General features: G+C 39.1%; 3 protein-coding genes across 8 annotated transcripts in view; 2 read left to right on the top strand and 1 right to left on the bottom strand.

Annotated features, from left to right (window-relative positions):
• dhdds (dehydrodolichyl diphosphate synthase) overlaps window positions 1-13058 on the bottom strand; it is a 13498-nt gene extending 440 nt beyond the window's left edge. The window contains exons 1-9 of one of the 4 annotated variants that reach the window (XM_041792587.1): window positions 13013-13058; window positions 12546-12626; window positions 10789-10905; window positions 10557-10699; window positions 7080-7196; window positions 6886-6987; window positions 6662-6776; window positions 5433-5540; window positions 1-295 (exon numbers count right to left, since the gene is read on the bottom strand). The exon at window positions 1-295 is cut by the window's left edge and continues 440 nt beyond it. In XM_041792587.1, the coding sequence (XP_041648521.1) occupies window positions 53-295; window positions 5433-5540; window positions 6662-6776; window positions 6886-6987; window positions 7080-7196; window positions 10557-10699; window positions 10789-10905; window positions 12546-12608 (1008 nt within the window). In that variant the 5' untranslated portion in view covers window positions 12609-12626; window positions 13013-13058 and the 3' untranslated portion in view covers window positions 1-52. Of the gene's footprint in view, window positions 296-5432; window positions 5541-6661; window positions 6777-6885; window positions 6988-7079; window positions 7197-10556; window positions 10700-10788; window positions 10906-12545; window positions 12627-12781 lie in introns of all 4 variants that reach the window. The other 3 variants (XM_041792588.1, XM_041792589.1, XM_041792591.1) reach the window with 3 other exon arrangements.
• A 3036-nt stretch (window positions 13059-16094) lies between these two features.
• ago1 (argonaute RISC component 1) lies at window positions 16095-50709 on the top strand. The gene is made up of 19 exons (XM_041793078.1): window positions 16095-16551; window positions 25295-25481; window positions 29954-30074; window positions 34375-34556; window positions 35203-35339; window positions 35672-35806; window positions 35981-36068; window positions 39490-39637; window positions 39799-39918; window positions 40037-40159; window positions 40253-40386; window positions 40621-40805; window positions 40951-41110; window positions 41325-41415; window positions 45188-45382; window positions 45977-46111; window positions 46194-46295; window positions 46438-46637; window positions 48002-50709. Exons 1-19 carry the CDS (start codon window positions 16527-16529, stop codon window positions 48108-48110), a joined length of 2577 nt encoding a protein of 858 aa, XP_041649012.1. The 5' UTR covers window positions 16095-16526; the 3' UTR covers window positions 48111-50709.
• A 1026-nt stretch (window positions 50710-51735) lies between these two features.
• On the top strand, window positions 51736-114398 carry LOC121513362 (protein argonaute-3). Of its 3 annotated transcripts, none has more exons than XM_041793075.1 (19): window positions 51736-52530; window positions 77258-77429; window positions 77573-77693; window positions 78207-78415; window positions 79982-80118; window positions 85826-85960; window positions 86135-86222; window positions 88421-88568; window positions 88772-88891; window positions 94002-94145; window positions 94932-95065; window positions 97026-97210; window positions 98542-98701; window positions 98883-98973; window positions 99086-99280; window positions 102321-102455; window positions 103029-103130; window positions 105200-105399; window positions 105558-114398. In XM_041793075.1, the coding sequence occupies exons 1-19, from the start codon at window positions 52512-52514 to the stop codon at window positions 105664-105666; spliced, it is 2604 nt and encodes an 867-aa protein (XP_041649009.1). In that variant the 5' UTR covers window positions 51736-52511; the 3' UTR covers window positions 105667-114398. The 3 variants fall into 3 exon arrangements, with proteins under 3 accessions (XP_041649009.1, XP_041649011.1, XP_041649010.1); XM_041793077.1 differs by having other exon boundaries at window positions 94002-94124; XM_041793076.1 differs by having other exon boundaries at window positions 77261-77429.
• The last annotated feature ends 9841 nt before the right edge of the window (window positions 114399-124239 follow it).

The raw sequence follows: 124239 nt of genomic DNA on the forward strand, positions 1-124239 counted from the left end.
ACGGGAGAGGTTTCATCCCCACTTCAACATGGGGTTTGTTTTCAGAGCCATCCTAAGCCACGACGGCTTCGCTCATTAAGTCATTAAAGAAAGAGTCTCTCTTGTGCTTCAGTGCTTCTAAGAAGTCTTGAATTCGTTCCTCCCTGCAGGCGATATAGTGCTGCAGCGCCTCGTGTCTTCTCTGGGCATCCACAGGCTTTCCATTCCCGTGATGCTGCAGGTGCTCCGCTACACAGGCACGGTCCGCCTCCAGCTGCTGTAAAGCCTGATGCTCTCGATGGAGGTCTCTAGCTTTCTGAAACGAAACATATTGAACCACAGTTAGACATGACACATTGGATTTGTGTTTATTACATTTTAAATCCAGGTACTTGGGTAAGAACATATTTATGTTCATGTTCACCTAATGTAACCAATGATTAAAAATATTTGAACAGTCTTTACAGAGGATGTGTAGTCATGTTAATTTACATTTGAGTGTAGAGATGTAAGTCAACAAGATTTCTTCCTATATCAGATAGGACTGAAGAGCAGAAACAATTAGTGTACAGGAAAAAAATGCAGTATATTAGGGGTGGGAATCACAAGTGGTCCCACAATACAATTTTATCAAGATATGCCACGATTCGATATTACTGCGATTACAGACACTTTGCATTACACATATTATTATAATTAGATATTATTTATTATATATTGGGGATGCACAATATTATTGGCCGATAATAAAAGTTACGCCAATCTGTATGGCCGATAATGTGACGTCATAATTAGGTGCACACGATGACGCCGTTTGTGCGCCAACAACAACAAACTCAACATGTCTGTGTGGAAGAATTCTGAGGTGTGGGAACAAGACAGCAAAGTAGCTGTTTGCATCGCTTGTAAAGTACATGTGATGCGAGAAGGAGCTCGACAACACGCCTTTAAAACCACCAGTTTAATTTTGCATCTAAAAAATGTCAACCTGATAACTACAAGGACTTTCTTCAGAGAAAGAATGACCAAACTTTGTGCCAGGGAAAACTTGTCAGCAGCCTCTACTTAAGTCATTTGACAAAGCTAAAAAATACAGCAGCGACCACCCAAAGGTAAGGAGCTGAAGAGGAAAATCATTTAATTTATAGCTCTTGATAATCAGCCTTTCAGCGTAGTGGAAGATACGGGCTTCTGTGTGGTAATGATGCATTTAAAGTCCCGGTACGTTATGCCTAGCAGGTGCTTGTAGCCTTACCTGAACTGCAAAACTTTGTTTCCAGTCACGTAGAGAAGCTCCTCGTTAAAGCTAAACACATTAGCTTCACCACAGATATATGGACGTCAAGTGTTTGTCCTGTTAGCACATTGAGCCTCACTGCCTCAGTGGATACGAGGATTTCACTCTTAAAAAGCCTGTCCTACACTCACAGGAGTGTTCCGGTTCTCACTTTTGTTAACATGTTTCGGATATGGAAAACAGAGATAAAGAACGTGCATGTTGTGCTACATGGCGGTACGCGAAACATGGCAAAAGCAATGATGGACTTCTGTGTGCCAAGTCTCCCGTGCATAGCGCTCTGTCTCCTGCATTAGAGATGTGGGTGTCACTGTGTTGTTACGGGGGTGTTTACAGCGAAATGCCCATTAAACTTGGTTGCTTAGTTAGTTTGTGCCGTTTAAAGCAGAATTAGCAGAACTACTTCAGTTGAAGTTTTATTTCTGTTGTTCATCTTGTGTCTCAGAAATGTAAAAGCATATTTAAGCTCTGAACTATAGCTAGATTTTTTGCATTTAAGAATCTGCCTTTTTGTTGTTGTTGTTGTTGTTATTTCAAGCACTTTGTCAAGAGTATCTCAGGGAGCCATCCTGCAAACTGGCTGAGTAATAAGGAGAATCAATCTATTTATAAGCTATTTCTTTTTTGCACTGTTGTCAGTTTCTAAAATAAACAGACTACCAATATTTAATAAAATATTTGTAGCACAGGATGGAATTGGTGTCTTTTACAGTGGAAAAAATGTAATTAATTATTGGTATTGGCCAAAATGAGTTTTAAAATATCGGCATATCGGATATCAGCAAAAATCCAATATCATGCATCCCTATTTTAAATCATATATTGCGTTATATTGCTATCTATACAATTTTTTCAGCTGTTTAGCTTTGATTTTATCATATTACAGCAGTATTTTATTTTTACGCAGCACTTCTTGCAAACCCCATGTGTCATGTCCATGTTGTTCATGCCCTGCTTGCATTCCTAAAGTCCTTTCCCTGGTGCAGCCATATTGGTTGTACTAACTTTCTCCTGCTGTTTGACCATCACCTCTGCTGACCTCACTTGACAAAGGGCACAACAGCATCATCAAGTGGACAGAAAGGCAACTGATGCTATTTACCTAGTATCAAAGACTTCAGTTCATATTAGCAATAAATTTTAAAAAATAGATACCTGGTTGAAGATATAATACGATATATCGCCACGCAAAATATCACGATACTATGGTGTATCGATTTTTCCCCTCACCCCTATAATATATAGTGTGCTGTATGTATATGTTCTATAAGCACTCACAGATGTATTTTGGGGTTAAAATCAGGTGCATCTGTACAAGTGTCCTTCTTAATAGTTTATCGATGGTTCAATTTTTCATCTTGTCCGTAGAAAATACCAGATAAAACCTGAAGTGACCTGAGTGATGTCTGCCATTAGGTGACTTCAGGGGGTTTTTGAGACCAAACTGCAGAAGCTCCCACATCATGATCCATAGTCTAATGATGCAGATGCAATGATGACAGAGAAGTTTTCCTCTCCACTTTTGTGTACTGATTTTAACATCAAAGGGTGAATACCTTTAAATCTGTAAATTTTTATCCCAGAGTGGGGAGCACCCGCCACTAGCCAAATGCAAGCATTTTTGAGCAGTGTCTGGGGAATTTGCTCACCCTACTGGCCACCAGAGCAGGTGAATGAAAGAAATGTACTGGAGTCATTTTGTGATGTTAAACGGCATAAAATGGAGCAATGTTTTTTTATGATTAGAACTGAGCAGACCTAGTCAATCATTGACTGAAGAACCTGTCTCCTCCTCCTCCCTGTGTCACAGCTGCTGTCACATATTAACAGTCAGCTGTGTGCTGGGACGGTTTGACTCAGAATCATACCTACTAAGAGATGTCTTTAAACTGACGTTATGCTCATCTTAAGTCCAAGATAGTCAAACAAAGCCTTAAATTCCAGTGTGAGATTGCAAGAATCGTGCTCAAAATACTTAATTCTCTTAAGTACAAAACTCTTAATGCAGGAAAATGCTGCATAAATTCACTGTGGCACCATATGGTATGAGTATGGGACAAATTTGTTGAAAACACGGTTTAAAATGAGAAACAGTTTGGATCACTGATGCACCAACTCCCTCTGAATCTACCGATTTTGATTAAGATACAAGATCTTTAACACTATACTATAATACTAAATATCACTGTTAAATATTATAGTCCTTGATTTTCATTTTAAACCTCCTCTCATTTCTCTGCTTGATATACAGTGACGTAGTAAAAGTATTTTCCTCCTGATTCCTGATTTTTTTTGCTTCATTTTAACATCTTACAAAGACAGCCCGAGTCAAAAAAAAATGCAGTTTCTAAATGTTTTTATTTATTAAGGGAAAAAAATCCAAACCTATATGGCCCTATGTGAAAAAGTAATTGCCCCCTGAACCTAAGAACTGGTTGTGCCACTCTTGGCAGTAATAACTGAAATTAAGCGTTTGTGATAGCTGGTGATGAGTCTTTCACATCGCTGTGGAGGAATTTTGGCCCACTCTTCTTCATAGAACTGTTTTAATTCAGCCATATTAGAGGGTTTTCCAGCATGAACTCCCCATTTAAGGTCACACCACAGCATCTCAATCAGATTTAAGCCCAGACTTTGACTTGGACACTCCAAAACTTTTTTTTTTTTGTTTGTTTGTTTTTTGAGCCATTCAGAAGTGGACTTGCTGGTATGTTTCAAACTGTTGTCCTGCTGCAGAGCCCTAGAGCGCTTGAGCTTGAGGGCACAAATTGATGGCTGGACGTTGCCTTCAGGATTTTCTGGTAGACAACAGAATTCATTATTCCATCAATTTCAGCAAGTGGTCCAGGTCCTGAAGCAACAAAGCAGCCCCAGACCATCACTGCCACCACCATGTTTGACTGTTGGCATGATGTTCTTTTTATCAAATGCTGTGTTACTTTTATGCCAGGTGTAAGGGGCCACACACCTTCCAAAAAGTTCAACATTTGTCTTGTCAGTCCACAGAATATTTCTCCAAAAGTCTCAGGGGTCATCAAGATGATTCTTGGCAAATGTGAGATGAGTCTTTGTGTTCTTTTTTGTCAGCTGTGGTTTTGGCCTTGGAACTCTCCCATGGATGCCATTTTTGCCCAGGGTCCTTCTTATGGTTGAGGCATGAACTCTGACCTTAACTGGGGCCAGTGAGGCCTGCAGATCTTTGGAAATAGTTCTGGGTTCTTTTGCGACCTCCTGGATGAGTTGTCATTGCACTCTTAGAGTCATTTTGGCTGGCCGACCACTCCTAGGAAGGTTCACCACTGTTCCCAGTTTTCTCCATTTGTGGATAATGGCTCTGACCATGGTTTGCTGGAGTCCCAAAGCCTTGGAAATGGATTTGTAACCTTTTCCAAACTGACAGATTTCAATCACTTTGGTTCTCATTTGTTCTTGAATTTCTTTGGATTGTGGCAAGATGCGTTTCTTATTGAGATCTTGTAGCCTAATTCACTTTGTCTGACAGCTTCTATTTAAGTGATTTCTTGATCTAACCAGTCTGGTGGTAATCAGGCCTGGGTGTGGCCAGTGAAACTGAACTCAGCTTTCCAAGAACTTTCCATTGCTAACGACTTGCATTACAACTTAACTCTTCTCAGGGTTACCACCTTGTTCTCCTTGAATGACGCTAATTATTCTGAACTGTTTTCAAGTCTGGCAAAATAATTGTGGACTAGAGCTTAGAAAGATGGACTTGCTTGATGACAGACATGGAGTCTGGCAAATCCATCTGCTTTGCAAGGCTATGACATTCATACACAATCTGGCAAATTTGGTATTCCCAGAAAACACAATACAGCATACACAACATATGAATCTGTGTTGTCTATTGACAGCAGGGCCATGAAAATTACAGGAGTTTCCCTTGAGAAGTGACAAAACAGGAGGTGGCCCAAAATACGGGAGGAACCCAGGAAAACTGGCAGTGTTGGCAGGTATGATTTGGATAATAGTATTTTAAAAATTGTGTTAGAATTAGTGATTATAAAATCAGTACCTTTTGTTTTCTCTAAAATCATGGCCCTCTGCAAAGCTCTGTTTACTACAAGGCCACTCTGGTTTCATCTAACAATCTGATATCAGTCACAGCAAACAAACTGTGTCTTGATGTGAGCCTTACCTGAATTGATTTGTGATTTAACTGAAACTGGAGGATGGCTTCACACAGGTTCCAGAAAGAGTACTCAGGCCACAGAACAGACTGAAACACGAGGCAGGAGTGGGAAGTCTGCGGAAAAGAAGTTAAATATGAGTCTCAGAGAAGAAACTAGTAAGTGTTTTATAGTACAAGGGTTAGTTTTATTCAGTAATAATCAATATAGTTTTTTTTTTTAATCATTAATAGAACCTTTAATTTCATGGATGATAATTATAAGCCTTATTACAGACATAGAAAACAATTATTACAAAAAAAATGTAATGATTCCACACCTTACTTGCATCACTATCCAACTACATGGCATCAGAACTGTGCTCTTTCTTTCAACCCCACCACAACCTGCATCTGCTTGTAGGCTTGGTCGTGTTTTAAGATATTGTCTCATAACTATTCAAAATCTACATGAGTGAAAAGGGAGGAGTCTAGATGCCAAACACAAACTAAAATAACTTGAAATAAACCTTTGTTAAATATAAGTTGTATTCTGATAAAATCCAAAGGCTTTTTTTAATTAGTTATGACAACTATACTGCAATAGGGTCGAGAATTCATATTCTCTTGCTTTTTTTTTACTTTACTTTTCAACCTCCTCAGGTAAAAAAATAATTTCTTAGTACTTTGAGTAAATTATTTTTTACATTTTCATTTATAAAGCAGTAATTTTACTTCTGCTTATGTAAATCTAAATCAAAGAAACTTTTACTAGAGTTCAATAGTTATATATAATAGTTATGCTCTTTCCACCCTTGGTGGCGAGCCGCACTGGTGCACCTCGGGAATCTGTGAAACCATACATTATTTCTACAACTATACGACTGAAGGTACTGTATCTCGTTATCATGTGTTACAGAGGATATTTTGCACGGACATGTTGTGCCTTAAGAGTTTGACATGGTTATTAGGTGTGCTTCAGGCAAAAAAGTTTAAAACCACTTGGGTAAGCAGCAAAAAATGAGCACCAGGACTTGAAGTACAAGTCAAACTGGCAGAGTGTCTGTCTTTGAAAAAAAAAACAAAAAAAAGTAACAGTCTTTACTTCTCAGTTGCATAATGACCAAACTTTCTCCCAAATGTGAGATTTCACATCTCTAATCTAACTTTTTTTGCTTTCAAAGCTTAGGTGAGATCTTATGTCTTGTGTCAAAGACAACAACTTTGTGTGTTTTTCCTGTATTCATTATCATCTTTACCTGCCAAAGAAGGAAGTCGCTGAGGCGCACCTCTCCAGACGTGCGGATGAGCAAGTCAGGATTTGGAGAATTATTGCTGTACAAACACTCACTTAGCAAAGCCTCTGAAACGTCACTGAGCATGACAGAAACACACAAACACAGCTTGGTAAGCATCACTCTATAATTCTGTATTTCTATGCCCAACTATACACAGTGCAAGAGTATTAAGAAGATAAACTTACCTTGCTTTGATGAGACCTTCCTCAACTCCCCAAGCCATTTCTCTGACTGCATTTGTGATCTCATATCTTGATGTGTAGGCGAAACACACATTTAGGAAACATCTGCAAAACAATCACATGGTTATTTAAAAATTCTAACATAAATTTGTACATGGCTTTAGAGGATGATAATTCAAGAAGCAAATAAATAGTACTTGTTGTGTGACTTGGTTGTGACCACAGCTTTGGCGATGAGCTGCTGAAGGTCGAGTGGCAGCATGTTCAAGTCACCCAGAACCCTAATACACACCCCATGCTTCTCCAGATTCTCCCTAAAAGAGGGTAAAAACGAGAGGTGTATGAACAAATAGAAAAATGAAGAAAAACAGGAAGAACGAGAGAGAGAGTGCTTGATTTATGTGAAGATTCTGAAGCGTGTCCGTCTGCATTTTCAACCCAGAGTTACACAAAGGGGCCAAAACACAGGAATTTACAGTGATCAGCCAGATAGTCCAGTTTCCCTTTGGCAGTTCTCAGCCCAATGTCAGATGTAAATGTGGTTTGTCAAAGGTAACAACTGTTGTTGTCTATGAGGCAACAGCTTTCTAAGAAAAAACGCAAAAACTTAAAAGCACAGAATTTGATATCGGTATCAAGATAAATCAGGTTACTTCCATTGCTCTGAAACAGTTTGATTTTATGTTTTTGACAAAATTACTGCTCTAGGGGAAAGTGTCTTATTAAACCAAAGGGATGAGGTAGGATAAGAAAAAGGCAAGCACAACAATAACCCTACATTTCATTTTTTAGACTCGACTCTTTCAGACTTGAGTCCAGGATGCCTATTTGAAAGACCACCTTTCATAGATGGGATGTAACCTAACCACCTGGGGCACATCTTGCCTTTAGTTTAGTTTTTTTTACAAGGATAGCTGAAGAGAGAAAGGAAATATGGGGAGAGAACAGAGGGAAAGACTGTAGCCACTATATATGGGCACCTGCTCTACCAACTGAGCTAAACCGGGAGGAAACATAAGAAAAAACCTTAGATTATAAACTCTAAAGATTATTTTCTACTGTGGAATATGTAATCATATTTACAGACACTGAATTTTTAAACTTGGGTATGACCCTAGTAAAAGTTAATATCAGTGCCTGCCTTAAAAAGATGGATGCAAACATAAAAAGCTTCAGTAGCCAATTATTTTTTGTTTCTAGTTATGAAAAAATTCAGGCAAACTCCTATATACTTTCGAGTTGCACAAAAACATTGCCAACATTTTGGTACAGAAACATCAGAATCAGAAATGTATTGCCAAGTACTTTTCCACATACAAGGAATTTGATTTGATGCAAAACAAATAGGTTTAAAATATAAATGTACATATACTTTTGAAGTAAATAGAGGCTAATAAAAATATTAAGAAGCTAATGAAATTATTAAAACACTAATAAAGAGGCTACTGAAAATATTAAGAAGCTAATAAATAAATAAAGAGGCTAATAAAAAACATTACGGCGCTAATAAATATATAAAGTGGCTAATAAGAATATTAAAAAGTATATGAAAATATTGAGAGGCTAGGAACTTTAACAGATTACTATAGAAAAATATAGTTGCAAAATAAAATATATGAAGAAGAATATAAACATCCCATAAAGTTTGTACAAAGGTGCAAGAGGAACTGTACAGATGTGCAGGTATACTGGTGAATACTTTTTAAAGGAATAACACACAAAGTGTGCAGTTGTAAACAGCAAAGATAAGTTAGGTGTGCACTAATGTAATGCATAAAGTCTGTTTTAAAATGTGTTATGGTGTCTGCTGACTCTAAGGTTGTCAGCTGACTCAGTGAGAGTCAGTCATGTGGGGAGGAAGGAGGGAGTGTTGTTCATGAGGCTGACAGCAGAAGGGAAGAAACTGTCATTGGCTCTGAGGGACCTCAGCCTCTTGCCAAGGAGAGGGGCTCAAAAAGTCCATGTCTGGGTTGAGAGGGGTCTGCTCCAATTTCACCTTCTGTGCAATTAAAACAGTGTGCAGGAAGTTTTGGTGGATTAATTCCTCACCTATGCACCTGTCTTATAAAACAGATGTAAGCCTTTAATGTGTTGATAGTCTTTAATACTATCCATCATACATTAGATTAATGTATGAATAACTGTATCCAGTGGTGTAGTGCTTCCTATAAAAGGGAGCCTGTGTTAGACTGCTCTTGAATATTTATTAGACCTAAGAATGGGCCTTTTGTATTTGCACACTGATCATCCACTTTTGTTTCTTGACTTTAAGTAATTGAGATTAATATAAAATTATGTTGAGGACGCAAGCTAATAGGAAGTAGCACAATAAGCTCTGTTCATGTCACATTCATGTTCCAGAGGACTGTGAATATGACCCACCCTACTCTGCCTCTGACAGCAGTGGCTTACCCTAATATTCTTAGCATGCTATCCAATGACAGCAGTGGCAAACACTAGCCAGTTAGAGGCAGAGTAAAGTGGGCCACGTCTTTGCAATCCCAGCAAAAAGTAGCATACTACTGATACTCTCAGGAGCATAAAAAGTAAGTGGGTATACTGTACATAACCCGCACTACACCACTGACTGTACCATTAATAATAACATAGTGTTGAAAAGCATCAAGGTTTTAAAAACGTTGAAAATCCTGATGTCTTATAATCCAACGGATAATTTTTCTTTGGCCTAAACTTGTAACAATTTATTGTACAGTGGTACAGTTCAGTTGTTCTGCCTCTGTGCCGCCATAGCTGAGGCTGGAGGTTTTACCTTTTTAGTTTCTCTTTCCGTCAGTGCAGGCTAGTCTTGTAAACATATCTCATGACCACTTTGATGGATTTTTTATTAAATTTCTCATAAATGTCCACTCTGACTCAAGAATGACCTGATTAAATTTTGGGGCTCATAGGTCAAAGGTCAAAGCCATTGGACCTTATGGTGACCCCTTGCCAGTGAATGCACTTTTTGAAGGATGTCCTTTAACCTTTGCACAAATGTCCACTATGGCGTACAGATGAACTGATTAGATTTTGGATGTGAAAGGTCAATGTCAATCGGTCTCATGGTCAGCCCTTGCTTTAAACATTTCTATGAATTACACAAGCACAGAAAACATCCCCTCCTCTGTTCCTCACTCACTACTGTGCTGTTACTGTCTGACCAGCAAATACCTTGCTTAGGCATATAACTGCCTGGCAGTAGTTCTTGTTTTAAATAATAATCTGTTTGCATCAAAAACCCCTAACTGCAGCATAGTCACAGACATTTTTTGCATGCTAATCATACTGGTGTGTATAGAGAAGAGTCAGTATCTGCAAAAATAGCTATGGAGATAATTGATATTATACACTTCTGCTATAAAATTCCTTTCTTTGTACATTTGTTTATTCTGCAGTAAAACCAAAACAAGTCTTATGATCAGTGCAGTAGTAGGTTATCTTAGAGATCAACTGTGAAGAATACTGTATAAATAGCAATTATTAAGCCTGGCTGATACTTGCAAAGACTTAAAAGTTAAAAATATATCTTAGTATTGCAGAGCATTTCTCTGGTTTCCCTTAACTTACTTGTAGGAAGCTGTAATTCATATATGAAAAAAATGTGACTTGTCTGAAAAGCTCAGCTAACAGTAAAATGTCTACTGAATCTCCATGGCCCTCATCTTAAAACTCACCGTTCCTCCAGCAGTTTCTCAAATTTCTGCTTGGCCAGCTCCATCAGCCCGTCCACCTCATCTTTTGTGCGTTTAAAGTTCTCGATGCTGAAGGCGTAGACTGTGACCTCTGGGATGTTCAGATGTTTACACCAACGTAATGTCTGGAGTAGAAGTTGACAGGAAGGTAACAGAAATTACACGTGCGTGCAAAAAGATTAAATGAAACAATTAAATGGCCCCACAATCTCACCTCTGCCAGCTTGTTAAAGCCCTGCATGTGCCCTTCCTGACGCTCCATGTTTTTCTTTCGTGCAAAGCGGCGGTTTCCATCCATGATGAAGGCCACATGTTTAGGCATGGGTCCAGCCTGGAGACACAATCAGATAAGAAAGGTAAGGAGAAATATGACATAGAATAATTTGAGTAATGAGACAGCTTTACGGTGCTGATACTGTTAGCAGAGCTTGATAAAGTTTATAAAGCAACTATTATGCTAGTCACTCATATCTAGACTGTGTCGAATTTTTTGCTTCTAAATGTGAAGGATCTCTTGTGTTTTAAAACAGAACGCTGATTGTACATGGAAAGCTTGGTGACTGGCCTCACCTATTGCTGATTTAAAAAAATCTCAACCAAAGTTACGCTTGAGGGCTTCCATCAAAGGATTCAATTATATCTCACATTCTTTATCAGCATATGACGTATCAGCAACCTCTATCAGCTCATGACTTTTGTGAAATAAATTCAAAGGCAACAGATAATTAATATTTTGGACTCTTAAAACAAGTTATCTTTGCTCTGATCTTGGAAAAGAGAGATTTTACAAAAATGTCTTAAGGTTTTAAATAGTGCTAAAGGCAACAAATATTTTTGAATTAAGTAGTACTTCAAAGGTTTACAAAAATGCTCGCAGAAAGGCCTTTAAGTTTATAAAAGTGCCACAACTGCACTTTGTAGAAGTACCTTTATTTTCAAAAAAGGAAACATTAAAAAAAAAATTAAGTTATTATGAAAGCAGTACTGGAAAAACCTTTTATGCTACTTAATATTTGCATTTTTTTTAGTTGACGATTACACACTTAAAAACCACTATTATTCTCAGCATTTTCCTTGATAACCAAGCAAGTACACTCATGATACCATGTATGTATTATATCAGAAATGTGGTCACAATATTGCCCAGTATAATCGCAATTGCACGTTATTTCCAAATTGGTCCGGGACACCCTTGGGGGGTTTCAAAGGTGTTCTAAGGATGGATGTTTTAGGTCTAAACTAAGATAGTGTAAGATTATTGGCTAATATTAATTTGGCAAATATCAGCACTTCGGCTATCTATAAAAATCCAGTACTGTGCGTCCCTAAGATTAAGGGTTGCCTTGCAGAATATGCTGTGTAGAGAGGGTAAGCATGATAATCTTAAGCTTCGTCCCACACCTTTCAATCCCCTTAGTGACCCTACAGGCTCTATCCCTCACTGTATTTTAGCGGTAAATTAAAGATTATTATTATTTAATGGGAGTAAGGCTGATTTATACTACTACAGTTACAATCTCTTTCATATCAAATTAACTAGAAATTACTTTTTCTTACTCATTTTGACATCACAAGGAAAAATAACAGGATAAGTTTTTTAACATCTATGAAAACTAAATTTAATGCAAAGTTTCCTAAAATTTGACTGCCAATCCCTAATAAGTTTTTAATTCATTTTGAAGATACACGATTTAATCAAGTTTAATTTTCAGCTTCTGTTGCACAGATTTTGAAAACAGTCGCCGAACCTGACAAATAAATCTGAGCCCCTGTGTTCTGCAGAGATTTTTTTTTGTTTGTAGTCCATCATCATGGTTGTCAAAAAAGTCCTTGTGGATTTTTCACAACTAACTTTCTTTTAAATCTTAAAATTAATCATAACCTTAGCTTTTTAAAACAAATGTACTGCATTGGACGCTATAGCTGGTGATGTGAGAAAGATGCATGAATGAGATATAACAGAAAGCTTACCTTCAGTATATTGGCTGAAATCTTCTCCAGTAGGTTTAGTTCCCCTTCCCGTATCCACGACATTTTGAGGCTTCAAACGGTCTAAAAATAAGTGATTATTTATTTTTTTAACGGCTTGGACAGGTCGACTTTATATTCAACCATTAAACAGAGTTTAAAAACGCTAAGTCGTTGTTTTTATGGAAGGAAAATGTCTAATTATCATGATATTCATAAAAATCTTCAATTTCCCATACGGTCAGTGATTGATTCCAGCGTTAACTGCCAACCTGTCTCACGAGACATGCAGAAAACCCAAGTGTTACTAACGCCTATGAGGCTAACGACTCACTAACCTAAGAACAGAGGGTCCAAAAACACGAACTGTTAATGTAAAATTCTTCTTTCATTCGAACTATTGAACCTCATGCTTATTTTCTCTCAATATTACTGTATTTTTATCACATCTCACAGACCTTCCAACTCACAGCTTTAACGATGACGACCACTTCCGCATTGGAGTAAAGTGACGTAGCGGTTCAGTGACAGCTTCCTGTCATGGGTTCGTAAATTACAAAGACATGTGGATGGACCGTACGCATGGAGGTAAATCCATGACTGCTTATATATAGATTTGTGGCTTTTATTTGACAAAAAGTGGGCGCTTCAGAACACATCCAATAAATTTGACCTGAACAAAAATATGAATTCCAGAATGTAAAGGCCTATTTAATATAATCAAACATTTTTTCACCCTTGAAGGGTAGGACAATAATGGTAAAGGTTTTACCTCACGGATGCCTTTCACAAACAAACATCAATAGGCTTTATTTTACTCTCCTTTTCTTTGATAACGAGTCTTTTCGACGATTTTTGTTGTGACTTGACTGGTTTTCTGTTTTGACCTTATGATAACGGATCTCAGGAAAACAACTGACATTAACTTGTTAACAGGTAAAACCAGTGTTGTTGTCCTAAGATAAATAAAGTATGTATGTCCAAAGACAAAATATATGAAAGATTTTCAAACGTGAAAATAAGCAAATAATTTAATAATTTTATAATGTATCTTTTTTTGTATTATTACCGATGCTGATTTAAGGTGAGGTCAATTTTATTTTTTATATTTCTTTTTTTTTTCTTTTTCTTTTTTCTTTTTTTTGGCTTGGTAGTCTCAGCAAATGATTTTATAAGACTTACTGTATCTTAAATATTTTTGGAGGTGAACAAAATCACAACTAACCAAGTCATAGAGGAAGTATGCATTTTTTTGTAAGTCAGAATAAGTGGCCATCTCAAATTACATATAAATTATGTTCTGAGGATTTTTAATGGTAGATTTCAATGCATGGTGCTTAGAGTATGTCATCAGATTTAAAGGTAAAACTGCCTATAACTGAGTTGATTGAATTCAATTCTGTGGTTGTGCTTGGAGGGATAATCCCTCACCATAACCCCCTTTTATCTCCTATAGTATATAGAATAATGTCATTAACATAACAACAAAAAGAGAAGCTGTGTTTTTGTATAGGACCTAATCAGAGCTTATACATAAGACTAAGTAAAAATGGAGGGAACAGAAGATGTATACAGGTTTGGGCTGTATACATGGAGATGGTGAAGAATTAGTTATGTAGAACAGTGGTTTTCACACCTATGATCAAGACAAAATCTCAAGGCACACCATATTTATAGCCATGCGAAAATCACCTCTTTTACAAGTTTTAAATTATTTTTTTGTTGTATCATTGTCGCAATAGCATATGGTTAAACAATTCCCATAAAGAACCTAGACTTGCCGCATCTTTCAAGAACCACTGATGTAGAGGATGATGGAAGATTTGTTATATGGAGGAGAAAATGTCAATCTTTTTTGTTTCCTAATGATTTAAGTTCAGATTTCAATTCAGACAACTTTATTTATCCCAAAAGGCAACTTATCTATCTAAACTATCTATCTAAACTATACAAACATTTACAAAAAAGACAAACAAACTGCAAACAAGCAACGTCAGAGACAATAAATGAATTGTCAGTACATAGACCAAGATGATGATTGACACATTGACCCCCTCATGTGGCCTTTTGTATTATCATCATGCTTTTTTGTGTATGGCTGCTTGTAATTGTCAAAAACTTAATCTGAGATGTTAACTACGTCTTCACCAGGACTTTACTGAGAAGGAGACTTTTAATCTCACTGAATTTTTCCTCCTAGATTAGGATTAAAAAAAAACAAGCTATCTGAAATTGCACAAGTCTGATGTGGCAAAAGTCACAAAGCTGGTGTGATAAGAGTATAAAACATAAAAAAGGGAAGTATATACACTAGGCTGTCTCTTAATGTATATCAAATTAGGTTTGTTTATTATGTTTGAAATTAAAATTCTTCTGAGATATCCTGAATTTTTTTGTATTTTATTTAGTCTTTTTTTCTTGTCATCATTATTTTAAGTCTATCTCTGTCTTTTTATGAATTCCCTATATTTTTTCTATTTTCATAAAGGTTCCCTTTTTCCCTGTTATAATATACATTTTTGGTTGAACTTTATGAGTAAAACAAAAAAAAAGATAAGACAGGAAAATACAACACATGGACTATAACCACTGCAATTCTAAACATGAATGAAATAGCCTTGGTTACACTGTCATGTATTTGCACATATCTCTGCCATCATGCCAAAATCTTTTATATCCACAATCACCATTTTGCAGGGAATAAAAAAGCTGATTTTCAACACTTTCCTTGGTTTAAAATTTGTAAAACCTACTGACAGATGTGAAGAGTGACCAATTACTGATTTATGAAGAAAAAGTCAAATCATTAAAGAAATGTGGATATTACGTTTTGGCCAAATGCCAGACATAAATAGCTTGGTTGATATGTAAACTTGAAGTCTGACTAAAAATGAAAAGGACAGCAATAATATGGAAGCCTTCAGAGAACATACAACCAGAAATGATCTGTTTACTTTTAAAATATATAAATATATCTCATTTTAAAGATCTTACTCATTCATGTTGTTAAACTTGGATAACTATGCTGTTTTAAAGAAATAAGTTAATTTCAGCTGTTTCATTCCAAAAGCTTGAGAAATTACCTCTATACCAAAGAAAGTCAGTGTTATCTCATTATAACAACATAGGTAATCCAATATACATAGAACGCAGCCAGAAATACCCATTATTATGGAAAAATGTTAAATAAAATGCATGGATGTATGTCCATTGAGAGCTTCTGTAGTTACTGACATACAGTCAGCTCATAGTTTAAATAGAAATACATAAAATGCTTCAATATCCTGAAATTAGATATAAATATCATTAATAGTTTCAAATAGTCCATAGTAGCTTGTTTCATTGTTAAGTAATCATTATTTGTATTTATTTAGCTTTTAAACGCACTGGGACCTTAAATTGAACCCACTGACTGTGGCCTAACATGACACTTACTAATATTTGCATATCTGCAGTGCAGTTCCGTCTTCAGCCTGTGGGGTGTGACAGCAAGTTCATCAACAGTTCTCTCACACTTATTTTAATGGAAAAGAAGAAGTTTCAGATTTTGGGGGGTGAGGGGCTGGCCTTTTTTTGTTCCGCTGGAGAATCCTGCTTGAACGGAGAGCAGGAGCACAACAGACCGAGCAGAAATCACAGCGCCGCGGACAATCGGCGAAATAAGGGCGCCGAGAAGGTTCACACTGCCCCGCGAGGGAAGAGCCGTTAGAAACCAGACGGCGTCTACCTCCAGCTCCGCCGTTACTAGCTCCAGGGTCAACGGACAGACAAGCAACGGACAGCTATCGCCGTTAGCCTTCACTCCTCTGCGGGTCTGGGGGGTTCTGGCAGGGGCAGGGGGCGGGGGTACACCGAGAGAGGAGAAGACTACACGCCGAGAGGAGGGGGCTGGAAGTCTGAGACGCTTCCAGCCTGAAGGGGCCGGCGGTTTGGCCACAGCACCCTGGACTAGCTAGCTTGTACCCGCGCGGCTAAGTGAATGGGATGGAGCCGGGACCGTCTGGCGCTGGTAGGTTTATTTTTATTTTAACACGCTATCAATTTGAATAGCAGAGTTATGGCCGCAGATAGAGACTGCAGCTAAAAAGACGGAGCACCACAGCCTGGCCTTAGCGTCAAGAGAAGGCTTGGTGACAACCCCGTCTGTTGCATGAAAACGGAGGGGGCTCTCCTGCAGGCTTCAAACACAAACTCTACAGAAAACCTTTTTTTTTCCATTTATCCGGATTTATAGCTGCAGACAAGACTTTTAGAGCGCTGACAATATCCTCAGCCATGCGAGGGGGCAGGGAGGTCGTGGGAATCTCGGTGAGGAGGGACGAGGTGAAGCCCGCCTTCAAGCAGCAGCAGCTGGCTGCACCCTACACAGCACAGCAGCCTCTTCTCACTGACAGGTTATGGATGTCTGGAGAGGGCTGAACACCTTAACCTTACATGCACTGATGAGAGGGATAGGCCTCACATCACAGAGACGGATGAATTATTTACATATGCAAAACCAAAAATAGTCTACAACTGTGTTTTTTTGCAAACGTGCTGTTAAAGATGACATAACCTGTATCAAACACACGCAGTGTATTGCTTTGTAAGAGTCCAAAAAGCCTCTCTTTTATATTTACAGCATCCGCTTATCAGTGCCAGGGATGATCTCTGTTTGGCCGTTTTCTTAGATGACACTGAGATGTAAAGGCAGCCAACTAAAACACAACTCAAATAGTGCCTGACTTAATGCCCAGGTCTGAAGTCCATCATTTGTGCAAACTTTTGAACCCTTGCAGCATTTAATCAGTCCTGCATGGATTATAAAGTAATAACGGACTTTTTTAAGGAGGTGGTATCTCTGTCTACAGTTTACTTGATATCTTTAGGTTCTCTTTCATTGCATACATTGGCCTGAGACTTTGTTTCATCAGTCTTGATACTGAAGCTTGAATTCAGTCCTGTTGACTTGTTTGTATTTTTTTAGGATGGGTGCCGACCCCCTGCAGGGCCCTCATCTCAAAGTCTGCTTTTGTGTTTGAAGTGTGATTATTCAATGTGCTGTTTTCCACGAGTGAGCTGATTGCCATGTTTAGCTCATGGTCAACAGCCAATTATTTAGAGAGCCAACTAGTTTGGCCCAAACAATTGGTCCATAATTGGCAGTTCCCCTCTCATTCATGGGCTTGGTCTGTTGTGATCTCATGATGAGGGGAAAGGGTCTCCTGTTAGACACTCACTACTGGTCCTTGTTTTGAACATTTGAAGGCTTATCTTCTCGTCATGTGTGTTTCCGAATTCAGCGTGTCCTTGCTTTAAAGCAACAGCCAAAGCAATTAATAACCCAAAAGTGGGCAAAGAAGTATACACGTCCCCCTGGATGTTAGTTGAAAGTAGCCGCTCCCATGTGACTCAGGCTTATTGCTCGTTACATCATTACAAAGATGGTAAATGTCTTCATGTTGGGATGCAGCACCAAAGCTTTGCTTTAAGTCTCACCGTCCGGGAAGGGCTGCTATTGTCTTGGGATATGTGAGAACGCTGGCTCCACTTCTCACCATCTGCCTTTACTGGCACCAAGGCGAAGTGTGTGTGTCAATGTGTGAGTGTGTGACGATCACCCCAGCGCACTTAAGAAACATATTTCACACACAAACATGCTTTCTAACACAGAGACAACGCATGGTTGACACATGTCTCTGTGTTTATGCTGCTTGATGGAAGTGTTGGAGGAAAGGAAGGCGTAGAAGTGAATCAAAATTTAGATTAAATCTTAATACCGCAAAGTATAATAGTTATTTAACCTGAAATGTGTGTCAAAATACCAGTTTAGTACTATTTTTGCATCAGAAATGTTATGCTGTAGTCTACACATCATGTAGGCCTAAACAATAGTCAATTTTTACAGATTAGTTTGTGAGAAATCGTACTTAGCGTTCTATACAACAATTCACATTAGATTTGCAATTTGAGTGAAAATGAGCACAATTAGATATTTTTTCAGCCTTATTAGGACTTTGATTTATAACATATTTTCAAAGTGGTAAAGGCAGATATTTGTTCTTTATTTTTTTGCACTTAAGTATATTTGATGTTACTGACTTCAGCCCAGTAAGCTGATTTTTTTTAAATATATTTTTATTTATCTAATTATTTTTGGACTGTCAAGATCAATTGCATTAATTACAATTAACCAATATCAAGAACTGATGCATCTGCTTTTTTAATGATTAGGGATGCATGTTATTGTAGGCATGACATGATATAATATTGGCAGATATTTGCTTAAAAAGTCAATCATAGTGTTTATAACAGACATTTTGGCTACAAAAATCTGCCTGTATCAGCTGTATATTTTGGCCATATGAACAAAGAAGTTTGTGGAGTTTTAGACTGGACCAACAGACCTACATCACTTGAAGTCTTTTTCTTATTCCATAGCATTCCCTACACTTTAAAGTCTGCTTTAAGGACTGAAATTTCTTTAATTTTTCATCCTCAAACTCTAAATTGTGTGTTTTAAGGACTAAAGTTTTAGGTCTGAGCTAAATTTAAGTATTGGCATTGATATTGATATCATCTAAAATTAACGTGTAAATATTGGCATATTGGTTAGTAGCAAAAATCCAACATTGTGCATCCCTAATCATGATTGGTGACATGCTTTTTTGTCCCTTTAGGTTAGGCCACTTCAGCCTCTCCCTGCAGCTACAGAGCAGTGTTAATTTTGGCAGCTATTTTTAATTTTTGTCTCAGTCTTAGTCTTTAAACTAAATGTCTTAGTTTTAGTCACATTTTAGTCATTTTTAGCCTTTTAGTTTAAGTCAAGGAAATCTCTAAACATTTTGGTCTAGTTTTAGTTCATAAAAAGTCCTCACATTTTAGTCTTTACTTTTAGTCCAAGCATTTATTTTCTTGCCTAAATCTGGTACCAAATCATGGTAGTGTGTTCTCTGCACCCTGCCAAACCTGGGGTCCCTGCTCTCTACAGCTGAGAGGCAAAATAGCTACAGCTACATTTTTTTGGACAGATTTACCAGCAGTAGAGAAATATCACAGATTTTGAATGTCTGACGAAAACTACATTACTTTTTAGTCTAGTTTTAGTCATCTTGATTAAAACTGAACTTTGTTTTGTCAGTTTTAGTCATCACAGATCTATTTTTGTTAGTCTTAGTCTAGTTTTTGTCATTTAAAAAAAGGCTGTCGATGAACATTTTTAGTCATGGTTTTAGTCGACGAAATTAACACTGCTTCAGTGATGTAAAATAAGCTCACCACTGCTCTGTAATGTCTTATTTCACTTTGAAAAACTCACAGACAGCTCAGTGGACAAGTCAAAAGTCATCTGTACCTTGTGTTATCAAACATCTACCTTATTTCTGTTAACTTATTGTCTTTTCAATCCATACAAAGTTCCGTTTCTGTGGTTAAATTCTTCGTTGTACCTAGGAAAGCAGGCCTTTAACCAACATAGAGAAGTAGAAAAATCCAAAACGATTTCATGTGATTTTTTTTCTTGTGTTCGTTGAAAAATACCTAAGATGAGGAACTTAGAAATAACTGCATATTAAATGCAATATTGGGGGAAACATTGCTACTAGATTATTTTCCCAATTGGAAGTGTGATTCTAAACACAGCAACTGTTACAGGAGCGTCTTTCTATGTTTCATGTCTGTATGTGACTCCTCTGTGAGTTTGGCTTGTTTCTGAACCCTCAGTGATGATGGAGTGGTATGTTTGACCCAAGGATTTCCACAGTAGCTATTTAAAGCAGGGCTTCCCCAGTTTAGCCCGATGTGGGAACGTGCTCATTGCAGGACTAAAAAGGCCAAGGTCTCTTCAACATGACCACGGCGGCACCCTGCCTCCTCCCATCTCCTCCAACAGCCCTACACTCGCAGTGGTCCCCTGATATCCATGACAATACTGTGTTGCTGTGGTGTTTCCATGGTGAGACTGGGAATGTGGAGGGGGCCCCCTGTGTTTGTGTGTATGAGTGAGCTGTAGCAGGGCGCTCCCTCCGTTGTACACCCTTGTATTTGTGTGTGTGTGTGTGTGTGTGAGTGTGAGATGGAGGAGCAGGGCAGCTGGGGTCTTTGTTGTGGTGGAGGAGGGCTGGTCTCTGGGGACCCAGAGGTTAAGGCACTGGGCCCCTCTTAGGCAGGAGTCACAGCTAGCCTCACACCCAGCACCCAGTCTAGGACCTCCCCCATATTACACCTCCTGACCGGCTCAGACTTGTTTTCAAGACATGATGCTAGTGTAGAGAGAGAGAGCCATTTATCAGGGGGGATTTTAGTTGTTCTGTGTGACAGTTTTAAACTTTGATATGATGCTAGAAAAATCAAACAGTATTGATACTGGCTTTGATACCACAGCAAAAATTCGAAGTACAAGGCTCACAATACAGAAAACTTGCAAGACAACATGCAGTAGTTAATCTTTATTTTTTGGGGTAGTTAAAAAATAAGAAACTGTCCAATATTGGTTGCTTGCTGCCTAGGACTTCTATTTTTGTTGCTGTGGTATTGAAACAGCTATCAATAACATTTTGTCTCTTTTTAGAATTGTGTAAAAATTTTCAAACCTTATGAAAATCTCAGGACAAGGGCACTTCATGTGAATTCTAAACTTTTTTTTGAAATACAAACAGTGCCTACAAAAAGTGTCTACCTCCTTTGACATTTTATCCTTTTATTGGTTTCATAAATAAATAATGCTATATAATGTGGCCCTTTTGACAAAAATGTTCAGAAATGTCTTTAACGTCAGGTGTATGTAATGTAAATGAGTTAGTGCATCAATCTTCACATCCTTCAAGTCAGTGTTTAGTAGATTCACCTGTGGCTGCAATCACAGCAGAGTCTGTGTGGATTGGTCTCAGTCAGGCTTGCACATCTGGACAGTGCAATTTCACTCCATTCTTCCTTGCAAAACTGCTGTTTTTTGGTAGTATGCAGTGTTTGGTGTCTGCTGAAAATAGCGTCTTGTCTGATGGCCAAAAAACACCATTTTGATCTCATTAGATAGAACTTTCTTCCACATTACCACGGAGTCTCTCACATGCTTTTTGGCAAACTCAAGTCCAGATTTAATCTGAGTTTTCTTCAACAGTGTCTTTCTCTTTGCCAGTCTCTCCCCTAAAGCTTTGACTGGTGAAGAATCCAGGCAACAGTTGTTGTATGCAGAGTCTCTCCCATCTCAGCTGCTGAAGCTTGTAACTCCTTCAGAGTAGTCATAGGGTTCTTGGTGGCCTCTCTCATTAGTTTTCTTCTTGCATGGTCATTCAGTTTGTAAGTACTGCCTGATCTAGGCAGATATCTGCCATATTCCTTCCATTTCTTGATGACAGATTTAACTGAACTCTAGGGCATGTTCAGTGCCTTGGAAAGTCTTTTGTATCCCCTGACCTATACTTTTCAATAATCTTTTCTCTGACTTTCTTGGAGTGTTCTTTTGTCTTCATTGTGTGATGGTAGCCAGGAATACTGATTAACAGTGACTGGTCCTTCCAGACACAGGTTTCTTTAAACTGCAATCCCACTATTTCACCAGTTGTGATACAACTTGCACCAGTCTCTCTAAAGAGTTAATATTTATCATTTATCATTTATTTTACATTACATATTTTTGTTTAATTTTCATCACTTTTGCTGATGAAATATACTCTGATTTACAAATTAATTTCAAGCTGATGCAGACATTGAAATGATCTTTAAATGTAGTTCAGACCTCAAATTTATGTCCTTAAAATACACTTTGAAGTAAATGATACACAGTCTCGAGCTTGTATAGAGCTTTCCTAGTCATTTGACTACTCAAAGCACTTGTACACCACAGGTCAAACATACCCATTCACTCCACATCCACACACTGATGGTCAAGCTTGCTATGTAGAGTGGCCATCAGTATTAACTAACCCCATTCACATGTCATCCATACACACTCACATGCAACTGATGTAGCTGTGGGAGCAATTTGGGGTTTAGTGTCTTGCCCACGGACATTCCTACAGAGCCACAGTTGCTCAGGATAATTAAAGAAACGAACTCTAGTCCTTAAAAAACACTTGAAAGTTTAAGGAATGAGGATGAACAAAGAAAAAGACTTCAGCTCATGTAGGTCTGTTTGTCTGGCTTACAACTCCCCAAACTTATTTGTATGTAAAACAAGTATGTACAGCTAATAGATAAGTGTTATAAATATAGAGATACATTAATTATCTGCCATACAAACTATACATTTTTTCGCTGATTCTTAAATCATGCCAATAAGCATCCCTAGCATTGACATTGGTGTCTACCACATTATTTGCTGATTGGCTGATCAGCTAATTCTGGCCTTACACTAGAGAACTTTGCCAAAACTTCTTTGTCTGTGGCTAAAAACTCAGTGACTCGCTGACAAATTGTCTTTGGATGTGAGAGGGTGTCAGATATTAGTCTTTTCAAAGTTTTGCAAGGACTGGGGGTTCCAAACTACAAGATTAAAGTAAGATTACTTTTGAGATTATCACCCATCATGCATCCAGTGGAAATTCACAACAACTTTTGGGCAGAGAACAATGGAGCAGACACCAAAGCAGCATCTGGCCACAGAGATATATATATAACTGTAGAGAGGGAGGCAGAGGAGAAAGAGATCGAATATGAGTTCATACCTCTCATGCTTGGGTGTTTTTAAATCATTTACATTGAGTAGAAACAAAAGGAAAATTAAAAACTGAAGCAACTTTGCAAGTAACTGCAACAAGTGAAGAGCTATTCTAGACACACTACAGAATAAAAATACCATATGAAAATGTGCATTGTCTCACCATAGAGTCAAACTGATGGGGCTTTTACTTTGAAAAACCCAGTGGAGGTTTACCATACCAGTCATGTCAACCTGGAATGAACTGACAGACAGGATACACAGACAGTGGTGCAGAGATCTGACTGTGGCTCTGAGCAGCAAAGTTCCTCCATCTCGTGAGTTATGAGCAGACAATCAGCGGCTTCAGATTGAGCTACGCACGCACTCATGTTTTGAAAAATGACCTGATTTGTGCTTACCCACACCACTGGCTCCCATTGGTTGTGCATGATGGTCTTGTCATTGAAAACACAATTTGCATACGACCAGACCAAAGACTTGGGACAATATCAAGCAGGTTTGATATTGTTGTAACGCCAAGACTGAAGAAAGACTGCCTTAAAACTGCTCAGTTTCAGCTCATCTTACGCCTAACGGCTGAGATCACAGGAGCGCGCTGCAACTTAAGCAAGACTCTTATAATTTTACTCTGACTTTGGAATTTTGTCTGCAGCTTTGAAACTGCTTGAAAAATCGTTAGGTGTAAGGCCAACATAAGCCAACCTTGGCTGTTGCTAATTTTCAACCAGAACTTCTGTGCATCCCCGGAAAATTCCATGATGCATTCAAAGACCGCTGTAACGTATTCACATGGTGTTTTCACAGTGCATTTCCGCAGCAGTGCTGTAATGAAGCTTTGCTGTCATTTCACCTTTATACCACAACGGTGTGACATCTGGAGTCCTTGTCTTCATGTTACCTTTTGGCATTCTGGGAGCATGCGAGCATAGTGGGGGTTCCACATAAGCACACACACAGTGCTCCACTCCCCTGCTGGCTCTGCTGATCCTGTTTTCTCCTGTGCTACTACTAGGATGTACGCAAATAGCTGGCTAAACAGTTAATTGTTGACATCAGAATTACGGTTGACTAACAATCAACACTTTGGGTATTTTCTTTATCAGCTAAGGCTCATAATCATGCTCTGTCTAAACAGCAGCCTGTCACTAATTGCCACTTTTATTTTCATTTTGTATTTGTTCTCAATGGCTACTGCCCTGCTGCCACAATGCTCTTTAATCTAATATAAACAACTGCTAACTGCTTTAGCACCAATAGCATCTTGTAGAAACTACCTCCAAAGCCAGCACAGAGGGTGGATCACTTTATTACGCCTCTGCGACATTCACAGTGAAGGCATAATGTCACGGGCGCCAATATCATGGTTTGAAACATTATTATGAATTAGCCTAAAACAAAGGTTGTGTCTAAAAACTCAACCTTGACCAGAAAGTTTCCAAAATATATGAATTTCAGTTTTCTTTTTGATGTTGTATGGTTAGCAATGGGTTGTAAAGTTGTTGGTGCTTATAGAATATTATTACTGTATATTTGTGTTCTCATTGATTTGATTGTCTCTTGCTTGTTTCTGTTTTAATTACATTTTGAGATAACTTAAGGCAATGTTCATGTACTCTTTTCTCCCTCCACATCACCCTCCCCCTCCCACATTTATCCTCATATGATCTAATGTGTTGCATCCTCCTCCGTCTCTTTATGCCTCGTCAATATCCTCCTCCATCACCCTTTATTTCACCTCTTATATAACATACCTTTCCCTGGCCCTATATGCACACTTTGCTGCTTTGGCTTTCCATTGTCATTGTTTCCCTGTTTCCTCACCTTCCATCTCGCCTTTCCCGTCTTCCTGTTCTTTCCTCTCACTCTGGCGTCCACATATCATGTCTTTCTGTCCTCTGCCTACGCTTCCTTCCCGGCTTATGCCACATTTCTCGCCCTCCTGGCCCTGCCCTCCGCTGATCACAACCACTTCCTTTTCCGCCTCTGCATGTGACCATTCTTGCATTCTTTATCTTTTGTGTGCTTGCCTTGCTTTTCCACTTTGCTTTCCTTTCTTGTCCATTCCTTTCCTTATTGTCACCTGTCCTCACCCATGCCTCTCCTGTCTTTCCAGTGCCCATGGGGGTCTTCCCCCCACCCCTGCAGCAGGTGTTCCATGCCCCCCGCCGGCCGGGCATGGGCACCGTGGGCAAGCCCATCAAGCTGCTGGCCAACTACTTTGAGGTGGAGATCCCAAAGATGGACGTCTATCACTATGAGGTGGACATCAAGCCCGACAAGTGCCCACGGAGAGTCAACAGGTAACCAAGCATGACAAGATGATCATAATCATGACACATATTAATATGAAAATTAGCACTTTCTCATGGGTCATACATGGTAATTACTTTGCCCCAGCAAGAGGTACATTTTAAGAAGTCATAAGCAGCTGAAATGTCCGGAGAGTAGAAAGGCAAAAAATGGATAATGACAGCCTTGCAGTCATTCATGATTACCTTGTTGAAAGCAAAATACTTTCAATAAGGGCAGCACTTAGACTTATTTTTTCACTTCTATGCATTCATAAGAGAGACAGGACAGCAGATAATCAGAAACCAGAGAGAAAGAATTGGGAATGACATGTGGGAAAGGAACCACAGGCTGGATTTGAAGCTGGAGTGCCCACTTTGAGGACAGCAACCTCTGTGCACAGTGTGTGTGGACATAACTTTTTAGATACTGATGCTATGCTGCTTAGATATCAAGCACATTTCTGTGCAATGCCTTACAAGTAGACTGATATGCTTGTTTTCTGTCAGAAAAATAATTAAGTCTATTTCAGCTAGAACACAGCTACTGAACACCTGAAACGACCCACCTAGGCTGGTTTTCTTTACTTTAACCTGCTTACATCCTGCACCAGCAGCTCTGTTTGTAGGAAAGTAAATATTTGACTGGGATGAAGTAGATACTTAGTCATAAAATCCACATTCTGCTTCTGTTATTTCAGCTGATTAAATAAATGTTACAAACTTGGAGTTACATCATAACTTTGTCTCTGTATTGAAAGCAAAGCCTCTGTGAAAATCACACCTAGAGTGACCCTTTGCAAGAACTGAGAACAGAATCCAGCAGGAAAACAGTGCATGTGTATGAGCAGAATCAGATCATATGAACAAGCAGGACAACTTCTCTTCTTGCAGTAGAGCTACTCCTGAGTGACCAGTCAGGACAGATGGTGGAGTCAAAAGTGAATCTAACTTTAGTGACCCTCTCACCTCAGCAGGTGTTTATGCAGAGCTGAGTGAGTCAGAATGTTTGTGTGAAAATGAGATGAAGTCTCTGAATGATGGGAATAGAAAACAAGACTGCATTAGTTAGTCTTGAGACATTAAAGGTTCTTTACTGCAACATTGAATTTCCCTCATAAGGTTTTGAAGACATTTGGTTTGGGAAAAAAATTCAACAATATTTAATACAACTAACCCGACACACCAGATATCCTGATTTATTTATATGTGTTGCATGGATATTGGGAGACGTGCAAAAACATCTTCTCTGCTAAGAGACACTTTCTGTATGGCTCATTGCTCTCGTTTAAATAAACAATCACAAATTCATGCCAAAGCAGTTTGCCAGGGGAGCAAAAACTTTTTTTGGTAATGAAAAGCTTTTAGTGCTTATCTTTGCTCTTTATTCCATAAAGAAATGTGGTCCAGTTGTGGTCACCATTGGTGAGCAGGGACAAATCTTAGAGCTACTTGCAGATGATGTTTCTGATACTATTATTGCTATAGCTTGAGATAAACCAGTTATAAAATCGGGGTTGATACCTAGGTCTAAATCATCTAGTTAGCTGATGGTTGATACAGATACAGTTTAGAGTTTATCCATCAGACCACATAGCCAGATAGACTGTTGCATATATCCATTGCATGAATATATTTCACATTTATCAGGGAAGCCTACCATAGAAAGTGTTTAGGAAGGGCAGGACTTTTGGACATAGGTGATTAGACATACATTCTGTCTGTGACATTACGGGCCAATCAGAATGAAAAGACAAAATGAGACTCTATGCATGCGTATGTCCGGTACTAACATAGTTTATGGATAGTGGAACATGATGTGGGTAAGACTCATGGCGAGGTCAGTCGGGAGAAGAGTAAAAAAATCTTCAGTGTGGCTCTTTGCTCTTGTTTTCATGAAAAAATTGTGGCACAGTTATGATAAAAATGTCATTTGTCTTCAGCTACATCCAAGCTAATCCCCTCAGCAGTAATATCTATTGTATAAGCTCACAGTACAACTTAACCCAACCAGAATTATGATTAAACTTTTGCTGGGGCTACCTCCAAGCTAATCGCTTCACCAGCAGCCATTATAAATATCGATTCACAGTGTAAACACCCCCTCCCTCAACTCTTGCAAACACATGCCAAAGTGAATGGCAGGTGAGCTGATAAACAGTGCAGATTGGGGCTTTTCAAGAGGGATTTGCTTGATGAAAGATGTGGATTATGAAGTGTAACAAGTAAAAGTTAGTGTTCAGGTCAGCTTCTCACATTTTCTCTCTGATTATCTGATGATCTTTGTGTTTTTCATGTTTTTCACAATATGTGCAGAATGATCCCCATGAATCAGCAGCTTTTTATTCACCACTAAATTTTTTACCAGGTAATCTGAGGATAGCAGATGGCTATCTTTATCTCCACTGAACCACATTGAAATGGTTTAAAGTATGGCCATTTACTTAAGGGATGCGGGATCCACTGTTTTTTTTTTTTTTTTTAAGTTCCGTTTAATCGACTAGGTAATTATACTACTAAGAACATTGTCACTAATACCAGCTCAGTTACAAACAGGCTGTCTTGTGTTAGACTGCAGTGCGTTTATGGTCTACCGCAAATTGTAGGATGGATTTGGATCGGTCACTTGGATTGGCGGCATCAGTCAGATGTCTGATCTATTAATTATGTCCATATCGGACCCGATACCGATATTGGATCAGATCGGTCCCATCCCTAATTTACTTCATCCAGTAGATAAAATGAACTCATGCTGAGGGAGAAAGCGTTGCATGTCAACATCGAGCTTTTTTTCTTACTCACTATGATAAAGTAAGAATTGTGATTTGTTTATTGCAAATGCTCTAATTACTATAACAATGGAATTGAGGTTAATTTGCAAAGCCCTACAATCCACCATGTAGGTCTTTCATACAAAGGCAGAAAAAGAAAAGTTTTGCTGTGTCAAAGCAAAAAACACACCTGTAGTTTATTAAGCAGCAAAGAAAATAAAAAGTCCCCTTAAAGATTGTTATGCAACTACAAAAGATTTCTAATTTCGTTTGAATGGTCTTCTTTGAATACGTGAATGGAAGGTTTCTTCCCCAGACAGACTTTTGTGGTCTAATCCAAATGTTATTTTCAGCTGTGAAAAATACAAAATAAGGAAATGATCTGCCATAGTGCTAATTTGTCACATTCATCACCTTAACCAAAACATTAAAGAGTACACAAATAAAAAGGACAACATTCAGTTGGCGGAAAAATGTGCCGTCTGTCTTCATGTCTGACTTTGGCCACAGCTCTCTGGAGAGATATTCCTTTTCAAAAAGAGCGTCTTGTCTGCCCTCGAGGTGAAATGGCAACAACACAACACGTATGTTTGGTCACGGTTAAACCACTAGAGTTTATCCATCAGTGAAATGTAATTTTTGATACGTCTCAGCTTTCTCTTTGTGGAGCTCAACACTGAAATTTGGTTGTCACACATGTGACTTTGAAGTGGACAAAAACATGATATAGGATTTCATGTTTCACAGTTTTCTTTCGTTTGGTGGAGTCATGTGTCAAGAGTAAGGGGCAGGCCCGATGCAGGAAGAAGATATGTAAAAAAATAACCGAACCCTTGATAAACGCTTGATAGTGTTTCTGCTTTCTTTTTCAGAACAATAGACTGCCAGATGTTAATATAAAATCACAGCAGGCGATTTTTTGGTCAAATGAAGTAAAACTTGTGCAGCTTTTATAAATCAACCTTGTTATTTGAATCAGATATCTAATCTGAATTCAGCTGCTTTCTTTCTCTTCTGGTTCATTCTCTTCTTTTAATAATTTGACATAATTTATTTCTTTCTATTAAAACCCCCTGACTCTGAACTGGTGTTCTCATTTAGCGTTCTGTTTCTGATTTGATAAACAGTTTTCTGTTCTATTTTTTAAAAGTCTTAGCAAAAGCTGAGGTTGTCCTTGGGATTTTGTGGTCTCCAAAGCTGTGAGCATAAATACATCAACACATCGAGCATCTCCTGTTTGTAATCTAAGTAATGTGCTTTCAGGACATCTGAATTCTCCCTGAAAATTTTCATGTGCTGGTTATCTTCTCCAACACTCGTTGAGGCTCTCTGAGGTTCAGCCGCCTTTGGTTTTTAGGCTTTGTGACAAAGGGTCCAATAAGGCATGCAAAGGTCAAGCCCTTTAACCTTTTCTTTTCAGAGTGGCTCCTCATCCCCCACACTTGTGTGAAGGCCAAGGCACCACGGAGCATTGAACGGTGGCCCCCCGCTCACACCCTCACTCTTTTTGTCCTCGCCTTTCCCCCGTGACCATGAAATATTGCACCCAGCAGCTGTATCCTGCTTGATCAATATTCCATCATCCTGAGAGCTGCTCCCCCTCCTGATCACAATAGAGCTTCCTGATCAGGCGATGGCTTTAATTGGCCCTTTTTCTGTGTGTAGTGCATTTTAAATTGAACCTCATCTTTGTGTGTGTGTCTCCTCTTACAGGGAAGTGGTTGAATACATGGTGCAACACTTCAAACCCCAGCTCTTTGGTGACAGGAAGCCGGTGTATGACGGCAAGAAGAACATCTACACGGTGCTAGCACTTCCTATCGGGAGTGAGAAGGTGAATGTTGGCAGTGGGTTTGTGTTCCCACTGTGACATAATCAACAACTAATTTCTGCTCAGGGATCAGTGAAGTCAATCAGAAGCCCTGTAACTACCGTTACTCTTGTGGAGATCAGGTTAATTGACAGACACTGATTAGAAGGCATCATTAATGCTTTTTTTAAATATCTCCCTTTTTACACATATATACATATGTCCTAGTGTTTTAACAAGTAGCACTCTTAGTTTTTGTGAACAGGTTGTCACATTACCAGATTTTTGAAGTTCAACATCATTATGGTCAAAATTTAAAAATATCAATGCCTCAATGACTGGCAACAAAAACTGCTGTCCTAGGAACCAATGTTGAATAATTTCTTGATTTTAGTTGCCAAAAACACAGTTAGATCCCATTAGATTGTCTAAATTTAGGGTATTAACACTGGAGATAAAATTTCTGCCTTTGTCATGTCTGATCAGAAACCAAGAGTAAGATGTAATGTATATAAAACAATAACATATAATGTTATTGCAGTACTAATGCTTAAAACAAGGAAGCAGCCTTGCTTTATCTAAAGAAGTGTCCATTCATTGATTCATAACCTTGTGGTGAAGGTGGAACTTGAGGATTATATTCATTAGAACTGCAATGAATCAAAGACTCTTTTGATAAGTATTCACAGCCATTATTTAAGAAAAATGTCATGGTTCAAATTTTTAGCTTCTCAAATTCCAAGTAAACCCAAGAAGGGTTTAGTTATCCCTCCATGACAGTAAGTACATATCCTTTGGTGGGTCTGGTTCAGTTTGGTTTGATACAGTATGTAATTACCTGCATTTCCATTGTCAAAAGTTGAAAGTTTATTTAAATAACTAATCAGTACCATATTACTTTTTGGCACCTTTCTGTGAGGGTATCAAGCACTTGTAGCTGAATTTCCACCAGTTGGTCCAGTTTGATTGAGTACAGATTGGTATAGTTTGGTATGGTAAACCCCAAAATAGTTTGCGTTTTCACAGACACCCCTAACATCACTTGGTGGGTGGACTGTAGAGGCTATGCATGTGATGTCACAAACAGTGCGAGTTTTAGCCGCTGAGTGGCAGAAAGTTCAGACTAGTGACAGAATCAGTAGTGAGTAAGCAGTAAACGGCTCTATTTCAGCTGAAAAGTGCTGTGTTTTAATTATTACATCTTGATGACTATCACCATGCTCAGTACAGATCCTCAGCTGATGAATATGTTAATTAAAATGTTTGGAGACGTGACAGTATGTTAATAGAGACATGAAGCTGGATTAATAAGCATCAGTAAGTGATGAATATAATCTAAACTCCACTCTTTTACCCTTCCTCTGACCTTAAAGGAAAAATAAGACCTTAAATTTCAGTTGATTAACCATATGGAAAAATAATATCTAAGGTGACAAGACATCTAATGACAACAGATTATGTTTCATAGCTGTTAACATAGTTACACGTGTGAATTTGTCGTTAAAAATAAACTAAAGGGTTACAACTGAGCTATATTAAGTAAGAATTCCTGATTATGTCGATCTCGTTTTAAATTACAACCCATATTTAACAACAGATTGTTAACAGGTTCAACCCCCACACAGCGTTCTTTTCTCAGATTACCTAAAGTAAATATAAGTCAGTGAATCACTGACATACAGCGAAACAACTGATCCAAAGCTTCATAATAACAAAACTTTGACATTAATTCAATTTCATATCTATCACTGATGAACCAGGCTGATATTTGCCTTCAGGCTCTGCTATTGTGTACTCAAAATCAGGTCCATATAATGTCAGGAAACTTGATTTATGACCACATATCAATGTGCATGGACCACTGTGTCTTTCAGAAACAGGATAGATCTCTGTCGAGTCCAAATATCCCCAATTTAAGCAGATATTAGTCTGATATTCTCCTGTTTTCACCCATTCCTCATAGACCACACAGCCGTGTTCTGCTGCCTTGCTGAACAGCTGTGTCATGCTGATTGACGTCAGTGCAGACCTTCTATTGTGTGTTTAGCTCCATCCTTTTGGGACTGATAGGTAAGCCTGGCCCCCCTACATTATGATGCTAAAAAATTGGGACAGTACGGGCCAGTTATTTGAGACTCTTTCACACTTTTGATAATGAAAACACAAATAAATGTGTACCATGCCATACCAAACTGAACCAGACTGCTCAGCCGAAACAATCAATACTTGACCCTAAAGGGTGGAGCCAAACACATTGCAGACCATTAATTAGCTAAAAGCATATTCATTTACCATGCGATAGTGGTAATAAAAGATAAATACAAAACCACACCATGTTTAAATATCCTGTGGATTTAAAGACAGTAATTTTAAGGTAGTTTCTTTGTTTTGTAAATAATGTCAGCATGCCCCATGGAAGACCTCATGTTCCTCTTCATCATTAGATTTATTGCAGGCTGCTCAGTGTTGCATTGCTACGATGTCACACTATTCAAGTGCTGACGCAGCTATCGCCTTCTGGCTTACATCCCATACTGCCAAGTCAGGGTGCAGTCGGTGATGGAAACACAAGCAGATCAGGGTTTACCGTACTGAACCGTACCACAATACTTAACCAAACTGGAGCCCTTAGTGGAAACACACAAGTCATAGTCAAAAAAGGGACATTTGAAGATTTCATTTTGGGTCTTGGGAATGTGTTTCTTATATATTTTTGTTCAAACAGTTATTAATAAATTTGAAAATGATCATCTGAGTGATGGAAATGTTTTCAGAATGAGAGTCAAGGCTCCTGAGCAAGTTATAGCCCTGCACATATACACATCTAAAGCTGCAACTTATCATTCTTGAGCTTTTGGTTTGTAGTTTGATTTAAACTATGGAAAGCTCATTCATAAATGGGTTAGAAGTGTCAGTAAGCAGATTTTGTTACTTATACAGACCCCATCTGTAATCTTGTTTTAGATTTTCTTTTTTGTTCAGTTAAATCCATTTATAAAAGTAAACAAAAAGCATGGATAAACTGACAAAAATAAGGCATAGTGGGGTCAGCGTTGGATGGAAATGCGTCTTATGTAGCTGGTCTAAAAGCCCGTAATGTTTGGAAAGTCACAAGAAGAAAGAGTCCTTCTCATCTGCAGCAAAGTCAATATATTTCTCCCTTAGTAGTTTCTTGAAAAGGGGCTGCTTTTCAATTTCAAAGATCCCTAGTCAAGAGACTCCTGACAAAACAGTAATTTGAGTCTGTTTTTGAGCATTCACTCCCAGTTTTTTATAACAAACAGCCAAATTTAAAGCCCTTTAAGAATTAAGTTCAATTCAGTTCAATTCAACTGTATTTATATAGCACATTTAAAACAACCAGAGTCGACCAAAGTGCTTCACGGTATGAAAGGTGAAGCATAAAACAAGAATTCATTGTTACAGAATAGTATTAAATAAATGAAATCAATTTTAGTAGAGCATCATAGAACAATGATAAAAGTAGAATCTATAAAATCTTTTGGAATAAAACAATTTTATCTTGAAATGAAAGCCAAAGCGAATAATTGAGTTTTCAGCCATAATTTAATAATGTTTAGGAGTTGAGGCTGATCTTATTTGGAATGGTAAGCTGTTCCACAGTTTCAGTGCAGCTACTGAAAAAGCTTGATCTCCTCTGGTTTTTAGCCTTGTTTTGGGTACATCAAGGAGCAACTGGCTGGCAGACCTCAGTGCTCTTGCTGGAGCATGAACATGAAACCAAGCCATGAACAGCTTTAGAGCTAACAGTGAAATCTTCAATTCAATCCTGTAGCAAACAGGAAGCCAGCGTAGAGAGAGCAACTTTGGGGTTATGTGGTCCTTCTTTTTTGTGCCTGTTAGGAGGCGAGCAGCCATATTTTGACTCGCTGAGGACTGAGGAATGGTCCAAGCTTACATACAGTTACAGTAGTCAAGTCTAGATGATATAAATGCTTGTATCACCCTCTCTAAATCATTGAAAGGCAGATACAACTTTACTTTGGCTATTATCTTCAGTTGAGAGATCAGCTGATCGAACTTTAAAGCATCATCAAATTCATCCATTATCTACACCTCTGTAGAGACTGCAGTGTAGCTGCTGTAACCTTGCTTCCTGTTAGTAATATGAAGAAGGGGATAGTTTAAAATACCTCCTTGAATACTGAATTATGTATGATGAAGGTTCTAATATACCACACAGCCTGATTATTTGCATTTCTTGTTTAGAGCTAATCTTTTTTCAGATATTTAAATCTTATCTTGCTGCAGAGTTCCTTGCCTCTCCTTTCATTTCCACCCTGTCCTTATTGTGTTTCTTCAGGTGGATTTTGAGGTAACTATCCCAGGTGAGGGTAAGGACAGAATCTTCAAGGTGTCCATCCGTTGGCTGGCCAAAGTTTCATGGCGCCTGCTGCAGGAGACTCTGGTCAGCGGGCGGCTGCAGGTCCCCCTTGACTCGGTCCAAGCCCTGGATGTGGCCATGCGCCACCTGGCCTCTATGAGGTAAAATACTATATGGGAATGTTTCTTTTTGTCTTTGATACCCAAGTACAGACACAAACACATCAATTTCCATGCTGTATACCCTCATCTCCAAGACTTGTATGTATGTATAGCTTGGAGTCTGACAGCTGTGTTTTTTCCAAGTTCATTTTTTTGTTGACATAATAACCGAGCAGTGCAGCAAGGTGAACTGGGACGTTGCATTCGCTTACATCAGACCATCATAGCTCCAGGGGTCAGACTAGTCACCAAACAAAGGATGCTTGTTAGCTGAGACCTGTGTGAAAGTGTCCACTGAACAATGCTGAGCAGAGGGAATAATGACAAATGGCTCGAGGAGATGACCTGAAAATGGTGAAAAAGAAAGCATTCAACCCACAGAGAAAGTCTGTTAAGTGATAATGTTTCACATTCTTTTGTTGCTTCTATCAAAAAATATAAGAGGAAGTGCAGTATTCATTGAGGTTTTCTGGGATTTTCCATTCAGGCTTTGTTGTTTTAAATATATTTCTCCTAGAGTCAACTTACTAACTGACACCTCCAGCATGAGTGATCAGTTTTACTGGACATGAGGTCATGCTGAGGTCATGCTCTGAATCCAGTCAAGTCATTTTGCACATTCATCATTTTCCCCTCCTCCAATCAGGTACACTCCTGTGGGCCGTTCATTTTTCTCCCCACCTGAAGGATACTACCACCCTCTGGGTGGGGGGAGGGAAGTCTGGTTTGGTTTCCACCAGTCTGTGCGCCCTGCCATGTGGAAGATGATGCTGAACATTGATGGTGAGTCACCGAAGACATGCACAGCTGAGCGTCTGTAGCCAGTCAGTGATCTCACTGTTTTTTCCTGACATTGTATGACTGGACAGAAATGGTGAAAATAAATTACATGTGTGATTAAGGGGGTTTTGAGCAACAGCATTGTTACAGTGATGATATCATAGATGCAGGCAGCTTTTCTTCTTTCTGTGGGCTTCTTAAGACATTTTTACTCAGTTAATTGGTTCAAATTGTGAATTTAAAGGCCACTGAAGTTGTGAACATATTTGCACTATTTGTCAGGTTACCCCTCTCTGACTTGTGTGGGCTTTCTGCTGCTCTCTGTCTCCCTCTAGTGTCAGCCACGGCCTTCTACAAAGCCCAGCCTGTAATTGAGTTCATGTGTGAGGTTCTGGATATTCGCAATATCGACGAGCAGCCTAAGACTCTCACCGACTCGCAAAGGGTCCGCTTCACCAAGGAGATTAAAGGTGGGTTGTTGTGTGAAAGGACATTGTTAGCCTTGAAATCCTTAAACTCACAGCTAAATTTCTCCTTTTCTCTGTGATGGTGGAGTTTTGTTTTTTCACTAGAAGTTTTTCTGCTTTAAACAGTTACATCTGTCTATGTTAATCTGTGTTCATGCTGCTGTTTTGTACCACCAGGCCTGAAGGTTGAAGTGACCCACTGTGGCCAAATGAAGAGGAAGTATCGTGTATGCAATGTCACCAGACGACCTGCCAGCCACCAGACGTGAGTACCCCAACAGCATTCAATGACATGCTAATACAGTCATTTGGCAGACCCTTTTGTAATAAACCCTGTCATAAGTTTTTCCCCAAATTGGCTATGACAATTTGAATTACCAACATAAATATGCAGAACAGTCGCTCGTTTCAGCTAAATTGTTCCAAGAACTTCAGAGCCACAGGAACAGATTTCAGGAAATAAACTGCAAACTAAAAAAACCCTTTGCTGCACACTCCTGTTTGAGTTTGTGACAATAGAGATGAGAGAAATTTTAACAGTGAGAGATTAAGAAATGAGGTTGGTGGATAAAATGCAAATTTCATGTAAGAGCAAACAAAAAGAGACAGTTGTCTCTGTAGTTACTGTTGTATAATATTTGAATAAATTATAGAATTTTAAGGATACTTTAAACTCCTGAATGCCTGTTCTTGTTTCTTATATGAAGCTCTGCTGAGTGTCATTTAACCCTTAACCTACTGAGGCTAAAAATAGTGATTTGGACATATTTTGTTATTATGGCTATGAAACAGTCAGGAAATGCCCCAAGTCTGAGAGCTTTGGTTCCTTTTTCCAGGAGTACTTGAACTTGACTTTTCAACATCTGGTTAATGATTCTTGCACATTATATGGAATTGTCAGCAGTTTAAAAGAAGAAAAACAAGAAAAACTGATTTGTTTTTCATGGCTTTTATGAGAAGAAATGTTGTTATTGCTCATGAAGTTTTGATTGGACATTTGAAATGTGAACCTATACATGTTTAGAACCATCACCAGTCATTTTTTGAGTCTAGGACTCTGGGTGTGCAACAGAGAACTATATTTGCTCTTCAAATACCTCAGTTCAGAAGATGCATCCTCCAAATCCCTGTCCTCCTCTATGAACCGTAGCGGCTGTTTTACCATTCTTGATAGGCTTCCTGACATTATAAATGTGTGTAATAGAACACAGATACGCACTTTATGCCACTATCTAATGCTATTTTTTGAAAACAAAACACCACTCTCACTTGCTCTCCTTTTGCTCTCTTCCTTCACTCTCCTTTCTCACTCATCTTCTGCCAAAGCTGCCATTTTCATGGTGCCGTTCGACATTACTGTACTATATATACCACACATCACACATCAGCTTTCCAACACAGTTGGAATTTCTCAAATCGGACAAACTTTGACAGACTAATGGTAATAATACTCCGGACATATAAAACACATCACCGGCACTGGCTCCGTAGGTAAAGGGTCAAGCATTCATTTTGAAGTTTTGTCTATGCAGCTCACACTGTCTTTTTAGAGCTGAACTGTAGTGGAAAAACATTGACATTGTAATATTTTATCCTTTGGCTATATTTATTGTGGTATGAAAAAAAGTAAGGGAATTATTCCAGATAATGTAATTAGTTTTATATGCTTACAATGAGCAATTAATATTTGATTCTTTCAATCATTATATAATTGTCTTAAACTATTTAGACCTAAGGCCTACTGAACAAAACCCTCTAAAAATAAGTGTTGATTGAAAACAACTCACAGAACCTTAGGGTCGTCTGAAAAAACATTTAGCGTTTATTAAAATCTTTATTGTTTTAAAATTAAATACTTTGCTTTACTTAAAAGTTGTCAACATTTTAAGATCACATTTAAATCACATACGTCCTCATCTTCAACCATGCTTCTCAGCCACTGAGCCTTGGTTAAAAGGTTCCTCGTCACATCCTAGTCTGGTTTGTCGTTAAATTCATGGTTGTCATTGTTGTCCAAAATACTGCTGTACTCTGCCTCTTTGCTGCTTTCCTGTTGGATATATTCCATCAGCCATCATCTGTATCACTGCTCAACTTATAAAAAGAAAAACTTTTTGACTATCAGCTAAACTGGCGTCCAAAATGCTGACAACTGTTGCCTATGCTTATGTTTTTTTTCTTTACTTCTTTGGTGCTACTTTCCCAAAACGCCAACATTTTCTCTCTCATGTTTGACCATAAAAAACAGATCAGGTCACTTCTTCTGCCTATGAATAAAACTCTTCTCTAAATCAGCAGTTAGCTGTGCTAAATGCTAGCAATAAATTGATAAGACACAACAGAGGAACATGTGCCTTTAATATTGGAGCATGCTGCATTTTTTGCCAGTGGTAGATGCTAAACTGATGAATTATTGCATCCCTTTCCAAGACAAGCTGATGTCACATCAGGTCTTAAAGGTAGACGCACACTTGCATCTCATTCAGTCTTAGAGGTATACATTAACATTTAATCTGGTCTTAATAGGTTACATTTATATTCAACTTTAGGTGGCACTATATGAGGAAAGATTTGCTTACACTAATATTTTTGAAACTAATAAAAATATGACGTATTAGAAATATCTGATAAATATTTCATCTTTGCTATAGCTATTTGCAACATTTCTTTGGAATACAAAACTTGCAACAAATGCTGCCTCAGCATGTTTTGACTACTCACTTTATGCAGTCTTCTTTAAATAGTCACACGATGTTGCTGTGACCTGTCTTATCAGATGATCTCACACATTTTGACAGGAGGATTACGCCCCCTGCTGTCATTAGCTTCTTGAGGACATCCCTGGTGTGGGGCATCTCTGAATGACTGACCTGGGCGTTTTCCCAGTCCATGATGTAGTTTACTCTTTTGCAGCAACCTGATGCAGCTGTGTTCAGTGGAGAAAAACAGTGCAAAAAAGCACTGCTTGTTTGCTTAAAATAATTTATTTAGTTGTGGTTGTGAGAAATCATATTGTCAAACAATAATATTGTGATTAATGGTGCATCCCAGCGGTCATTGTTTTTGTTATTACCACTCTCTATCATTCAATCACTTGCTCTTATGAATTTCTCTTCCTATATCTCTTTGAATCTGACTCTTTTTGTGGCACCTAAAACTCTGTTAGAGAGATTACATAAATGCCTAATTTCTACAGGGACTGTAAAAAGTCCAATTGCTTGAGGCCCAAAGGGAAAATCTCTTCAGAAAACTCCCTTCTATATAGTGACAACAGTCACTCTTATATCAAAAGGAGCATCCTCTTTTTATCCAAAATGAAGTGATGGTAGTCATGGCATTTATGGTATGATACTTGATAGACTCCAAGTTTTTTTAAACAGTGAAAAAAAAACTGTTCATAGAATAACAGATAGTAAGCATTTTTCCTCTGGTCTTTTTTGATCCAACTTTTTATGCATGCTTTTTAACACTGGAGTCTAAAAAGTTATTTTAAATGATTTATCTGTACATTTTTATTGTGGATAATTTTCAAAACAGTGACAGACAATGTCATTTCTACCTGATGTGCCTCTTGTTAACAATCATGAAAGGCTGAATCATACAAATATTTTAACTCTAGTTTCAAAGGCATTGTTTTCATCTTTTTTAATCAGTAATTCCTGTTTATTTTTTGTCTTTTCTCCCAGGTTTCCCCTCCAGCTTGAAAGTGGACAGACCGTAGAATGTACAGTGGCCCAGTACTTCAAGCAGAAGTACAACCTGCAGCTAAAATACCCCCACCTACCCTGTCTACAGGTGGGGCAGGAGCAGAAGCACACCTACCTGCCCCTGGAGGTGAGGAATTTAACTGATGCACAAATCTAAATCTGCTTAAGTGAAAGATTTAACTCATCAAAAGTGTTTATATTTGCTATTATCATACATTATTGACTAAGAAGCATCCAGGATCATTGCATGTGAATAACCAATGTGCTCTTTGTATTCCCTCTTTCCAGGTGTGTAATATTGTAGCAGGCCAGCGATGCATCAAGAAGCTGACAGATAATCAGACCTCCACTATGATCAAAGCCACAGCTCGCTCTGCACCCGACAGGCAGGAGGAGATCAGCAGGCTGGTGAGTTGTAGAGACAGCTGACGGTTGGAGAACACAGAGCTGATCATGTGGTAACATATGGGAATGTATGCCTCCCTTATTTATGTGACATATGATACATGTCCTTCGCTCTCCGCAGATGAAGAACGCGAACTTCAACCTGGACCCGTACATCCAGGAGTTTGGGATCAAGGTGAAAGATGACATGGCTGAGGTGACGGGCAGGGTGCTTCCAGCTCCGATCCTGCAGTATGGAGGACGGGTAATACATCTTTAATACAAACATAACATATTTTGCTGAGAATCTGACCTGATTTGGTTTAAATTACACGTCCTCTGGTCTTCTCCTCCACAGAACCGTGCCATAGCTACCCCCAACCAGGGAGTGTGGGACATGAGAGGGAAGCAGTTTTATAACGGTATCGAGATCAAAGTGTGGGCGATTGCCTGCTTTGCCCCCCAGAAACAGTGCAGGGAGGAGGTGCTCAAGTAAGTACTGATGAATACTTACTGTGCAAATCCATTATTCATGGTAAATGAAATCATTTTCCTCTTAACGTTCTAAGGTTGATCTGCATTTGATAGTAGCAAGACTTTAAATTTAGCTGTATTGAACATCTCTGTAATGTTTCCATATATCAGGGCAGGGATGCTGCACAGTAACGTGAAAAATGCTTATTTTAGCTTGCTACATTTTGTCTGAACTACTCTGATATCTTTCAGAAACTTTACAGACCAGCTGCGCAAGATCTCAAAGGATGCTGGGATGCCAATTCAGGGCCAGCCATGTTTCTGCAAATATGCCCAGGGAGCAGACAGCGTAGAGCCCATGTTCAGACACCTGAAGAACACCTACTCTGGACTGCAGCTCATCATCGTCATCCTACCTGGAAAAACCCCTGTCTATGGTTGGAGATGCTATTTTAGCTGTGTTCTGTTAGCATTTCTGCACTGACACATAATGAAAGGATGAAAAAAAAAGGGTATCTCTTGTAAAAACAAAAAAAAAACAACTAAAAAAATCATATTTTTTTCCCAAACTTTCCCTTGTAGCTGAAGTAAAGCGTGTGGGAGACACCCTTCTAGGCATGGCCACACAGTGTGTGCAGGTGAAGAACGTGGTGAAGACGTCACCTCAGACCCTCTCCAACCTCTGCCTCAAGATCAACGTGAAGCTGGGAGGCATCAACAACATCCTGGTGCCTCATCAGCGGTTGGACACAAGTTTAATATTGTCCTCTTCTTCAAATCTATTTAATTACAAGCAAAAGCTTGTGTGTAGTTTTTTAGGCTGTTGAATTAATACAGTGTATTTACCAATCTTAGCATTTCAGCCTTTGATAAGGATACAACTTCTCATAAGAACCCCGCTCTCCCTTTATGAGTTGTTTTAATTTGCATGTCTTCCTTCGTTCGCCCTCTCTCAGGTCAGCAGTGTTTCAGCAGCCAGTTATCTTCCTGGGAGCAGACGTCACGCACCCCCCTGCAGGAGATGGCAAGAAGCCCTCCATTACTGCTGTAAGTCTTAAAAATATCACCTCCATTAAACGACATGTGTTGACCTTGAACACAAGCTCAGGAAATGGAAATGAATGTGCGACTACTCCGTGTTGAACAAAGTTGGTGTGTGCCTACTCAACTTGTGTGTTGGTGGGAGACACTGGAGTGCTTTAAGCTCTGGTAATTTATGAACGGCTTTCATTGTGATCACCTCTTTTGACTTTTTTATTTTTAGGGCTAAATAACTTGACAGAAAAATAAAGTTAAGGGCAATAGATCTTTTGAAAAAAAATGTAATTGCAAGTTTAAATTAACAATACTTTTTTAGTCTGTAAAGATAATAGGGGGTTAGAAAAGGGTTTGCTGTTTAACACTACAACTCTTCAGTATCTGACCCAGAAATCCAAAGATGTATGATATGACCTAAAGATTAGCTCTCAGACTATATTTGAAAGAGCTGCCAGAATGAATTCAGTTTGCTTGGCTAGGGTATAATATTGCTCACTTATAATTCCAATGGGGATCCAAAGAAAGAATGCCCAAAACAGAGGGAGTTATGAGTGATATCAGTAATAGGATAGGTTTTTCAAATCCAGCATCAATAATAACATCCATAAGAGAAAAGGGAAATCATGACTTTGGTTTACAATTGCTAACAATTCAAATTAAATAAATAATACAAAAACAGCTGATTAGTATGACTGTAAGGCAGGTTCTTTCCATTACTGGTGCCTGTGATGGACCCTGAAAAGCACTGAGTTCTGCAGCTCTATGCCAGCTTGGACTCACAGATGGCTAAAAGAGGATCAAAACTATATCAGGGGAATGGTTCCCTTTTAGAAGTGTTAATGGTTGCCAACACAGCCATTTCATTTGTTTTGCCATTCTTTTTTAAGCCATCAAACCTCCTTGTCATCTATTTATGAGTTTTACTTATGAAAGTCAAAACTTAAGACCAAATAGAGTCAGCTAAATCATCTATGTCCACTGTACGGACAAAAGTATTTGGCCATACCTGTTAATTATTGAATTCAGGTGTTTTAATCAGACCTGTTGGCACAGCTGTATAAAATTAAGCACCTAGCCATGCAGTCTCTGTTTGCAAACATTTGTCATACAAAATGGGTCATTCTAAAGAGCTCAGGGACTTCAAGAGTGGTTCTGTGATTGATGCCGCATTTGCAATAAGACGGTTCGTAAAATGACAACTCTGCTGGATATTCCACAGTCAACTGTAAGTAATAATTTCAGAAAGTGGAAGCGTTTAGGAACAACTGAACTGCGGAGGACCATTTTAAATCACAGGTCAGGGTCAACAACTTCTAAGGCAATTGGCGTGTAAAAGTTGCCAACACTGCTGATTCCATAGCTGAAAAGTTCTGAACTTCCACTGGCATTAATGTTAACACAAAAACTGTGTGGTGGGAGCCTTATGAAATGGGTTTTCGTGGCTGAGCAGCTGCATGCAAGCCTCCCAAGATCAATGTTGAGCATCAGATGGAGTAGTGTAAAGCACATTGACACTGGACTGTGGAGCAGTGGAAACATGCTCTGTGGAGTGACGAATCATGCTTCTGTGTTCGTCAGTCAGATAGGCGAATTTGGCGGACCCTTGGAGAATGTTACCTGCCTGACTTAACTGTGTCAACTGTAAAGTTTGGTGGAGGAGGGATAATGGAATGGGACTGTTTTTCAGCGTTTAGGCTGGGCCCCTTATTTCCAGTGACGGGCAATCTTAACGCTTCCTTTAATACATTAGCTACATAGCTAATGTAGCAAACGTAGATAAAGCTACGCTCACAAAGCAGCTACATAAGCTATATATACACATTGTGTACATAGCGAAGTTAGCTTTAGCTACTTTTTCTTAAGCTCCCAAAGAAGCTATATAAGCTATGTAGCTACATTAGCTTTAGCTACGTTTTCTAATGCTTCCTGTTGCCAAAGCTTACTTGGCTACATTGGCATATGTTGTACCCTTCATTACGTATCTTTTGTAGCTATGTTAGCTTTAGCTTAAGCTAATGGAGCAAAAGCAAGCCACCACTTGTGTAACTACCTCTTAGATGGGTTTTCTATTCCAACATGACTGTGCCCTAGTGCACAAAGCAAGGACTATAAAGACATGGTTTGATAAGTTTGGTGTAGAAGACTGACTGGCCTGCACAGAGCCCTGACCTCAACCCCATCGAGCACTTTTGGAATGAACTGAAATGTAGATTGTGAGCCAGGCCTTCTCATACAACATCAGTACCTGACCTCATAAATGCTCTCCAGAATGAATAGGCACAAATTTCCTCAAAAATGCTCTAAAATCATGTAGAAAGCCTTCCATGAAGAGTGGCAGCTGTTATAGCTGCAAAAGGGGGGGCAGCTCCATATAAAAGTACATAAATTTTGAATACGTCATTGCAGTCCCTGTTGGTGTAATGGTCAGGTGGCCGAATACTTTTGTCCATATAGTGTATTTGTGAAAGCTGCTACAGTGTGGTGTGTGTGTGGTGTAACGATGGTAGCAGTCCAGATGCTGAGTTTGTAGGGACACTCCTTTTTTAGGCAAATCAGAAAACAAAAGGAACATGTAAATAATGCAAATGCCCTGACAGTGTAATAGGAAAGTAAATGCACACGGTTGTGGTTGCTTGGCAACAGTTGGACCGAGTCATGCCCTACAGCAGAGCCTTAAAAAGAATAATACTACAAACATTGATGGTACATCTGAGGCAGGAGAGCGTTATTATTTATAATCTGTTGTGAAACCCAGCACAAATTAATATTTTTTTTAGATTCCCCTGTGATGAGGCCATTAAAGCACAACAAACATGGGAAATACTATTCTGTTTGTTTAAAGATGAATTAATTTGCTTTGGTTCTATCAAATACTGATGAGCATTTATAATGTTTTCATTTTTGCATACTATTAAAATGGTTCCATCATTAGCCTGGGGTTTACTTAACAGCATTTCTAACTATTACGTAATCTCTGGCATTTCTTCAGACTTGTCATATCTTTTGCTGCAATAACATTACCTCAACACTGCTTCTGTTCAGATGCAAAGAGATACTGCCGACACAACACAGTCATGCCTTTAAACTTTGTTTCATGAGAATTCCTGCACACAATATGACTGTTAGAGTCAACTCAGAGACACGTTGACTAAAGCCGATCACAATTAAAAGATGAAAAATGAAAAGTAACTAAAGAGTCAGTTAGGGACAAAGGGAAACAAATTGCTCATCCCTGACTCACGTTCATAAAGGAAATGACGTCAGCCCTCATCTGTCCTTGACCTCAGCTTGCCCGTGGTTGGCTGTGTTGTTGCCTAGCAATTATGACAAACGTTTGAGTCACATGGTGGGAGGATGGGAGACGAGAGCAGTCTGTCTCAGATCCTCCAGGCTGAGGAGAAAATGGTTGAAAATTAGGACTGTGGTATAGTGTGAGGATTTGAGGGAAGAAAAATAAAAAATGTGGATGTTGAGCTGCTTGCACTTCCTAGAGGCAGCCTTCAGGGGGTACTAATGCTCAGCTCAAAGCAGTGACAGACTATAATCAGACCACAGATTTACTTTTGATTGTATAACTTTAATCTGTAACATTATTATGTCTCCTCTACCTTTGGAGAGAAGTTACACAAATTCTAGCTCAAACCAAGCAACTGAGATATAGTCCAGTTACTCTAATTACTAGTTGTTTTACATTATATATTTGAAGGATGTCTTATCAAAGTACCTTATTTTACCCAGTTGCTCACTTTATCTCTTATTACTCTTCCTCTTCTCTCTGCAGGTGGTAGGCAGTATGGATGCTCATCCCAGCAGATACTGTGCCACGGTGCGAGTCCAGAGACCCCGGCAGGAGATCATCGAAGATCTGTCGTACATGGTGCGTGAACTGCTCATTCAGTTCTACAAATCAACACGCTTCAAGCCCACCAGGATCATCTTCTACAGGGATGGAGTTCCTGAAGGACAGCTGCCTCAGGTAACTGATGAGATTTTTTTTAAACACTAAACTCCATTTTTTTTAATTCTGTTTTTTTATCAACACAATGTACAGTACATATTATCCAGGCTTTGCAAATCTCCACGTTATCATGTCTTTCTTTTTACCAACATAAGATAAAAACCTTAACATTACCTCCCCCAGCCTCCTCTAAAGCATCTCTTGTTACTGTTTACTTAACTCAGTTTTTTTTGTCAAAAAAACAAAAGAAACCTCTTTTGATTACTTAGGTTGTATGATTGCTCTTAATAAAAAAAAAAAAAACAACAGGTCTTATTGTCAAATATCTTCCCAAGCTTTTCTCTGTATTTATTTTTGGAAGATCCTAAGAAAACTCCTGAGCAGATTAAAGCTTTTCTTAAACAACAGAATCCTTTGAGCCTGTGTTCTTACACTGGTAAGTGAATGAACAAATGCCATGCCCTAAGACTTGCTTTTGAAATAAGAACAAGTCACAGATAATAAAGCTTTGCTGAATGTCAAAATATTCTTGGAAATTGCTAAAGTTGGTCTTTAGAAGAAATGTCTTCCTAAGAACACTTGGTAAATGAGGCTTAATGCTGTTATTTTTAGATTCTCCACTATGAGCTCCTGGCCATCAGAGACGCTTGCATCAAGTTGGAGAAAGACTATCAGCCGGGCATCACATATATCGTGGTACAGAAACGCCACCATACACGCCTCTTCTGTGCTGACAAGTCTGAAAGGGTAAGTACTTTATCATTGTACAAATTTTAAACCATATAGAAATAAGTATGCTTAATTTTCATCTCCTGTTTCCTCTTTAAAGATTGGGAAGAGTGGAAATATTCCTGCAGGGACCACGGTGGACACCAGCATCACTCATCCTTTTGAGTTTGACTTCTACCTGTGCAGCCACGCAGGCATCCAGGTAAAAAATAAAAAAAGAACCCAGTAAAAAACACATCATTTTTGTGCTCTTAAAACCCATTATATCACATCATAATAAGAACATACATATTGGTTGGTTTATTGTGTCCAGTTAAATATAATGTTAATCTCTCTGTCTCTAGGGTACCAGCCGACCGTCTCATTACTATGTCTTATGGGATGACAATCGTTTCACGGCTGACGAGTTGCAGATTCTAACCTACCAGTTGTGCCACACTTACGTGCGTTGTACCCGCTCAGTCTCCATCCCTGCGCCAGCCTACTATGCTCGTCTTGTGGCCTTCCGCGCTCGCTACCATCTGGTAGACAAAGAACACGACAGGTTAGTGTGATTGAGAAAGATAGAAGTCAGGTTTCAAAACTTCGATAGCTAATATTTAATATCCTGAAATTCTCACAAACCACAGTGTGTTACACATTTAAGTTATGCCTTTTTTACTGTTACTTTAGACTAGGGGTTGACCAGTATTGACTGGTACTGATTATTAGTGTGTCATAAGACTGGTAACGGATATTTGGAATCAATGTGAGTTTACTATGATATATAAAAAAATGCACTTAATGTGGCAAAAGTAAATTAGCATGATAAAAAATTAAGGAAAATAAACAATTTAGCCCTAGCTCTATCACAGTAGAAGCAGGAAAACAGGAATTGATGCCATGTGCTCGCTGTGTTAGTGACACCCGGTCTTAAGTGTTTATTGGCTAGTGCTTATGTGCCATCTAGCCAATTGGATTGTGGTGTATAAAGGACATTTGTTGAGACTGGAGAGTGAAAATAAAGCCAGGAGAGGGGACACACTTTGTAGTGAAAACAAACTAGTGCACTTTTTAATTAATTAACTTCATTGATTATACGTAAAATAAAAATTTCTGATACCAATAATCAACCAAAAGCCAAATAACAGCCTTTATAATTGGACAGGCCGATAAGCAGTCAACCATTATTTAAGACACAGTGGAAAATAACAAACCTATGTGTTTCTGTCCTATTTTTATCAAAAGAAAAGTTTGTTAGTGTTAGGGCCCATGTGCTTATTTTCAATACAAAACCAATACAGTTGAGTTTTTTTAAGCATCTTGAGCACAAAGCGCCCTTGCCGTCAGCTGTTTTTTGTTGCAGCACTCACAGAAGTAATCAAAATAGTTCAACTTGTGGAACAATGCCCCACTGTTCAGCTTTGCATCAGTGTTGTTAACAAAAATTTTTGAAGAGAAAATAATCTGACTTATCTGTTCAAGAGTCCAGATCTACAGCTGCTGCAATTGCTAGGACACTATTTCTTTACATTGCTTTCATGTTTTGGTGACATTTCCTTGAATAAAGGAAAATATAATCAGCTCAGAGCTTTTTAGAAATGACCTTACAGATACCACTGCAGGAAACAGATGTCAACTTTTGTGGCCTTGAAATAAAAAAAGCTGGTGAGAAGCACTCTGAAAATAAGGTTGTAGGAGCTGTCAGCACATTAAACAGTAGATGTGGACACAGGTCCTCGCCATACTATTTCGATATAACAGAAACTTGAATTATGTTACTACTAACGCTATTATTTTCCTGGTTTGGGTGAGCATTAAAAAAATATTAAGATATCTGATGGTTTGAAATTAATGCTTAAGTTATAACAATTTTATTCTTATGATCACATGTTTGACACACTTTGTTCCCTGTCTTTTTTTGTGCAGTGGAGAGGGCAGCCATGTGTCTGGTCAGAGTAACGGTCGGGACCCTCAGGCGCTGGCTAAAGCTGTCCAGATTCACCATGACACCCTGAGGACCATGTACTTCGCCTGAGCTCCACCAACCATCACCACCATCTATCCCTCCCACCTCATTTCTACCTGAGTGGGCAGACGGCCCACCGCCACCACCTCATCCCCATCCCTTATTCCCAATGACTGGCCACCACACATTCTCCACAGGCCTGTCAGTCATTGACCCAAATCCAAGAAACGTAAGGCCCTTCACCTGTTAAACACAGGCAGACTCTACAGCCTCATGCACTCAAAAGGTTATGAATATTGTTATTATTATTGTCATTTTATTGTTTTTACTTTACCAGGAGTATTGCTCTTTTTATGTTGACTTTTTAAAACTTGGGTATTATTATGTAATTGTATTGTACGCTACCTTCACACTCCTGTGTATGTAAGTATGCAATACGGATGGGAGGAAAACAGGCGATAAAAAGAAAAAAAAACACAGAAAACTTTTTTAACTGCCACCACGATGCTGCCTCTTCACCCATCCGCATGCCGGATGCCAGTGTTCACAGCTCCCAAGTACGGGGATCCTCCAGTGGGTGGTACTGGGCACGCACACTTACATGTATCATTTTGACGTTGTCATGAACTACATTCATGTTTTTAATGTTTTTGAATGATGTTATTTTTTTAAACAGCCTTGAGGAGTCTGAGGTATGGTACATTAGCACTTAGCGTTAGCATGTAGGTGCCACCAGTCCTGCACATAAGAGTTTGTTAGTACATTCTGGTCTTTATATTAGCAGAGACAGAAAAAGAGCAGGTGTAGCATATCGTAGAAACAGGAGAGAAGTCCTGCCGCACTCTCTGTGCTGGTTGGCCAGTCCCTTAGAGATTTACCCTATAGAGGCAAGCTTAGCATAACAATAGAGGGACCATTTGCATAGAGTGTATCAAATAAACTTGCACCCCATGCACCTAAACCAGCATTATTAACCAGCCAAAAGTGACGCCAACCAATGGAAAAGGGGCACTTAAACAGGAAGATAATCTTTTATTTCTGTAAGCGTTGCTCTTTTGAGGATTTTCGAGGCACTTTTTTAATTTACGTTTTGATTTATATCACTCTAAAATAGCGAGACTTGTCTGTCAAGAGGCTAGACACAGCTTACTTTGAAGTTTTCACACCCACACTTGTAAAGAGGTAATTAAGGCAATAGGCAAGGTCAACACTCCTCTGTAGATTTGAATGCAGGCAAATATAAAGTCTGTGATCACTTAAGTGCTGCAAAGCTGAACTCAGGTTCAGCAAATTGACCTTGCTTTGATCATTCTGCACATTCCAACATGTATCAGTGGAGATGATGCCACATTGTGCACTCTAAACTTCCCCCACGCACTTCTTTGCGTACACACCTATCCCCATTTTTACACAAAGCTCTTCCTCTGCAGGCATTTACAAACTCATCGCCTGGAAAGCAAAAGCACACACATCTCTGCCCTCACAGTCTCTTCCTAAGCATGTAGAGACCTCTTCTTCTAATGCACTTGTCCCCTTATTTCCCTACAAGCCAAACACTCATAACCCTCTCCATCTTCACCTTCTATCTTTGCTGTCTATCCTGACTTTCAGCATCACAAACCTACAGCATCCCGTGCCCCAATCCCCTAGCTTGTGTTAGCCAATCCCAATTGGTGCTCTGTGTGCATGGGCAGCACAGATAGGGGGTTGCTACATTGGACAGGGTGGGCCACTATTACAGCTACTTAACATGCCCTGCCTTTACATTAAGTCACTTTCTGGATTTATGAAAAATAATGCATGTAATTATTTTTATGACTGGATATTCTGAGCCACCTTATTTTGGTTTTCTTAGAGGTAGGAGCCTTGTGCTCACCACTGCCTGTCAGTCGTTTTGCCTCGATTGTGTAATGGTTATAAAACTGCTTTTTTCTTTGTCATTATTATTATTATTGTTATTATGAATATTGTGACTAGTGTCAGAGTGTATCCTCAAGAGGGCACTGTGGAGACTGTCTCAAAATTCCACCTCAGTTGCCCTTAAAGCGCCTCAAATCTTGTCTGATGGTCAGAGCCCCTTTGAGCTAAAAGGGATCAAAAGATATGAGATCAGATGAGTTTGATTTTTAAATCATGTTTATTAACTTGCATAATCAGTATGCCTTTGTACACCGTTTTACTGATCCTACATTGTCCAAGGTGATTTGTATATATAAATATATGATATTAACCTGTTATGTATTTTGGCTCACCAGTTGCCGGGCCTTTCACAGTTGGGGTCGGTGTTTTATCCCTCATTCTGTGCTTAAAAAAGAAAAAGAGAAAAAAATCAGTCTGGGGGCATTTCCCAGCACCACTGAAACCAGATGCAGTTCTTCATTCACTGAAGCCACAAAGCACCTTGCAAAGAGGGGAGACGAAGTGACTGTCACCCTGAAAAATGCATCATGTGGACACTGGAGAGTCCACTCCTCTCCACACAGCCTCACTGTCTGACTAAGCAATATTGAAGCCACTGATCAAGAACAGTCCTTGTCATAGCACTTCCCAATAGATTTGAATGAGAGGACATGGAAGCATATTATTTTGGCTCTGTATGTGATAGTATGGGAACTCTGTTGGGGCGGGTTATTTTTTAAAGAAAATAAAATTGTTTTTTATTAAGCCATTTGTGTCCGTCACTGAATTCAAGTTGAATATTGGTTGATTTGTTATATTTCAGGTGAATTTAAGAAGAAAAAAGCAGGGATAGAGAACGAGATAAAGATTACTGAGAAGGAAGCAGGGACAGAAAGCAAGAGCAGAGGATGGTGGAGAAGAAAGGCAGGGATCCAGAGCAAGATAAAGATGGAGAAGAAGGCAATAGGGATATAGGGAGAGAAGAAGGCAGGAAAAAACTGAGGTATGTTTTAGGGTTGTGAAGAGAAGGAGAGGACAGAAGGTGAAGAAAGTGAGGACAATGCTGATTAATTTTTGCCATTCAACCCAGAATTTTGGCCAGAGACTCACTGATAAAGAGAGGGCCGATCTTTAAAGATGCAGATGTACCAAAAATGGCACCCAGAGATAAGGAAGGCGAGCCATTTCCAAACTACCTTTGAAATTCAAAGTAGCCAATGGATGTGAGAAAACAGAAGAGATTGGCTTAATTATATGTGAAAGTAGTGCTGGGATACTTCATCCCATGCCTTTTGTTTGCTCATGAGGTGACAAAGCCATCCAAAACTGCACTAAACAGCAAGGCTGGACTGAAGGTAGTGAAAACCAAATGGCAAAAAGTGTATGGACAGCTACCAGAACATGAGAAAAGCAATCCCAACAAGGAGTGCTGTTTCAAATTAAACTGCCTAACAATATAGGCAAATTAAACTCAACCAAAGTAATAATATGGCTTATTAATAGAGGGAAATAATAGTTTAAACACACTGTGCGTTCAAATGCATAGATATTCATAAGATGGTGCAACATTTTTGCTTGTCTGGCTGGCTAAGAGGGGCCCTATGTAATTTTCTTTCAGGAGGCCCAAAATCCCTCGCTACGCCCCTGCTTTTATCACAAATAAATCATTTATTCTAGTGTAAAATAAACAAAATGCATGCATTAATTTAACGTAATTGTAAACGTAGGGTTACCTTTGGGCGAAGGCGGAGTTGACGCTTCTGACGTCTGCTGACACAGGGCCCACCTCTTCCTGTCGGTGTCAGAAAGGCAACTTCACCATATTTAGCTGGCTTGCCGAAGCCCCGCACAGTTGATCTGTCAACCAGACCGAAACACTCGACACTTCTCGGATGATACTGGTCTGTGTTGACAGCTTTATTTTTGCACCTGGATACATACTACAGAGGACGACGTCGTTGGGAGATGGTGCTGAGGAAACGGGGCCGTGTCAACGGCTGTCTTTAACGCGATAAAAGAAGTCGTCGTCTGTCAGAATTCCAACTATCTAACAGCCGAGCTAGCCACCTAGCTTATCATATTAGCCACTCCGATTCTTCGTTGTAACTCGAATACTTATTTATGTCATATATTTTAATCCTCATCTATCGTTAGGTATTCGTTTGGACCCCGTGCCTCTGCTGCTATGATATCCTGACAGCTCCTGTCCTGCGTTCCTGCCACTTTCCTCTGCCTGGCTAGCGAGCTAACTTGGCTAACTAGCAGGTTTTCACAGCCGTTGAGCAACCAGTAGCTTTCTCCGTGGCAGTGAAATCCGATTTGATACGGTGACTGTGCGTGAACGGGGGGTCACCGAGGACCCTCGACCGGTGAAACGACCCTACCGAAGGACCCCCCTCCCTCCCTCTTTTGAAAGCCTGCAAGGAGAGGAGCTGAAGGAGACCAGGGCGCTTGGCCATACAGCGCTGCAGAGGCGGCGCACTGCCGAAGGAGACACCGGACTGAACGGAGGAAGAGTCCCAAAGGTTTGACAACTGTGATCCGGGAAGTGAACCGGGCAGGACCTCATGAATGGAAATCGGAACTACAGGTAAATGATTCAATAATGTCTCTTCACTAACTTAATGATGCTGCATGTTTCGGTGGTAGCTGCTTCATGATTACTGCATTAGCTTTTCGGACGAATCACTAGTGTTCATGTTAAACAGGTGACAATTTTAACTGGAGACTTTTAGCTGATTGCGTCTGCACTTTCCGTCTTGAACATCCGTCGTAACTACGACAACCAGAGACGCATTCGAATGAATGTCCCCAGCTAACACGGTCGCTCTTTGAACCGTAACACCAGGATGCTTCCAGTTGTAGTCGTTACCTATAGGTGTAAAACTGTTGTCATAGAGTATGCTGGCGTACTATAATGTTTCTCTAAAAATATACGGTAGAAATAGACCAATATAAAACACACGTCTTTAGAAATTAAACTTTGTGAACCTGAACAGTCTCTGCTGTCAGCAATATGAACACGCATTCATGTGATGTAAGAATTATGTTTTGAGGGTGGGAAAATCTATTTAAAGACTTCCACTGGAGTACAAACTTCGTTTCAGGATCTCTGTGTTTATTTTACCCGTGTTGGGCTCGACAGACTTGACGTCATATTACGCAGTCACACGATTTCCTAAACAAACGGTGGTTTGATTCTCTAAATGTTGACTTAAATATAGTAGTAATTATTATAGAGAATTGTTCCTTAGCCCATTTAAATTTACGATAAAAATATGTCATTAATGCGTTCATAATGTTTCCACATTACGACTTCATCATGGTAGACGCACCAAAGTCGAAGCTACTACTCTGCACTTTTGGAACTCCGAGCATCTGAGGAGCACGTGAATGCTGCGTTGAATAAGGGAATATCAGTCTAGTCTTGTTTTTGGTATTACTTGGGAAATGTTTGGAAAAAAACTTGTGGTTTGAGCTCGAAATTTCAGACTGTATCATCTTGTAATTCCCCACATTTAAGGAGTAAGGCCTATAAACTCATCAGCATTATCAGACAGGTGTGGGCTCATTAAACAGGTGTTGAGGTTAAGCCTGGTATTCCCCTCACTACCAGACTCCCTCTCTGTGAAGTCAGTGGGTTGTAGTGGTAATGGTGCAGAGGAAGCTGCATTGTTCTCTTTAAACTTAGCCTCTTGAGGGTAAACTTGTCCTTTCAAGGGCTAAGGTCTTGGTCACTCACTGACCCTGACTGACCTCAACATATATAGCTGCAACCTTCTCCCAGAGCATATTAAGTGGCTGACTTTTAAATGCAGAATGCATTAAGGCAATGCTGTTTTCAGTCTGTTTGTCAGCATATTTCTATGAACGTTGTCCGGATCATTCCCTATTAAGTAGATCATACTTTCAGTTGTTACTGAAAGTATGATTAGAAGTGATTTCACGTAGAAATCTGTAAATAGGCCACAAATGTCATGGCAAGTTAACTGTGTCTTCTTCTTCATCATAATGACAGTTAAACAATCCAGACTGCCTGGCCTTGTCTCAGCTGTAACAGAAGCTTTCCACTTAATGTGACCATAAACTGAAAGCCAGGTACTCCTGATCAGCCAGTGACACATGATACAGGGCTCGGACCTTAACCCAGCCCCCTCTACTGAAGAGGAGATCCCTCTCTGCTGCCTTCTGTCTCATTAACAACCCTGCTCTTCTCATTTAGGACACCGGCATCAGTGACAGCATGAGGGAACACGGGGTGTTTTCCTAGAAATCAGGCAACTATAAAAACTGTTATGTGCCACTGTTTTGGCAGGTGTGCATGTTAATCCGACATTGATTTGATTGAACTTCTATAGAACTTCAGCCTAATAATAATCATGCATACATGTTCTTTAGAAAATCATATCCTCTCTAAAGCTAAATGGTTTGTTGTTTTGGAAGGAACTGATTGCATAATTATTAATATTTTTAGTGTTTTAAAGACCAAATAATATATTGAAAAGTGATCATTAGGATAATCGACAGTCAAAATAATTTAGTTGTCATCCACCATAACTCTCAAGTAAATCACTATTTACCATACAAAGCAAAGCTTTGGACAGAAAGGTGGAAAAAAGTATGTAAATGAAATGCAGTTTCCTGCAGACTATTCCCTCTGCTTTACCTGCCATACATAAAGTATGTTAAGGAGTTTCCTCATTGCTTTCACTTAAAAAGATATTGGTGCATTATCACAGTCAGACAGAGGCTCATTTTCTCTTATTTACAGGCCTTGATGCTGTTTCTTTTGGTTTGCAATCATACATCATTAATCACCACAGGCTAACCAGTGAGTCCAGCCCTTACTAAGTAGCTGTCCATCAGTCAGTCAGTGATCCAGAGACGTTCAAAAACTGACTCACTGCTGGATTTCGGAGCAGCAGTGTGTGGCATGGAAACCATGGCTCTGGAGAGCTTAGCACCAGGGATATAATGAGTGTGAGGCTTTGGAGCCTGAAGCAAATCAAATCCATTTCGATGTGTTAACCCTGAGGTATGCTCACAAACAGCCTGTCACTTTGTATTGATGTGATGCTACATTACTGCTGTTTTGAAAAGCCAGGACTTGTTACAAATTTCAAATGTGGGCTTGCTTTGTTGATCTACGCCTTCATAGTCTGCTATGACATCAAACATAGAGATTAATATTTCCTAACACCTATTCTTTGACTTTTATACAAAAAACCTCTGTAAATCATGCTGGTGTCAGTGGCAGTCAGGCCAGCCTTGAAGGAATCAGTGACATTTGGGTTAATGTATTTATTTGCTTTCTTGCTGTGAGTCAGAAGGAAGAATCAATACTACTCTAATATCTGTCCATTCTAATGTGAACCTTTAGCCAGAAGCTGGTTAACACTTCATCCGAAAGACTAAAAGTGGTTCCATCAGTTTCATCCACTGAAAAAAAGCAAAATTTAAAAGATATACATTTCATCCTTTACATAAGATTTTTACTACTATTCCTTTGGTAAATCAATATGTTGGGATTAGTCACCGTTTGCAGTGTATTCTCAATGAGTCATGGAATGAAAGTGTGAGTCCATGAGGTTGATAGAAAGTGTATTGGCACAGACTTTTTGATATAAGCAACTGTTGTATCAGTGTTCAAACAGTCTGTATGATATATTGTGATGAAACTTGAATTTACACAGCTAGTCAGCCTGCCTAAGTCTGTCGGCACCAAAACTGTCAATAAACACACTTATTTTTCCCAAACTCTAGAATTTTGGAGAACTGGTACAAAAATATGGTTTAAAAATGTAGATGTTTGGAGAGCATGAGGTTGTCTATTATTGGCTGATCAGAATAATTTCAAATAAACACCCTCATTGTATATTTTGATACCACTTGCTTTTAGTCAAAAAAGTAAAATCTGTTATTTTACAATGCCGTTTAGCAGACACTTTCGTACAAAGAATAATGATATTTGAACCACTGTGTCAGAAAAACATTATGGGTTTAGTGATGTTATGGAGGACAAATTGATCCCCTCTCTGTTCCACTTTTGAAGGTAGTAACTGAGGCGAGATGGGATCTTCTGAGCCAACATGCATGTCTGCTCTCTCGTGCTTCCATAACGCCGTAATGCAGTGTGGATTAAAATACTGGGAATGCTCTGGATAATAGGCTGTTGGAAACCTATCCATACTGAACGTGTTTCTGTACAGAAAAGTTTCCAGGTTTTTTTGTGCAATTTAGACAGTGTAAAACCAGTACATTTTAATATTCAGGGCCTAAGACTAATAATTTTGTTGTCGTAGTACTGAAAAGGACTCCAAATCCTTTGATTAGTTTTGTATCAAAGTTTAAGTTCTGGTGTTGTGTCAACTGTACTTCAAAATGATGATAAACGTGTAATGACTAGGCTATGAAAGGGTTTCTGTTGCTTCTGGGGGGATCTGGGGTAGCTGTTCCCCCCTTTTCAAGTCTGAATGCTAAAATATTCTTCCTTTTTCCTTCCCAAAAAATACTATTTTTCAGCTCAAGGTGTTCCTCTCCAAGTCAAGTGATATCGATGGGTTACCTGTGACCATAAATTCTACAAGAACCTATATCTTTTTCTAAAAAGAAACCCCCTTTAGTTGTGGTAATTATTGCCCAATAAGTTTAGCATAAAGTGATATAGCTTACTGGAAGACAATGAGACAGCATGGGGGTCTCCCCAACATTCGACCTTTCAAACCACCCTTGGTAAGAAGGGGGGATTTGAGTCGTCTGGACATGACTCACATTTCTATGAAAGCTTTACTCAACAGAACACTGAGGAACAAGGGGTCTAGTTTTTGAGGACTTTAGCAAAGTAGCTCCCTTGATGTTGTTTGTGATGTTGATGTCTTATTCACCAGCCAGCCTCTCTCCCCATTTCTTCCCACCCTTGTTTCTCACATTCTGTTTTTTCCCGCTCTTTTTTCAATTCACCATCACTCCCCCTTCCCTTCCTTGGTTACGGCTTCTGTTTCCTTGGCTGAGCTTCAGTGGGAGCCTCTGCCTCTCCTGTCACTCTCCTTGTAGGCTTGTTTTCTGTGGATTTTGTACAGACAGTGGGGTCGGCTTTGAGGGAGGGCTTAGTACTTGATTTGCAGTCTCGGCCCATAATGCTTAGTTCATTCAAGCAGCTCACTGACAATAGAAAACCCCCATCGCAACCCCTGCCACCCATAAGGCTAACCATCAGCATATTGTTGTGGGTTTCTATGGAGAATGCAGTTTGCCGTTGGTCCTTAGGCTCATTGTATTAGCGGTTTACCCTTGGCCTTATTTTAACTGAGGAAAAATTCAAAACTCTGCCTGATAATACCTCTAAGAATAATGTAATATTATAATATCTGTCAGATCTGTGTAATGTTTGCAATAATATTGTGTCATCCTATATGGCACAATTTACATGGTGCCACAATTAGAAAAGGTAGGCATCAGTGAAACAGTTAAGTTAGTATTTTATGTATTATTTAATACTTCTGATTCCAGTGAGACTCGGTATCAACTGAAACCTGAAAGAGAGTTTTTCATTAAGGTTGACAAATTTGAACATTATTTGAGTGATCCATGGTATTGAGATGTTGCAAAGCTTTTGAAAAAGTTTGATTTTCTGTCATATTTATCCATAATCTGCTATGACAGAAATAAAGAGGGCATCTGTGGTCCACTCACATTAAAAAGTCAGCAAATAATGTTTTAGAGTGTTTTTGGTGTCTTATAGCTATGCAAACATGTACCTAATGTAAGCAGATGATTGATATATTTTTATTTTAAAATATTGAAGTTCACAATTTTAGGGTTCCAGGACTTCTACATTTTGTTGCTATTGTGTATAACGATGATCAGTAGCCATTGATTCAGACTGGTATTACAATGAAGTTTGTCATTCTTGCCTTTTTACAACCCTAGTGTATATATTACAGAGTACTTACCAGTGTTCCTGTATTCAGATGATCTTGGTGCAGGTAGAGTAATACCTTGTGCTCTTTTCCATCCTCATTTTACCATGGTTGTTAAGTCTGAGGGACAAGGCCACTCATAAGCGGGGGTTGTCATTGTTTTGGCCCTAAGACCTGGAGAAGCCTTTGGAAACTGGCAAAGACATGGTCCATCCTAAATTTGAGCAGTGATTACCATTAAGTTCACATCCAAATGCCATTTATTAATTAATAAAATAACAAAAATCCACATTTTATATGCTAATATTCAGTACAACTATATATTGTTGCCTGTCCCACTATGTAAACCCCTTCTTCCTAAAATGGTATGAGCCTTTATTTTTGTAATATCAACATGGTGGATGGCCCCATTGGTCTATGACAGTAATATCAGTGTACTATGGCCTATTATAAAACCTACAACATGTTTTCATAGCTCCAAAGCTGAGTGGAGCTAGACCAAGCAGGTGAATGTTAGTTTACTGATGCATCATCAGTAGTGGTTGACAGCATTTCATGCTGACATTACATTTGTACAATGAGTGATTTCATAAAACAGCTTCTTTGAAACTGCATTAAATTGTGATATAATTTTGTTGTTGTAATTCGGAATGGGTATTGAAATTACAACACAGATATAAATGCTTCATTTGGATACCCCGCTACCCCAATGCAACCTCCTGCCATCCCATATCCAAGGCAAAAAATACATTATAAACTATGTGTGATTTATGAGTTAAGTTACTCTGTTTTCTTTTCCTTATCCCATGTCCACTTGGCATTTTATAAAGATACTCCTCTAATCATTTACAGACAGCTTTTATTTTCCCACTGATTTTCAACACACTTTTTTTTCTTAAAGTATTGATTCAGGCACCATTAGGCATTGGTATCGTACAAAAAGTTCCAATTTAGCACAGGTATCAGAGAAAACCCAAACGATTCCCAAACCTTGTCATAATTTTCATATCTGGCTGATGATTTGCAAGGCATTCTGGGACACTCCACATGATACTGGTTTTGGAATGAATTCACTTTCTTATCCTATCAAAGTAAAGGCATAAAAGCTCCCCAAAATCTTAAAACAGCAAAAACATGCATAATCTAGCTTATTTTCTTTTAAAGTTGAAATTCCATGGTGATGCCAGGATGTAACCTGGAATAGTGCTGCTTGATGTTGATATCAAATATATTAATTTTGATTACCAAAAATGCAGGCAAGAGCTGCAAACTGTCTTAATTTGCACAAATATGTCAACAAATGTTTCATTAGAGAAGTATTACCACGTTTCTGTGCTTTGTAAACAGTGCTTGCTCTATTTTGCTCATGACACAATTTATTTAAACATGGCTGAATTTTCTTAAGTATGTTTCAAATCTTTGAATATCAGAAATCTAGCAACCCTAAACCTGAATTCTGACATTTTTTTCTAAACTTGACTCTAAAACTGTGTTGAGCTCAGCTTGTTTTTGAATTGTGTTCCTCAGTATTAAGAATCCTGTGGCCTTGTGTGGAGTGTCGCTGCGTGTTTGCATGTTGATGTACCAGACTGAGAGGCAGCTCTGCTGGCTGACACATGCTGCTGTCAGAGCGTGGGACTGACAGAACAACTCCTGCAAGTGGGCCGGCTACAAAAGTTGAGGCATGGTGGGGGTGTGGGGGTGTGGGGGTGGGGGGTACAGAGGAGTATGAGGAGGATGAAGAAGAAGGCTGGAGGTGATGTGTCACAGAGATTAGACCCCGGAGCAGCCAGACCACGCACCTTTTTCTACTCCTCCTGCTTTTCTCTTCTAGAGATCTGTTCTGGGAGAACTGCGAGGGGCTCATTTTGGGGGGACGTTATGGACAGGAAGTAGAGGAATTGGAAGGGGAAATCTGTGTTTTGTTGGGGGGCTCACTGGAGAACATAAACATCTGTGTGTTTACCAGGGGCAGAGACAGATTGCAAATCTATCCTTTTAATGCCATACAATCCTTAAAGGAAGGGACAACATATTTTCATATTAAAAGGAACAATCACTGATTTTTTTCCCAGATACATTGATAACAGTTTCTTCATATTTAAATAATTAAGTTTAATTGTTTCACTTCTGATTGAAATGGAGAATTTTTTGGACGTCATTTTAAAAGCAACAAACTATAACCATGTGGGAAAGTTGGCTGGTAATCATCCTCCTTTCATCTATCTGAAGGCTTTATCAGACATTAAGAGCAGCTGTTCTTATGCACCTTTCCTTCATTGAGGAAATGATTGGATTTTGTCACAATGTTATTTCTAGCTAGACAAGAGGCTCCCTCTGTTTGGTTCACACAGTGTCTGTCTGGCTCTGAAGTTCAGTCCATTCAGATGGCAGACATTGTTGTGTCTGCATATTCTAACAGTGCGTCATTGAAAAAGTCATAGATCAGATGGAGATTTGAATGAACTTGTTAAAGCTAATGTTAAAAGACAGTCCCAGTGAAACCATACGTTGCCAGAGAAGAGGACTGCTACTACGGTCATATCGTCTTGTTAGGGGGAAAAGCGTTTTCATGCTTTAAGAGTTTTAAGCATCATAAATGAAAGAGTGCTTCATTTTATCAGGTTGTCGACTAAGTTTGAGCAGAACATAACATGAAGCCTCTGTAAAATCACCAAATCCAAAATCATCTCAAGTCATTTCATCGTCTTTGACAGATTTTCAAAGTTGGTAGGAAAATATTAGTTCAGCAGTTGCACTGCTACAGTTTGGTTCCCCATCTTTTGCCATTTTATTTCCAAAATATGGCAACACATCTGAGACCAAGCTGTTAGAATAAATCTTCCTCATGCTTTGGCCTCTGACAATATAACTTTTTTAACCCTACCTGTACCTTTTAATCTTAACTCCATGCAAACATAGATTTAAACAGAAACTTTGATGAAGCATTTGAATGCCGAAATTGTATTTTATCAACTGATGTAAGCATACATTTAAATCCTCTGTCAGATTACACAGAAAGTAGTGCTCTGATCCCACAAGGACTGGTAAGTACAAGACAGAGCCTCCTCCTCTGATAAGGTCAAAGAATATAATGCAAACATGAATACAAGTACAGATGAGTAGACTTTTTAAATGTAGATTTTCTGCCAAAAATGCTGGACTCTGTATACTGAAGCAGTTTAGCTAGATTAAAAAAACAACCTATATTGCCATTTGTAAAGAGAATTTTAATGTTCATGTGTAAGGAGCTCAACTGGTGGCTGAGAGTCTGTTAATGCTACCATATGGTTGGTTCATATCAGATTTGTGTGGACTGTCTCGATGTCTTCCCAATTATTTTAAATGTTTGGATGCAGAAGATAAGATGTGCACAGGGGTGAGGTTTCCTAATCTGTACTCACTGCATGATATTATCAGCAAGATATTGGTATCAGCAGATAATAGCTTCAAACGTGAGATAAAGGTATCAGCAGATATGAAATTTCTGCTGATATTAGCAGCCAATATATCAAACATATCAGCTGTATATCATGTATATAGTGGCCTTAAATATCTGCAAAGTGTGCAATTGTAGCATCCAAATAATCAGAGCAGGCTTTAAGTAGCAGGGCTAAACAATTTAGACGATAATCTAAATGTAATATTTTCTCTAATGTTGCATCTGCAATTTGACATGCAATCACTTTTTTAAGGTTTTAAATCTTATGTATTTTTTAACAAACACAAGCAATACGTCATTCTACATTACAACCAACACAATATTAGATTGTATAAACATAAACTGTTCTCTCCTGTAGGCTGGGCCTTTATGATAGTGTGACATAGCATGACGCAGGAATCAGAGGGAATGGCATAACTTTATCTACCTAATTTAATCACAGTTGGTAATTTACCGATTTGCTTCATTTAAAGCCTTAAAGCAAAAGCATAAAAACTCTGGCTGAACAATTTTGAAAAATTTAACAGATTATTTTGACTCATTGTGCAAAGACAGTGTGAATTGTTGTATGGAAAGGAATCATTTTTATGTCATTGTCAGTTTAGATAAGAAAAAAAAAGAAAGAGACTTTTTTCTTACAAGCAATTCTAGAAAAAAATGTTTTAATGTTTACATATTGTTAAAAGCATAACATGTCTGTTGGAAAAATGAATCAAACGTTTTTTGGGTACATTTCAGGCCAAACAAATATTGCACCTTCTGTGATTTGAAAATTGCAGTAGGACATAGTGGGATTTAACCTAAATTTAGATTAACTGCCAAACCTCACTAAGTAGGCAGTTGTCTAAGTTATTATATCCTAAAGAGAACCTAAAGAGTCCTAAACGTTTTGAATGAAGCCCCAACAACAACTAGAGTTTCTGCCTCCTCTTCTCTCTCTCAGCTTTGACTGCCTCAGCCTCTCCCTTTCTCTCTAATGCAGAGAAGTTGTAACACAGGAGACACTTATTGTTCTGTAGAATAAAAAATGTCTGCTAAAATGAGTTTGGAAATAATGGCATATCAGATATCAGTAAAAAATCGAATTTTTTTGCACCTTTCGTCATAGGGTGAAGAATTCAACCAAATGGCTGAAGTTACTAAAGCCAAACATCTTTATATGTCTTGCATAGAAACTCATGGATTGAAGGAGGCATTATAGCCATTTCACAAGATGTGGTAACTGAGAGGGAGTGAAATTATACTCAGGTCCTGGTTAAGACAGCAACACAAAGATGATTAAAAGAAATACAAATAAATATAACTTAAGAAAACTGGAAACTGCACAAAATCCTACATACATTGACAAAATAATACTTACAGTATTAAACTAAATACTTAATACTAAGCTCAGCTCATACAGGGTGTCTGAGGAGTCTTTAAAAGAATTAGAAGTTGATAAATCACAGTAGGGAAAATAAAGCTTTAAAAGGTATTTAAAAATCTTGAATGCAAGGCTTGGAGGTCTTACTACGGAAGAGTATTGGGGCCACTGAAAAAAAAAATTTTAAGACGAAAATTTTTTTTTCACTTGTGAGAAAAAAGTCAGAATTCTAAGAATAAAGTCAGAATTCTGACTTTAATCTCAGAATTCTGAAGTTAATCTCAGAATTCTGACTTTTTTCTCACAAGTGAAAAAAAAAAAAAATTGTCTCAATTTTTTTTTTCAGTGGCCCTAATACTCTTCTGTAGTCTTACATTTTGTACCTTTAGAAATTTTTATTTTGACTCCAAGGTTGTAACTTAATTTTTCTCTGGTGTTGAAATTTTGTTTGAATCACATGTAAAATTCTTTTGGAGCCATGCAAGATCTGAAAGTGCCAGTGCATCCTCAGAGCTCAGCTGCATCTCTAGTAGAAAAGGTAACTCTGTTATTTACCAAAAAGATCCTGCATTGTCTGCTTCTTTATGGTATCAAACTGAGGTCTCTTTCCTCATATTCTCAAAATTCTCTAAGAAGCTCTATTTTCATACAACAATGAAAAGGTCCTGGCATTTTTTTTTCTGCATTGTTACATTTTTATGCTACAATCAGCACAAAACAAACTAAACTGTGCCGCTAAAGAATGGGTTACAAATTGAAGATGCGATGGGGTCTTAAAGATCATGAAGAGGGTCTTGAAAAAGGTTAAAAAAGTATTAAAATTGATGTCAGATTTTTTGCATATACCCTGTTATACTAAATATAGCTGATGTCAAGCCAAAATCTCCTACGTCTATTTCTTATGATTCTTTTTCATACATCAGTGCTGTTATTCACTCTTTCTATCTATCAGTGGGTTTTATAAATTTTAAACCAATGGAAAGTGTCAAAACAGTGCTGAATATAGCCATTCAATTTTTAATAGTTTAAAAATAATACTATAACACTATTATAATGCTATAATACTAATACAGTGTTTATCCTCTTCCCTGAAAAAAAAATGATTTTGGAGGTAGGAGGTTATGGCTGACTGCAGCGATATATGTTTTAAATATAGTCAGGGTGAGAATATTTCACAGTGTGGATTTTGTAAAAAATAACAGCGTTGACGATAGAATTGAAACAGCAGAAACTCAGGATCTGTATTTTAAAAAACTTGATGAATACAAATATCTTGGCATAGAATTTTCTACTTCTATTTTGTGCTTTCACTGTTTCTCTGCCATCACAATGGGCATCAACATGTTTTTGCGTATACAGTGCCGTGAAAAATTATTTGCCCCCTTTCTGATTCCAGATTTTTTTGCATATTTATTGCGTATTATTTGCAATTAAATGTTTTGGATCATCAAACCAATTTTAATATCTCACAAAGACAACCCAAGTAAATACGAAATGCAGTTAAATGATAATTATACTTACTAAGGGTAAAAAAAATGAAAACCTATCTGGCCCTTTGTGAAAAAGTAATTGCCCCCCTTGTTAAATCATGAGTTTGGATTTGGCTTTGTCTTCATCATGCCACAATCCAAAGAAATTTAAGATTAAATGAGAAACAAAGTGATTGAAATCTGTCAGTCTGGAAAAGGTTACAAAGCCATTTCCAAGGCTTTGGGACTCCAGCAAACTACAGTCAAAGTCATTATCCACAAATGGAGAAAACTGGGAACAGTGGTGAACCTTTCCATGAGTGTTCGGCCAACTGGTCTTTGTGAGATGATAAAATTGGTTTGATGATCCAAAACATTTAAGTGCGATAAATATGCAATAAAAAAATAAAAAATAAAAATAAAATCAGAAATCAGAAGGGGGCCAAATACTTCTCACAGCACTGTACACAACCCAAGTGAACTACTAGTCTTAGCAGAATTTTGCTGTCTCAGACTGAAGGTCCTTTAGATTAAAGAGGATGTCACAGTGAAGTTTTTCAAAATCTCCAGGTGTTTGCTGGGCTTTAGGACTCTGACATGACAGTTGCAGTGGTAAACTAAGAGTATTACCTTGTTTTGCTTCTAATTAATTTATTAGTGTGCATTTAAACTCGTAGAGTGACAGTCATCCTGCCCGAGTCAACATAAAAAGTCAACAGGCCCTGGCCCCTGTCCACTGTTCCACTGGCAGACTGTGAGGACAGAAGGCTCCATTTAACCCGCTCGAGTAGAATCTCTTAGTTTAACAGAGCTACTACTCTGTGTGTCTGTGAATATATAAGCGTGTTTATCCATCCATCACCTACCTGTCAGGGCTTCCATAATGCCATGAGTCAGAAGTGGCTTCACACCACAGTTGATTCTTAACCCCCTTCAAATCCCCTCCACACATACACCCACTCATCTGCTGCTACTGAAAATATTTCTCCATCATAAAGTCTCCCTTGCTCTCTTCATGCTCTCTGCCTCGGGTTTGTCCTGAGGGGGATTTCAACATTTTTGCATGTTGTTGTGACTGACCAGGCTCTCATCAGCCTGTCAGTATGTGGCTGCCTGCTGGTGTTTATCAGTGGCAGAGCGGGATATCGACTCCTATGGGTTCTCTATGGAATACCCTTGAGGTTCACAAGTGGATCATGAGGGAGGAGTCAGTCCGTGATGTGTGTCAATCCCTCTATGCCAACTACCACTCATTCTCTGTATATCTGCGTGTGTGAGTGTGTGTGTTTTTACGTTCTGCCTGCTGTGACTGACGCCATTGTGCCTCCCCGTCGAGCACTCGCCCTGTTCCCACAGCCCGGGCCGCTCTGGATTAGAAACACAACAGCTGTATTGTGCGTGCGTGCGTGTGCTGGTGTGTGGGCCTGTGCATGCGTGGGCACCCGTTAGCAGCGCGTACGTTTGTGTACTGGGGGGGAATATGGCTGAGGAGGGGGGGTTAGCAGGGACTGTATTTCAGGCCTGCTTCTCACACTATCCAGTAACTCTGGCTCCAGGCCCACTGTGTGCAGTGTGACTGTGCTGTGTTAGAAAGCAGCAGAGGGGAACGAGTTCATGTGTGCTGAGAAATTCCTACAAGATATTCACAAACCAAGGAAGGCATCACAGCTATTTGTGTGTTGTATGGTATTGATTTGACTTATCTGACCTTTTCTTTCATATGGGGGGACTGCTTTAAACTGGAGGAGTATGATATAGGATTTTTGCCAACATCCAGTAGCCAATATTTCCAAACACATTTTAGCCGTTACCAATAACGATGCCGATATATACTCAACTTCTTACAGTGAAAACACCTAGTCTGTGCTCTCCTAGAATTGATATGTTTTAAAAAGTAATCCTCCTCATCACACAGCAGGCTTGCATGGTGGCTCCCTCACCACAGAGTGCGTGAAATAACACATTAAAATTTTAAAACATCTTTTTGCTGTAGTTCTGATCCAAAACTGTAGTCCTTAAGGTCTCATTCCCACTTGGGCTATTTGGTCCTGGTTTGTTTCCCCAGATAATCCAGTTCTTTTGGAGTGGTGTGAAAACTCTTTAGAGCTCTGATGCTGACCAAACAAGTGAAATCTGGTCCAATTGAAAACAGGGTCTCGGTTCTCTTCCAAACAAACCCTGGTTTGGTTTATTTGAGGTGTTAAAGCATCTGACTGATGAAGGGCTAGGGCCCAAAACATAACATTTTGGTTTGGGCTGGGCAGTTAATCGAAAATCAAATGGCAATATGTCCTGCTGCTTTTTTCATATCCCGGAAGGTGCAAAATTTCTTTAACCAGAAATTTAAATCAAAATACCGGTTTAAAACTTTTTTTGCAGCAGAGATGTTATACATCATGCTATCATTCAAGTCCCATTTTTTACAGTTGACAATAATTCTCCCTTCAATACAACAATTTATATTGAATTTCTAATACGAGCCAATATCATCACAATTAAATATTTTATCAAAATTTTTCAGCCCTTGTTTAATCTAATATTATGTTTTAATACAGATTGATTTATTGCTTGTATTAGTTGGAAAATACATAAGATGAGGAACTTAGGAAATAATAGCATATCAAACTGCAATCGGAATATTGGGGAAAAAATTGCAATTTGATTATTTTCTCAAATTGTTCAGCCCTAATTCTGATGATATTCTTCATCAAAAAAGCTTCGGAGCAGCTTCTGGTGTGCAGACTTATTTTTCTGTTTTGCCTCTGACCAGATTAACATGCACACAATGTATAAATTGATTGAGCATTTTTTAAATTTGATTGAACTTGCAACGAAAAGCTGCCATACAGATGGGATTACAACAGTACTGCAAAAAGCATTTCCAGCTTTATGTAATGTACCCGTGTATTATCTCTGTCTTCAAAAACTGACATCTGATTAAATGAAGGATTTGCAAGTAGCTCTTCACAAATCCAGCTGATTTGTGAAAAACTGATGTGCTGACAGAGTGGCAAAATAAATCTTAAAGTGGGTTTGCCAGATAAAAGCACAAACAACAGAAGCAGCTCAGTGCACAAACAGAAAAACTGAAACTGTGTGTTCAGCAGTGAAAAATTTGGCAAAACTAAGTGTGTTTGGAATCTGCTCGGCATGCTGTTGGACAGCAGGAAAGTGGAATATGTTGCAAGACTCATGGGAATAAATTAAGACGTTCCAAATGATATTTGATGACTGTTATTTTTTTTTAAACCATGTGGCAGCTGAAATACAAAGTATGCTTCAAATATTCAAACTGTCCTCTGCTAGAACCAAGGTTCAAGAAGTTTAAATTAATTAGATAAATGGGAAGTTTTTACTTTATTTCAGTAAAAATTAATACCTCACTTGAACATTACAGAAATGAGCATTACACATGAGCTAAAGCTGCTGGAGTTGGTTGTGTCAGTTAAGCTGCTTCATATTTTAATTAAACATTAAATGAATATATTGTGCCTCAAAAAGACACAGTCCATTAACAGCACTACTAGCACAGTGTTCTGCAAAAATTAAATGCCTTTTAATTTTAAATTTGACATGATTTAAAGTAATAGTTTAAATTTGAATATACTGCTTTAGATCTTTAATTTTTTTCAGAACCTCCTGTTGCTGTTTATTTTTTATGAAAATACATGTGATGAAATATAAATATGTAACTGAAGTCAAAAGAAAGAGCCTGAGTGCAGCTGTGGAATCAAAACGTTGATGCTGTGTACTTAAGGTGGGAATTGCAGTGCAACTAACAGTGTCATACAATATAAGTAAGGCTCTTTTATTTTCTAGTTGCTAATAATCTCCTTACTTCTGTTGTTAGTAGGGATTAATCTTTTCATTTTTTTTCTTCAAATAAGTTTCTGTTGGTTATGCTTTTAAAACTGGTTTGGTTGATTTTGATTTTTGTATTGTATGAAACTAAGGGTAAATTTTTTTCAGATTCCGACCTGCTTTTAATTTAAAAGAAAATAAGGAACTTGGGTAGGTTGAAGATTATGACTTGAACTTAACAATAGAAGAAAGGAGCTTATTATGGATTGAAATGGAATAAATGAAACGGGGAAAAGGATAATGTTTGATTACACAAGGTACAGGTGACTTTTGACTTATCCTCTGAGCTGTCTGTGAGTTTTCAAAGGGAAATGAGACATTAAGGAGCAGTAGTGGTAGGGGACTTATTTCACATCACTGTGGCTGCAGGGAGACGTTACAGCGGCTTGACCAAAGTGAGCCTAAAAGGACACTAAAGCATGCTCTTAGTGCAATTATAAAAAAAGCAGGGATGCACAACGTTAGTATGATATTAGTACTTGCATATAGGAAAGTTTCTTCCCATATTTACACTATTTTGGCTGTAATCTGCTTATATCAGCTGTAAATATTGGCCAGATAAACAAATAAGTTAGTGGATTTTTAGGGTTAACCAACAGGCCTGTGTTAACTGAATTCTCTTTCTTTATTTATCATCATTCCTTACATTTTAAAGTGTGTTTAAGGACTGAAATATGTTGATTTTTTTCATCCTCAAGCTTTTAGTTGTGTTTTTTAAGGACCGAAGTTGTAGGTCTGAAGTACATTTAAATATTGGTATCACTATCAGCTAAAATGATTTTGTAGTGGTATATTAACCTTGCAGAGCAGATGATGCGCCTGTTTCCATGTTTCTCACTGGTGAATCCATCTTGCAAAGCTCCCGTCTGAACCGTTTGAGCCTTATTAGAAAGTGACAGGACCAATCAGCGATGAGGGGCAGTACATTCAGGTGCGGCGGAGTCGTGACGTAAGCAAGCAGCAACAATTATGGTGGAAGAGATTAGCATGGATGCTGCTAAAGTGCCAGTTTTATCAGAACTTGATGACATTTCTTCGTTAAAAGAAGAACAAAGATCAGCGTTGAGTTTTTTTCTTTTCAAAAGCGACAAAAGTCGTGTACTGACATGTCTACAGTCGCCATGGTTCACGTTATGTAGTGCTCTATGGAGTTTACTCCTTCGTTAGGGGCCCAGCTCAGTTGCAGCTAAAGATGTGACACACAGAACGTTCATCCAATCACTCTCCAAGTCTTTTTTCAAAGGCTCTGCCCTTTCCCAAACGCTGTGTATTAGAGCTTCCCCAGATGGATGTGTAAAACACATCCATCTGACGTGCCAGGTTACTGGTTTATAGGATGTCAGCAAAAATCTAATTTTGTGCATCTCTATAATAAGCAGTAATCATGTACCTTACGATTAAAGTATTAATGCTGATAGCCTTAGGTGTAATGGAGAAAGAGACAATGCAATACAAAATATGATATGGCATAAGATAACAGTGTTACAATAAAGTGATTTAATGATAGCTGATATGTTGCAATAAAATTAAACAATGACATCCCAATATCTGATGAAATGGAGAATAAGTAAAGCCCCTTAAGGCATAAAGTGCACAATTAATGTCTAGTTTTTTTCATTGTAATTGTGTGCCAGTTGTACCTCTTATCTCACCACAGCTCAACTCCTCTTCATCACTGTCAGGGATTGTCCCACTATTAGCTCCTTCTGCAGCCTTCTGTTCATCCATGTTGTAGGTTGTGAGTCAAGTTCCCAGAGAAATAAGTTTAGATTTAATGTCAGTATTTGGAACCAGAGAGATTATAGTTGTATTAGGGCTGCTTGATTATGGCAAAAATGTCTCACAATACTGATAATAATTATTCAGTGGATATTGAGATCACTCTTGTTACATACAGATATTAATGTATAACATTTGCCTTTGTGCAGGAATTACACATGATTAAATTAAATAAATCTGTGTTCTGACCTTGAGAGGCAAAGATTGTGTAACAATACTGCAAGTTTTTTTGCATTCTTCCAGGTCTGACTCCTCAAAACCAGAGTGGCTCCACATGGCAGATGTAACGGCAGGCCTTTTTTTGGTTCTGTGGCTTTTGAGACTGCTATGGTTCCTCACTTAAATAAAAGTGAGAGCTGTTTTAGCAGGATGGGAAAAGCTCACACTGTGCTGTAAAGGTACAGAGGATGACAAAACTCAATGTCAGTGATCTTTAGGAAGCCAAAGTCATAATTGAAACTAAACCTTGATTATTTGCCCGGCTGTATCCCAGTCTGTATGACAGTAAATAGCTTTATTAACAGTTGTGTAATGATGACCCAGTATACTGCTGTTAGAGAATGAATTGCATGTTTAGAATTAAAAGCAACAAGGACACTTGTGCTTTTCTTTTATCAGGATGCTAAAGACTCAAGGACTGGGTTTCAGTTTTTATCCACAGGATGACGCAGAAAGATTGCAGATGTTCTGAAACATTTTATTAGACTTTCTTTCAGATATGCTTCTTTCTCATTGGCTGTATTTCTTTATCTGATTGTAAAAGCTTAGAAAATAAGAATCATCTCGATAAATGGGGGGGAGGATTACATCTTCTCTCCTCTGTTTGTTCAAACATGTCCTTCCTGTAATTATCTGAGAGTGGGCGCACACAAACACTCATACTTCTGCGGCATTTTCACTCAACAGAGGGAGCTTTCCACGAACCTTCACTTTCATTGTACGGAGAGTAAATACGCCTTTGATGTGTGTGTGTAGACTTGTGGTTGACTTTTCTGTGTTTGTCAAAGCTCCCTCACACGTCATCCACCAACAGCGGAGCGTGCTGATTGTCTAACATGATTTAGATTCGTATTCTTTCTTCAGACTTGCAGAATTAGCATTTTCCTGTAAACTCATGTAAGTGCAGTTGTGCATTAGGGGTTGTACAGCTTCCCACACACTTAACAAGTGCAGAGAATAGGCTTTTTGACATTCAAGGTCTCAGCCATTACGTAACCATAACATTGCTAGCATGTCTTGAACACTCAGTTTGCAGTAATTACAAAGGTTGCTTTAGAATCTCCATCACAATTGAATGACTGAAAAAATACTCAAATCTGTTGAAAACACTAAATATATTTATCTCCATTCCAAGCCTGGCAGTTAAAGCTCCCTGTCTGACCCTCCTGCCTGCGGACAAGCACGTTTGTTTTGTCTGTTTGTGGAGGGAACAGAGCAGCACAGTTTCCAAGAAAGGCAGATTGGAGGGGAGAGGAATCTGATGTGTTTCCGAATGATCAGGAACAGGTCGGCTTCTCAGCTCTCAAGCTGCAAAACACGTGTGTAACAGGCCTGGTTGGGATTTTCTTTTACAGCACAGCATGTTAGCTAACGAGTGAATTAAAACGTTAATCACCCTAAATCTATGCATAGACAAAAATGGCCACTTTTAGTTGCTATGATGTGTTGGATTAAAAAGAAAGGATTATCAACCACAAGAGCTTAAACATCATCAGAAATGTTTCCTTTTTTCTCCAAGAGGATTCAATCTTGTCTGTTTTCTGCATTTATTATTCCGCTCACTGTTATCTGTTGCGGTTCACCTTATGCACATTTCCCTGTGAGTGTCCTTGCAACCGCCACTGCACAGAGAACCTTCGTGTACCAGCATCACAAAAGTCTCAAAGAATTTCTGGAAGCGTCAGATTCACCCAGAGGCTTGTTATTACTGCACGCAGCTCAAGAATGCAGAAGCTGTCCAGCCAAATATCAAGCCAATGGTTCTGATTAGATCTACATAACTTGTTGTTTTGATGCCGTTTTGCATCTTGCTGGATTTCCCCTCTCCAACGAGTCAAAACCGGCTGCAGGAAGTGGGTCAGTCAGGCACTTATGGGTAATTTTTAAAAAGTTTTTCCTTTGGAAAATTTATTTTTTTAGGTATGACTTGTATGCATGGATGTGAGAATTTGTGGGTTTTTTGATACCAACTTTTCAAACTTCAGTATGAGTCGAGTGAAAATGAAATCTTTGTTTTTGTTTGACCACCATAGCACAACAGAAGTCTTCAACAGCCGATGTTGGATGTCTTCCTTCTTTCTTGCTCCCTTTTTTAATGTTTTGAAAACTATTTTGGGGCTTTTCTGCCTTTTTATTGAGATAAGATAATTCCTAATAATCTCAATATCTCTGATTTTGGATATTTAGTCCTCTGGTAAATGTTGCAATGACTGCTCATTTTACTGACATTATTGCTATATCCAATGAAATCAACCTGTAGATGGTTTATGACAGCCACACATCTCTTATTCATTGCTGTTGCTTCATTTGTTTTCTCCACATTTTTTCTGCAGCTTCCTCTTTTCCTTTTCTTTTAACAACATCCCCCCTTCTCTTTATTGGCTGATTCTAAATCTTACTCCTTTGTCTTTCTGCATTACCCTCTTCTCTTTGATCTCTTCCTGCATCTTTCTCGTCTGTCTTTCTGCAAACTTTTCTTCACTTTGTCTGCATCTTCCTCTTTTCCTTTCTGCATTTTCCTCTTTTCTCTTTCACCATCTCCTTCTTCTCCTCTTCTGCATCTACCTCTTCTCTTTGTGCATCTTTCTCATCGCTTTTCAGCTAGTGTTAATTTCGTCCACCATAAGTATGACTAAAATGTTTGTCAGCAGCCTTTTTTTCCATGACAAAAACTAGACTAAGACTAACAAAAATAGATCTATTCTGACTAAAACTGACAAAAACAAAGTTTAGGTTTTGTTAAGATAACTAAAACTAGACTAAAATGTAATGTAGTCTTCGTCGGACATTCAAAATCTGTGATAATTCTCCACTGTGGGTAAATCTGTCAACAAAACAATGCAGCTGTAGCTATTCTGCCTCTCAGCTATAGAAAGCAGGGACCCCAGGTTTGGCAGGGTGCAAAGAACACAGTACTATGACTTGGTACAGATTTAGGCAAAAAAATAAGTGCTTGGACTAAAAGTACACACTCTAAAATTTGAGGACTTTTTACGGACTAAAACTACAAAGGATAGAAATGACTAAGATGTGACTAAAACTAAAATGCATTTCGTTTAAAGACAAAACCTACGACTTAAATTAAAAATAGCCGCCAAAAGTAACAGTGTTTTCAGCATCTCCTTCTTTTCCTTTTCTGCAACTCTTTTCTCTGTCAGCATCTCTCTTTTTTCCTCGTCTACGCCTCCCACTTTTCTTTCTGGATCTTTCTTTTCCCTTTTTAAACATCTCTTTCTTCTCCTTTGTTGCTTCTACCTCCTCTCTCTTTCTGCATCTCTCCCTCTATACCTATAAAACCCCAACGCTTTGATTTCTGCCACTGTAAATTTGCTTAATGTTGCTTAATGCTGAGTTTATGGTGGATTAATTTTGGTCATCATAAATACTTAAACAAAAAGCACAGTCTAGACCTTCCCTCTTTGTGAATTGTCTTGAGATGACATTAGTTATGAACTGGCAAAAAAAAATATTTATTAATTGATTGAGAGAGTAAGGAATGACATGTAGCCACAGATCATTTGAATCTCTTTAAATCATCCTCTGTACATGGTGGCACATGGATGTAACTGATTTGTTTCTAATGACCAAAAATACAGCCAAATTTTCTGCACACTGTCTAAATTGCAGAAATATCTTGGTAACGTTTAAGTGAGCAGTTTATACAGCACTCTCTCTTTTCCTTGAGACCCCTTTTATTTAAAAAGTGACTGAAGGGTGATGCTTTTGCTACATTTCAACCCTTAACATTAAAACAGGGGCTTTCACAAGCAGCAACTGTCAGCCAAACAGCTTGCCAGTGACTTTATTATAGCTGGCTACTTTTTACTCATGTTGGTTTAATAAACTGACAAGTCATGGCATGCTTTTACTCACCTCCTTAAAAACCGTTATATTCATGAGGAAAACGCCTGTATATCTGTGTCAGTGTCACTCCTGAGAGTGTGAGTGTGGGAACACAGGAGTCTTCATGCCTCCAGAATCCTCTGGCTGGCTACTTTTTTACTAGCTGACTACATTTACATCTGTTAAATGCCCTGGTTAGAGGATTGTACTGTCTTAAATAATCTGGTATTGAAAAGTATCAAGGTATTGGAGATTTTACAACCTTGCGTATATTTTGGGAAATTGTGTGTTTGTATTTGTGAAAAATGACAACAGTTATGTCTGTATAATTTGGGGGATTTTCATCTTCTTACCATTATGTCTGTGCAATAGCAGCCGTACAGATTACTGTACATCTGTTTACGGGTTTACGGGTGTTTGAGTGTGGCCAAGTGGGCAGAATACCTGTGATGCACTTCTTCATTTACTTTAAGTCTCTCTCAGTCACCGTCATTCCTACGACTGAACCCTACAGCATGGACTGGAGGATGCTCTACTATGAGTTTGTCCGCCGTGGTGGCTCCGTGACTCATGCTTAGTGGAAGCCAGCTCTGAGAGGCAGATGAAAGCCGGAAAACACCAACCCTACCCACTCTGTAATCCAGCCACTCCCTGCCTGCCTCCTCCTACTCGCAGACTTGAGCCAGACCATCGCAGGGCAGGAAAAAGTGCTCCCAGTAACAGGAGACCCTTTTGGTTTGATTGATTCCTGAATGAATCAGGATGGATTTCAGTCTGTGGTAGACAAGCTTATTTCTGCTGCCTTAATGAAGATTTAGTACCAGGATATTAGTCTTCCCTCTTTTGTTGCTCTCGTGTGTGAAATCGGCCTTACCTCACGACTTTCACCGAGGGCCCCAGAAGGAATTACCATAACAAAAGTTTGTGTGCACAAAGTTTTGTGTGAGGGGGACAGGCGTGGCAGGAATTCCAGACTTTCCGCTCTTTTTTTCTTCATTTTATCCCAGCGGGCTTTTTCAAACATGAGGCCTTCACCCTTCATCAGCTCTGTTAACCGCCACTACACACACAGCCCTCCCAAAGGAAGAAACAGAGAAAGAGAGCCAGGGCAGAAAGCTCCTACTAGCAGCTCCCGCCTGTAAACAAACAGGGCTACTCATGTTGTCTGCTCTTACCTCACAGAGCGTTTCTGTTCCGCTGTCGGGACGTTTTTATGAACTTTCCCCTCAAATGGGCCCTCAACCCCAACATCACCCACACATGTGAGCCTATGAGTCAAATCGGAGATGAATCACACTCAACTGGCTTTCATTTATCAATGACACATTCTGGGCACTTTTTCTTCTTTGGGTAGAAACTAAGAGTGCTGTGGAGACAGAATTAAACAGTTGAATTAAAACGAAACAATAAAATGTCACAGGCATTGAAAGGGGCACAAACGAAGTAACACTTTCCAGGCGAATGGATAAGTCCCATACGAGTGCTTGTTTTAAGTTTCTATTGCATAACAATACTATACGCTAACATCATGAACTTCATCCAAACTTTGTGTTGGCACGCCTGCAACGCCATTTGTTTTGTCAAGTGTAATGTGGAAGGCAAGCCTAAGCAGACCCAAAAATAGCACAGCTATGAGTGTGACACATTAAGTTTGAACAGAGCTCTCTGTTTCTGGATCAAAGTGACTCACGTCTAAGACATCTCAGGGTCTTTTGGTCAGTGAGTACGTGCATGTGTGGCCAGGGTTATAATGTAAGAACTGTGTAGCACAGTAAGGAGATTTTCTAACACATGCTTGGTTTGGATTAGCACAGCGCAATTAATTTGAATTAATGCTGCCTTGTATTAGTTAGCTGTACAGTACTAAAGGAAGGGTTAAAGCAGTTGATATTATCACAGTGCATTGAGTTTTGCCCACTGCTCTGAAGTGTAGAAGTTTACATCAAGATAAACTGCATGCATATTTTAGAAAGCAGTTGCAGTTATTGCAATATAATTTTATTGTGATGTTAGTGTTACAGGTCAGTTTGTTGTATGAATTTCTAGGATGGTCTTTTTCTTAAAATAAAAAACTTCTCAGTCTACTTCCTCCTTGCCTTCTGACCTACATCTGTCAGAAGACCATGGGAACTTTTATTCTTAAATCCTAGGATCTTTTCTTAATGTCAGATCTGAACGTGGAACAAAAGCCGTTTTAGTTTGCTGCTCCCTTTGCTTGTAATGAATTACGAAAAGGCTCGGAGCTTAATGATCTGGAGGCAGGCACATCTGGCTGCAGATGCTTTGTCTGATTATTTGACAAATCTGGTCTTTTGGGCAAATACTTCCTCTTTCAATGTGACCTCTGGTGTCTCTTAATGCATTTTCTCTAATGTTTGCTGTGTATGACTGCTCTGTTTGTTGTTGCTGCCACTCTGGGGTCAGACACCCTGGAATTTGATTTTTTTTTTTGTTCCCAAAATATTTTTTTTCCGGGATACATAAAGGTTGAATTTTAAAAAAAGTAGGCGAAGTTTTGTATTAAATTGCATCATCTTTCCTTGCTATGTGCTGTCATTAGTTACCCCAAAATTCCCGACTGATTTTCATTCATTCATTTTCCATCACTTTTGTTAAAGATCCTTGTTTGAAGCTATTTAAGTAGAAAGTTCTTTATTTATATGTGCAGTTGTTTGTGTCTTTTCAGAATGCACGTTCAACCATGTGTATAAATAACCCTGTGCTGTTGTTTTCTTAAAATGAATCAAACGAGTTTCATACAAACTCGTCCATGTGTGTCAGGGTGATTTCTGTCCTCTTGTTCCTCATTTTGAAAGTGTTCCCCCTGATATCATCTCTGTACTGTTCTCTGAAGTTATATCTCGGATAAAGCATATTTATAACATAGAAGTGACTGTGAGGTCTCATAGAGAGTTTAGTGGGTGTGTTTGTGTCCTTTAGTGTTGAAAATTTTACACTTATTTTGGAGTTTCCCAAGCACAGTACCATGACTAGGCATTTGGAATTTCACTGTTATTGTTTTTTCCCCTTACAGGCACTTGTTAACTTGTGAAAGTGTGTAGTTACCAACTACTGCTAAAAACCACTGAAAGGATAGTTCAAAGAGGAAAAAATATTGTAGTACTTTGATGCAGTACTGATCACTACATGCCATAGCTTCCTTTTTTTTAATCTTTGAACACACACTACCATTATGGATAATAATTTGTATGCTGATGTCTCCTCTCACATAAACAGAAAACAGCACAGGGTGTTGGGTTAGAATTGATACCTCACATCCAATTCAGCCTAACTGAGAGAATTAAAATAACTATGAACTATGATAGGGTGGTGCTGATGGACCAGTGAAGACTTATATATGTTGTTAGAATATGATATGATTTACTCACATCCTCACCCTCTTATCCTTGTTCTTCTCTCAGCAGCCGTTGGGGCTCAGTCCCTGTTCGCCATGCCACGGCGGCCCGGCTATGGCACCATGGGGAAGCCCATCAAGCTGCTGGCCAACTGCTTCCAGGTGGAGATCCCCAAGATGGATGTCTACCTCTACGAGGTGGACATCAAGCCTGACAAGTGTCCACGACGAGTCAACAGGTGGGCTACACCTTCAAATCAATAGCTTAAAAAATGTTGTACTCAAAGTATAAGTGGCCTTTAATGAATGCATATGACCCTTTTTATTAAGTTCATCATTTTCTACTTACAGCTAAAGTAAAACTGCTTTTCTGTGTTTTCAGGGAGGTGGTTGACTCGATGGTGCAGCACTTTAAGGTGACCATCTTTGGGGATCGCAGGCCAGTCTACGATGGAAAGAGGAGCCTGTACACAGCCAATCCACTGCCTGTGGCTCCAACAGGGGTGAGCTGGGAAAAAGTGGTCACGTGACTATATTAGGCTGTCCTCCGTTTTTTTTATGGAGGGCCACATACTGAAACATAGGTGTTTAAGCTGTTTTAGATCATGTTTAGGGGAGCTGTACACCCATAAAAATAACGGCAGCACTGCACCAACAAATGATCAAATCTGATAGGTATTTGTAAATATCTTAATCTTGATTTTCAAGCTATTATTTTGAATTAATATGGTAATTGGAACTGCAGTAACTTTATAAGATTGAATAAAGGTAAACGTAAAAAAGTCACATCATAACTGATTTGTAATTAAATTGCATTACAAATCTGATACAAATAAGTAAAACTGTATTTCTCATTTCCATGTAATGCAGCCCTTATACATGGAGACATACTTTCCCAAAATGCCACCTATACAGGGACAGTTTCCGGCAGAATTTCAAACATAGCACATGCACACAAAAACTGGCACCATAAACTCACCTTACTTTGATCTAACTGTGTGTCTTTCTTCCCTCAGGTGGACCTGGATGTCACTCTACCGGGGGAGGGAGGCAAAGATCGACCCTTCAAAGTTTCCATCAAGTTTGTGTCTCTGGTCAGCTGGCACATGCTCCATGAGGTGCTGACTGGCCGCAGTATGCCTGAGCTGCTGGAGCTGGACAAACCCATCAGCACCAACCCTGTGCATGCAGTGGATGTGGTGTTGCGACACCTGCCCTCCATGAAGTGAGCAACTGATGAATCTATCCAGCTTTATTTTTATTGCAGTTTAGACTTGTTCACTCTTTTGGTAGCAGCTGGGGGCCAAAAATAGGCCTGTTGTTATTGCAACGTAACTGGCAGAGAATGATAAAGCACAGGTGTTTAAAAAAAGACAAACGATAGTAGTCATAAGGAGATTGTCTGTCTTTAACACCCTGTTTTCAGCTGCAGTCAGTAAACATAAAGTCAAAGACAGAGAAAATCAGATCCTCCAGATGCTCACTGTAAATACTTTATATTTGTTCTGTCACTGTGTCACCAATATCGGCACTCTGATCTCAACGGAAATCAAACACAGCTTATACGGACCTCATATCATTCTCCTCCACTCGATATCAAATTCCTCAGTCCCAGCAAGAGCCAAATCGAACACAATCTCAGCGGTTCTTTAATGAAAATCTTTCTCAGGCATTATTAAAAAGCAGTTATATTGACACCTTTCATTTAGCTGTGTTTGCAGTCACTGAGGGATGGTGCAGCAGTGGCATCTTGACACATTGTCAGCTCCAAATTCACAAAGAAAAATGGATCCTGTCTGCAGATATTAAATGCATCTGCAGGGCAGAGAGGAGAGGAAGAGGTAGACGGGTGCATACAGGGTCACCTTCTTTTTAAGTCTGTTTTGTACTTTGTTTAATCTGTGCTGTAGGTATGTCTTAGTGGCTTAGTGGCAAGCACTAGGAGCTTATGTGTTTGTGTGTCTGCAATACTACACCTAAACACTAGTTAGCAGTGCAATTTTTATGCCAGAGTCTGGTCCTGCTGCCATAGTTTCCTGCTGGGTTGTGTGCAGGAAACTATGGCAACTTAAAGTGAGCATTTTATGTTGCAGTTGGTAAATACTGAGCAGCAGTTTATTATACTGCCAAATTGACAGCAATCTTGGTGGTTCTGAAATGAAAATCTTTCCCAGGCATTATTAGAGAGCTGAGGAAATGTCTCATTTCTTTACTAAAAAGAAGTAAAGATCAGCGGCTGAATCAGTGGAGGCGGAAGATGGGGTAAGTTTTTGCAGTTGTTGGGCTAATGAGAAAAATGAATGAGGAAATGGATGCCGGCAACTAGATTTGACTTATTACTAATTGTATCATTTTCTGAATCCATTTATGTCATTCTAGAGTTAACACAATATGCTTGTAGGCATTACTCAGAGACTGGCAGTCACCCAGCACTACCCAGCAGACCAATCACAAGGCTTGCAATCTGCATCGTTTTACGTGTAGTTAGATTTCCTAGGAGGTGCACATAGGGCTATTTGCATAGGTTTCTGTAGAAGTTAACGGCAATGTAAACCTGTAACGTACGGTAAAGTATAGATTTGATACAAAAGTATAAATCAGACTTTATTTTACTACTGTAGTTAAAGTCTGCCCCTTAATGCAGCAGTATGTGGATCACTGTGTGCAACTCAGGATGCAAACTGATTTTTAATTTCTTCTCCACGACTCTTCGTGTGTACCTTTCTTTTCTCCTCTTTATCTTTATCCTGGGTTGCCTGTTTGCTCATATTTACTTCTCTTCTCTTTCCAGGTACACTCCAGTCGGTCGCTCCTTCTTCTCTGCTCCAGAGGGCTACGACCATCCCCTGGGAGGTGGGAGGGAGGTTTGGTTCGGCTTTCATCAGTCTGTGCGCCCAGCCATGTGGAAGATGATGCTTAACATTGACGGTGAGAACCAAATTCTGCATCACATTTGTTTTGTCTCAAGTACAGCCATGTAAATACAACCTGTTTTTATCACTCAAAGCTTAAAATACTTGAAATTAGGGCCTAACATTTTAGCAGATCAACCATATGGTGTAATGGTATCGTTGGCAAGGCAACGAATAATGTTTTGTAGCTTTTCAAATAGTCTTGTGATATCTGACGAACACGGCTGGTTTTATATGGCAAAGACCAAAGAAATTGTCAAGTTCATCAATATTTGTCACGGATTAAATAAAGTGGCGTTTGTAAATTGGAAAGTTCTTCATAAGGCTTTGTAAATTCAAAATATCTGGCGCTACAACAGGTTCTATGTTATAATATAAAAGTTGAGAGCTGTACGATGTGAATTTGTCACATTATAAACAAAATAAAGCTTTAACTGAAGTTAAGATTGAACCAGATTAAGTAAGACAGCTGAGGTATGCTGATCTCGTGTTGTAATAGACTGCACCCTGAGTTTTTGCTAACAGTTTGAACAACCACAGAGCAATCTTTTTATAGATAAGCTTAAGTAAGAAGTAAACAAATCACTGAAATACAGAGAAACAACTGATCTAAATCTTCTTATTGATAAAACTTTTCAATGTTGATTCAGTTTCACATCTATCACTGATACACCAGGCTGATATGAGCTTTCAGGCCCTGCTTTGTCTGCTTGAAATCAGGTCCACATAATGTAAGAAAATTCGATGTGGGACTACTTCTCAATGCCCTGTGTCTTTAGTAACAGTGTGGATCTCTGTTGAGTCCAAATATCCCTAATTTAAGTGGATATTAGTCTGTTTCACTCCCATTTTCATGCGATCTCCGTTGAGCAGAAGATGAATTTTGCCACTCACCCTGCTGAGTAGTCATGTAGGGGCAGGGCCTTCAAAAAATCCCAGAGGGTGATTGGATGAGCGCTCTGTCTGTCACATTTATTCATTCATTAAGACTTATGACATAATGGGCATGTGGGTTAGCTGAACTGGAGCTCAACAGGTAGCTGCTTTTGTTGTTCACTTTTGGTAGAGCCAGTGAATCAAACTTATGCGTCATCAGCAGCAGCCATTGTTTACAGCCTTGCAGTTAAACTAGTTACAGTTAAAATTATGGAAAAGCTGAGGCCGGTAGGTAGAAGAGCCAAAATATCTTTTCCACCTAGAAAACTTAGCGTGGTACATTACTCTTACTTTAACAAAAATGCCATCCAGTTCTGATGAAAACTGCTGCTATAGCTACATCCAAGCTTGCCTCATCACTGGCAGCCATTGTTTACAGCCTTGTAGTACAACTAAACCCTGCTTGTTGCTACTGCCTTTTTCTGCTCAGAATTGACGAACCAACCAGCATCATTTAAGATCAGGCACAAAAGTTTCAGATGGGAGCTTTGCAAGATGGGTTTGCCTGATGACTGACGTGTAATCTAGCTTATCCAGTGACTTATCAAGATTACAAACCTTTTCTTTGTATCTAAAAAAAAGTGGCAACCTCAGGTTACACTGCTGTCCAAAATTAATGTAAATGTATTTGATTTCATATAAACATTAATTAAATGTGCTGCGGAATAAATAACCTGACAGTTTTGAGTGAGGAAATGTTTTTAAAAAAAATTTTTCCGCAGACCTTTGAATAAACCATCTAAAAAACGAGTGTTTGTCATGTTTTTAATTAATATGGGCCAGTCTTATTTTGACATTCTCATGTTAAGCATGACAGCATTTTCTGGCATCACACATTGTGAAGTGTCACCAAATTGTCAAAACGATGCCAGCTCTGATGGCCTGGAACTGTTTTTAGGAAACTAGTGACATGGAAGATTTACTTTATTAATTGGCTTTAGCTCTGGTCTCTTGAGAAAACTCCTAAGGCACCAGTGCTGAGCTACAGTTTCAATCTGTTAATATCTGCGGAAATAAGGAGCAGAGAGGGTGATGGAGAATGTGTTTGGGCATATGCAGTCTGCAGGAATTTGCTGGAGCCCAAGAGGAAGGTGGCTTTTTGGCTGGATGGGAGATGACTAGAGGGTTGCTGTGGAGACAGAGAGCAGCTAGCGTTTGTGAGTGGTTGTGCCTTCACAAGTGAGACTGGTGGGTGGTGCTGGGGTCAGGAGGGGAGCTGTGTGGAGTATTTTCTTGAGGCAGCTTTTGTTTAGTTCCAAGTGCTTGAAGTCGCCGTCTGGATTTGAAGCCTTCCCCTCTCTGCTTATTGATTCTCGCTTTTGTCTTGTTTTCCCGCCCTGTCATCCTCAGAAATCAAGTGGACAGCTCAAGTCTCTCGCCTGCTTTCTAGCAACAAACTAGCATTTGTTTTCTGAACCTTGTGTTTGTCAAAGAAGCTGTGATGGATGTTTAAATACAAGCGCATAAACAGGAACAGGAAAATACTTCCCATGCTCAGTATTACAGGTGAAAAACAAAACCACACCAAACTATTACAGGTGAACTGATAATTCACATCTGCATGAATGACTCATAAAAACTTCGAAATACCCAGAATTTACCCTGCATTGCGTGGTGAGGACAATCATGAGTGATGTCACTTCCTAACAGGAGTTAGTCTCTCAAATATCACAAATAATAAGAGAGGATGCACTCATCATCCACGTTATCAGTCCTCACCATGGATGAGTGCTTGTCTGTCTTTCATCAAACTCACCGGAAGAGTAAAGATGCTTACATCACATCAGCTGAACCAGATAATCCGTCAACATCTACCTCAACATCACTCCTTTTCCGTGTCCATTTTTGGATCCCTTTTGATCGTACTTTGTGTTTCTGCATGCCTGTTCTTGTTATTTTTCCTATTTTTTAGGATTTCTCTCTGATGTTGCCTCGCTCTGCTGTGTCACTGATCATGTTTTAATCTCTCTCTGCCTCAGACTTTCCATTTGTTTTGGAAAAAAAAACATCATGTCAGAACAAAGGGAACTTTGAGCACAGGAAGTGAAATTCATGCAGCACAGAGCGATCCTGCTATATTACATTTAGCCGGGTGGGCTGCGTGCACTCCATCAGGTATAATATAGCATTACATTAAGAAAATAATGTGTGATAAGTCTATAAAAATGACTTATTATTGCACATTTAACAAAACATATTCTCTCTCAATGTTGGAGTGCGTCTATAGTATTCAAACAGTGTGTTGAGTATACTGTCTTTTTTTAGTTGTCACTAAAAAATATACATTTTTGGAATTCTAAAAGGAATTCTAAAAGAAAGTCACTAACAGTTTTTTATGTTAGTGAAAGGAGATTTAGCTCAAACATGTATTTGCGTTGTTCTGACCAGATCTGATCCTTGCTTTGAAAGTATTTTGTATCTTAATGTCTTATTATAGATTTTCTATTTTAACTTTGTAAAGCCCTTAAAAGATATAATATGTAGAGTTTCACACTGAAATATCTATTTTAGTTTAAAAAGTGACCATTACTATGTTATGTATGTTTTAGTAGAGGTCTTGTGGTGTGACACCCCTCTGCATTTCCTTTTTTTTTTTTTTTTTTTTTTTCAAAGAAACAGAAATTATTAATTTTTATCATTGCAACAGGACATGTCTTATTCTGATGGCTGCCACTGGTTGCCATTTCAATCACCCTGTAGCCCTGTATTATGTAATGATGCCACATTATGTAATAATGTAATACATTTTCCATCCATCCATCATGTAATAATGCTGCATTTTCTAAGCCACTAAGCGGTTAGGGTTTGGGGCAAGGTAGTAGGGTAGGTGTTTAGTCTAGAGCCCTGAAGGGGGGTTAGGTTTCGGCATAAGTCACTAAGCGGTTAGAGTTAGGGCAAGGTAGTTGGGTAGGGCATACCTTGGAGCCCACACTAAGTCCTATGGTTAGGGTTATTACATAATGTGGCATTATTACATAATGTGGCTTTACACACCCTGACTCACCTCCCTAGCATGGGGACCCCCATAACATTTCCAGGTCGTTAAAACCAGCACTGCTCAGTGCCGGATACCTCTGCGGCTTCCTTCTCAATTCTACCTCTTGTTTTGAATAAAGATGGCACTTTAGAAGGTGTATTTTAACAAAAAAAAGTTTTTGTTTTTTTTTAAGTAAAGTTTCTCATAATGAAGGAGTAAAGTTTCTTATAATGAAGGAGTAAAGTTTCTCATAATGAAGGAGACACGAGCAAGAGCACATGCGCCTTAACCTGTACCGACAAGTGTGGTCATGCTTATAGTAATAATAAAAGTAGACATGTAGCAATTGTGAAAGTTAGTGCCAATATCAATGTTTAACATCAGAATTTACCTGATTTACCTGACCTTTTTCATTATTTCTACTCCTAGTACTTAAGTATGCCCACAGTTTCTCTAACATGAAATCAGATAAGGGTTTGTTGAACAGGTTCCTTTTTCTGTACTGTAACAAACCTCTCATTTGATTCAGCTGTTAGATGCCAGCATTAAATTAATTTGGCATAACAGATAAACATTGGTAACATTATCTGTTCTTTTCACTCAATATGGCTGATGGCTGATGATTGATATTGGCCCATACTAATGATAAACTGGAGCAGCCATGCACCCCTAAATAAAAGGCATGATGGCTTCATGAATTTTAGAATTTTCTGAAAAGAGTTTATACTTTTATACTGAAGAATATACACTCCTGTAATACCCATACAAGTGTCTCTATCTTCAGATACCATGCCCTCTGCCTTTATTTACTTACGAACCCTCTTCCTGGGGGTCAAATTTTAGTCCAAGGTGTATAACACCAGTACAACAGCTTGTGAATCATACTTGTATGAGTAGTTTTTTAAAAAGGTTTGGGACAAGTGCTGTAGTGCTCTCTCTTTCAATCAGTTAGTGCATCCATTTGACAGAGGGCAGTGCAGTGTCAAGAAGAAAAGGTAGTGAATGGATACAGACAAAGTCAGGCTATAGCTTTCACTTTTTTTATAACTGGCTCTGCAGACGTGGGCGTGTTTCCTTGGGCATTTAATGTGATTGCTATGAAATCATCAGATAAAACGTATTTATTTGTTTTACTGCCATGTTCATAGTAAAAGAATTTATTTTTTTTCACTCTTGCTGCTATTTCTTGTGACTTTGCAGCTTCGAGTGGAAATCCAATTGTTTATCTTTGGTTTGTCTTTTATACTTTTCTTTGTGCTAAATGTAATACTAATAGAAAATCTATTGCATTGATACTGTTGTCATCTTTTAAGTCCTTTGACGAGGTCAGACACTGGCAATTGCATTTCTAGTTTTAAGGCAGTTTTCCTTTAACACTTTCTTTTTTTAAGTTAGATTTTTATAGAAAATTTCAATACTTGTATACATGTAAAGCACATGCATTAATACGTAAAAATTAGACTGCTGTCTAAGTGTTGAGGATATTAAAAAAGATTTAAAACTATTTTTTTAGGAGCTCTATTAATTCTACTTTTTACTGTCAATGTAAACAACAGCTGAATTAGTTCTCTAACAATCCCAGTCTTCAATCATGTCATGCAAAGCCAAACAAAGTCTGAACAAAAATAAATATTTATTACATAATGTTGTTTTTTTTCTATCAGGAAGACATTAAATGTGCACATCATCTATTTTAAACTGTAATGTTGATATAAACAATTAATTTAAATGTCCTGGTCCTTAAGTTTTGTGCAAAAGCTTATTATGTTGTGTTTTTATTTGTCTCAAATGTGCTTTCTCAACCCTGCAGTGTCTGCCACTGCCTTCTACAAAGCCCAGCCAGTCATCCAGTTCATGTGTGAAGTACTGGACATCCACAACATAGACGAGCAGCCTCGCCCTCTCACAGACTCGCACCGGGTCAAATTCACCAAAGAAATCAAAGGTAAGGACGAACATGCAAAGTCTACCAGCAGCATGTAAGGAAGAGAGTTAAATGAAATGAATAAAGGTGCATTATGTGTGAGTGGGAGTTTGAGCAGGAGCGGGCAGACACATGTCGCAGTCTTTTACTCACAGACGCACTCTTAATTCTCCTTCACTTTGTATTATTCACTAGGTTTGAAGGTGGAGGTGACGCACTGTGGAACCATGCGGAGGAAGTACCGCGTCTGCAACGTGACCCGCCGGCCTGCCAGCCATCAAACGTGAGTCAGCCTCCGAGCGGGTGGGCGGGGAGAACAGGAGACTCTGGGCGGAGTGTGTGGACGGTATGGGGGTGGGTAACCCAGACCACAGAGGATGCGATCACCAGAGTACCACCAAACAAAACAGATAATAGTTGACTCATCAGGCAGCCATGCAGACGACGTTAGTCATCTGTTAGTGATGTAGCTGCTGTTTGCAGCTGTTGACCTTCAGTGTTTATCATCTAGTGTGGATTACCTTTACTTTTGTAGATTACCTTACTTTACAGATCATTTACATCAGCAGATGGCCATCAGGAAGGACGCTTAATATGTATGGCAATATGCAGATAAGCAATGAAAGACACATAACATTAAAGTTACTCAATAATATTTCAATAGCCTGTCAGTAAATCACGATGTACTTTGTAAGTGATTATGTGGATTGCTATAATGGTAAGCACACTTGGCAAATTAAAAAATTTGCCAGATGATTGAGCTTACTAACCAAAACTAACAAGATCCAAAGTTCCTTGTAACTTCTGATGCTTATTATGACCTTATAAACAGCAATGATTCTGTATAATGATCTTAAGGGAAGAGTTTCTATTGATGGACTGTTGTATTAGACTGCAAGGCAAGTTTATTTACATAGCGCACTTAAAACTACAATGAGGCAATTGTTAGTGCATTACATAAGACATTAAACCATAATGACATTAAAGAAGTGCATAAGAGCAAAAGAGCATTCAAAAAGTTATTAAATGAGTCAATAAAAAATCAAATAAGCAAAAATACAATGAACATGCTTTCTAGTGAGAGGCTGAGTCACTGTTTGTTTACTGTTCATAAACTTCACATTCAGTACAGATTCTGTTGTCTCTGATTTAGATATTGCAACTGGCCAAAGCATAATCATTTACCACTTCTTACAAATCATGTTATTTGTCCCTTCTATTTTTGTCTTCTGTTACGATAAAATTCTAAATTTTCACGCAAAAATGTTGAAAATGTTGTTTATGTGAGAGATGGTAGAGGGTTGATTATCTTTGCATTTCAAACAAAAATTAAGTTTAACTTTTTCATGAGGCTGTTGTTCAGTGAGGACTGCAAAGTGGTGCAGGGGTCAGAGGTCTTGCCTCACAACAAGAAGGTTCCTAGTTCAAATCCCTGTCAGGCAGGTCTCTCTTAAGTGGAGTTTGCATGTTCTCTCCATCCATGCAGGGGGCTCTCTTCTTTCTCCCACAGTCCAAAGACAGTCTGAACTGCCATTAGGCTGGTTATTTGTCTCTGCATGTCACCTATAATTGACTGGTGAACAGTCTCATCTGTGCCGCCCTCGCCTGGTTGTTTGAGCTGATCGTGAGATGGTGCTAGCTTGGATAACATTAACTCAATCTGGTCCTGACCTGGCACTTTCTGTTTTACAAACCACTTCACGTGGGCTTTCTTTGCATGCTGAACCCCTCGGGCCTTGTACTTTATTTTATTGTTTTGTGTTTTTGTATAGTGTTATGGTGGAGAGGGTGAGTGTTATAGGGTGGAGCCCCCCGTGTGGCTAAAATGTGTACTGCAGACATTAAATACTGAAGCAATGAAATTCTGAAACTCATTTGGCGACCCCAATAAAATCCCCTGTTACTCAACAGTGGGTCCTGACCCAGACTTTGGTATGAGTGGTCTAGGGTGTACCCTGTCTCTATAGTGATAGCTGGGATTGGCTACAGCCCCATTTGGCTCTGAATGTGAAAGGCAGCAGAGATGGATGGATGTGGATCAGTGGTGAAGTCTGTTGACAGGGGTTTGATCCCCAGCTCATGCAACCACATGTTGAAATGCTCTTGGGCAAGACACTTCACCCCAAATTGCTCCAACTGCTGCATCAGTGGTGTGTGTATGCATTTGCATGGGATTATTCAATACTGATCCCAGTTTACCTGGCAGCCTCCACTATCAGTGTGAATGTGGTTTAAAAAGCGCTTTTAGTAATCAGACAAGCTCAAGTCCATTTACCAGTACTTTACATAGCATCTTGTTTGTAACGTACAGAGAACACAAAGCTTATAACCTCTGTTGTCTGGTTAACATGTGGTTTAATAAACTCAGATGCACGTTTACTGATTACTTGAGGGTGCTATAGGATATACCAAGTCAATTCAATGTCCTCAGTGGCTATCTTGTGTTTAAAACATGCTTTCAATGCCCTTTCTCTCTCTCAGGTTCCCCCTACAGCTGGAAAATGGTCAGACTGTAGAGCGTACTGTAGCCCACTACTTCAGGGAGAAGTACAACCTGCAGCTTAAGTACCCACATTTGCCCTGTCTACAGGTGGGCCAGGAGCAAAAGCACACCTACCTGCCTCTAGAGGTGAGGGAAAACACACTCTACTCATTTTATTAATTTACAGTTAAAATCTTACTGCAAGTATGATGACATCTACACTGTATACAGTGATCATTGCAACTCCCAGGTATGCATGTCTTGCAGCTGGAAGCAGGAAAATGGTTAAGTTCACCTGGAAACCATTTCCTTGCTGAAAAATAACTAAAATGTTATTTTATTTCATGTAGGTGTGTAACATTGTAGCTGGTCAAAGGTGCATCAAGAAGCTGACAGATAATCAGACCTCCACTATGATCAAAGCCACAGCTCGCTCCGCACCCGACAGGCAGGAAGAGATCAGCAGGCTGGTGAGTACAGGGAGAACTGCTCAACTGAAAGTCCTTATATTTCTTGCATAGACACCCTGATTCATCGCTGAAATGACACTGAGAGACATGTTTTACATCAGACATCCTGTCAGCATCAAAACACCACAAATTCAATAGTACAGTGTTTATTTACTCCCATAATTTATTCATGCTTCTATGAAAACATATTGAAGAGATGGAACATCTTCTCATCCTTCAGGTATTACTGTACATATTTGAAAGTGTTTGGGCACTCACTTTCACAAATGTACTTTACAGTAAATAAAAAAAAAAAGACATTACACTGCCTGTGTTGCTAAAATAGCACTAGAACATCACCGTGGCTATAGAAATGTGCTAAAATCATGGATTGATTATGTAGAATATTTTAAGTCTGTAGCAGTCCGGTGATTTCAGCACCTTACTTTTGATTTGATCTGAACACTACAGTATTATTAAAGTCTAGCGTTGCTAGGTTCACTAATGCTCAGTTGCCATGCTGCTCATCCTGCTATCAGATTACTTGTATTATAATCACCTCTCTAAGATCCCCATATTGTACTGTTAGAAGACGCATGACTCTGTGCTCATGCATCACATCCAATTAAAAAGCAGAGTGACCTGTGATCAACAAAATTGTTTTTATGTATGTGATGCAGCTACACATTCTGCCTTATGTTGTTCATGGGAAGACTGACAGACTGCCCACTGCTTCTGGAAATTCATCAGATTAGCGCTACACGCTTTAGTACCTGTTGTTCCCTTATTAAACCTTGTCTCCTTATCTCTCCACTCTGCAACAAAATAACTGGACTGGCTTCCAGGAAGTGATTGTAGTCAACAGTGTGGTGGCGTTTTCATTTAGATGCACCGTCGCTTCACACTGACAGGACGAGTGTGGGCGGAATGGATGAGGTAGAGAGACAGAAAAGTACAAAACAAGCAGATAAGCAGTGTCTGTCAGAACTACATAATGAATTCTGTATTAAATTTGGATGTCGTGGCAGCTGGGCTGATCATGTTCTGTGTGCTTGCAGCCAATTTCAATTAAGGTGTTGGCACCTAACACTTCATAGGCATGTCAGTAATTTACGGTTGCAGTTCTCCCCTTCTAGCAACTTTCTAAAGAAGAGCAATAAAAATGCTTGCTGCAAAAGAGAAAATGTGCAAAGTAAAAGTGAAACAGATACACAGTTCAGCAGGTATAGAGAGTTATGACCCTTTAGGGGACAAGTATAAGCAATAGATCTGTCTGAAGCAATGCTGGCTCAAGGGGTTTTAAACAGAGCCAAGCACTATAGACAAAACATTCTTAAAATGTCATGTTGACTGAACAAAAGCAGCAATTTTCTTGTTGTTTTAAAGCTGAATAAAAGCTGCATCATAGCCTTATTATTTGGTCCCTAATCCTCACAATGCAGACATAATCCTTTGTACAGGTTTTTGCACATTAGATATAAAAGTTTTTTTTTTTTTTTAGATTTTTCTAGAAAATATGATGCACTACTTTAATGATTTGTTGCCATTGTATATAAGCTTGGCAAATGCTGGTTAGGTGTCCATAAAGACACCTAGAGTTGACCTTACTCATTTTGAAGCTAGGGACAGGCGGTATGGACTAAAAACTTTATCACGATATTTTGGTGTATGTATTTCGTTAAGGATAAATCACGATAAAAAATAGCACCATTCAACACAACCATTTCAGCTAGGTAAAATATATCAAATAGGCTGTTTAACTACACCAGCTACATATAAATTAGTGCTGGGAATTACCACTGATTGCCTGAATTGATTCAATTCTGATTCTTTCTCAAGGCCCTGATTCGATTCAGTTCTCGATTCGATTCAATATCAGTTCATGTTGGGATATTTTAGTAAAAAATCCTAAATTGCTTCAACATTTAAGAGATTCAAAGAGAAATTTAGTTGGAAATAGTACAAAGAATGTTCCAACTTGGCACATTATTAAAAATATCAGGGTTTGAGCCCTTTCCTCTATCCTGCAAGGCTGCAAATGCACAGATTTCAAACTCTGATAACATCCTGACTAGCAGTAATGATCTACGCTAAGCCATTACTATTAATTGGCAAAGAAGGATATTTTAATAAATTGACCAGAATATATAGGTCGTATTCTTACCCATTATGTCACAAAAAGCAGGATAAGATATCATTAAGTGAACCAATGTGTCACTCCTAGTTATCTTTTGTTGCCTGGTGGAATCCCCTGGTTAGAGATAAAACAGATTTTCTATGGGTATGATGAATTTACCTTAACACATTATTAATTCATCCAATTTTCATGGTACCCCGAAACAATCTGACACTGTGTGGATCAGGTGAACTTACAAATTAAATCACATATAACTAAAGCAGATTATAGTTTGTTTGTTTGTTTGTTTTTTTATGTCGTTGCTAAAGTGACTTTCTAAACAGTGCAGTGCTGAAACAGTGCCTGAATTGATACTTTTAAGAAAGAAAAAAAAAAGTGTGTTAAAAGTCAGCAAGTAAATAAAAGCTGTCCCGGTACCATAAATGATGCACAGAAAAGCTAAAAACTAGAAAAGCAGAGTGCAGACCTCCGCCAGTAGCCCTATCTCCCTATAGTACAGAATCCTTTAAAAAAATTCCTGGATCCAGACGGTGATCCGGATCAGTCCCAAAATCTAATTAGTTCTTCCTTTTGCCATTTTTGCCATTTCCTGAAAATTTCATCAAAATCCCTCCACAACTTTTTGTGTTATGTTGCTAACAAACAAACTAACTAACTAACTAACAAACAAACTGACTAAAAAAACTAACAAACCCTGCCAATCACATTACCTCCTTGGCAGAGGTAAAAATGCCAGTAGAAAACATAAGTAAAAGATAGGGGTGGGGTGAGGTGTGGGTGGTTCATTTACTGGCGCTGCATCAGAGACAAACGATAAAGTGAATGATTCAGTCAGTGTGACTGTGTCCTTGGTATGTATAGATAGATAGATAGATAGATAGATAGATAGATAGATAGATAGATAGATAGATAGATAGATAGATAGATAGATAGATAGATAGATAGATAGATAGATAGATTTTATTTCAGACTCAGGGTCCATACACACAAATACAAGACAGAATTTATACAATTAATGGATGCTCATTCTCTGGAATAAAAACAGGTGCATATAAATCACATGATGTTTGTCTTGCCTTTCATTTGGTGTGGGATGGAGTCATGTTGGTGTGGCAAGGCGCTGAAATGAAGCATCCAAATTTGTGTTGTAATTCAATACAGTATGCATCAGATGTGTTGGTGGTACTGGATTTCAATACTCGTCCTTACATGTAACACAGACATGTTTGAGTTTGAATCCCATAGTCGGACAAAGCTCATCCATCCACTGAACGACCTGAGGACACATTTTTCTCCTTATTAGCTTTGTGCTATGGTTAGGTGCATATAAGATTAGAATATGATAGATTTAGAATTGAAAGTTTATTTTCAGTGCAGTAGGCCACACACCTGCTCTAAAGAATTGATGTTAATGGTATGCTGTCCCACTCAGTGCAAATTAGATGCGACGTTTTGTAGGTGTCCCCCTTGAAGCAGAGTGCATCTGTAATAACAGTGATACTGTGATTCTGTGAAATAGTGCACAACTATCATATAGCCCAATATCTGAACAGAAACATGTAACATGCCTCTTAAAAGCTAAAGCTGTGTTTTTCAAACTGGGCGTCTTGACCCCTGGGCAGTCACCAGATTCCCAGAACCTTCTAGCAAAATGGAACAAAAAGAATCTACGAATAAGACTATTTTTTAAATGGCATTTTCGTACGTCTACATGTATTTTTAGATGCTTCCTTTTATCACTGCATAATACAGTCTGTGTTCTGTGTTCTAAGCCCATCAAATTAAAAACTACTTCAGCCAGTCAAGGTCCTGCAGTCATTATGAGTGACATGGATATATTGGAAAGTTGCTGTGCCACTGAAAACAAGCTGCCTACTTCCTCTTAAAATGGAACAATTTCTGAGAAGAAAAAGACCAGCAGGAAACCAGACTGAATATGACTCAGCTGCCAAAGAGCAACATTAGAATACCACCTGGGCTTCAGAAATTAGCTGATATGAGCCTGCATGCATAAAGTATGGCATTACTGCCGAAAGTAAGAATGACCATGATGTGGCATGAAGAAGTAATGAATAAATGACAAGAGATATGAATTCTAAACCTGCTGTTACTGTCTGTTATTGTTAAGAAAAGTTATAAGACTGATTAGAATGAGTGCTAAATGGACTTGAGCTTTTATAGCGCTTTTTTAAATCTTTCAGTCTGACTACTCAAAGGAGTTTTTACACCACCTGTCACACTGGTCACCAGTATCAACTAATTCTATTCATATGCATCCATACACAGTCACATGGCACTGATGTAGCAGTGGGACAAAACTGAGGTTAAGTGTGTTGCCTTATTGTAGAAGCTGGGGATCAAACCCACAACCCTTCAGTTGAGAGATGACTGAATTGACCTACTGACCCAAAGTCGCCCCATTAAATAAAGATGCTGTTACCTTACAGCCAGAAGGTTCCTGGTTAACTTCCCCGTCAGGACCTTTCTTTTCGGAGTTTGTAACCTCTCCGACACCCTGGCATCCTCCCACTACCAAAGACATGCTCGTTGGGTAACTTGGTGACCCTAAATTGGCTGTAGATGTGAGTTTGAGAGTCCCTGGTTGTTTGTCTCTGTGTGTCAGCCTTGCAGTTGACTGGTTACCAGTGTGCCCTGCCTTTTGCCTTGTGACGGCTGGGATAGTTTTCAGCCCCCTGTGACCCAAACCAGGATAAGCGGTGTAGATAATGGATGGACTAACGCTAACCTAATCTTATTAGCTGTTGGCTATACAGTGGCTTACAAAAGTATTCATACCCCTTGAACTTTTCCACATTTCTTCACATTACAATCACAAACATAAATATATTTTATTGGGATTTTGCGTAATAGACGAACACAAAGTGGCACATAATTGTGAAGTGGAAGGAAAATTATACATAGCTTTCAAAATGTTTTACAAATGAAAATTTGAAAAGTGTGGTGCGACCAATCCTTACATCTTTTCCCTCTCAGGTTCGCAGTGCCAACTATGAAGCAGACCCCTTCGTGCAGGAGTTCCAGTTCAAAGTGCGTGACGAAATGGCCCACGTGACGGGGCGAGTGCTACCCGCCCCCATGCTGCAGTACGGCGGCAGGGTGAGCACAGAGCACTTTATGGTACCCTTCCTTTAAATCACGCCCATTCTCTCCGTTTGTCTGACACGTTCTCCCCTTCCTCAGCTTTTATTCCACTCTGTCTCTAAAGGGGAACTAACTCACCAGCTTCTGTTTGGTCTTCATGGTGTCTGACTGTTTCACTTTTTTTGTGGTTGAGTCTCGGTGATACAAATGTGGATTTTACCTTCAGAGTTTTTCAGGAAAAAATCAAACTGAATACAAAGTTGAGTAAAAAAAAGTCCCTAAAGATTTGATTAGAGAAGTGTTGATTCTCCATGGTGAGGGAAATTTGACTAAAGAAGCACCTAATTGAGACTTAACCACAGCGCTGATTAACATCTGTTTGTGTATCTTCTCTGATGAGCCACACCTGTGCTTTTGTACACTTGGGTGTGTGTTAAATACAGAGACATATGGCATCATTTTGCAAACTATTTTGTGTGTCATATAAACATTGAATTTCATCTCACATTCTACAGATTGCACCACGCAGTGTAACACTTTACTTTTTAATAAAGTCAAGGCTAACTTGAAATCCTCTTAGTTATATTTCCATATTTTAGGTCAGTAATAGTTATGCTGATTAGTAAGGACTTAGTGCATGTTTCTCATTTTATAAAGTGAATTTCTGCATAAAAATGAATGTTAATGTTGGTTTGGAGGAAGATGTGAGTGCGTGCATCCTTTGTTTCTGTCTATTTCAGTGGAAGTCTGAATGAACATTATAACAGTGACTTTGCCCACATAATCATGAGTACATGTGGTAAGACTGCAATGTTGTTTCAGAACCGCACCGTAGCCACGCCCAGCCATGGGGTGTGGGACATGAGGGGGAAGCAGTTCCACACCGGGGTGGAGATCAAGATGTGGGCCATCGCCTGCTTTGCCACACAGCGGCAGTGTCGAGAAGAAATCCTAAAGTAAGATTATTTGCTATTTTTTAAATCTTTTTTTTTTTCCTTTAGATATATTTTTGGGATTTAATGCCTTTATTCAGAGAGAACAACAGTGGATAGAGTCGTAAACAAGAGACATGCAGGAAAAGAGCCACAGGCTGGAAAGTATTAAGTCAGATATGGACAGGTGATCTCAACTACCCTTTGACATGCACAGTAGGATAGAATAAATTGAAATGAATGTGCTTCCCCGACTGCTATGTTTGTTTCAATCATTACCACTTGAGGTCTCCCTAAAACAATTTAATGAATGGGATTAGTGGATTTCAAGACTTGTGTGGGGTGGTAAAACACCAAGAATCCAGTTAAGTAAACAGAAGGGAGGTAGATCTCTACCATGCTTGATAGACTATCGCTAGGAAGCACAATTAAGGCCTTTTAGCATGCTGCTGTAATCCAGAGTATACAGCAAAGTGGAGGGACCCAGAAACTTCAAGGTTAGATATACCCTTGCAAACCTTACCTGGCAGTAAAACCTTATATGAGAAACACCTTAAGAAATGGACAAAGGTTCTTCTCAGAATCTGGTTCAGAGAATGTAAATCATCATCATTTGAGATGCAGTCCAGACAGCTAAGATGGATAACATCTGATCCAAACTTTATACCATCAGGGTCTGATGAAAGGTTTAAGCACTGGTATCGATCTGGTGTTACCTCTTACTGCTCAATTTCCTCAAATGGAGAACTGCATAGCTTTAAGAAAATCTCAGAAAAATATTACTTGAAAAAAATATTTTTTTTAGATACCTACAAATTAGGGTTTGCTTTAAGACTGAGATAAAATTGAATAAAAAATCTGAATCAGGCCTTGCTGGTGTCTTTGTTAACATTTATAAAAGTAAGCTTATATCACCTCTGTATTTACAAATCCAATCCAGTAACATTCAACGAATAAAGTTAGGAGGAAATGGGCAAAACAGTCTGGACTTGTCATCTGACTAGTTAAAAATGTGTTCTGATCAGTCCTTCTCCACCAGCTCTGGTCTTTAGAGAGATTTCTGCTGGCGTATTCTGATGATATATTTTATAACTCCTAATATAAAATTCAAACAGGCAGATGATGTCAAAAGAGGTCTATGTTGGAGGAATTGCAGAGAACAGCTTGCAGACCACTATCACAGATTCTGTCCACCAACACAAGCAATCAGAAACATCTTTGGAGCTGAGATTGATTGTTCTTTTTGAATATTTTATCTGGGGGACACTGCTGCTTACTTTTCAGCACAGGATAAATACATAGATGTTATTTGCAGCTAGCAAACAAGCAGTAACGAGAAGGTGGTTGCAGCCCATACCTCCAACAACGACTGGATAGATTTAACTGGTATTGAAAACATGGAGGAAATGACTTGAAGGGAATTTATGAACTATTATATGAACTGGCAAGCATTTTTATCACTTAAGTTGTATGGAATATATGGATGAGCAACTGTTTGTTTTGTTATATTGTTCTTATCTCTTTATAAAAGTGCAAGATAAAAATAAAGTATCAAAAAAAAGTTAAAAAGCAATAAAATCTCAGCAAGTTGCAAATGGTGATGATGACTGAACATTAGCTTGATGATTTATTTTCATTTTATAGCTGTTCTTTAAAATGTAATACCAGAGGAACGTTGCACATTATTAAAGGCCATTATAATTATTAAAGTCTTAAAAAATGTACCCTAAAAAAAAACCTAATTCGCGCTGCCGAGAGATCAGTTTTGCTTGCCTGAAAATGCACTAATAAACCTTTATTAGATTTTTTTTGAGCATTTGAACATTGAACATTTGAGAACATTAACATTTTTAAAAAGTGTCATAAAGTTGATTAAAGGAATCAAAATGTGAATTTGGCCAAGCTTTATCTTAAAGCTAAAAAAACTAAGCAGCTTATTATAGGTAACGTCATTTTTCTAACTAATATTTCTCTCATCGTACAGGGGTTTCACAGACCAGCTACGTAAGATCTCTAAGGATGCTGGGATGCCCATCCAGGGCCAGCCATGTTTCTGTAAATACGCCCAGGGAGCAGACAGCGTGGAACCCATGTTCAGACACCTGAAGAACACCTACGCCGGACTGCAGCTTATCATCGTCATTCTGCCGGGAAAGACTCCCGTCTATGGTCAGAAAAACTGCTTGAAAATGAATATTATATTAGAGTCTATAGATATGATTGTGGTTTAGACTGTGTGGAAGCACTAATTCTATTCTGGGATTGAGTGCTTGTGATCTATTCTCTCCTCCTCAGCACCACAAATGTATGTCAGTAACATTGAGGAGAGTCTACTGCACAGTGTATTACAAAATATCTTTTCCCCTCGATTACAGCCTTTTAACTGTGGTATGTTTTCTGAGTCTGATCATTCTTCTTTTCTTCTCAAACCTTCATCTCGTTTCTGTCAATGACTGCCAAAAAAAACAGTATAAAAGACAGAAACAAAAAGTCATTTATGGAGCCCTGAACTAGATCACTGAGAGGTTCAAGGTAGGGGTGTATCGGTACAAGAAAATTTCGGTTTGTTACGTACCTCAGTTTAGAAGTCATGGCTTTTAAAAGTACAGTAATGAAAGCAAATAAAACTAAACAAAATGTCTTTGTTTTTTGTTTTTACATTTTTAAAAAAAGGTCTCCAATGAATAAAAATTCTAATAAATAGATAGGTTTTTCAAATACTAGATTATTTTTGTTGATATATTGATATTTATACCCTTTCTTCTAATCCTTAAATTTCCCAGCCAGCTTGAACATATCATCATACAATCGTAAGTTAGTTCATTAAGAGGGCTAATTAACGTCTTTACTTTTTTTACCAGTCGAACCTACTCCAAAGTTTGGGAGCACTTTTCACAGCCCATCTGAGGAGTTAAAGAGGTTAAAGTCTTTCTGGAATCTGAGGGAAACTTTACCAATGCTGTGATGCAAGTGTAGGCATGATGGAATCCTCCTCGCCCCTGACCTTCATGTTTGTGTGGTGTGTTTGAAATGCTATTTTGACCCACTGGATGTGCTGTCAGCGACACACCTGCTGAATAATGTCTGCACTACTGTTGTTGTCTTTGCCCACTGTTGTATTTCACTGAGAAACAAAGTTTCCCAAATGAGAGAATTTTATCTAGGAATATTTAGGCTGTTGCTTTTGCTTGCTGTGGTTGTGTGATAGCAGGACGGTGTGGGTTGCGCTCTGGTTTTTCCCATCTGTGTGTATGTATCTGTTTTGTACACGTCTGTACCATACCAAGAGCCCCATACCAAAATCAGTAATGTATGAATACGTGTACCTTTACACCCCTAGTTCAAAGTATTCAACTTTGCTTCCTAATTCTCCATAACAAGGACAACATTTTTTAATTTTACCTCATTGATATAATATCCCTATTTTTCCCTTCAACTCTTTAGATGTGTTAAATATATAATATGATATATAATGTAACTGTTTTGATGCTCATTTTCAGCTGAAGTAAAGCGTGTGGGGGACACCCTCTTGGGCATGGCCACACAGTGTGTGCAGGTGAAGAACGTAGTGAAGACGTCGCCTCAAACCCTCTCTAACCTCTGCCTCAAGATCAACGTGAAGCTGGGAGGCATCAACAACATCCTGGTGCCTCATCAACGGTCAGTCATGCCCTATTTCCTTTAGGATTTAGAGATGTTGTATTGTCATGGTACTGTCCAAATGTATGGCATTGTGAAAAAGCATACATGCTTTAGCATAAAATCTGATACCCCTGTAGCAAAACAGTGTATAAACTGTAATATGAGGATATAATAATTTATTATTTTTCACAATCAACAGACCATCAGTGTTTCAGCAGCCAGTTATCTTCTTGGGAGCAGACGTTACACATCCCCCTGCTGGTGATGGGAAGAAGCCTTCGATTGCAGCAGTGAGTTTCCTCTTTATTTACACCTTGGCTGTTATTGCTGTTGATACTTCCTCTGTCTTCCACTCTTGTCTTTGTCCCCTTCCTTCGTCCTCATCTGTGCTATCTCCCCTAGGTGGTTGGAAGTATGGACGCCCACCCCAGCAGATACTGTGCCACTGTGCGGGTCCAGAGGCCAAGGCAGGAGGTCATCCAGGACCTGGCCTCCATGGTGCGAGAGCTGCTCATTCAGTTCTACAAGTCAACACGCTACAAGCCGACCCGCATCATTTTCTACAGGGACGGGGTTTCAGAAGGCCAGTTCAGACAGGTCAGCTCCCACTTTCATTTACATGGATTCAGTCAGCAACAAAAGCTCTGTTTTGTTTTGCTTGCAGATATCTTATCTCTTGTTTTTTTTTGAGCAATTGGGATTTAGATGTTTTACATCTTTAATGACGATGCAGACTAGGCTGCAATATTTATGACATGACGTTCAAGGCTTACCACCTCAAAACTTCTAATCTGAGGAAGCAGTGTGATGATTGATGATTCAGATCAGCTGCTTCCTTCTCGCTCGCCCTCTCTCTCTCTCGTACCAAATCCTCACTTTAAACAGCATGATTAGCCTGTTTATCATCTGGATATCATCCATGGAAATATACTAGATAAAAGCATATGTTTGTTCTCTCAGTCACTTAACAGACATTGGATCAAGGCATGGGTTGCCTAGTGTTAGTGCGTCCTAAAAGTTGCTCTCCATCTCTCCAACTTGGTGCAGCTGATGCCGTATGAAGCGCTCCGTCAGGATGGATTCAGAGTGATTTTGGAGGAGGGACAGAGCCACAGGCTCGTCCTCATTGCTTATTTTCATCGCAGAATGAAACAATTTGCCATATTCTATAAATTTTTGCAGTAAATACAAATAGAACGTAACGGACCCTGCATGCACGGTTCAGGTGTGTGATGTTTTTTCGGATTAATGCTCGGTTATGTTTCTGCATGGATGGCTGCGTGATTGATTGATGAGTGAGGAGCTTGCTTTGCTCCTACCAGGGAAAGTTGACATGTTAGTTTTGTTGAAAAAGAACTGCAGGAGGAAAGATGTGCAGTACATGTAGTTCATGGTAGAGGAAGTAGTTTGCTTACTTTATTTGTATTTTGTAATATTTTGATTTGTTAAATGTTATACCTTAATTTATTTGGTTATTTTGACTCCAGCCTCATTTTTTTAACTTATTTGCCCTCCGTGGACCCCAACACACATTTTTCCAAGAGGGGAAATTAGAGGGATAGGAGGTAGTGGGACTGGGTTTTTAATTTGTGCAATATAAAGAAAAACACTGGGTATAATACTTCAGGTTTTCCACGTTAAAGTAATTTTTAAAAACACTTGTGATGTTACATTACAAACTGTGTGCATTGTTGTTTTGATGTATTAGATATTTGATAGTGTTATGATATTGATAAATACATATCTAAAATTCAGAAGTTCTGAGGTTATTTTATAAATGAAATAACATTTGTTATTGCATATTCACACAAAAGTACCAAAAATGGGTACCGTTTTGTACCAGTACTGGTTCACAGGTACCAAGAATCGGTACTGTACCAGCTCAAATGTGAAAGGTACCCTAACAACAGTCTTGTAACAAAGCTCCATCATCATTATGACTTTGCACTTCAACATTGAATCCACAAGGGTGTAAGATTGGTTTCCCTGTGTAATTTGTCTTTGTAAAAAGACATGTTGAGAAATTTCATGTACACACTTTCAAACATGAACAGCCCAGTGCTGACATCTCAGCCATAATACAATGTCACTGTTTTGCCCTTGTTACACACCTCTGTTACAACCTCAGAAGCCAACTCAGCATTACAATCGCTTCACCTTTCCATTGCACACCCCCTTTGCATCGCACTTAAAAGAAGAGGGGCATAAAATTCATGCCTATAAATGGCAATGTATATCGGCCATCTGGCTCTGTTCCTTGACACCAAATCAGCCATAGTCCAAGATCATCTTTAGACACAGATGGTTGAATGAAAACTATTTCATAATGCAGGGCACCATTCAGATGAATTATGATGTTGATATTCTTGTTGTTTTAAGACGACAACACTGAATTGATTAATTGGCATGTCCATTGTAGGAAGAAAAAGAAACCATGCCAAGCTATTGAACCATTTGTAAAGTTAAAAAATGTAACTTTGAGTGGCTCAAATTGTGGAAAACCTTTTTTACAACATTACTTAGACACAATTTAAATGATGCTGAACAACTGATGTAAAAGTTACTCATAAAAATAATAAACAGATGAATCAAATGCAATGAGGTTGTCGTTGCAGCCCTTCCCTGGTTGCAGAAAAGGCCTGGAGGTAAATGCAGGTAATGATCAATTAGTCATATTTGGAACTAAATTGACTTGAATCAACAATGACAAGAAATACAAATTTTACAGTTTAGTAAAGCTGTAAATAATGCATTTAACAGCCAGGCCAAGGTTATTTGGTTTCATGTACATACCTTGTTTATAAGATTTCTCCAAATCACACCCGTCACAGGACCCAGCCCAGCCCGTTTTCTCTACCCACTACTGTACTTTCACTTTCCAACAATTGCATAACTCATGGAGGCATATAACTACCAGGCTGTAGTTCTAGTTCTATTTAATAAAAGTATCAAGTACAGAAGATTTAAAAAAAACTACAATTATTTTATAAGACAGGTGAGTAGAAATGAAATGAATTTGTCAAAAACTATAAGCACTGGGCGTCTGTTAAATTCAGTTGGTAGAGCAGGGCCCCTTATACAGAGGTTTTAGTCCTCAACACATTGGTTGAGGGATTGATTCCTGGTCTCGGTGCTGTTTGGTGCACATCTCTCCTGCTCTCCCTCCCCAGATTTCCTGTCTTTAAAAATAAATAAATAAATAAATTAAAAAAAACACAAAATGTTCATAGCAGCAGCACAAAATAGTTTGTGTTGGTCCTCTTGCCATTGCTATCTTGACTTTGCAGATTTATATTGCATTCAGAATTTGAGGAGTGATGTGTGTGACGAGTGGATGCTTGGATGGTTGTGGGCTTGAAAGCAAGAGTGCAGTTCTCAGATCAGAGATGGTTGTGACAAGAGAGACAGGAAGGCCTTCAGCTCAAGTTGACTGCCTTTACTAGCTTGCAGGTATCACTCCATTTAATGACAACAGATAAGCCTACATATGATGCCTAGAACTTTTTTGTTGCAGAGGTATCAAAACAGTTATCTATATTATTTGTTTTTTTTATTAGTATCATATCAAAGTTTTAAATTCTGGTATAAGGATTCCTCTTTATCATTTGAAGCTAATTTTTTCTCCCTTCTTCCTCAGGTGCTGTATTATGAGCTGCTGGCCATCCGTGAGGCCTGTATAAGCCTGGAGAAGGAGTACCAGCCTGGCATCACCTACATTGTTGTGCAAAAACGCCACCACACACGCCTCTTCTGTGCCGACCGCAACGAGAGAGTGAGTCCACAACAATGATGCACACACTCACCAGAGCGATGGCACCCATTAACATCAGTACAGTCCGTTATGTGTTAGTCCATATTCTGTTTTATGGTCTAAGCCAGCATGTTAAGTACTCAAAATGGCTCTTCTTAATTACCTTTTGTTGTCAATTGGCCCGCTCGCCCTCCTAACCCGTGTAATTACATTCGATTAAAGCATTAGGGCCCAAAGCAGGCCGAGAGCTCTGGAGTGGCACTCAAGACCCCGGGAGTAAGACTCGGCTAGTAACAAGCTTATTTTCAATGCAGGCACTTCCACACAGAGCATTGGGCTCTCTGGAGCATTAGGGCCTTTAATTGGTTGATTGGAAAGCACTTGGTTGAGCTTGGCCTGGGTCAGTCCATCAGCGCAATCTTTTTTCTACTATTAGAATTTTTACTGCTCATTACATGCTTTAAAAGCTCTGCTTTTCTGCTGCCTTTTCCATTTTCTCTAATAGATGTTTTTGCTTTAAGGTAAAACATGGCTGAAAAAGTACAAGACGATTATTTACCCAGGACTTACTGACCTTAACTGTGCATTTGTCAGGTTGGACGCAGTGGAAACATTCCTGCTGGTACTACCGTGGATACGGACATCACGCATCCCTACGAGTTTGACTTTTACCTCTGCAGTCACGCTGGAATACAGGTCAGAACAGCGTCTTATCTTCTCTACCTTTTAACATTGGAACACTGTCAGCGTCTGCAGAGCGATGCAATGTTGAAGAAAGATAGTGGACAAGTTTGAAAGAAAATGGCCACAAGAGAAAAAGGGAATGCTTGATTTTTTTGTTTGTTCCTCTTTGGTTTTATCTGAAGTTAGATCTCTCCAGGAACTGCAGACTTGCCTCAGACAAAAGTTGTCCAAAAAGTTTTACAGATCTTAATCCATTTTTACTGAGATGGTATAAAGAATGTTTTCTTTCTTTCAATAACTGAAAGAACTGTGTGTAATGGAAACATCTTAACACAATATAGTGAATACAGTTAGTGCAATCTGCATCTAGATTTGAAGCCAGATTTCACGATTTCTCACTAAAATTATGGCGGCAGAAATAAGGGACTCAGAATTCTACAGGGGCCTCAGCTAATCATCTTTCAAAACTCCTTCCCTTCTTTCAAAAAGTTTTCAAACTAGGACAGCAAAGTCGTGTAAGGATTACTTTCCCAGAGAGGAAAGAATGCTTTCCTCTCAAATGATGAAAACCTGAGATATTCTGATTCTTATGCTTGTCCTGTGGATGTTTGCAAATGCTTTGAAATTCATTAGAAGTGGCTTGACATTCACCAGTGTTATTGCCAGCTAATGAACATCACATGTAACATATGAAAACAACTTATTTTATAACGCATGCAGTATGACAGCTTAGACAAGTCAATGTTGCACTGCTACCAATGTAATTACAGATACAACTTTAGCTGTCACTGTACAGTCATCATTTTAAATATCATTAACTCTTAGTCAGTACGCTGCAGCCTAACATTATCACACAAATGGTTTAAGGTTTATTATCTGGGCATTTTCTGTGGTCTAACTAGGAAACTGAGTAGGTTTGTCATTACAGAAGTAGCTCGCAGGATTTTTGTGTTTTTGTAACCTCGTTGTAGAGTCTAGTAATGTTTTTAACTTTGGAAATACCTTCGGCCTTACCTTCAGAACTCAGTGCTATTAACTTCTCCTTCCCCTGGCTTGCTAACTTCTTCATGTTAGTGACACTCAGACTGTCGTGTACTTTTTTGTTAGTCTTATGATCAGGATCAGACCATAAAATAATTAGCTGATGCAGTTAATCAGATGCTGAATATCGGCCCGATAACTGACCAGACCTATGATTGGTTGATCCCTACATAAGAAACAGTGATGGTAGGTCCTTTCAATTCACTTTATTTATATAGCACATAAAAGATGCTTACCAAAGTATTGCATGGTGAGTTAAACACAAGTTAAACCACAAAACACAACAATAACACAATAAAAAAAATGTTTGGACACCCCAACATACAAAAATATTAGGATATTGAGGCCACTTTCGTATGCCTCACCTTGAGGGCAATAAAGTTAGTAAAACCAATCTTATGATGGTTAAGATATGCTTAGTAATTGGGTATGCTTAAATGGCTAGTTAATGGCTGACGAGGCAACTAGCCAATATTTAAGGATTTTAGGGAGGCCAATCAGATTTAAGGGGACCCTGGTCAGCCGTAGCTACTACTGGCTCTGCCCCTAAAACACCATCGGTACTATGATTACGACAATTAGTCCTTGTAATCAATCAGGGCGTTATAGATGAAAATATTATTTTTTTGCCATGTGTTTTCCATTAACAGTGTTGTCTTCATTTAGTCACAAAAAAACTCAAAACCATTAATGCTTCATGAAGTAAAAGCTTCATGTTGTTCAATGATCTGAAACATTGAAGTGTGAAAAATATGCCAAAAAATAAGAAATAAGGAAGGGGGCAAAAACTTTTATATGGCACTGTACATCAAACATCCTTTTGGGGACACTGGAAAATTATTTCATTGTTTTTCTTTTCTTACTGCTTTTTTTTTTTAGTTTCTTGGCAGTTTTTTTTTCTTCTGGTGTCAGTTTTCTCTCTATTACTCATGAGTCTGCTGTTGTGTGTTCCTGTCTACCATGCTGAAATATCAGTATGTTATTGTATCTAAAATGTGAAGCTGAAAATTACTCAAAGGTAATTTAATTCCCTCCTACAGGGCACCAGCCGGCCCTCCCACTACCATGTTCTGTGGGACGACAATTGTTTTACCGCTGATGAGTTCCAGCTGCTCACCTACCAGTTGTGCCACACCTATGTGCGCTGTACCCGCTCAGTCTCCATCCCTGCGCCTGCCTACTACGCCCACCTGGTGGCCTTCCGCGCCCGCTACCATCTGGTGGACAAAGAACACGACAGGTAAGGAGAGGGAGGTTTTTCTGTTCCTCTGTGGATGTGAAGGTCTTGAACCGTTTGAAAGCAGCTGTCTCGCGTTACTCCCACAATGTTTCCCTGCTTGCATGCCTTTGTTGTTTGTCATGCATCCTAACCGCTCCTCTCCTGTCCTCTCTCTGCAGCGCCGAGGGTAGCCACGTGTCTGGTCAGAGTAACGGTCGGGACCCCCAGGCGCTGGCCAAAGCTGTCCAGATTCACCACGACACCCTGAGGACCATGTACTTCGCCTGAGCTCCACCAACCCTCCCCCCTAATCATTGCCACCTTTTACACACACAGACGTAACCGTACACGCCTGGCTTGCCAGTCAAGGAGTCCTCATATGTGCAAGTCCCGCCCCCCCACACACACTGAGTCAATCCGGACCTGACACTGTGCAGAGGAGAGCAGGGAGGAGGGAGGGGAGGAGGCACCCCCACACTGGACTGAGGATGCAAAAGCTGCTTTAAAAACAAACAAACAAGAGAGAAACTCAGCACTATTATGCAATATTAAACCAGCCAACTAGTTTGTTTCCTCCCTCATCAGGCCCCCTTTTTTGTTGCCCCTTCTTTCTGTCTCTTCTTCCCTGTTTGTCTCCTTTACTTGTGGCCTGTGGGTTTTTAATTTTCCCTCCTCTTTTGGCTCAGTCTCTCTCGCAGTCTACTAATCTGCTGCTTTGCCATCTACAGTACCTCAAGTCAGTTAGAGCAGCAGCACTTTTACATTCTGCCAGTTTTACTGTCGTTCGTTGTCGAATCTCCCCGGTTTAAGAGATGAGGGAGCAGAGAAGGAAGAGTCTGAAGGTGTGGAGTGGTGGATTAATTTTCGATTTAATTCCATCAGATTAGTCCTCCCAGCTGCCACTTTTATTCCCCTTTTCTTCTTATTTCTGCTTGTGTCTGTTTTTAGTCTATGAAATCACCAGTTTGTTTTGAGCACACTGCCACCTGTTGGCGACGAGGTATGAATACCCCCTTAAAGCCACAAGAGTTGTTTTCCAATCACTTTTCTGTCTCATTTAAACAGAGGCAATCAACAGTGGCTGATATATCAATTACTCTACAGTATGTTTTCCTTTTTAAGTATAACACTGTTATTTAATTCTCTTTTAATTTCTTTTACATTATGTGAAACATTTTATGACTTTTTAAATCATTTATAAGCTTATGTTTTTATTGTTCTTATAGTCAGCCTGCTTTAATTCCCCTTTAGTGCTTTATCTCACATTTCCCTCTCTTGAGTTCGAGACGGTGAGTAAACCGAGATCACGTCGATGGTTTCCTCTTGTGCAATAATCAGAAGGGACGAGGACTGTAGGGGACTATGAAAGAAAAGCTTCACATTTCATTAGAAAGTCCTCAAACAGAGAGAAGTTTGAGCACTTTCAGACAGATGATTGATCAGCATGTTTTATGAGTTTGTCCTTGCTGCTGGGCAAAAAATAATGGTGCAGTTTTCATGTTTTACTTGAATTGAAGGATGTTATGCACCTCTGTGGTTTGAGGAAACTTTTATTAACAGCGGAGGGTAATTTCAGAGTTTGATAATGAGGCCGATTTTCCTGATTCCTGAGAATAACAAAGCTCAGCTGACTGCAGCAAAGCGGAGAATAAAGGCCATAAAGAGGAAGTATTCAAGTGCCTGGTGGAGGAAAAGTGTTCCTAGGAATTATATTTAAGCGGGATAAAATAATCGAGCAGCATATTCCAATAAATAGACAGCATACGATGGTTAAAAGCATGAAAGTTCACCCGATGCCTCTTATTCCTCTCAACAACCGTCTACTGACTTTTATACACATCTCATTCAATCATCCTGAAATCGATATATATTTCTTGTGTTTGCCTATACAGCAGTGTTAGCTGTGTTAGTGGCTTTTTGCAGTTTATGTCTAATCTTCACCAGACATGGATCCAGCTGCTAGTGTATTTCTAAAAGGACATGTTCATGGGTAACGGAGTCAGCCTTGAATCTTTAAATAATCCAGAAGAAATCACCAGTTAAGGTGTATTCCAGCCCGTGTAAATAGCGGAGTTGGCTTCAGAACAAAGCTGAGGAGTGACTGATATCTGATAAAATGAAACATGATGGAGTATTGTCATAACTTAGCTCCTCTGTGCTGCTGAAGATCGTCTGGGGATGTTTTTTTTCAAAGTTATCTGCACTAAAAGAAGCTGTGTTTGGGGTCTGAACACAGGCGTGGTGCTACTCTGTCTGAAGCTGAACCTTTATGTGAGACTCCGGATGCGCAGGCGGGAAAAATCAAAGACATAACCTCACTTAAAGACGGAAAAGGTGCTGTGGTCGGTTGGGGGCGCTTTAGATTTTGCTCGGCAGTCATGTATGATCGGTACAAATGTAGAGACATAGAGACGGTCCTGCATCCGCTGTTGCATTCGACTGCCTTTCCTTGGCCAGTGGGTTTGAGCCTTCGTGATTTCACTAGTGTCTGAAAGCCTTTTTAAAAAAGCCAGATTGAAAGTATATTTGTACATTTTAAATTATGTAATGCACACCACTTATTTTTGCTAACAGAATAAAAAAGTAGTCTAAAAATGATTAATCTTAGTAAAATATGTATCCTGATAAGTAAAAAAGATATAATAACAAAGTTTTATTATCGCAATAGACTGTTGACTTGTTCCTGTGTCACTATCGTGTATGTGTGAACAGTGGTGGGGTTGTTGTGTTTGGACTGTCAAACTGTTATTGATCGGGATGTGGACTTAAACCGCCTCGTGCTTTGATGTTTGGGTAAAAAACTGCAAGAATTACAATGCTTACTACTCTCCTTTTATATGGTAGATGTTCTTATTTTGGAGGTTTGTTGTAATGGAGAGAAAATACTCCAGGAGGCTTTTGTATTAAGAAATTACAGCCCTTGTGGCGACAATAGAAGAAGAATTGTTGGTGTATTGAGCTTCTACTCTTGAATGTTTTCTTCAAATGGTGCTGATGCCTGCCCACGACTGAAAAGAAACGGGCAAGTGGGGTTTGAAAGTGTTGTCAATTCACCTGTGAGGACACGTGTGGTCAAACAATGTCTGAACAAGAGCTAGTAGTTCTCCATTCCTTTCCTTTTGTGTTAAATCCTCGGGGGGATTTAGGCCGGATTGCAGCCTGTGCTGCTTTCCTCACACTTGGAGTCACTTCATGTGCTCGCAAAACACAAAGAGTCAGCCTCCTGGTAAATCTGCGCTGTGACAAAGCCTGTAATCTCATTGTTGCTCTCTTTTTCCACTTTTGCTCCCGTACATTTACTCCCAATGTGCCAGAGGAGTACATTCCACAGGCGTACAATCCCATCCGATCCCCCCCTGCTGGGAGGTGAAAGGCAGACTGAAGCTGAAGGACATAGGGCTGTCAAGACACCAGAGTTTTAAATGACAATGATTGGACTCTGGAAAAAATCAATCTTAGACATCCAATTCTGGATCATTTCTTATTTTAGTCTTTAAATACTGCAGGAAAGCTCTTGCACAATGTGGAAATTGCACAAATATTCTGATGCTCACAATTTGAGCAGTTTGCTTCTTCAGCGTTTAGTTAAAAATCAGACTGAAGATCTGACTTTTATTAAATCTCTGGTACTTTTCAATACTGTCGATCATTAAAATAGCAGAGAATGTATTGTTTTAAATCACATGGTACCAAAAAAGATAAAAATGTCCGACTTTTTGACAACCCTGGAAGGATAATAGTTCAGTTCATTAAGATGTAGTCGATCCTGTTCATTCAAATACGTGTGATTTAAAGCCCCTGTAAAGTGAATTCCAAACTTTGTGTCTTAACTCACATGAAATGTTGGAATACAGTTGCTGTAAGGTGAAAACACAGATCTATGTGGGACTGAATTTTTTATTTAGACCATCAGAAAGTTGTTCACCTCTTTCCTGGCTTAGTTTTATTTGAGCAAGGCAAATATAGGAGCCCATGAACACACCAGTCTTGAAGGGGAATTACCCTGCCCCCCTAACACTACAATAATTAAACACCTCTGAGCAGTCCATCTCAGTAGTCTGTTGTTAGCTGATGTCACTGTCTTTGCCAGTGGCCTATGGGTCATTAAAAATATCGTTACTGAGAGGTTTGTGCCAGATAACAGAAAATTTTTAAATCTGTCTCTGCTCTGGCACAGAGCAAGGCAGCTGCGCACTAATCAGAAGTATTTTCTAAAATGTTAGAAAATTGTGTTTCTTTTGAGTGGGCATGACTTCAGTTCATTCAACAGACACACCCACAAAATCCTAGAGCAGTTTTTACTGCCTCATTTTTCATGATTTTGAAGCCTGGTTTTATAAACTTAGAAATGTTTTTCATAACTCAAATTTGGCCTGGTGGTGTATAACACAGTGGCCTGTCATACAGCAAACCTAGAAAGACAATTTGTTTTTATCACTTTACAGGGACTTTAAGAAGGAATCAAAGCTGATAGATGATAATTTTTGTGGCCGGCTGTGTTGAAAGTCTGATTGTAAGAGTTCAAATCAAGGTAAAGCTTGCTCTCTCTGCTGTCTGTGATGGTTGTTAGGTATGTTCATGAACTACACTCTCTAGGGCACTTGAACACATGTTTACATAGCAGATGTGTTTGCCTCACGTACAGCTGAAATGTCATCAGCTCTGCTTCGCAAATATTAGCTTGTAGTGAAGTGACCTAACATGAGAAAGACCATTCAGGGCCTGTGGAAGTGAATGCTTGAAGGGACGACGTAATTTAAAGAGTTTATTTCCCCCCTCATTGGACATCTTTGCTGCACAGTGAGGGAATAGATTAGTTTGTTCTTCCGATTCTATTAAAGTGACTTGTCAGGACACACAAAGCTCGCAGCTAGTCGAGGCTTTTGCTCTCAGTTAGGATCCCCAAAGGTGTTGACAAGTCTTTTTAACAGAAGCTGGAAAAACAAACATTTTATCCACAAAGTGACAGAGTCTGGTGAAGAAAAATGGCCAAATTACCTTTGAAAGGTCAGTGTCTCGATTCCTGTCAAGTTTAAGTGTATTTCATTTTGAGTAATGATCAATAAATCTCGGATTTTTGTTGCAGTGGAAGGTAGCAAAGGGGTGAGAAAAAGTCCACAGAAAGTGCCTTTCCTCTTGATGGTGCTGTAAACTGAAAGACAAAATGTAAAATCAGACTCCTTTTCAAGAACACATAGCAGTGCAGGAACGGCTGCATTCACTCTTTGTTTTTTTAGAGACGCCAATATGAGCTTGTGTTCCATTGTTTTAGATATAAAGTCGACATAGAAATAGATAAAAAGCCAAGTATATGGTTGTGGTTGAGCTTTCGCTTCCTAGTGCATTTAGTGTCTTGGACCAATGGTGTCGTTGGTACAGTGAATGTGCGATAGGTTGGATGGTTTTTGGGGTTCGTTGGGGTTGTTTTAAGGTGGCACTTGTGTGGTTTGACACGGCCCAGTCCACGAATGACAAACATAGCACAGCACTTTAGAGACTGCCACTCTCATCCTGACACATCGCTAAGAGGTTTCCCCCTCCAGTCCCTGTTCTCCCTCTTCCCCTTGAAGCAGGAGGAGAGGATCCAAACTGAGGAGTTGAAGGGGCGTGTGCTACCAAACAATAGCAGTCGGTCATTAAAAGGGTGCCTCAATGCTCTTGTGATTTTGTTGGCAGCTTGATTGCCTTCGGGCGGGGGATTCCCTCCTGGAAACTCTGCTGGACATTTTAATTTTTCAGCTAGGGCTGGGTGTCAAACAGAATGTTTTGATTAAAATTGGAAGCAGTAGTGACTTTAAAACACCTAGATGTTTTTACAGAAGTGGATTCTGGCAGTTTGATATCAAGATTTTCTTCTTGAAGGGCTTTTAAGAATAAAGATCTCCAAAATGTGGCATGTGGTTTTCAAGTACACAGATCAATGCATCACACTAGCTCAGTAATGCACCCTAAAACAATGAAGTTCATCATGTGGCAAAATCAGTGCAGTGCTATTGAAGATTCTAATGCGAACCATTGCCAGCAAAATGTAATAAATCAGTGTTTTCCAATTAAAAGTTATGATATTCGTTAATTGCATTGGTGTAGTAGGGGACAGGTTAATGCTTAGGTCTAGTTTTAGGAATGGATAACAGGAAATCAGGATGGAACAAGCAGAAATAGGTATTTAAAATGTTCAATGATGCCCAGCCCTAGTAGCAGCAGCCCCTGGCGTTCTCATCTTAGCCCCCCGCCGTGTGTCTTGGCCCTGATGGAGAGAACGTGTGCCCAGCAGTCCTGAGCCAGGAGGGTGTGGACTGATAGATTTTTAGGGTGGTCTGTAGGTCAGTGGGAACCTTTTCAGTCCGGGGGATGAAATGTTTCTATTACAAGAGATCTCTAAAAACACTGCACCTCACTTACCTTGGTATGCTGCATATGTTATACTACATGAAAGAAAAAAACTGCAAACTGCTTTTAATATGACATATAATGCTTGAGTAATGCCTGATTGCGATATTCTTATACAGTAACTATTTTAGAGTTAAATAAGTATAACTGTAAAAAAATATTCTGTTTTTGTCTTAACACTTATCCGATTTTGACGAGTTGTTCTTGAGCCGAATTTTGTTTTGTTGTCTATTTAAATGTGTCGTTTCTTTGAAATTTATATATGAAATATATATGTGCGGAATATTTTATGGTGTATTTATTGAGAGTGCGTTCAAGCGGCTGGAGTCTCCGCATCATATTGCAGCATGGCGGGGGTGGAGCCTGGAGTAAAACGAGGCCTTTAGCCCCTCTCCCTCCATGTTGACGCCTTATTCTCTTAGACACGCAAGCACAACAATATGGAGGGGGGTGTGAGGTGGAGGGAAAGGATGAGGGTGATTTGACCTCCTGATTCGGAGCTGTGGATCACATCTCAGGTCTAATCTCCCTCTTTCTTCCTTTATATTCTTTCTACCCTCCACTTTTCTTTTTTTTACCAACTTTAGAAGGCCAAACGCTAACCCCCACATGTTGCAGCTCATCTCTGACGAAGGGAACCATTTCTGAACCACACTGACTTAAGTGGCGAATAGCTGATTTTTTTTTAAATTTCTCATCCCATGCTGCTAATTGGTACGTTAGCCATGTCAATCCCCCAAGCCAGTAGAGGAAAAGCAAAAAAGAAAAAATCAGCGAGGGAAGGAAGGAGAGATGTTCAAAAAGGCAGAATTCTTTAGATACTGGTGAAAATGTTTGCCCAAATGTTGCTTCTTCTTTCCTCTTAATTTTATTTCTTGTGCCAGAACATTTGACTACAGCAAACAGGTCTGATTCCACAAAAATAAACACATGCCTCAGCCTTAAGTGCGTTCTTAGGTATTCGTCAGATTTCTATGTGACTTTGTGATGCCTGTGTTAGGCAGCCTACCAAGAAAACAAGCCTACGAACATACTGGTATCTTCATCTCTACTCATTTCTCATAATAACCACTAGCATTGCTACAGGATTTTTAATGTACGAACAAGTGTAAGCTTTCGATGAGTTACTCTGTGCTGTTTGTACTGATGTCAGAACAGAAACCAGGCCTGGGTCAAACGACATTAGGGAACAATTCTTGGATTTTCAAAAATATTGGCAATCCAAAAAGAAATGATAAAATGATAAAAAGTCTTGATCATGCCATAAAACTTGCTGGTAATTGTCCTTTTGTGAAGGCCCCGATGGGACATGGCAGGACAACTCATAGACCAATGGTTTTTAACCTTTTTTTTTTTTTTTTTTTTTTTTTTTTGCCTAAAGCAAACCTAAGATCACGCCAAAATCTCAAGGCATACCATATCTATATCCACACAAAATTGCCTCTTTCAAACATGTAACAGTAACTTAAGTTGCACACCAGTGTGCCATTTGAGAACCACTCATAGACTGTATAAGACATGGACATCGCCTCATTGGTTTTTAAAGGTGTATTTAGAAGCCAAATGATGACAGTCGTCATATTGGAAATGGTATCTTAACCTAACAATGTGTCAGTCTAGTGACAGACAGTGGTGGAGCTAAGGTGGGCCTTAAACCACCTGGTAAACAGCTACAACACACCAACCTGTGAATCAGCTTAGCTGCACCCCCAATCATGCAAATTTAAAAAAGATTTTTAGGATTAGCACAAATCAAAACCAGTGACTTCTAACAAATTCACCCGTTATGGTGTAAACAAACAAAAATTGAGCTATACAAGCCAAATTTGTTTGCTGTACAAAGCTTTAAACAAGTGTTTTTCTGTTCATTTATAGCAAATCCAAAAGCAGTGATTATAGGTGCAGTTTGACCCGGGCCTGACAGGAGACACAAAGTTTGTCAAAGTGCTGGATTACAGAGACCTGTGCCTGTATAATGAACCAAGAATGACTTGTGTTGTGATGAATCTGTTTCTTTTTTTTTTTTGGACTGTTTTCATTGGTTGTCCCTCAGCCAATCAGAGGATCAGAGACATGGAGCTTTTGGGTGTTTTCCCTCCTGTTCTAGAGTGAAACTAAAAGGCCCTCTGTGCTTAAATCAATGTTTACTGTAATGTTTACTCCCATGGTTATCAGATGTTTAACCTGTTGTCATCCCATTATCATTCCAATAATGACTTTGAACCAAATATTGCACAAGAGATTAGGCTCCTGACGCCATGTTTCCCTTGCATACAGATGACAGATACTCGGCCGTGGCCAAGGATTTAACACAGTATGTGTGCGCGCTGATTGTCATACTTTATTTCCATGTAGCATCTTGTGTCAAGTTTGATTTTAAAGACCCTGGGCTCTGAAACCTCTTAGTGAGGCACCAGCAAACAGATGAACAGTGAACTTTCTCCACCAGATGATCCATGTCTCAGTTTCTCTGTGTGCGCTGCAAAGCCTCTGTTGTACCAACAGCTCTATTCCTCTCTGTTTGAATGTCTCTTTCTTTTGTAACTCTCATATGTTGGCCTTTTAGTGTTGCTTTGCTTCAGTTTGAAGTGTATCTTTGACTAATACTTGCAATAAAATGCTTTGCTTTATCTTGCTTGTCTCTGTTTGATAAATTGTTTTGTGTGAATGAAGCATAGCCTATATTAAAAAAAAAAAACCAAAGCAACTTAACCAAAATGTTGTTTTTTTTCTGCAGTTTATACAACATATCAGATGTTGAAACTGAGACATTTTACTATTCAATGGCAAATGTTTGCTCATTTTGAATTTGATGGCAGCAACACAACCCCACAAAAAGGGACAGGGCAACAAAAGCCTGGAAAAGTAAGTTGTACTAATGAAAAACAGCTGGAGGACAGTTTTTCAACTATTTAGGGTAATTTGCAACAGGTCAGTAACATGACTGGCTATAAAAGGAGCATTTTAGAGTCTCTCAGAAGTAAAGATGGGCAGAGGTTCACCAATCTGTAAAAAACTGTCTCTAAAAATTGTAGAACAATTTCAGAAAATTGTTCCTAAACATACAACTGTGAAGACTTTGAGTATCCTATCATCTACATTACATTTTATTGTCAAAGAGTCAGAGAAGCTGGAGAAATCTCTGTGCAAGGGACAAGGCGAAAGGTCAATATTGCATGCTCGGGATATTTGGACCCTAAGGTGGCACTGCACATGAATGCAAGTTAAAGCTGTATCCTGCAAAGAAGAAGCCGTGCATGATCATGATCTCAAAACACAGCCGTCATCTCTGGGCCAAAGCTCATTTAATGGACTGAGGCAAAGTGGGAAACTGTTCTGTGGTCAGATGAATCCAAATTTGAAATCATTTTACGAAACCCACAGTTCAAAAGCCTGCATCTCTGATAGTATAGGGTTGCATTCATGCCTATGACATAGGCAGCTTACACATCTGGAAAGGAACTATCAATGCTGAAAAGTATATAGAGTTTTTATAGCAACATATTCTCCCACCAGACAACATCTCCTTCAGGGCAGGCCTTGCATATTTCAGCAAGACAATGCTAAACCACATACCACATCCATCACAATGGCATGGCTTCACAGTAGAAGAGTCCTGGTGCTGAACTGGTCTGCCTGGAATCCAGACCTTTCATCAACAGAAAACATTTGGTTCGTTATACCAGGAGAAGACCCAGGACTGTTGAGCAGCTAGAATCCTATAACAGACAAAAATGGGACAACATTCCTCTCCAAAAACTCCAGGAGCTGATCTCACTTCTCAAACACATACAGACTGTTGTTAAAAGAAGAGGGGACGCCATGCAATGGTACATGACCCCATGGGTGTAGCTAAGGATTTTGGGCCCCCCTTAACTGCTAGCCAAGCAACAAATGTTGCATTATTTTTTACAAATATCTGTGCATTCTATTGTATTCTATTGTATTTTCGAGCTGTAATTTCCACATTTATGAGCAATACTTCTACTATGGTTAAATTAAATTCACTTGCATTATTTTGCAGGAGTGGACTGCAACATTTGGAAATTTTGAAGGAAAGAGCAGGGGACCCTCAGTATTTTATTTTATTTTATTCTATTTGACACAAATACAGTCTGTTGACTGATTCATTTAGTCGCTTTTGATTCAATAATGACACATATTACTATGAAAAACAAATAAAAACACACTTTTCATTGCAGGCCTCTCAGCCCCCCCCCCCCCCACTGTGGGCCTGGGTAATCAGTACCCTTTTCCCCCTGTGCTACACCCATGCATGGCCCTGTCCCTTTTCTTTTCTTTTTTTTTTTTTTTTTGAGATGTGTTGCTACCATCAAATTCAAAACGGTAAAATGTCTTGTAGATCAAACATTTATTTAGTACATTTCTACTGAGGTGCTAAAACATCAGAGAAGGTTGGTAATATTGTGATAGACTTCCACACAATCTAACTTATTATTGTGAACACTGGCACTGGCTGGAGTGTAGGCCGTTAACTTTACTGCATCCTCCATGTTTACAGACGGGACAATGGTAAGACTATTGGGTTGACTAACAGGTAAAGAAAATAAAATACTTTAAAAACATATTCCTGTACAAAATTGTGAAATATCTGCCAGGGAAATGTTTATTATTGTGTTTCTTCTAATTTATGTATACTCACAGGATTTGTATACAGTATAATTAAAGTATGAAACGATGACTTTCTTCAAATTAATGACCCCTCATTATCAGTTCTCAGTTAACGAGGTACTAATGTGTCTGTTTCCTCTCTTTGAGAAAGTGTACCACTCAGATCAGAATAATGAAAGCATAATAACAAACGGTAAATATTCATCTCAGAGCAGAAACTCTTCCCATCATTAAAAACACAGAGATGGATGCTCTGTAGACTGACACTCGACACTGATTAACTGTTACAAACAGCTCAGCCTCCCTGAACACCACTATATCCTACTGACAACACAAGAGTGTTAACGTACTAACATCATTTAGATAAAGAGAGACACAGTTTAGTCAAACAGGCCTCCTCTGTGAGGGACTATACATGCTGCTGTAATGTCATTAGAGGACAGTTTAAACACCAGGTTGTAGCCAGGCCCCGTGTAACTCATGATCAACATTTTACAACATGGATCATAAAAAAATACAGCTTCTGCCTTTTGCAGCTGGCAAATAAGTGAATCAAAGTTGTGTTTTTCAACCAGATATTTCCAAACACTGGCAGTCACAACAAGAAAGCTTAATGATGATTAGGTTGTACTCTACACATAAATCCAGAACAAAGCCATAAAACAAAACAAAACAAAACTTAATGAAGGATGGGGCTGTTTAAATCAAAGTGCTAGTTTGTCTAATTTGCATTCCATTCCCATGCTGAATGCATAAAACCACACCTTCTATGTTTCTTTTTCCTTTGGTTTTAAGTCTCTATCCACTAAAACCTCTCTTTTTTCTTTTCTGGATTCTTAATCCGCTCTTCTACATTCTCCAACAGGAACCACCAGGAGTCATTTCATCTGTGTTTAAAGAGACGGACCCTGACCAAGAGTCCTCACCCTGCTGGGTCCGCCAACCTTATCCTAACATCCAGCCCTGTCTCCTTCACTGAGCCACTTACCTTCATCCTTTCTTCGCTTAACCCTAACCTCCATCTCTTTTTCCCCTACCTTTATCCCTTCATCCCTTGACCCTTACCTTCATCCTTTCGACCCCAACCTTCATCTCTTTGTCCCTCAATCTCCTCCTTTATCTCTCCATCCCTCGCCCCTTACCCTCATCTATTTAAACCTTGACTCCTTCCTTTATCATTTCACCTCTTGACCCTCACCTTCATCCCTGTATCCCTTTTCGTCTTTCTCAATCCCTTCACCCCTTAACCCTTACCTCCTCTCCCTTTATCCCTTAAAACCTTCCTTTATCCCTTCATCTCTTGAGCCTTTTCTTCTTCCCCTCTTTCCTTGACCCCTTACATTAATCCCTTTATCCCTCAACTCCTTACTTTCATCTCTTTATCCCTTATCTCTTTTATTCTTTTATCTCTTGACCCCTAGCTTCATCCCTTTATTCCTTGGTCCAATGACTTCATCTCTTTATCCCTTAGTCGCTTACTTTCCTCCTTTATTCTTCCTTTCACCCTCCATCTCTTTACCTTTACCTTCACTTATTCATCCCACAACCCCTTCCTTTATTCTTATATTTCTTGACACTTACTTTCATCTGTTTATCCTTTGACTCCTTACCATCATCTCTTTATCCCTCAACGCCTTGCTTTCCTCCCATATTCCCTTGACATCCTCCTTTGTCCCTTCATCTCTTGACCCTTATCTTTCTCTCTTCATCCCTGTGACCATGAACCTCTTACTTTATCCCTTCATCCCTTGCCGCCTTAATCCCTTCCTTTATCTCTTCATCTCTTGACCTTAGCTTTGTCTCTATATCCCTCAACCCCTTCTTTTATGCCATGAACTCTTCTTTTATCCCTTCACATCTTGACCCTTACCTTCATCCCATTACCCATACATTATTTATTTATCCCTTAACCCATTCCTTTATCCCTTCATCTCCTGACCCCATACCTAATCTCTTTATCCTTCAAGCCCTTCCTTTATGCCTTAATCCCTTGCCCCTTATCTTCACTTTTTTATCCCTTCATCTCTTGACCCTAACTTGATCCCTACATCTCCTGCTCCTAACCTTCATTTCTATCCCTAAACCCCTTCCATTATCCTTCATCTCTTTAACCTTTGACCCTTACCTTCATTTCTCAACCCTAACCTACATCCCTTTGCCCCTCAATCCCTAACTTTATACCTTCTTCCCCTGCACCTTACCTGCATCTCTTCACCCCATGATCCCTTTATCCATCCCATCATCTCTTAACTCTTACCTTTACTCCATTTGTCCCTTAACACCATCCCTTCATCCCCTTTAATCCCTTTCCTTTATCCCTTCATCTCTTGACCCCTTAACTTCATCTCTTGTATCTTACCTTTATCCCTTTCCCCCTACATTCATCTCTATATCCTTTGACCCCTGCCTTCTTCTCTTATCCCTTGACTTCTACCACTACCCTATATCCTTCTTTCCTTACCTTCATCTCTCAACCTATACCTTTTTTCCTCAATCCCTTTTATTTGTCTTTTAGCTTCTCATCCTCCCACCTCTGTTTTCACTGTGTATTTCCCCACCCTTACCGTCACCCTTTCAACCCTAGCTTCATCTCTCAACCCTAACCTTAATCCCTTTGTCCTTTCACCCTGAACTTCAACATTCCTTCATTCCTTCTCTTTATTCTTTAACCTTTATATTTCTTTAAATCTCCACCCACCTTCATTCCTTTATCCCTTGAACCTTACCCTATTACTTCATTTCCCAGTCCCTATCCTTATCCTTTCATTCACAGAACCTTTCTCTCATGCATTTATCCCTTGACCCCTACTCTCATACATTTATTGATTCGTCCCTCAACCTTTACCTTCACCCCTTTATTTTCAGCCCTTTTCTTCATCACATCATCCTCTGATCTGTACACTAATCCCTTTATTTCTTGACTCTTACCTTCATCCTTTCACCCCTGGACCCTTAACTACAGCTCTACATCCTTCAGACCAGTCCTTCAACCCTTAACCCCTTCCCTGTTTCCTTCATCCCTCAACCCCTAACCTAAGCTCTTCCTCCCTTGACTCATACATTTATCCTAGTATCCTTTGACTTTTCCCTTCACCTCTTGACTCTCTTTTTCCATCTCTAACCTGCTATTTTGATTCATGACAGACATCTCTCAAGTAAACTGTCTAAAATTATCTTAAGTTTTCTTGATAATGAGCACCAAAATTGTTTTACCATGGGGATAACAGTGACTCACAACACAATTAGACATAAGTTCATGTATGGACAATTTAAACAGATTTGACAAAAACATACTGTACATTACAGGACTCATTTTTTAGCCTGCAAAGCACCATATCTTCTTGTTTTTTTCTTGTCAGCAGCTGAAGAAGAGAGCCATGACTGTAAATCCTTTTATTATTTAGTTGTTCCATTCCTTTTTAACAAACAGAATCCAGAATGTCAGGGTCAGTAACACACTCTCAGATCCTGGATTCATCAGTACAGGGGCCCCTCAGGACTGTGTCAGTTCACCTGTCCTCTTTACTTTATATTTCAATGATTGCACCAGGAGCTGCCCAGATATTTAAGTCTCCAAATTGACTGCTACTCTCAGCCTGCTGCACAAGGACACAGATCTCACACCTCTTCCTGAAATTCTGACTTTTGTTCAGTGGTGTGATGCCAAGAACCTCATTATGTAAAGAGACCCATACCCTTGTGTTTATTCATGATGAAAGCACCATCCTGGTCTGTGCCTTCAGGTATCTCGCAGGGGTGGATCAGAAGATCTAGTTTTAGTTTTATCAGGCAGTGATGGACAGCTTACTCAGTGCTGTAAGGTTATCTCTCTGTTCAGCTGGAGTCTAAGATTGCTTGTCTGGTGCAGACTGCCATGATGGTTGTGAGGAGGACTGAAGATCTCTCTGTACAGTCCACATATAAACCATCTGTTCTCAGACAAGCACAGAGAGTATTGTCTGACCTTTCTCACTCTGTACTTTGAGTACAAGTTTTACCATCTGGAAGACGATACAGAGTCCCTAAATGTGAACTGAACTGGTTTAAAAACTCATTTGTGCCCACCTCAGGCTGTGTGGGTTGTGCAGTAACACTGTGGTGTTCTAATCTCTTCTCTGTTCCCTTCATGTCCTTTTTTTTCTCATTTTTTTCCATCTTGCTTTCTCATTTAATTTTCTTCTTGTTATCACTTGGCCAGTTGTTAATGGTTAGTGAATGTGCCCCATGTACAGACTGTTATCCTCAAAGTGGGCTCCTTGGAGTAAACTCCAAACCAATGGCTCCTTCCCCTATTCTCTCCCTGATTTTCCCCAAGAGGAAAATAAGGAACAACAGCAACTCAGCTATGAAGTGGTAGGACACGTAAAAGGATGGAGCGGGGTCAGCAGAGTGCACAGAGGTCGCCAACTTTTTGCAGAGTCAATCGCTACAGACCTCCAAACTTCGTGGGGCCTTCAGATTAGCTCAAGAACAGTGTAGATAGCTTCATGGAATGGGTTTCCATGGCCGAGCAGTTGCATCCAAGCCATACATCACCAAGTGCAATGAAAAGCGTTGGATGCAGTGGTGTAAAGCCCACCGCCACTGGACGCGTGACGAATCACGCCTCTCCATCTGGCAATCTGATGGACAAGTCTGGGTTTTGCGGTTGCCAGGAGCTGGGCTTGGCCCCTTAGTTCTAGTGAAAGGAACTCTGAATGCTTCAGCGTACCAAGAGGTTTTGGACAATTCCATGCTCCCAACTTTGTGGGAACAGTTTGGGGATGGTCCCTTCCTGTTCCAACATGACTGTGCACCAGTGCACAAAGCAAGGTCCATAAAGGCATGGATGAGAGAGTCTGGTGTGGGTGAACTTGACTGGCCTGCACAGAGTCCTGACCTCAACCCCATAGAACACCTTTGGGATGAATTAGAGCGGAGACTGAGAGCCAGACCTTCTCGTCCAACATCAATGTGTGACCTCACAAATGCGCTTCCGGAAGAATGGTCAAAAATTCCCATAACACACTCCTAAACGTTATGGAAAGCCTTCCCAGAAGAGTTGAAGCTGTTATAGCTGCAAAGGGTAGACCGACGTCATATTAAACCCTATAGATTAAGAATGGGGTGTTACTTAAGGTCATAGCAGTTTCTGTTGCAGAGCCTAACAGCTGCAGGAAGGAAAGACCTGCGATACCTCTCCGCTGCCACTTTCAAGCAAGAAGTTTCCTGGTTTGGATCCCTATTGGACAGGATGTTCGCAAGTTTGCATGCACCAAAGACAAACTTGTCAGGTCAACTGACCATGGGACCCCAAACAGGACAAGTGGGATATAGGTGGATGGATCTTTGGCTCTCAGCAAGTTTATTTGTCCAAAGTATTCAAAAATAACTGTCTTGAAAAAGCTTTTCAACCTAATTTAAAGTGTTGATAGACACAAAACACTCAACAAGAACAATTTTTTTGACCCACTGGCTGCTCAAATTTATTTATTAGAAGCAATGCAGGCCCTAATTTTTCATGTCTTGAAATTCAATATTGGGTGATCGTGGCTAATAATCAGCTAAATGAGATATTTTTAGCTTTAAATTAGACAGATACACTCACTTAGATGTTTTTACACACCACTTTATAAAAGCTTAATGTGAAATATTAAGTGAAGCTAATTATTGGCTCTGTCTGTTATAATTTAAAAATCTCACAGCCATTTTGGCAGACTTTGACAGTTTGTTGAAACATTTTGTCTTGTAAAACAGAATAATTTATAAATCACACTGAAGTACATAACTGTCACCAAAGGATTAAAAAAAAGGAAAAGATCACAACCAATCCCTGAGGCTGTTTTTAAAGCGTCAGAGGTGTTTAATGAAATCATTTCACAGAATAAAGTCAGGCAGATTGTTTGACAGATACTGCTGAAAGACTCTCAGTCACTACTCGGGGGGAACTGTCATGTTTGTTTGACACTTTCTCCCCCTCACCACATTACATCATTACACTAAGTCAACTATTGATGCTGCAGCAATTTAGGCAGTCAACACTTTATCATCATTACCAAAGCAGCAACATAAATCATTCTGATTAAAATAAACACCGACTCAAAGGATATGTCAGCTTTAATACATCTCTGCTTCACCATATTTTACAAATGAGTTTACAAAGCAGATTTAGTAGAAGTAGATGTCTATAATAGAGCTGATCACATGAAATAGATGGATAAGTATTTTTTCTTCTCATTGCTCTTTCTCTCTTTATCTAACAGAAAACTTTACCACCCTAAATAAACAGGAAAGCATGCGCCCATCTTTGGTGCTCATTTGTTTTTGCCTCTCTGCAGGTTTCCTTCATTAGCTAATGATGATGATCTTTGTCTCTAACATTCTGACCTTGCAGCTAAAAGTGGAAGAATTTGGATGAAGAGCATTCTGTCTTTTTTCTGCTGCAGTGTTGATTAGTGATTTATACACTTAAAGGTTAAAGTACAAGGGCTGTTGCTCTGTTATTAAGCATCTACTAAAGTATGCTGAAGTTTAAACAGGGGTAGCAAAACTTGCAGGGGTTAGAATTGTAGTTTTGTGAAATACTGCCCTGGTTGTTCTGTCAAGTGAACCGAAAGTGGGCTAAAGAGAAAGTTGGTTAATCATTCAGGAGAAATGAAGCATCTTAAAGGTCATGGTGGTTGTTCAAACTAAATCAAAAACATCTTTCAGGTGCATATGGACTCTGCAGTTTTTCCAATTGCCAGAAAGGTGCAGCTCCAAACCTGCAGAAATACTGTATGTCCACATGTGGTACTGGCTTGATGCTGCCTTTATTTTGATCTGTGGCTTTTTGGCACTGAGAAAAGGTTGATGCTCCCCAAGATTTCAGTTGGCCACATTTCTAAACCATGACTGGATATGTACTTTGTCAAACTGGCTTCACAGGTGCTAGAAAGCACCACAACAAAAATACTAGACCTACCCAGGTCAATCGCTTAAACAGCAAACAGGTCCATAATTAGTGCACTTTTTATTTTTTTTAAATTTCAGTTAATCTCATGCTTTATTGACCCTGTAAACACACTTTGGTTAAACCACTGCAGTGTCTCCCTGCAGCCAGAGTGATATAAAATAAGCCAACCTCTGCTTCTTAATGTCTCATTTCAGTTTAGAATAACTCTCAGACAGCTCAGTGAACAAGTCAAATGCCATTTGCAGATTGTGCTATCAAACATTTCCCTTTTTACTACAAAATACCACCGAGAAGTACAGGAAAGTGTGGGAAGTCATAGAGCATTACGCCTCTGACGACAAGAGGTGATAGACATTCTTTTATAACTCATCTTTTTTGGCTGTGTATAATTAGGGGCACGCCTGATATGACAGCAAACCAGAATGTTTAAGGAGGGCTATGACCCGCCTCAGCTCCACCTCTCTGTCTGTCTGAAAACTAAAAGGTAGCTGAGACAGCGTTTCCATATGGTGAGCCCACAGACTGGCTTCAGTAACTCTTTACTCATAGATTTAACAGTTTACAAAAGGATTACAGTTATGATTGGCCGTAAAGGCTCTGTTTAAAAGAGCGCTAAAAATCCTCAGATAGATAGATAGATAGATAGATAATATTTTTGTCTGCCAAACTGGAAATGCCCCCAGTTTTTACTTCGAAAATCTGGTTACCTTAATGTAGCTACATAGCTAAATCTAAAGCTAAAAAAGCTATTTTAGATATGCAAGCTACGTAGTTAAGTTGGCATCATAACTTACTGAGCCAAAGGTAAAGCAAACAAATATTTGTAACATTAGATAATGCTGTGTTTGCTAAATGTAGACCTGTTTTAGAGGTTGGTGGCTCGCTTTAACTTCAGCTAACATAGC

This window comes from Cheilinus undulatus, linkage group 8 (genome assembly GCF_018320785.1).
Source record: "Cheilinus undulatus linkage group 8, ASM1832078v1, whole genome shotgun sequence".
Taxonomy (NCBI): Eukaryota; Metazoa; Chordata; class Actinopteri; order Labriformes; family Labridae; genus Cheilinus; species Cheilinus undulatus.

Coding starts and splice junctions, on each gene's coding strand:
- ago1 (XM_041793078.1), top strand. CDS start 16,527: ATGGAGCCGGGACCGTCTGGCGCTG. Junction 30,075..34,374: donor TTCCTATCGGGAGTGAGAAG/GTGAATGTTGGC, acceptor GTGTTTCTTCAG/GTGGATTTTGAGGTAACTAT. Junction 46,638..48,001: donor GTAGACAAAGAACACGACAG/GTTAGTGTGATT, acceptor TTTTTTGTGCAG/TGGAGAGGGCAGCCATGTGT.
- LOC121513362 (XM_041793075.1), top strand. Junction 85,961..86,134: donor ATTCACCAAAGAAATCAAAG/GTAAGGACGAAC, acceptor ATTATTCACTAG/GTTTGAAGGTGGAGGTGACG. Junction 98,974..99,085: donor AGAAGCCTTCGATTGCAGCA/GTGAGTTTCCTC, acceptor TATCTCCCCTAG/GTGGTTGGAAGTATGGACGC.